A 141,213-nucleotide genomic window follows, 5' to 3' on the forward strand; every position below is an offset into this window, starting at 1 on the left:
TGTTTTTAGAAGAAAAAAAAAACTGGCATCACCCTATATGCCCATCAATATATTAAATTAATTACGTTGTGTACATAAATGAAATACTGTGCTGTGCCGTTATAAAAGGAGAATAAGTGTGTTCATATGCATGGTCTTCCAGGTATATTAAGTCTATGGTGTGTTCATATGCATGGTCTTCCAGGTATATTAAGTCTATGGTGTAAAACTGTGTATTTGTGTAAGAAAGAAGAGGGGGGTATATGTTTTTATGTGCATAGAATATTCCTGGAAAAATATACAAGAAATAAGTCTGTAACTTATTTTTCTAAACCCTATATTCATTTTTAGATACATAAAATTATAATTAAAAGTAAATGAGACAACCCAATAAAACAATTGGCAGAACAGTTGAACAAGTACTAGTACTTCACAAAAGAGACTATCCAAAACAGTGTTCATTTTCAGTCGTCATCAGGGAAATGCACACTTATCCACAAGGAATGCTATGTACATGCCTAACATGAAAACCCCCAAGTGTTGAAGTGACTAGAGGTTCCATGCGCTGCTGGTGGGCATGTCATTGCCAAACTGCCTTGGGCAATTGTTGGGAGTATCTGCTGAAGCTGAGCATACTGTACCTATGTTCACCAAGAGGCATGTGCTAGAATGTTCACCCAGCACTACCCATGATAGCCCTAAATTGAAAACAGTCTAAAAGCAACTGGGCAACAGGAGGAATAAGTAAATTGTGGTATATTCCTACAATGAAATACTGTACAGAATGGAAGTCTACACTACACACAGCCAGACAGATCAACCTCACTAATAAGATGTTGAGTAAAAGAAGCAAGACACAAAGGAGTCCATATCATCTGATCTCATTAAAAAGACGTGCAAAGTTAGGCAAAACTGATCTTTGGTAAAGAAGACAGGGTAGGGCAGTGTTTACCGTTGATGGGGGATGCTATTAATAGTCTATTTCTTGATCTGCATGCTGGTTATATGGGTGCTCACTTGGTAAAAAATCATCCAGTAATTGTTCAACTTCAAGTAAACAGTGTGTGTGTGTGTGTGTGTGTGTGTGTGTGTGTGTGTGTGTGTGTGAGAGAGAGAGAGAGGGGGGGGGGGGGGAGAAAAGCCAGACAAGGGTACAGAGGTTTGTTCCAGAAGACCCAGTGAGGATTTGGTCACATTTGTGGTTTCTAAAGGTCATTCTAGCTGCTTTGTGGACAGCATATTGGAGAAGGTCAAGAATAGATACAGGGAAATGCCAGCTAATAAATATCAACGGAGCGATTGAAATAGAACACTCAAGGTTTGGCAACCACGATAGTATTATTGTTAATGGGTGCTAAACTTCAGGAAAATAGGATGTTTAAAAACTCTCAAGGCATCTTCCCCACAGAAGGATGTTTGGGGTTGTTTCTTATTTTTTCCACTGAGTTTGTAGTGTTGAATAAACAGCCAGATTAGGGAAGCCAGAAGGCTTATACTCCACAACCCATGGTATTAGACAAAGCCCAGAAAGTGGTATGATGTGTTCCTGGATTTATTTTCACTGCGTCACTGTGCCTCCAGCTGTGGGTAGAGCCTGCTGAGGCTCCAGGACTGTGCCTGTGGGAAGGCATATGGCTAGTGGGCAGGTATGGAGCAGTTACTGAGTGTCAGGCTCTGGGCTTGGCCCCTGGATATCTCAAGCTCACTCTCTTATGCCCTTTGGAACTTGACTTGGAAGGCATCTTTCTCCCTGGAACCCCACCTAAAATCCCCCCCCCCCCCGCACCTCTTCCATTTCTGCAACATCTCACTTCCTCCACCCAGCTTTGCTCCTTGTCATGTCTCAGCTAACTTCCTGTATCTTTCACTTAGTTATCCCATTGTTTCTCCCTCACTGCAATGCCAGCCTCACGGAAGGCAGGGAGTTATGTTCATCTCCACTATTATCTCACCAGTGCCTGTCAATAAGTAGGTACTCAGTAATAATGCATGGGATGAATGAACACACCACGGTTGGCCCCTTTCATAAATGAAGAAACGGGCCCAGTGAGGTTAAGCAGTGTGCTCAATCAAGGTCACACAGCTAGGAATGGAGAGCCAGGATTCAGACCCAGGTGTCTTTCTCTTTGCTGCTGTCATATTGCCTCACAGACTCCCTTCATCCTCACATCCATCCCCGTGAAGCTGTACGATCAGGAAACGAAGGCTCAGGGTTAAGTGATTGCCCACAGGAAGCAGGGAAGCTTGTAGACCTCCTTGCACCTGGCTGTGAAGATCCTGCTCTTTATACTGTGCACACTCGCTAAGGAGCCGGAGGCCATGCTCCATATCAGTGCCGCTCCGTACCAAGCTCCAAGGACTGGCTGGTGACATGAGTCCTCTGCTCCTGCTGCCAAGGCTCAACCCACCAAGTCACCTGGAAGCAAGCCCCTGCCCATTTGTGCTCTTTCCCATTAACTCAGTCCTCTTCTTGTCCTTGTCTTAGACCAGCGGTTCTCAACCTGTGGGTCACGACCCCTTTGGGCGTCGAACGACCCTTTCACAGGGGTCGCTTAAGACCATCGGAAAAACACATATATAATTACATATTGTTTTTGTCATTAATCACTATGCTTTAATTATGTTCAATTTGTAACAATGAAAATATATCCTGCCTATCAGATATTTACATTAGGATTCATAACAGTAAGCAAAATGACAGTTATGAAGTAGCAACGAAAATGATTTTATGGTTGGGGGTCACCACGACATGAGGAGCTGTATTAAAGGGTCGCGGCATTAGGAAGGTTGAGAACCACTGTCTTAGACTCATATTGGTTCATTCAGAGGCATTTAGTGATTTACTCTGTGCTTGGCACCATGCTAAGTGCTGCAGACATGAGTGAGCAAAACCAGACACAGTCCTGCCTGTTATGTTAATTAGCTCAGAGACTAATTGAACAAATAAATGCACAATTACAAACTGATATGTTCCAATAAAGGAAAAGGACATTGTATGGGGAGAGGGTATAAACCTGGGAATCTGGTCTGGTGTGGGGGGTCACATGGAAGGCTTTCTTTAGCATGTGATATGTGAAGGACACCTGGGGGTTTGATAAGCAAAGGGTGCAGGAGGTGGAGGAAGAGGGTTCCAAGCAAAGGGTGGTGGGGTGGCCCTTTGCTGGAAAGCAACTGGGGTTGTTTGGAGTTCAGTAAGGGGCCCTTGTGTGGAGGGCAATGGGGGAGTGGCTTGGGTCCAGGCTGGAGCGTTTAGAAGGGCCTGGGTGATTCAGGGCCCTAACAACCAGTTAAGGGACTTCGGCCACATTTGAGGGAAAGTGAGAAGCCACTGGAGGATTTGATCACATTTGTGGTTTTTCAAGGTCATTCTAGCTTCTTTGTGGAAAGCACAGTGGAGAAGGGCAAGAACAGATGCAGGGCAATGTCAACTAATGAATGTCAACTCATTGAATTAGAACACTCAAGGTTTTGCAGCGCTAGTATTATTGTTAATGTATGCTAAACTACCGGAAAAGAGGATATTTAAATTATCTCAAAGCATCTCTCCACAGATTGCTGGTTATTTACAAAGGGAAGAAACGGTCCCTTTACACTGAATAAACATATCACCATCTCAACCATTGCTCAAGCATAGTATCCTACAAGACACACTGATGTTTGTGCCTCCTGATACAATGCACTAAGGACACACAGTTATGTAGTACTGCTGCCAAAAATTACACAGTACTCCGGACTCTACAAGGGAGCAATCAGAAAAATGTAACAGACATTCTACCAAACACCTGGCGGTCCTCCTACTACCCATGAGTGTCTCGAAGGGGAAAAAGCTGGCAACCATTCCAGATTCAAAGAGTTTGCTTCTGAAGATGGCAGAAGGGGCCTGGAGTCAAGGAATTTCAGGAAGCTGCTAGAAACTGAAAAAGGAAAGAAAATGATTCTCCCCAGAGATTCCAGAAGGAATCACCCCTGCTGATACCTTGATTTTAGGACATGACCTCCAGAACTGTAAGGTAATAAATTTGTGTCATTTTAGCCACTAAGTTTGTGCAATATCTTACAAAGGGGGAGGGAAAATAGACATAGAGGGCAACCAGAAACACGGACTAATGCTATGTCACAACACCAGCTTTATCTTGTATAATTGTTTTTGGACTCATTCTCTAATCAAAGTATTTTTGAATATTAATTCAGTCATCCAATAAATTTACTATTTCTCCTTCCTTTTCTTCCTGCCTTTCATATAGTATCATGAGATATCTTAGCAATGCTCTGTCCTGAATATGTTGTTTTTCCTTGCCTGCCCAGAATCTGTCCCCCTTCTCCTCACAACACTATCTCATTTTCCTGTGGGGATCCACCCTTCCCTTGCTCTCTACCCAAGTAGCTGGTTAGGGCTGATCCTCACTCCTGTCTAGATGTGGCCAATCCAGTTATCCCAACACCTGGCCTCAGAGATTGGTTCAAGGGGATGAGCACATGAGTGATGTTGGTTCATTCAGACCGAATCCTGGGACTTCGGCTGGAAATATTGAAAGAGAGAATCCTTTTTTTTCCCTTCTGCTATGTTGAAAGAATATAAGCCTGTTGCTGCTAGAGACCACTCCATAAAAAGAACCTAATCTGCTGAAACCTGTTTGGCTCAGTGGATAGGGCGTCGGCCTGCTGACTGAAAGGTCCCAGGTTCGATTCTGGTCAAGGGCATGTACCTTAGTTGCAGGCATATCCCCAGTAGGAGATGTGCAGGAGGCAGCTGATCGATGTTTCTCTCTCATCGATGTTTCTAACTCTCTATCTCTCTCCCTTCCTCTCTGTAAAAAATCAATAAAATATATATTTTTAAAAAAGAACCTAATCTGAGAATGAAGCCAAATCAGAGGGAAGCAGTCAGGTAGGGGAAAGAGACTAAGTTCTGATAACATCATTTGAGCCCCTAGATCTTGCTGGACCAACTCCAGAACTTTTCAGTTATGGGAGCCAATACAGTCCCTCGCTTCAAAAACCAGTATAAATTGAATTCTTATTATTGAAAGAATCCTGGTAAACACATCTTCCAGGTCCAGACATACTACTTCTATTACATTTTCTTGATTTACCAGTCTCTATATTTCACAACAGAGATAAGGTTAATCTAGCATGACTTGGTCTTTTCACTGGTGCTTCCTCTTCTGAGAGGCACACATATTTTTTGTAAGTAATCTGTTATGAATATTTTTCAGGCCCAAAGTCAAGTTCACTGAACTTTCTTTCCTCTTCCCCTTTTTAAAAAATGGCTATGTCATCTGCCTCTCTCCAACCCTCTGGCAAGGTCAGAAGACCTTTAATGAGATAGAAAGAAAGAAAGTCCATATAAATCTCTTGAAGAGAAATTATATTTCCCCCAAATGGAATTTGGCCCTGAATGAGCTCATACTTTTCAATTTCCCTAACTAGCTGGTATCACCAGCCTGGTCAGGCCTATAGGAGAGATGGTGCTTTGTGCTAGGTTCACTCACTGAACAGAGGGGGACTTCCTCCAGCCACAGATACAATACTCCTGCATTCCCATAAAACATGCAAGACAGGCTCAGACTCTCCTGGACACAGGGCAGACCTTACAGGAACCAACAGTATGTCTACTTATCCATAGTGTCCACATGAAGAAGTGCGGCTATACTCCTTCCCTTCCTAGTTCACACCAAACTTGAAACACCAAGAGAACTATCAGACATGATGGCCATACCAAGCTGGTCAAGCAAATCTGGGAAGGACCAGAAGCGGCTATGACCCAGGCATTGCTCCTATGGGACTCCAGCTATTTCTCTTCATGTCATTCCCTTAAACTTTCCCCAGCAAGTCTGAAGTTCAATAGGTCCTCTTCCCACGGACCAGCAGCTCCATGCTTGGGGTTCAGGAAAGATACCTGATCATCAATCCATGTCATCTTTTCTCATAAATGGCAGGCCTCCAGGTCTTTCTGCACAACTAAAACTTCGGAGAGGCCAGTTTTCTAAAATTGACAGTCAGCCCCATTTCAGATACCACTGCCTGTATTTCGAGACAGGGCTTTATTATTTCATATGAGCAACCACCAGGAGCACGATAGCTCTGCAATGTAGCTGTGGAAATGTCTTTAGAGTTTGAGGTACGGAGCCCATACTCCGGAATCAGATACTTAATTTGCTCAGTGTTGGAACCAAGTTTCGCCTAACCCCGAACTTACTGGGGAGATGTCAATTTCTGCTTCTATACTTCCTTCCTTTAGAACTATACTAGTAAAAGGCTTCCATAGGAGCACTACTATTGTTCACCTTAAAAAAAAAAAAGTTTTTTATTTTTTTTTTTTAGAGATAGTAAGGGTGAGGGAAACATGGATGATGAGAGAGTAACATAGACAGGCTGCCCCCTGCGTGCCCCCTACTGGTGATGGAGCCAGCAACCTAGGTATTTGCCCTGACCTGGAATTGAACCCATGACCTCTTGACGCATGGGATGATGCTCAACCAACTGAGCTACACAGGCCAGGGCATTACCTTTTTATTTTATTTTTTTAAATTGAAGAAATGTGGAACAGGATGGCTTGAACATTGTGTTTATTGTATTTGCTAAAAAAAGATGCAGCCTGGCCTAAGCTTGTGGAGCAGGCGAGGTGCAATCTATCAGCCTTTAAGGTGCCCTCTTTCAAAAAATAAATTGCTTTCAAATTGCCCTTCTAATACCATGCATCCCTGCCTGACTTATTATTTTTTTAATTTAATTTTATTGTTTAAAGTATTACAGATAGCAGTACCTATGTCTCCTCGCCCCCCCCCCATTAACCTTCCCCCCGCCTCGCCTACCTCCCAGCACATGCCCTCACCCCACCCCAATGTCTTCTGTCCATTGGTTATGCTTATCTGCCTGCACACAAGTCCTTTGGTTGATCTGTTACCTCCCTCCTCCCCCCCACCAACACTCCCCAGCCTTCCCGCTGTAGTTTGACAGTCTGTTCAATGCTTCTCTGCCTCTGTATCTGTCGTTTTGTTCATCAGGTTATAATGTTCTTTATTATCCATAAATGAGTGAGATCATGTGTTTTTCTTTCACTTCCTGGCTTATTTCACTTAGCATAATGCTCTCCAGTTCCATCCATGCTGCTGCAAATGGTAAGAGTTCCTTCTTTTTTACAGCAGCATAGTATTCCATTGTGTAGATGTACCACGGTTTTTTAATCCATTCATCTGCTGATGGGCACTTAGGCTGTTTCCAGATCTTAGCTATGGTGAATTGTGCTGCTATGAACATAGTGATGCATATATCCATTCTGATTGGTGTTTCTGGCTTCTTGGGATATATTCCTAGAAGTGGGATCACTGGGTCAAACAGCAGTTCCATTTTTTTTTATTAAAAATATATTTTATTGAATTTTTACAGAGAGAAAGGGGAAGGGATAGAGAGTTAGAAACATCGATCAGCTGCCTCCTGCACACTCCCCACTGGGGAAGGGCCCGCAACCAAGGTACATGCCCTTGACCGGAATCGAACCTGGGACCCTTGAGTCCGCAGGCCGACACTCTATCCGCTGAGCCAAACCGGTTAGGGCAACAGTTCCATTTTTAACTTTTTGAGGAAACTCCATACTGTTTTCTTATTTGTAAAGTATGGTCATTAATGCCGTGACTTGACCCTAACGGTGGAACAGGCGGGCAGGAAATGGCAAACGGTGTTTTAAAGGTGGGGACACTGGGCGAGGGGAAGCAAGCAGAACCAGGCCATGCTCCCCGGCTCCCTGCAGAGCTCCTCACCACCCACCCCTACAGCTACCAGATCGCCCACAACAGCCTGCTCCCCTTCCCAAGACACCCTACTTTTAAGCAGACCCAGGAAACGAGGTTCCCGGGACCTTCCCGCCGGAGATCTCCGAGCAAAGTCCCAGAGGCGGGGGTCCAGGCCCCTCACCGAGGAGCAGCCGGGCGGAGAGCCACCCGCACGCCAAGGACCCCGCACAGCCGTGAGCGCCGGGCGCGGGCGGCGGCACTGTCCTGTCACGTGACGTCGCTCGGGCCGCCCTCACGCCTGCGCAGACCGGGTCGGGGGCGGGCGCGGCGGCTGACTGACAGCTCGCGCGAGGACCCGACTCTCCGGCCAGCGCCGCAGCTGCACCGCCGAGCCCACCGGCGCCCGCTCGCTCTGTCCTTCCCTGACCCGCCGGCGCGCCGCGGTGAGAGGGGCACCCCCGCCGGTGCCCGCGGAGGGTAGACGGGCCCGGGTCCCGGGGAGGCGCGGGAGCTCTCCGGAGGGTGACAGCTGGAGCGCCCGAGGCAACGGCACGGGCTTCTCTGGGACCCGCGCGTGAGGGGTTGTGGGAGGGGCAGGGGGTCACTGGTGACGCGGGGTCGAGGGCCTTGGGCCGCAGGGATTCCTGCGGGGTCCACGGTGCCCGGCGGGGGTGAAGAAACGGGAAGGGGTGCCCGCAGGCTGGGGGACCGTACGCGGGTTCCCAGCCCCGGTGGCAGATGGTGTCGCCAAGTGGCTCTGCGATGGAGCTGGCTCCCTGTCTTGAGGGGGATGAAGACCCCCAGGCCCCTGGGAAGGCGTGCCGGGGGGAGTGCCTGCGACCAGGCTGGAAAGACCTTTGCCAAGTCGTGCGTGTGTTCGGTTTTAAGTTTGCTGCCTCTCTGCTCCCGAGTGGCAGACGCGGGAGGGGTGGGGGCGCCTGCCCAGGGCTCCCCTCCTCCGGGCCGGTCTGTGAGCACAGCGGGGTTTGCAGAGGGCACAGCAGCACAAACGCGGCGTTAGAAGCGCAGTGCAGGACAGCTGGTTCCGGACGGCTGAACCGGTGTCCGGGCCTTTGAAAGGACTGGATGTGGTCTTTTGGAGCTGGGGACATGTTCCTCTTGTAGGGGGTTTGTGCTTCCCTAGGTTGCACGTAGATGGGATTTGGGAGAAGGGGACCGGGAAGAGGAAAAGGTACTGGCCAGCGCCTCCAACTCTCTGGTTAAGTGCTAGGCAAGGGTGCCAACCTGCAGAATGAGCAGGAACTTGGCTCTGAGCTGGCACCGGTGAGGCGCCCTGACCTGGGGGTTGTAGCTGTGGTGAGTCAGTGTTCCAGGCAAGCTGACATCTGTCAGGGCCCAGGTCATAGTCACCTAAGGCTAATGCTTCAGATTCATTTAATTGCAGCCACCCCCTCCCTAAATCTAAACCTGGGCAGCGGAGATGCTCAGCACTGAATTAAGCAAAGAAAAAAAAAAAAGGAAACTTAAGATTGTATTACACGAGAGCGCTCCTTGCCGTCTTCTCATATTTCTGTTTGGAAGTGTGTCTTCTCCCATTATGCAAAGTATTTCCCTTTGGCTGTCACTCATTTTTTTGTTTCCACTTTGTTGAGAAATAGGACTGAAGTGCAGGGCAATAAGCTATGGAGATCGGCTCGCAATGAAAAAGTTGACTCATGAGATTTTCCTTTTCCATTAAAGAAATGAAGATAGCTGAGGATGCACACATAGCACTCTTGGTGATCAGCAGATTATCTTCAGCCTCTCGTTTGGTTCTGGAATGCATTCTCATGTTTTTGTTGTTGTTTTTTCAGTTTTTGTCTTTTGTAGGGCATTGTCAGTTAATGTGATGATAGTTTGTATTATTTGAGAATGTAACAATCTACATATATAAAAGCCTAAGCTACCATCAGACTGTCCGACCGTCCGATCGGTAGCTATGATGTGCATTGATCACCAGGGGGCAGATGCTCAATGCAGGAGCTGCCGAGCTGCAGTGACTTGGCAGCTGCGGTTCTCGAGTGACACACCCGGAACCAGAGAGGAGGGACCCCGATTCCAGGTGCATCGCCCAAGAACCGCCCTCTCGCAATCCTGGACCCCTCGGGGGATGTTGGAGGTTCTGATCCCCACAGGCCAGGCCAAGGGACCCCACCGGTGCACAAATCCGTGCACCAGGCCTCTAGTTAAAGATAATGAAGAAGCTATTCAGTGACGTTAGTAAGTTATCAACATTATGAATTTGCTACAGAATTCCAGAAAGTGGAGAACATCCACAAATATCAGATGTGGTTCTCTTTTCGTGACAATGACTGATTCTTCAGAAGTAAACTGCTTTATGTTGACTTCCAATGGCTCTAAAGGGACTCCTTCTAGGACAATCTTTAGGAAAAGTTTAGAGTGGGGTGAGTTATACTACATGTCTCCCTCTCTGCCTCCCTCCTCTTTCAAAAAAGAAAATAATCAGGTTAAAAGAAGCATCAAAAGCATCCTTGGAAGATAAAAAAGAGTCATGGAAAGGCAATGAGCTGCAGGAAAGAGCTGCAAAGGGAGGAGAAAAGTCCTGTTACCAATAATAACCCCTCACTCTTACACGACGAGAGTACTTTACAAAGGGCTTCCGCACGCAAAATCTTAATTGATCTTCACAATAAACTTGGAGTGATAGGTGGTGTCCTCATTTCAGTGTCACGCATGAAGAAACTGAGGCTAAGTGACTTGCCCAAGGTCACTTAGGTACGAGGGGGCAAAGCAGTGGTAAACGTAGCCATCGGACACAGGATGTGGAAGGGGATGTGGGGCGGAGCTGGCCAGAAAGCTGCACATCCAGAGGCCGCAGGGCTTTCCCAGCATCCATTGGCAGAGCATCCTTCCCTCCTACCATTTCCCTGCTTACGAAGTCAGCTTAGCTTTCAGGGGCAGATGCGCCTTCACCACTTCCTCCTACCCCGAGCGTAAGATCGTCTGCATCTACTCAGATTTGTTTTTAAGTCTTTGAGAAACCCAGTAGGAAGTATGATTGCAGGGAGTGTCTTTTGCTCAAGTGCTCAGTGTTTCCAAATAGTCTAGGTGTCTTCAGCTGTGTGATGCAAGAGACCAAAGCAATTGTAGGGAAACTTGCCATAATTGTTTTCCTTGTCCTTCATCCGGAAGAGAAATGCAGTGGTTGTGAAACCTCAGGAGCTGACCTAGTAGTTGTTGTTTTTTTAATTGTTTTAATACATGGTATTGTTTGGGTAATGGTGACACTTACCAAAAAACACACACAACGCAACAACAAACATGGCACAACTGTTCTCATTAAGGAAAGAACAAGGTTTAATCCCTGGGCATCAAGAAGGGACTTCAGCCCTGGTGGGTGGCTCAGTTGGTTGGAGCGTTGTCCTGTACACCAAAAGGTTGTGGGTTTGATTCCCAGTCAGGGCAGGTACCTAAGTTGCACACAGGAGGGGGTGCATACAGGAGCCAACTGATGCTTCTCTCTCACATCAAGGTCTCTCTCTCTCTCTCTCTCTCTCTCTCTCTCTCTGCCTCTCTCTCTCTCTCCCTCTCCCTCCTTCCCTCCCTCCCTCCCTCCCTCCCTCCCTCCACCTTTTCCTCTTTCTAAACATATCCTCAGGTGAAGGTGTTTGTGTGTGTGTGTGTGTGTGTGTGTGTGTGTGTGTGTGTGTGTGTTTAGAGGGACTCCAGGGGGAGGTTATCATAGATACATTTCAGTAGGCAAACTTAGGGCAATCAATAGAAATATAGATCTGGAATGAGAAAGGTGATAGTTCCAGTCTGCTCCATGCTTAGAATATTGTGTTCCTTTCTAGACATCACATTTAATGAAGGACATAGGGAAAAATCAAGCATGTTCATTGGGAATTGCTCCAGTGGTGAATGATTTCGAGTCAGTAAGCCACGAGGATCTTAGGAGCCAGCCTCATGAAAGGTTCAGACTGTCATTTATTAAACTTGTCCTGTAAAGGCCCAAGATCCCCAAAACCAAAGGATAAAAGTAATAGTGAGAAAGACTTCAGTTTTAAGAACTTTATTGTGTCTGAGAGATCTTTTGAAAACTATGAGTCATCATGTCTCTCCCCAGTGGCTTCCCTGTACTCATGGGATCAAATTGAAACATCTTACCTTAGTCTACTGGGGTGGCTTTGAGTACCGACCAACATTGCCTGTTTCTCCAGCTTCATCACTTACTACTCTCTTACTCACGGAAGGCCCACCTTCTTTCTGTGCTTTGAGCATGTCTACCTTGCTCTGCCTCAGGGCCCTTGCACCGGTGGTTCCTCCTGCCAGATTTTCCCACGGCTGGCTCCCTGTAATTCAAGTCACTGCTCCAAAGTCACATCCTCAGTGGGGCATTCCCTAACAATCAGGTAATTTCTTCCTGGATCCACTTCCTGGATCCCACTCACTCTATCTTATTACATTGTTTTATTTTTTCATAACACTATCAGAAATGACCTTATTTGAGGACCCTGTTATTGTCTGCTCCACATTTACAACTCCTTATCAACAGTGCCCCAAACAGTACCTGGCATATAGTAGGTGCTTAATAAATATTTTTAAATGAATGGTATTTATGACAGTCAAACCTTTTCATGGGGGGGCGGGGATTGCTTCGTTGGTAGATACTATTGGTTTTTTGTTGCTTGGTTTGTTTTTTACTAGAGACAGTCATACATAAGCTGGCCAGCTGACCTTTGGGCAAGAGAATTCACGCATTCGATAGGTAGCAAAATCAAATAACTTCCTGAATTAGTTTCCTAGGGCTGATGTGACAGAGTACCACACACTGTGGCATAAAACGAGAGTTTATTCTATCACGGTTGGAGGGATCAGAAATGCAGAAGGTGTTGGTGAGGTGGTTCCTTCTTGGGGCTCTGAGGGAGAATCTATTCATGCCTTTCCCAGCCTCAGTGGCTTCCAGCAGACCTTGGCGTTCCTCAGCTGCGGCTGCACCCCGCCCGCCTCTGCCCCTGTGTCACCTGGCCTTCTTCTCCCTGTGTATGCCTTCACTTACCTTCTCTGTATGTGTGTCTCCGTTTCTTCTCTTCTTATAAGGATACCAGTCAAATTGGATTTAGGACCCAGCCTATGCCATTATGATCTTCTCTTAATTTAACTAATTACATCTGCAGAGACCCTGTTTCCAAATAAGGCCATATTCACAGGTTCCGGGGGTTAAGACTTCAACACATCTTTTTAGGGGGACACAACTCAATGCATAACATCTTCCAACTTCAAGTCCAGTGACACTTTAAAGGGAAAAACTGGCAGGAGGTGCTGGGCTTTTAGGGATAATGACATGGATTTGGATATTTGTACATAAAGCTTCCATGGTTCTTACAACTTGCCAGGTAAGTGGTGATCTCTATATGTCACAAGTGAGGAGGAGCAATTGAGTGACTTGCCCAAGGTCATGCAGGACCAGATGAACCTGCCGACTCTGATTACAAAGCCTCGGCCTCCCTACCCCTCACCGCCTGCTGGTGGACAGGTCTTACTGGTGGCAAATGCGGTAGCATCTGGGACTTCTTCCCTGGCTCTGCGGGGGACTGGGGGGATTATTTCCTCTAATACACCCTCATTTTGCCGGACCCTGCCGTGTGCTGCAGGACCAGCTCATTGATGCCCAGTGGTGGAATAAAGATACAGCGGAATATGGCGCTCCAGTGTTGGACCTCACGCAGTGGCTTTGATGGGAGGTGATATCATTAGAAGTTGCATTTTCCCTTGTGGAGCTGTTCCAGTGATTCTGCAGGGCCTTTTCATACGGTTTTGAGAGTCCTGAGTTTCAGAGTCTTAGATTTTTGCCCTGAAAGGCTATTGCTGATATTCTGAAAACAAGCCATCCAGGAGGTCATAGAATAACTTTTCTCATTTTGGAGGTGGGGGTGAGGGGGTAAGGGAGTGGGTGAGAGCAGGGCAGGCTGCCAGCAAAATATCTGAAATGACTTGCACCTTTGCCCTCAGAGACCTTTTTATTTTTGGCTCTGTCTTACTCAATATCAGATCCCCCCTTCCCTTACTTAATTGAATTAATTTTGATTAGGTAATACATGCAGATGATACAAGATTCAAAAGATACACAAAGAACGCCAGTGGAAAGTCATTTCTGGCTCTGCCTTCCTACCCTCTGGGTTCCCAGCCTTCTCCCCAGCAGCACCATCCCAACATTCCCTTGTGTGTGGCTCCTTCCAGAGATCTGCTGTCCTTTAATGTCCCTGAGTGCCCCCCCCTCCCCCCCGCCACCACACTGTGGGCTGTGCTTTCATCCCAACTATCCATTCTTCTTCCTGCCTTTTCAAACCCCTGTCTGTGTGGACCGGATAGGCTGTTTGTTCCCATGTGATAAGTGACAACACCTGTGCTAAGAGTTTAATTTTGGAAGGAAGGGGCTTGAAGAATGAGGCTTTCGAGGCAAGAGTGTGGGGAGAAGCTTTTATTCATGGAGTGGTTTTCAGAGTGAAGTTCCTTAAACTTCACAGTTAGATCAGCAAGGTGGCAAGCTCAGGAAGGTGGAAGGGGACCTTTGTGTTGTGTTCCTGAGGGGTAAGGTGGTTGTTGTAGCTCATGTTTTTCCCGTTTACTTTGCCATGCCCAGCAAAGTGCTAGGTGCTCAATGTGAGGGTTGTCACTTTAACCTTCACAAGAACACTATGGGATAGCCATTGTTACCATCCCTGCTTCACAGATGAGAAGACGGAGGCATGGGTAGGCGGAGTAATTTGCCTCCCATCACCCAGCTTATAAGGGCAGAACTGGCACACAGACTCAGGCAGCTTTCTGTGCCAGGATCCAACCCAGGTACCATGTTGCATTTAGTTGTCATCTCCCAGTCTCCTCTGGCCGGGGGCAGTTCTCGTCTTTAGTTTTGTGCACAGCGTGGTGGCCCCTGTGTAGAGCAGTATCTTGACAGCTCTCAAAAGGAAGAGCGGCCCTGAAGTGGCCCATGTGTGGAGCTGCGCGTGGTACTGCGGAGGAAGAACCTTACATAAGGAAGACCGCCTTTCATCCTTGGGGGTTCTAGGTTCATTCCAGATACGTTCTCCTGCCTCTGAAAGTCTGAAATGAATTGACTAAAACTCTTTCCACAAATGCGGAGAGAAATAGTACATTTGGAAGAAAAAAAGCAAAAATGGGTTATTTTTTCCTCCTGCTTATTGAACGCAGTTAGGAAAACAGACCCTGGGTGCAGACCCTGTTTCTCAGTGACATCCTTTTGTAAGCCAGGTGCGTTCTGAGGCATTTTCGTGGCTTTGCATCACAGCCAAGCATGACTCAGAGCAAATGACTCACCAGTGGCAAAAATGACCAACGAGCTAGGGGAAAATGAGAATCTAGAAACAGCAAAGCAAATGGAAAATGCCAGAGTAAATGAGCTTAGAGGGTTGGTGTTCAGCTGACATCCTTGAATTGGGGGTTTAGGGGTGAACCCCGGAAGCTAAAATACAAAAATAGGGCCCAGTGAAAGGGATAGAAGCCTCATGAGAGAAGAAAACCAAATTTTGAGTTAATTTAAAATAGCAAGAATGAAGTAAAAGAATTAAATGCGATCAGAACAACAAACCTCCGACCCCTCCTCCCAATTTGTGACTTAATTAGTGTGGCGATGGAAGAACACAGGAAATGGGAAACCAGTTAATAAAGAAAAGCTAGTCTAACACCCTCTCTGCTCCGAGGAGGCCGATTATGCGGAACTTCATGAAGCAGCAGGAGCACTCTCGGAATCCCAGGCTGGATTTGGATAATAAACACTCCCTTTATCTCCCTTATGAGGGAAGAGGTGTTCTACATAATCAGAATTTTAATGTAAGTAGAATTAAGACTAGCTCTCTGTGGGAGAGACGTAGCAACGTCTCATCTCTGACTTTGTCTCCTATCCTCTTCTGAAGGCACCTGGAGCGGCCAAAAGCTTTGGGGTCCTGGGAGATTGACACCAGCCTGGTGGCCCTGCTTCTGTTCTGGCTTACACGCCAGCCCTCTCCACATGGCTGCCAGAGTGCAGCATCTTTACAAAGTCTAAATCAGACCATGGTGTTCCCCTGACGCAAACCCTCCAGTGCTCTCCCACTGTTCCCGGGATGGAATCCCAAATCCTAAACTTGGCCTCCAGGCCCCTGCCTAGTGCCTGGCCCGCAGCCCTGCCAGCCTCAGCTCTTTCCTCCCTCCCTCTGCACTCCCCACTGGGCCACACTGCCTGGCTGTGGCTCCAGTGGGCCAGGTTCATTCCCATCGCAGAGCCCCCCGTGAATTTGCCTTTCCTCTAGTTGGGACGCTGGTCTTCCAGAGGGTGGAGTGACCGTTCCTGGGGTCTCAGGCTGAAGGAGATCCTGCCTCTCTCTGGTTCTCTCGCCCAGCCCTACCCAGTAGAAATACAGGGTAAGCCTCATGTGGCAGCTTAAGTTTCAAGCAGCCACACTAAACAGTAAAGAAAACAGGCAAAATAATTTTGATAGCAGATTTTACTCAGCCCAGTATATCCAAAATATTATCATTATCACATCTAATCAATATAGAAATTATTAATGAGACATTTGATATTTCCTTTATGCACTGAGTCTGAAATCTGGTGTGATCAGCGCATCTCAGTTCGAATGCACTGTGTTTCATGGCTCAGTAGGCACATGTGGCAAGTGGCTTCCATACAGGACTATGCAGCTCGAACTTATTTGCCCTTTTATTTTATTGACTTATGAGGGAGTATCATGATGTGTTTGTTTACCAATTTGTTATCTAACTAGCTTTTGCTTGTCCACCTGGATCAACACTGGCCACACCGTAAATGCTCAAGAATGTTTGTGGAATGATTGAACGAACATGACGGGACAAATGAAACGCCCAGCCACCCTCTTAATGCTGGAGCACTAATTCTTAATGCTCTAGAAGAGGCAACTGAGTGGGCAGTGCTATTTGGAGCCTGTTTTAATCAGAGGAATTCAATGCATAAGGTTCTCTCTGACCAACAGTGTTAATTACTTAAGGTGGAGACTTGTATTGTCCAAGGGCCAATATAAGTATTTTCCAATGACTCTTTACTGGGTTTATTTTGGGGGAGAAAGTGATATCAACTAGAGAAGGGTTTTCAGTAGGAAGCAGGTAACAGGATTGAGATCCTCAGCATTGTTGCTGGTCAGAGTTCATCTAGATTAGGGATTTCAGCCAGGGGCAATGGCTAGAGACATTCTTGGTTGTCACGACTGGGAGGGGGGTGCTTCCGGCATCTAGTGGGTAGAGGCCAGGAAGGCTGCTAAGCATCCTACGATGCCCACAGAGGCAGCCTCATTACAGAGAATCCTCGGCCCCGGTGCTGTGGGCCACAGCCGAGGAGTCCCACCGAGGACCAGCATGGCCCCGTTCCTCAGGAAGGTCATTATTCTCCGGGAACCTGGCAGGTTCCGCGCAGGCCCGTTTTTTTCATTCCCTTTCTCTCTCCCAGGTTAAACCTCCCCACCTCTCGTTTCTTCTCCTAAAATGATAGACCAAATGGGAGCTGCCTCCAGCTATGAGCATTTGAGATGAAAGGACATTGGCTCCACTTTTAAACTATGAAATGGAGCTCTGCAGAGAAGACACCTGGAGAAGCCTGTGCTGTGAGAACCGTGGATTCGTACACTAAGCAACCCCTGAATGCTACCTAGATACTTTCAAAGCAAAGCAAAGCAAAGCAGAAACCCATTTCTTTTCACTTACATGAGAGTGAACATCTACCAACTACACTTTTAAAAGACATGTATTTATACTTCAACTCAGGATTATCTATTTTAATTCTTGCTATATATTGAGATTCCCCAAAATAAGGGGATTGGTAGTATTATTATATTGTCATTATCACAATGTAATATTTGTCCTATAAGAGAATATTTCCCATATTGTTGTAGAAAAGTGATTGATTACATATTTTCTATTTTAAGATTTTTGGACAATACCTGCAAACATAAACTGAAGTTGTGCTAGACTTGGAATTTTTTTTCTCCTTCTGTACCCTCCAGCTGGGTGTGAATAGGTCTGATTGGGTGTATGGGTGGAGTGGGCTGGGGCGGGAGATGAAACTACCCCCAGTGGCCAGTGTGTGCTGTTTTCTGTCTGGAGCATCTTCCCTTGTGTGGCCAGCAGGCTCTTCCCGCAGTCCACAGGCAGAACTGAGTGCTCCTACTTCTAGGCCCCAGTGGCATCTGCATCCTGGAATTGTAGCACTTGTCACGTGGCTGTAATTGTTTATTTATGTCTGTCTCTCCCTAGATTGTGTTTGGCAAGGGATGGCCCATAATAACCCCAGTTTTCCCCCAGGACTTACCATAGCTCCTGGAACATGGTGGGGGCTTAATAAATTGACCCGAACTCTACAAAATAACACCTTTTATCTGTCCACACTGGTGTTCCCTTCGTCAGAGAAGCAGCGACTGTGTTCTTTGACCTCAGGTGGTAAAGTTCCAAAACTTGGCACTGAGCAGAGAGATGACAGACAATCCAGGGACAAAAGTGGCCCTGCATTTTCCCTAGTTCTCTGTTTTAACGAGTTGACATTGTGAGCAGAAATTCTGAGTTCTAGATGCAGCTCTGTACAAACCATCTGAGTTTGCTCACATGACGTCACCCCATCACTTCACTTCTCCGTGTCTCAATTTTCCATCTGAATGCTACATCCATGAGTCTGTGCCTTTCCCCTGAACCTCTGTCCCCCTGTCCCATTGTTATCTGTCTTCCAACCTGCTACTGTCTTCCAGAAATCTAAAGTCTCATCTAACCCTAACATCTTGGGATTTTATTTGAGTGAAACAAAGTCTAGAACTTGCATAACTGTTTTATTCCCACTCTTTCACAAGCATCTCCTTTATTCTTTAATTATTATTATATTTTATATATTTATTGATTTCAGAGAAGAAGGGAGAGGGAGAGAGAGATAGAAACATCAATGATGAGAGTGAATCATTGATTGGCTGCCTCCTGCACACCCCACACTGGGGATCTAGCTCACAACCCAGGTATGCGCCTTGACCTGGACCAAACCCTGGCCTCCTGGTTCATAGGTCAACACTCAACCACTCAGTCACGCCAGCTGGGTGGTTTATCAAGTTTAATAGTCTTTTTGAAGAAAAAGTTTTTGATTTTATTGGTTTTCTCCATTGTATCTCTTCCCCATTCTCATTGATTTCTGCTCTTATTTTTATTGTTTCATTTCTTCTGCTTGTTTGGGGCAATTTTGCTTTTCTTTTTCTAGTTTTTAAGGTGGAAGTGTAAATTATTGATTTAAGACCTTTCTTTTTTTTTCCCTTACTACAACCATTGAATGCTATTTATATCTCTGTAAACACTGGTTTAGCTATATCTTACAGGTTTTAATATATTTTTTTCATTTTCATTCAGTTCAATATATTTTCTAATTTTCCTTGAGACTTCCTTTATGACCAATAGATTATTTTGTTTAATTTCCAAATGTTTGGAGATTTTCCAGCTATGCTTCCATTGTTGATTTCTAGTCTAATTCCATTATGGCCATAGAACATACTTGGTGTGATTTCAATTGTTATAAATTCTCTAAGGTTTGTTTTATAAGCCACAATATGAACTATCTTGGTGACTATTTTGAATATTGCATTAAGAGACTCCACCAGTTTGAGTTTGGATTCTAAGTTCCTACCAGCCTTCTGTGAGTTTCAGTATCAGTTGTGTTTTCAAAGTCTTCACTGTGTTCTTCTGATCTGTCCCTGTTGAGCCACTCCATGGCCATGTGGGTGCCAGGCAGTCTCACCTGAACTTAAGGGTATACAGTATGCTAGTTAGGATTATATCTACAATGTTCAGCTCAGGGTGAGCCCAGGAGCTCAGCTTTATGGGGTGGTTTTCCTGAGCTCCTCCCTCTTTGCAATCACTGGAGTACATTCCAGTTCCTGGGGCCATCTGTCCTTGGTCCTTGGTCGTTAAGCCAGAAAGCATGGGCTTTATTCCTCCTGCTCTGCTAAACTCTTCCTTGGCTCACATCCATGACTAGGCAAGAGCAAGACTGAGAACATCCAAGGGTTGGGTTTTTTTGTTTGTTTTTCCCTCTTCAGACGACAGCATTTCCAATTGCAAAGAAAGTTTTCCTCCCTCCGAGTTTCAGGCACCCGTGGAGCCCTCTTCTTCTGCAGAACCACTGGGGGACCAGGACACAAGAGCGCTGAGAAGACAGGAATGGAAAAGGGAACTTGCCTGGATTTGGCCTGCTATCTCTGAGAATTAGGTGGTCTCTTTCATGCTCTACAAGCCAGGACTAGGTGGCTTATCCTGGTACTCTGCTGTTCATACAGATGCTCACTTCTGGGTATCAGGTTGTATTCAGTCCGGATTGGGGGTCCTGGATGAGGAGATGGCAGAGTCACCACCACTTTGGTGATACATCAAATTCTGGTTGTCTTCCCTCATTTCCCTACTACTGTATACTTTTCAGAGACTTCAAATAGCTGCTCTGTTTGTTCTGTCCAGGTTTTATAGCCACATTCAGTGGGCGAGACAGGGGTGGAGTGTGCTCACTCCATCTTAATCAGATCCACAAGGAAGCCAGAGACGTTTTTTAGACGCATTTAACAAAGCAATGAAGAAGCTAGGATGTATCTGGCTCAGGAAAATTGTGGTTCCTATAGGGAAAGAGGAAAATAAAAGTTGAAAGACTAGGTATATATTGACAAATACCTGATGCAGGGTCACATAAAAAACTTAGGGAAACCTCTCTCTTGAAATTTCCTTATTTCCATCTTTACATATCTGAGTTCCTCAGCACCACGCAGGCTTCCAGCTTAAAGTGAACGGATTGACTGTAAGCAACTGAGCTTATTTCTCTCTATCAGGAACATGTGGAAAAGTATACATGGAGAATTAGAGAAAGATTACCTTGAGTCTTTTTTTTTATATATATTTTATTGATTTTTTACAGAGAGGAAGGGAGAGAGATAGAGAGTTAGAAACATCAATGAGAGAGAAACATCGATCAGCTGCCTCCTGCATGCCCCCCACTGGGGATGTGCCCGCAACCCAGGTACATGCCCTTGACCGGAATCGAACCTGGGACCTTTCAGTCCACAGGCCGACGCTCTATCCACTGAGCCAAACCGGTTTCGGCAGATTACCTTGAGTCTTTAATCTAGGATATCAAGTGTTTGTATCCAGGTCGTCACCAGTGTGTGTAGTTCATGCTGCAGAGTCCGATCTGAACTTGATAGAGAAGTTAATCTCTTACATTTGACTTCTCTTTCTCTCTTTTGCTCTCACTCAGTCACTCATTCACTCAAATAAAGCAAAGCCTTTATTGTAAGAATAACTCCTGCTTTCTTCAAAGACTATCTGAACAAGTGGACCATTGATACCACTAACAATCACTGAATTTCCATCTACACATGTTGACACGGATGCAAACAAAGGCCATGTAAAAATTGTAAAGCAGCCCCGGCCAGTGTGGCTCAGTTGGTTGAGCGTCATCACCTGCACCAAAAGCTTGCTGGTTTGATTCCTACTCAGGGCACATGCCCAGGTTGTGGGTTTGGACCCCAATTGGGGTGCATACGGGAGGCAACCAATTGATGTTTGTTTGTTTGTTTCTCTCTCTCTCTCTCATCATTAAAAATATTTTTTTTAAACTTGTAAAGCAGAACTTTTGAAATGGCCACTTTCTCCAGGGCATCTGAAACCGATGTGATCTTGAAGGCTTCTATTGCTCGGTTGATTCATGTCCTAAACAGTCTTCAAATGCCTACTAGTCATATTAATACCATTTAGAATTTGGATAGCACTTTAGCCATTTGACTTTTTTTTTTCTTTATTAGCCCATTTGATCCTTATATCGATAGTGTAGGTCACACAGGATAGCTATGGTATTGTCCTATATTATTTTTACATTGTTGTTACCTCGGAGAGTATAATTTTACCTCTTGGTTTCTTCATTTTCCATTTAACATAAGCATTTTTATGATGCCATGTTCTCATTATTGATCTCTAATATTTCAGAGAGTGTCATAATTAATGTAACAGAATTTACATAATTTTCTTTTTGACCATTTAGATTACTTTCAAATTTTAATGTTATAAATAATGCTGCATATAGGTTTTTTGGGTCACATTTTGGGTTATTTCTTTAGGGTAGGTTAAATAGATATCCTTTAAAATATTGTTAAACATGTTTCAACATTAGGGAGGATTTCAAAAGACCATAGATGACCTATAGAAAACACCAGCGTAACACAGTAACAATTTTCAGATTTCTCCATGTTGAAGAGCAGGTTTAGGATGTGCCAAGAGATTTAGCCAGAAGGATGTGGGTAGTGTGTATAGGGAAATGAAGAAAGCGTTAGCAAAGTCGGGGTGGGGGGGGGAGAGAGAGAGAGAGAGAGAGAGAGAGAGAGAGAGAGAGAGAAATGGAGGTGAAACTAGCCTGATTAAAGCAGAAGTTCTGTCTTGAAGAAGCCAACTACCAAATGCTTATGCAAGGTTGCTTTTGAATAGTGGCAGCGCCCCTTCTGTGCCTGGCCAGTGGAGAGCTGCATGGGCAGCCTTGACCAGCTCCAGACTGCACATCACCTTGACCAGCAGCCAGAGATGACGGTGTTGTAGCTGAACCATGGCAAACACTGGCAGTTTTAACCAGAGGGGGTGCTGCAGCCTGCCCGGGATCCCTGTGTCCGGTAGGATGTGCCCGGAGCCTTTCCTCCCACAGACACAGATATCTGGTGCACATTGCTCTTTGCTTTGGCCCTTCACTGGGCCAACGGGAGCAAAGCACCAAGCTGGAAAAGATCGGACGTTTGTTTGCTCAGCCCATCCCTGACCTCCCTTCTTTGGTGAAGGACCAAGTCACAGATTATCCCAATCCAATAATTGAATGCAACTCTTTCCATACCCGGGTTTGGGGCAATATGCATTTATTTTGCCAAATTACCCAAAAGGATGGAAGTCCAAGTGGGTCTATATCCAAATTGAATCCAGCTGTCCCCGAATTGTCAGCTGTGTCCTTCTTTTATTAAAGAGGTACAGCTGCTCACTAAGCAGGTCGGGAGGATGCCTTGCAGTAAATTCTAACATTTGGTTATAGTGGAACCAACTCAGTAAGTTAATAGCAAAAGTTAATGGAAAACCACTGTCACCAAATCCCTCCTTGTTGCTTTAAACTAGAGGGCCCACAAATTTGCTGAGGAACTTCCTAGGGTGAACTAAATATTAGTAAAATGTAAAATGTATGCCCAACTGCCTGGATAAGGTGACTTCAGTGGGGACTTAGTACGATTTTGAAAAACTGAGAAATCTTAGCGGCTCAGATTGTGGAGGAGCCATTGGTTTATAATCAGATATCCCTTTTCCTTCCTCCCTAGTCCATTGGGGACTAGTTGAACTCCTGGACCCTTCTGGGTTTTGGCAACGTGGTGAGTGGGGTGTGCTCTGGGCCTACTGCACTGTTGCTGAACCAAGGGAGGCAGGATCTCCAGAGTGCATGCTCCGTGAGGCAGGGAGATTGTCTCTCCCACAGTCTGTCCCAGCTCTTACTGACCCGGTGAAGCCACGGTTTTGTTAGGAAGTCACTGTGTTGGGGAACCAGCAGATGGTCCATTATCTCTTTCCTGTGCACAGTGAACATTTTAGATGTTTCCTTTTTCCTGGAGGTCATAAAATAGAAGTCATTGTCGGATGCAGCCATTAGGACAGCTGTGTTGGAGGGAAGCCTGCGCTGAGCATCCTAAGATGTTATCTCAGCGTGAACATGGCACGAAGCCCGAGAGGTTTAGCAGCCTTTCCCGCTGCAAACCTGCTAACAGCAGATGTCCACCTTCCGATTCTGGCTTCCCTAAAAAGAGGACTCTGGAGGGACTGCTCTAGTGACGGGAGATGCTGCTGTGCCAGGGCTCCCCTGTTAGGCTCATCCTGCCTTCTGCAGCCAGGAAACAGTATGATCTCTCTGTCACCCTCAGAAATTTGAAGACCACTTTCTTGTCTCCCAAGTTACTTTCTCCACGATAAATGTCCTCGACTTATTCACTATTGCTCATGTGACACCATTATTGGGAAGGCTTTTGTTCTATTTATTTACTTACTTACTAGAGGCCTGGTGCACAAAATTAATGCGGGGGGGGGGGGAGGGGCCCTCAGCCCGGTCTGCACCCTCTCGTAATCTGGGACCCCTCGGGAGATGTCCGACTGCCATTGGGCAAGACCCAGACCCGGCTAGCCCCACCCCCTCAAGCCCCACCTGGGGGTGGGGGGACGCAGCGTCAAGTCCCCGCCCACCTGCGCACGCCTCACCACCCGTGCCTCGTTGCGCATGCCTCCCGCACACGCAGCCTTCTGCTGATTAGTCATTCCGGCGTGAGGGTGTCACAACCATTGGCATATTAGCTCTTTATTATATAGGATTTATTTAGCATGCTCTCCAGAATCTCAATAGATCTCTCCTTTTTCCTTTCTCTTTTTTAAAAAAATTCTTACAAGCATTTATATTGAATTAAAATGCCTTTGTCCTGCCATCCTTTTTTTTTTTTTTTTTGATTTTCTAATACTCCCCACCCCTTTTTCCTGTCTATGGTTACATTGAAAGATTCCCTCCCTCTCAAGTTAGGGTTAGCATTAAAAATTTGAATACACTCTTTAACTTTACCAACATCTAGGTGATGTCTGTAATCTTCCTTGTCTCTCATCCCCAAGTATACTGTTAGCTGTCCATCTTCTTGGATAAATATGTGGCATTTTATTTTCCAGTTTTCCTTGTTGATTTTTGCTATGGGAGGAAAATACATGTTGTATGTGTTTATACTCACTCACCCTGGATTGCTAAAATATATCCTTCAGTAATTCTTTTAAAGACGGTGTGCAAGATATAAACTTTCTGAATTCTTTGGTATCCAAAAATGTTCTTGTTATACCCTCAAAATTAAATTAAAATGCTTTTGCAAGTTTATTATTATCCTCATGGGTTGCTTTGGACTTGACAGTTGAGGAGAACAATGCATATGGGTTCTTAGGTGTGTTTACTCACTGTAAAAGAGGCTGGCCATTCCTTTCCAAGTGTGAGTTGGACAGGATGTTCCAAAGAGCAGCCTGACAGGGAAACAGAATTAAGTGAAACCATCACTCCTGTCCTGGAGCAGATACTTTTGTCAATGGACCTGGAGGTCAGTTTAGAGTTTTTTGCTGTTAGCGTCAAACATGTTGGCTAAGTGCACATACAGTCAGCCAGTGAGCTGCCTCTGGACTTGTGTAACTGTGTCAAACTGTCAGACACCCTCACTAATAATTTATGTGTTATTTAAGGGCAGAAACATGTTGTCATCACCTCTTTGTTCCCATAGTATGCCCAGCTCATGGAAGGCCCTTAGCAAACTCCCAGGAATGAACAAATTTCCTATCAAGAGGTGTCTCTTATTTATTTTCAGTTTTATGAAATATTGACAAATAACATTGTGTACATTAAGGTGTACCACATAATGATTTGATATATGTACATATTACAAAATAGTCACCAGATTAAGTTAACACCCATTAGCTCACAGTTTCTTTTTTTTTCTTGTAATGACAACTTTTAAGATCTACTCTTTCAGTAACTTTCAAATATATAATATAGTAATGTTAACCATAGTCACAAGTTGTACATTGTACCCCCAGAACTTATTATCTTATAGCTGAGAGTTTGTACCTTTTACATATTTTCCCCACCACTTTCCTCTGGCAACCACAAATGTGGTATCTGTTTCTATGAGGTTTTGTTTTTAAGATTCTAAATATAAGTGAGGTCATGCAGTATATGCCTTTCTCTGTCTGATTTCATTTAGCATAATCCCCTCAAGTTTTTATCCATGTCACAAATGGTAGGTTTTATTCTCTTTTGTGGTTGAATAATATTTCTTTGTACATATATACCACATTTTCTATCCCTCTAGCTTTATGTCCTCCCTGTTCTCCATCAACATGTTAACTGCATTTAAATCTGAGTAATTAATGAGGCTGTGGGATAGAGCCTGGACTGGAGTCCTTTGCCCATTAGCGATAGAGACATCTTTCCACGTTGACTGTGGGTGAGGCGGCTCGACCATCATATTTCATCAAATTTAAGACATCATCTGTTGTAAGAGTCACCATTTTATTTTATGCATTATGAAGAAAGATTAAATATTTCCATTTAAACTATCCCACAATGCTTTATTTTCAGTTAAGAATTTTTATTCTGTATTGAAAGAACACCTTTAGAATCACGTAGACATAGATTATTATCAAGTATCACTCTTGTTCATAACCAAGAGGAAAGTATTAGCAAAATAAATTGGTTAAAGCACTTCTAAAACTTCCATTCAGAGAGGCCCATTCTTCGGAAGTTGTCTCAGAGCATCGAAGTCCATCATCTTTGCCATCAATATGCCCCTTACAGAGTGCTCCCTGCATTTTCCTTTGGGGAGGAGGGGAGTGCCAGGGAGGGGCCCAAGGGGAGGGGCATGTTCTGCTCTCTGAGGTGGGTGAGGGATACATGGAATATTCACTTTGAGAGAATTCATTGAGTGATATAGTTATGATTTATGTATTTTTAATTTTATTTTTTAATTGCCTTAAAAGAGAAAACAGGGTCCAGCCTGGCCTCCAGGCAATGACAACTGGATCATGATGAGCCTGGCAGGGAGCAGTGCTAAGGCCCATCTGTTTCAGAGATCTGAAAATGCACAACCAAAGACCCAGAAGTATACTTCAGGATAATGAAATCCAGTGTTTGTAAATCCACCTAATTATATAACATTCAGGCCACATTTTCTTTCTTGTCCTCAAAGTTGTCATGCATTTGTCCAGTAGCGTGCTGACACCCAGGGTGCTCCTCCCACAGTGCCCCGCCATCCACGCATCTGTAAGAAACACAAAATATAGCACCAGAGCGGTGTGACATTAGGGTTTGACCTCAGCCCTCACCCACTTCCCTTCTGTGGTGCCCATAGAGCCATCTGATAGCAACCTCTTTCTAGGTATTCCCTGACATGGCTATCTCCCTAAATCTGTTTCACAGAATCTGCAGTCTTCCTCTTTGAAATGAGGTTTACATCTGCCCTCTCTCACCTTCCCCACCTGTTACCTTTGCTTCCTCAGAGATGAGAAATTGTGATTCAGAGACTTATGCTGAAAAGGCTGAGTCGTAATTCATGACTGTGGCAGTCATGTGCTCAGTCCCCTCTCCTTGACCCGTGTGGGCTCAGCCCCAATTCAAACCTGCAACCTGGTGCCTTGGGCAGGATTTGAGGCAACCTGTGCTTACTCTCCTGAGAGCAGCTCCTCTGCTTTTCCCACACCTGCTGGTACCTCTCACTGTCAGCCTTGCAGCTTAGCTCTCTAGGGGTTCTGTGCTTCGCATGTGCTCTGGTTCATGATCCCCAAGTCCGTGTCTAGCCTGGACTCCTGGGAGCTACAGCCAGTCAGGTTCACCTGTCCCCATGCAGGTGTGTCCCAGCAGGCACCTTGCACCCAGGGAGCTGGGGGTTGTCTTGCGATGGATGCCACAAAGGTCCTGAACATGGGTCCCGAACGGCCGCAGGCCCTCTGCTCCTCCCCAAGCCTCCCACCTGTGCTCCTTTTGGTCAGGGTCATCACTGGGAGGCCACTTCCTGACACGTTGCCATCAGAAAACTTTTGATGCTTTGGAAGTCTCTGCTTCAGATTTAAGACAAGAGGGTAATTAAGTTTCTCCCAAGGCCCGCTGCAGTGGTAACTCATTACATTCCACAAACCAAAGAAGTTCATAGCCCACCCCATGGGAAAGTCAGGACTTCGTTAACATCAACTGCTCTCTAGAGATGGCTTCCTTTCCATCTCTACTTCGCAGGAATGGACCTTGACTTCAGAGAGATGTAGCTCAGGCACCTTCCCTGACAATCTCCTTGCCTTTGGGTGTGGTCTCGCATCTTCCGAGCTGCCCTCTACTCCAACCTGGTGCCTCTTTTGCAGGCATTTGTGTCCGAACGCACAATTTACAGTCATACTTGTCTTATTTTCCCTATTAGATGTGCGCTTTTTAAAGATTGAGTTCATAAGTTCTTCTTCTTCGTACAGTGCTTTGCACATAGCACCTGCGCAGAGAACAGTGGAACTGCTGAATGAGTTTTGCCTTGTGGGTTATATTTGCAGTTCACTGAGGCCAAGGAGTGTGTGGGGGTCTCTCATGCAGCCTAGCAGAATGGCTTAGGGGCAGGGCTTAGAAACTTTACTGACTGAAAGATCAGTAGTGACCCTATAGCCTTTCCTCCTTTGGGTTATAAATACATTGGCGGTGCAGTTTTTCATAAGCTGCTTTCTCCCTTCTCTGAGCACCAAGGGCAGTGGGAGGAAGTGTGTGGTGATGATTAGGCCGAGGCGGGCCAGCTGACTTTGCAAACTAATGCAGAGGTGGAGGAAGCAGCCTGTGGCCATGGAGATCACCTTTGAACCCTAACCTGTGAGTTTTCAACAACAGATATTCACTGAGCAACGCTTGTGCTTGGCACTGTTCTGGGCCATGAAGAGGTGCAGCCCACTAGAGACTATCCCTGGCACTCAGGAGTAGAATTCCCCTGTCGGTTGCCAGTTCAGACATGCTCCCAGTGTAGGGGTTCCCTCTTTCAAGCCAGCTGCCAGGGAGCAGGCCATCCTGTGTGGGACCCAGGTGTGCCTGCACACGGGGGTGGGGAGCACGGTGGAGTTGCTATTGTCTGTTGTTCAGTAGGCCTAAACTCTCCACAAGAGAAGGCCCTGAAGCTGCCTAAGACGCTGCTGCTGGGGTGTCCGGGGAATAAGTCAGCCTCTTCAAGGTCCACAGCAGAAGGACAGTCCTCTCCCGCTGGGAACTTCACCACAGGGATTCTGTTTTGATTGTCAAATTAGAATGTTGGCACTTCAGGTGCTATTCAGAGAAATCAGCCAGGAGCAGTCTGTGATCCAGTGCTTGCCAAAAGCCCTTTGGGACATCTGCTATTTGAGGGAGAGGGCCCTCACGGGCATGTTAACTGTGACGCCTGCTGGTGTGTGACGCTGCATCCCTGTATCACCAGGGGCTTCTCATCTTCACCCAGTAGCGTGCTCCAGCCAGACAGATACTTACACCAAATTCATTTAATGAATGCCCTCAGATTATGGGGGAGTCAATTAAAAAATGTAAGTTTCAGCATCTCTATATCTCTTCAAGAACCTTGTTAGAGACTTTCATTATAATAATTAGTGTCTTTTCATTTGAGGGCCTCCTTGACAAATTCATTTTTAAATTCAGTGTCTGGAAAAAATTACTCTGCAGGTGAATTTGTCAGAATGAAAAGAATTTTATGACCCAGTATGCTTCCTATTTTTGCTTTGGCTGCCAGGAAACACCACTGCATTCATTGCCCAGCTGCAGTCATGGGTTTCTTGGATTCCACTGGCCTGTAAGTAGTCCTAGATCCATGTCAAATGGAGATAAACCCATGTCTGAACAGCTGCTCGAACACACTGACATCTAAAAAGACATTGTGACATTTCTTCTTATTGACATGTATTCATTCACTAGAATGACTATTGCCTCAGAGCCCAAAAGTCTCTTCTTGGTTCTAGGCAATGCCAGTTATCAGCCAGCCAGGAAATGATGAGTGGACTTGTTTGTCAGGAGCTGTATTAGGGTGAGCGGTGCAGCCCCTGGCAGAGGCAGACCTTGTGGTCTCAGAGTGTGAGGTTCTGAGCAACAGGAAGCACATTTTTTTTAAAGACCCTGGGCTAGCGCTGCGGTCTGCCAGGCTGTGCTGTGGGGCTCCTGGGTGTCCTCACCACAGCCCGCCCAGGCCAGCCAACTGGGGTCCTTCTTTGACTAGTGGCTGCAGGGATTGGGGCACCTGGGGGAGCGGTGAGTGTGGTGGAGCTGCAGGAGGAGCCTCTGCCACTGCTGTGAGGCAAATTGTGTGCTGCCAGTTGCAAGGGGTGTGGGGGGGGATGGAAATTGTTCCCATATCTCTTGATTCCCAGACTCCACCAGGGCAGAGCCCGGCATGCGGGGGAGCTGAGCGGCGTTCTGTGGAACCTCAATAATTTACATTTCATCCATTGTGTTCACAGCACTTCCCTTACGGGGTGATTGCATTGAACAGCATGTTGAAAGGCTTCTCTTCCTTCTTCTCCCTCCTCTCTCCTCCAGCTATTTCAGTGAGGCATGATTTTCCTGGAAACTGTTCATTATTATGTCACTTAATAGCTGAACAAAAGCAGATAACTGTAATCTAGTAATTGATCAAGTTCAGTTATCTCAAGACAGCCCCAAAGACCAGAAATCTAAGTCAGGGGGCTGTCTATCCTAATTCCTGCAGCCAAACCCAGACTGATTGTTGACCTCTGTTAGGTCAGTTTGAAATACAATATTCTTCAGGGGATCAGAGAACTCTATTCAGTAGGTGCCTCCATGTTTGTAGACGTCACAAGAGAGGTAGCCACTGGCTAGGTGCAAAGAAATAATTCAGATTTCTCTTGGCATTGAAATGGTAAAAAAAAAAAAAAAAAAAAAAAAAAAAGTTTGCCTATTGACAAAGACTAGAAAGGACCACACAGAAATGGAGATGGGGTTGTGGGATTAAGAGGTGTTTCTTCTGCCTGGCCAGTGTGGCTTAGTGGTTGAGCATTGACCCATGAACCAGGAGGTCATGGTTCAGTTCTCAGTCAGGGCACATGCCCAGTTTGTGGGCTCGATCCCCGGTAGGGGGCATGCAGGAGGCAGCCGATAGATGATTATCATCATTGATGTTTCCATCTCCCTCTCCCTTCCTCTCTCTGAAATCAATAAAAACATATTTTTTAAAAAAGAGGTTTTTATTCCTCTTTTCTATTTCCAAACCTTTCTCTGACGATTTGTTTCTAATAAAGGGAAATAAAATGAAGTGATCTCCACAGGCTTGACCAAGTTCTGGGGAGAATCCATTTAGCAGGACGGTGTGAAATTCTGGTTGGAAGTTCAATGGCAGAGAAGGGATTTGTTGGGCACTGGCTCCCGGGTCTTCTTTCTAGGCCAGAGGTTCCCAAACTTTCACAGCATCTTCGTGTCTCAGTCATTTTTTTTCCCTGGAGCCTTAGGCTAAAACAAATACCTAATATTTGAGCAACTTAATAAGTATTTATGTCCTAACAATGTCCTAGCTATTGGCATTAGTTTTCTCTATCTGCTTAAAAACACACACACACACAAAATACTTAGTGGCTTACAACAACACGTTTGCTATTTTATAGCTCTGGAGGGCAGACATTCAAAAGCAGAGAAGCGTTGATCAGACCATCAAACCTCAGAGGGAAGGCAGGGGAGGGTGGGGGGAAGGGGGAGAGATCAACCAAAGGACTTGTATGCATGTATGTAGGCATAACCAATGGACACAGACACTAGGGGGGTGAGGGCACGAGCTGGGGCGGTGGGGGGAGGCAATGGTGGGACAAGGACACATATGTAATACCTTAATAAAGAAAAAATAATAATTTAAAAAAATTGAAAGACCAAAAAAAAGCAGTCTTGTTGTGCTAACATCAGGGTGTGGGCAGGGCTGGTTCCTTGGGAGGTCCTAGAGGAGAATCACATTCCTTGGCCTTTTTCAGCTTCCAGAGGCTACCTGCATCCTTGGCTTGTACACCTTCTGCCACCTTCCAAACCAGCATCTTAGCATCATCCCTTCTCCTTCTCTGATGCTGACCCTCCTGCCTCCCTATTATAAGGACCTTTGCTATTATGTTGGGCCCACCCAGATAATCTCATTCCCCCATCTCAGGGCTCCGAACTTAATCCTGTCTGCAAAGTCCTTTTGTAGGGCCACTATTCAGCCTACCACACCATTGAAAAAATCTTTCTATTTCATTCTTTAAAGCCATAATTACTTACTAATGGGACATTCCAACTTCTCATCCTTGGAATCAGATTGGACATGGCCAGTCTCCTTTCCTGCCCCACACTTATTTGGGGGTTGTACTTGTTCTTTATCATGGGAAACTGCTGAAAATCCAGCTCCACAGAGGTACGGTATCATTTGCAGGGGTCCTCAAACTACGCAAATACAAATATTGTATTTGTTCCCGTTTTTTTTTTTTACTCAAAATAAGGTATGTGCAGTGTGCATAGGAATTTGTTCATAGTTTTTTTTTAAACTATAGTCCGGCCCTCCAACGGTCTGAGGGACAGTGAACTGGCCCCCTGTTTAAAAAGTTTGAGGACCCCTAATTTAAAGGGATGTAGCGTGATCTAAAGTGAAACTGCTCGAGTCGGTGGTTTGCTTTGTGTCCAGCAAGTGTCAAGTTAGTATCATGTTTTCCTCAAAAATCGAAAATCCCACAGCACCTCTGTGACTGGCTCAGGTGTCTGGGTGCCCAGCTCAGCTTGAGAACCACAACTTTAGGTGAAAAGCCTCCCCGCTCAGCTCCTTGGGCTGGGCCTCCTGTGGTGAGTGAGGATTGGGTGTCCCCGTTGGCCAGGCTGTCTCCTCTAGGCCTGGGCAGCATAAAGCTAAGATATCCAGCTAAGAAGATGCCATCAGACCCAAGTCTGCTCCTGGACAAGCCCCAGCCCCGTACCTGGGTGGGCTTGGGCTCATCAGCTTCCTTAGCCAGTCACACTGGCCCTTCTCTTCTGTCACAGGCTCTTCAGGACACCTTGTGATCACGACCATAGAGGAAGAATAGACTTACTTTTCTGGGATTCTTTGGGCATGTTTCTTGAAAGACATTTACTAAAAGCCATAGAGGGCATTCAATTGACCAGTGGCTGTATTAGTCAAAGAAGACTGCATCAATGAAGTACGATGCCCACATCTATGGAGTGAATGGTCCTTCAAGGGTTAAGTCCCAGTGTTATCATGACTCTGGTGACTGTGGAGAGAGAGTTATTAATACTCTGCTTCCCACCCAAGACACTCACCTTCTCTCTGTGCAGACAAAGCCTTGGCATGGGTGCAGGCGGGGCTGCAGTCTTGTGAACTGGGGTCTCAGGATAGAGGGTTTTTTAGTCTAGTGATCCACATTGGGCAGGGGTGTGCAGCTCTTCATAATGTTCACTGGCCCTCCACCACACGTAGGCAAAGCAAGATAGGTTTTCTATGGGGAGGTTAGCTCACTGCTCTACAGGAGGCGCAGCAGATGACATTCAAGTTGTGGTTGAAGAGAGGGCAAAATATAGCAGAAGTTCAGGCAGCATCTTGCAAGGAACCTTTGACCTCTAGTCCAGACCAGTAGGTAGTGCTGCTCTCCATCCACCTGGCAGGTGACCCTCCCTCTCTCCAGCCCCAGACTTCTTATCTCTAAAGTGGCAGTAAAAGCGCAACACTGCCCTAGCAGCTTGATGGAGTGGTCCAGAATGAACCGTGTTTACATGTTTGTGCCTTGGAAGTATCAACTGCTCTGATAATGTCAACCTCGATTTCTTTCTTCAGCTGTCTCACATTGCCACAGGGGATCTTGTTCAGCTTACCCCCATGAGCCAGGAGGGGCCAGCATGACTCCCTACGTGCTGACTTCGACAACCTTCCAAATGATTAGGGCAAACAGAAATTCAAATGTACGTTTTCCAAAATAGGAAACCAATGCAGATTTAAATGTTTTTTTTCCAGTCTGACTGTGTGGACTGACACTTGAGGAAGAAGAGGTTAGTTTTTCTCTATGTGGGTCAGTCATCAGGTGAAGTGATCAAACCAGGCGCCTTAGTTAAATGCTGGGGGTGAGGGAGTGTTCTGGTTCCCCGAAGACCCTGGCCTCACGGTCCCAGTTCCCTTGTCTGCACAGTGCACCTGCCTTCTTGTGCAGTGCCCATCACTTAAACTGAGAGGGAAACAAACAGATCCGAGTTCTGAATTCGGGATACGGCGGTGTTTTGGCCTTATGGTTGAGATGGAGGTACAAATGTAAAACCCACCAAGTATATCTCGCCACAGTGCAGACTTTGGAGAAGGTAATTTGGCAATGCCATCATAGCCTTCATAGTGTGCAAACCTCTGACTTGGCAGCCCCACTGCTAGAAATGTGTCCTCGGGGGAGCACCAGGGAGGTGGCTGAAAAGACATCGTGGTGGTTAGGAGCACGGGCTTTGCAGGTGACATGTGTTTAGCTTCTGTGCCCTGTCACTTCCGGGTGTAATGAGCCCCCTCCTTCACCTCTCAAGCCTTGCTTTACTGATGTTGTAAAATGGGAGACAAGCTAGGACTAGGTGGACGTGAACATGAGCCCATGTGTGTGATGTGTGCTGGTCCAGCGAGGTATTTCAGTCCTTTTGTGGGAGGAGCAGCATGTCTGGTAGTTCTTGGGGACAGTAAAAGAGAGGGAGCATGGCAAGGGTTAATGGCAAGGGGCAGAGTTACAGAAAGTTCTGGATTGTCCCCCAGGGAACCTCATCTGATTGCTCAAGGCCAACTTGCTGAGGAAGTCCTACCTCTAGTTGCTGGGGTGTTGGGGAAATCAGATTTGGGCAAAGCCCCTCGGGGATGTGGCTGAGCAGCCACAAGAAGGCAATCTCCTTCCGAGTTCCTTCTGCAGCCAGGCCCTCTGTGGCGGGAAAAGGCTGGGCGGAAGGAGGTGGCCACAGGAGGTCTGGAAACCTCCCACCAGATGTGCTCACTGGCCCCTTTGCTCTCCTCCTGTCCTCCATGGCAGCTGCCTGTGTTCAGTTCCTCCCATGGCTGCCCGGCGCCCTTGCACTGCATTCCAGCCTCCCACCGTGTCGACATGCCCTCCCTGCACATCTATCTCAGCCCAGCTGGCCAACCTCTTCTCTGAGAGCAGCTGCTCTCTACCTCATCAGCCTTCCCAGTCCCTGAACTTCCCAAAGCCATCACTACTTAGGGCTGTGCCCTCTGCCCAGACTCTTCTCTGCTCAGCAGGCCCTCAAGTCTTCCCAGATGATCTTCTGTCTTAGCTCAAATATGCGCCTCCCTGACCCTCGGTCCAAAGAAGCCCCACCTCTCAGCACTGTGAGGGACATCATCACCTTGAGACTATATCTGGGTTTTTATTAAGTGTCTCTTACCCTCCCCCTGCCTTACACACACACGTGACCAAATGCTCCATACGGCCTTGTTCATAGCTGTATTCCCAGCTCCTTGCACAATAGTTGATGCCTACAGCTGCCCAATAAATATTTGTTGACTGAATAGATCAGTGGTTCTCAACCTTGGCTGCACATTAGAATCACCTGTGAATCTTTTTTTTTTTTAATATATTTTATGATTTTTTACAGAGAGGAAGAGAGAGGGATAGAGAGTTAGAAACATCGATGAGAGAGAAACATCTATCAGCTGCCTCCTGCACATCTCCTACTGGGGATGTGCCCGCAACCAAGGTACGTGTCCTTGACTGGAATCGAACCTGGCACCCTTTAGTCTGCAGGCCGATGCTCTATCCACTGAACCCAACCGGTTTCGGCCTGGGAATCTTTTTAAAATCCTGATTTCTGGGCCTCATCCTCCGGAAATTCTGTATCTTTGTTACTAATGTTGTGGCCCCACCCCATAACAAAGAAACAGAATTTCCAGAGGATGAGGCCCAGAAATCAGGATTTTGAAAAGATTCCCAGGTGATTCTGATGTGCAGCCAAGGTTGAGAACCAATGGAATAGATGGTTAAGGCCATTGGAAGTTATAGGTTGACTTGGAATTTGAGCCTAATTTGGTTGGTAGAGACTTCTGCCATAAGTCTCTGCCATAAGATTTGGGAAATAAGTTGTAAAAGTGCAATTGTGGGAAGGGTTGTCCTGCTTCCAGTCTGTAGAAAAGTATTTTTAATATCCACACGCTGAAACTGCAGAGGTTCTGTCACAATTTAAAACCTGGAGTGTCAGAGTCTGGATCTACTGTGGGTCTGAGAGTCTCCGTGTGTATAAAACAAAGCAAATGGATTGGAGTTTGACCCACAGATCTGTTTTCTTTGGCCAACGACATGTTTTGAAGTAAATTTAAATGAGTTGCCAAGGTTGCAGAAATGGAAGATTTCACAGAGTAGATTTCAACATTGTTTGGTGAGCTCTTTGGATCTGATACCACTGGGCCTGAGATCCTGCAGGTAGCACCCAGTAGGTCTGAGCAGGGACAGTGCGGTCCGTTCCACTGGGCTCACCTCCCCTGTGTTCTCTGGATGGCCCAACACAGGCAATCCACTTGAGCTGTGGGATCCTGGTGTGCTCAGCGTGCCTGTCACCTTGTCCTGCACAGAGGCCCGAAATCACATTTCCTTCCTGGAGGAAGAGGGTGGGATGGCTTCCAAGGCCTTGAGCACCAACTGCCTTCACCCTGCCCTTAGTTCTGTGAATAGGATTGGCATCCCGGCCTTCTCTCCAGAGAGACATACAACCTGGGCTGAGGGGCCCGGGGCTGCCATGTGAGATGACAGTGCACAGGCCCCTGGGGCCCGAGTGCTGAAGCCCAGTGCCTGCCTAGAGCTCAGGCCTGGGCCCTCATTGGGGGCCTCTCCATCTCACTTTGTCCCCTCCCTCCTGAGCCCACAGAGGAGGCTCCTGGGAAAGGGTGACTCATTCTCAGGATTTTCTAGCTGAGACCCTGTGCTGGGAGAGCTTCTCATGAGCCTCAGGCTGGACCAGAAATAGCCATGATAATTGGGTCTGATCTTGAACCTCCTGTGTGGTGGGGGTTCTGCCCTGGTACATAGCACAGCCTTTCTGACCACGTGAAATGTTTCAAGATACTTGTTTCCTTTTCCCTGTGGATATTTATTTATTGCATACTGCATTGTTGTGGTAAAGAACAAAATAAAAAGGGGAAATTACCTCTGTGCCAGGCCTGTAATACACTTCTGTATTGTTCTGCAGTCTTTTCCATATGTATACATAATTGTAATTATAGTAAAATTAAAATTCACTCACTCAGGATTCTCAGAACCTGGAACAGAGGGTGGCATGCAGTAGGATTAATAATTATTTGTTGACCGTAAAATATTTTATTTACTTTCAAGTGAACATTCACTGATGTTCTAATTGTTTTCTAATTGTATATCTACTAATTACCATTACATCAAATTGTTAGATTTATTTGCCATGTTAGTATATTTAGATTTTACCCTCAATTTATTAGGATTAGAAATGCTGTTGCAGTGAGCATTTTCCTTCACATAACTATTTTTGAGTGTTTTGAATTATTTGCTTAGGATAAATTCTGAGCATTTAAATTTCTGGACCAGAGGAGAGAAAAATGAGAATTATAGAAATTGCTTTTTAAAGTTTCCCTATTACCAGGTTGTTAGAAAATTTAGTTTTATCATAACCTCATCAGCATTTGGATTATAAATTTTTGCTAATTTTATAATATCAGATGGTACCTACTTGTTCTAATATGGGTTGAAGAATTGTCTAAGCATTTAATAATGGCATTTCCTTTTGTGTGCCTTACCTGTTTGAGTAATTTGCATATCTATTAGAATATAGATTTTTTTAGTATCTATCAGAATAGAGATTTTTTTAGTTGGATTTGAGTTAATTTATAATACTAATTGATTGACTCAGTTTTCCTATCATAGTGACTGCAAACATTTTTCTAGTGTGTGATTTTCCATCTCAACAGTAGGTGTGTAATAGGTGTGGCTTTCTGTGGTACAGAGATTCTGAGAACACGACTGCCAGCAGGACCTTAGAGAGCTAACCTGGCCTCCATGTCTCAGATGGGGAGACCCAGCACAGAGAGCAGAGGCCTCTGCTCAGTGACACGGCTCGAGGGAGGGAGCCCAGGTTGCCCGAATCGCCAGCCCTCTGATCTGAGCTCCTAAGCGTCCCTGTTGCTCTTCTCGCCCAAAAAGTTCTTTTGCACTGGGGCTCATGGGCCTCTTTTTTGGACCAAGGCAAACTTTGTAGGACTCTACTGAGAACATGCTGTTGCCATTCTGATGACAAGGAGCCAGCCATTCCATCTTTCTGACTCAGGGCATTTAAGAATACCCTGGGCTGGGGAATTTGGAGAAACCCATAATCGATAAGCTCTTAGCAGGCAGTAAATACAGTTTTGTTGCCCTCAGAAAATGCATTAGTTCATCAATATCAGTAGCCTCTGTCTGCCAGGTGTTGTCCCAGACATTTGGGTCGGTAAAAAGGGAGGAGAGGGATGTGGCCCTGGCTCGGGATGTGCTCTTGCCTGGAGGGGCTTTGGCAACCAGAGGACTTCTTCCCGCTTCATCCCTGGGAAGGGAGGGCCCCAGAACTGCCAGGTGACTCCCAAACTGGCTGTCAGGAGACCTAGTTTACAAACAGAGATTTTGTCCCCAGCTCTGCTATTACATAGTCTGTGTCGCCAACTCTCTGGACCCTTAGAGCATGTCCATGGTCAGGTTGTTTCATCATCAGCAAACATACATGAATACTTATTTAGTCAAGACTGTGCTGGGCACTCAGGTTGCTACAATAGTGGCTAAGGCCTGCTCCACCCTCCTGGGGTTATACTTTAGTGGGATAAACAAAAAGGCTAATACCTACCTGCCAAACAGACAGAATTATAATGAGTATAAGTAAAATGCCAGGGCTCAGCAGGGTTAAATAGGGAAGCTTATCAGAAGAGCTGAGCTAAGCCAAGCCTCCAGGGATGGATAGAATTCTGGGTGGGCAAGAGGGAGGACGATAGAAGAGGAGGAAGAGTAACAGGACAGACACCAGAGGCAAATGTCAATGTCCAGGGTGGCTGTAGTGCAGGGAGAAGGGAGAAAGGGGAGGTTGGGTCCAGATGGCCAGTGATGTTATAAATTGTTGTAGGGGCACAGCCAGCATGGCTCAGTAATTGAGCAGCAACCTAAGAACCGGGAGATAATGGTTCGATTCCCTGTCAGGGCACATGCTTGCGTTGGGGGCTCGATTTCCAGTGTGGGGCGTGCAGAAGGCAGCCAATCAAAGATTCTCATCATTGATGTTTCTAACTCTCCCTCTCCCTTCCTCTCTGAAATCAATAAAAAAGAAAAAACAAATTGTTGGAAGGCGTGAGTGGGATGATGAGAAGGGATATATATCTGAAGCCTGGGAAAGTTCTGGGTCTTGAGTGGAAGAATGCTAGGAAAGGAGCTCAGAAAGGAAGAGATGTGAGCCTCAGCGTGAGGGGCCCATGTGCTTAGCAGAAACCTCTTTTCCTGAGACTCCTGACAACACCCATCTTCCACAGCTATTGATCCCAGTGACAGTGGGCAGCAGGTGTCTTAGCCTGGGGCAGACTTTATCCATTGTCCTCAGTCTGGTAGTCTGGAGTGGAGGGAGGGCCGGCACACACAGCCCTCTTGAAGTCTATTTGGAGAAATCCTGATGGTATTTATTTGCTCACTTATTCAACAAATACTTATTGAGTGCCTACTCTGTACACAACAGGTATTTAACAGTAAAGCAGACAAGAGGAGAATGACGGTAGTATAGAGAGGTCCCAAATTCTGGAATTTGGGGGCCTCTTCTCTTTACAGGGAATTGGGTAACGTAGTTCATTCATTTAAGTCTGGATTCTCAGTGCTGAATTTCCCTTACACAAGGAGCTGCCCTCCTGCTGATCATGTGTGTGTGCTTCCATCCTAGATGCCTTAGGGCCACGTCAGCTGCCCCAGAGGACTCATTCCTGGTGGCCAGAAGTTGCCAAGCAACTCACATGTGTTTGGCAGGCTCCCTTGGAGTCTTCAGCTCCCAGTGACACTCCTGGAAATCCAGTCCTCCGACCTACCCAGCTGGCATCCTCCTCGGCAGCCCACCGAGCCATGGAGGCCCCGGAGGTCCCCGTGGGCTCACTGATTGACTTCGAGACAGAGCCATCCGCCTCCTCACCCGTGGAGGCACTGCCACCAAAGCTGCAGGATGGGGACAGCGGGTCGGAGAGTGAGACCACGGAGTCAGCAGACAGTGAAAACGACATGGGCGAGTCGCCCTCTCACCCATCTTGGGACCAGTACCGCCGCTCCTCCTCCAACGAGTCCTTCTCTTCCAACCAGAGCACGGAGTCGGCCAAAGATGAGGAGGCCCTGGAGCTCAGGGAGTTCATGCGTGGCTACGTGGAAAAGATCTTCTCCGGAGGGTAAGTCCCCAGGGCCTCCCCGCTCTGGGCTCTGTCCCTGAGCAGAGCGTCACCTGGGCCAGGGCTCCCAGCCGCTCACCAGCCAGTGATAGGCCTCCCCAGTCGTTCACAGCCCCACCCCGGCTGCAGATAGAACTAGGTGGGGAATTTTCACCCTTTCTTTGATCCCACCACTGCTTTGACCACTGCACCAACACCCTCATCTCACCATTGCTGAATCCAAGGACACTTGTTTTGCTTTCCCAGTAACTGCCAGAGTCATGCGTGGCTAGGGGGCCACAATTATTAGCTGGCATTAAATTTAGGGGCAATATAAGGCAAGGAGGTATCAGAGTCATGCTCCTTGTGATGAGCCTTAAGCAGCTGCTTGGGTGGGGACTCTTCCTAGCACCTCTTCCTGGCCTTTCTTTCACGGTTCTTGAAGGGATGGGTAAGGAGCATGGCATGGGGAGCAACAGGAAGTGGGAGTGAGAGTTAGAATGCAGGAGAAGCAGAGAGTCTGTGGATAGGTTCTAGCTCTCCCGCCTCATGCAATTACTGTCTCAACCAAGGGCCCAGAGAGGCAAACCCAAATTCAGGGGTGGCAGGTGTTGACTGGAGATCTTGCGTCATTCACAGAAGCACATTCAGGGCTGAAAGTCTTGCTACTCCAACTGTCTTTTTTATATATCATATATCATAAAAGGCTAATATGCAAATCGACTGAATGGCAGAATGACTGGTCTCTATGATGGGTACTGACTCCCAGGGGGCAGATGCTCAGTGCAGGAGCTGCCCTCCGGTGGTCAGTGTGCTCCCACAGGGGGAGCACCACTCAGCCAGAAGCTGGACTCACAGCTGGCAAGCACAGCGGCAGTGGTGGTAGCCTTTCCTGCCTCCGCTGCAGTGCTAAGGATGTCTGACTGAGGGACCCCCCTGAGTGCAAGAATTTTGTACACCAGCCCTCTAATATAATATATTTTTATTGATTTCAGATAGGAAGGGAGAGGGAGAGAGAGAGATAGAAAACATCAATAATGAGAGAGACTCATTGATCAGCTGCCTCCTGCACCCTCCTGACCAGAGATCGAGCCCATAACCTGGTCATGTGCCCTGACTGGGAATCAAACCATGACCTCCTGGTTCATAGGTCAACACTCAACCACTGAGCCAGGCTGGGACCCAAAGCATCAGCATCACTGGTAGCTCCTTAGAAATGCAGTCTTGGGCAGCACCCCGCCCCACACACACTGGCCTGGATCTGCCTTCTAAGAAGGCCTCACATGTGTGTAACTGCCCACACACATCACATCCGAGGAGCTCTGGACGAAGGGGAAGTTTTCCAATTTCATTAAAGCAGTAAGGATGTCTGCTGTTGACACTCTGCAAAGAATACATTCCTTTCTATCGTGATTTAGGTCCCTTGTTTATAAACTGGCATCGTTGGAGGCAAACTCAGGTGTGCCTCAGTTTCCTATGCAGTTAAAAAAGAGAAAATTTCAAATGCTAATCCATCTATTTGGCTTTCTAAAAATCATGTGTGTTTGATTTTAAATGCATTCTGGGAGAGCAGTAGATGTGGCTTCCTATTTATTTTGTTTGACTAACACTGACATTAGTCAGCTTTCTCTGAGCGCACCCAGTTAACGAACGGGGGAGAAAGCCTGAAGCGTGTCAGTTTGCCGGGAAGGCTGGTCTGTGTTTGCGGCAGCCTGTCGGCATCATGGAACATGGACAGCTGCATCGGACGCATTTTCAAGAGCATTCCAGAAATCACTGCAAATGGCTGGCACATTCTCGTATTTCATCTGGTGTTTGGGGATAAATGAGACCAAGATGTTTTCTACAGAACCTTAAATAAATGAAATATGGGATAAGCCAATTGATCTTCAGCCCCTACTCATTTTTGCAGTCATTGAATTTTGGGTGGAGTATTAGTCCCTATGAAGGCTGATCAGAAGTGATTTGAGATCAGTGAGCACTTTGTCCGCTCTGGAGGTGGTGAGTGGCGACCCACTATGGTCCCCCAGTCTCCACCCCTCACACAGAGTGGATAGAGGTGAGAAGACTGGCTTTTCAGAAGCTCAGCGGCTTAGCAACCACGCCCGCCTTCTGATTGGTGGGAGGGGCATCAGAAGCTTGTCCTACTGAGGCTGAGGCATCCTTGAATTCACTGGGTGGGTCCATGCTGGCTTCAGCACGGGAGATTAGTGAGATGAGCTAGAGAATGAGCCCTCAGAGGAGGTCGACGTCACCCTTGTTAGTGCTTGGACCACCGAACTGAAGGCAGGAGGACCAGGGAGAAGAAACATGGGCTTTGGAGCCATGAAGTCTGATGGAGCCCCTGTTCACTCCCCAGCTGTGCCTGGTCCCCCAAGCCAGTCTGCTCACCCTTGAAATGGAAATAACACCATTTCCTTGAGAGGGTTGCCCAGAAGGTAAGATGAGCTGACAGAGTTCAGGCAGCTGTACTCAGCTGGTGTTCCTCTCTTTCCTCTTCCCCCTACGGTACCCTGTTTTGTTCCAGAGGATTGAAAGTTTTCCCTCTGCTCTTTTTATCAGGGAGGACTTGGACCAGGAGGAGAAAGCTAAGTTTGGGGAGTACTGCAGCAGTGAAAGTGGAAAAGGCCGGGAGTGGTTTGCTCGATATGTGAGCGCCCAGGTAAGAGCAGGTGTGATGGGAGAGGTAGGGCGGTGATGGGGAGGGGGCTGGTGATATGTAGCATCCTCTTTCTTTTTAATTCCTCCACTGAGGAGAAAGGAGTGGAGGGAAATGACCCAACAGAAAAAAAAGTAACACTTATCTCAAGATGTTCTGAAAGGCCTATTTAGAATAGTGGGAAGTGGCATGTAGCTCATCTGGATGCCCCGCTGGGAAGGAATGAGTGAGAAACTGGCCTGTCCACCACATGAAAGTCCAGAAAAGTTCGATTTTAAAGGCAAGCGTGAGGGTTAACCTATTTTTATTAAATAACCTACCATATCCAGTTTTTCTAAAGGTATATTCAGGACAATGACAGCCTGTAAGTTCAGAAAAGAATTACATTGTGTAAATATCCAGTGGGTTCCTTTTCATTTTTCATAAAGTGGTTTAAGTTCTTAGTTTTTAAAGTATTTTTCTCCCAAATAATTTATTCTTCAAAGAGAAATTAGAAAGTGCAGGTAAGCACAAATAGAAAAACTACCAATAAACCTACAATCCAGAAATAGCCAACGTTGTCATTTGGGGTTTTGCCCCTCCACACTTTTGTATGAGGGTGAGGGGTGAAGTTCCTGGGAGATGCAGTAAAACATCTGCCTGTGCTCCGATGAGCTGTGTCCTCTGCTGGGTGCCGGCACCTGCCGGGGTCCTGGCTTCTCAGGGCAGAGGAGGCTGTATGGTCCTGGGCTCTCACCCAGCTGCCTTGAGAGGTGCTCAGCGTGGTAAGCCCACAGCCCCTCTGAGCTGCCCTGTGCCTCTGCCACCCGGCTGCCCAATGATGTGTCTGCCCTCCCCCCAACAGCGCTGCAATTCCAAGTGTGTCTCAGAGCCGACCTTCTACCGCCTCGTGCAGTCGTTCGCGGTGGTCTTGTTCGAGTAAGTAATGCTGCTGCTCAAAGCCTTTGTCCTAAGGAGCTTGTCTTCCCTTCCTACTCTGCCCCACGATAACCCGGCTGTGAGTCAGAGCCTCCGAGTCATCAACTCGCAGCTCCTGTGATGCACCCAGCATCAGCTAAAAGGAGAAGTCGTGACCAGCAGCTGTGGGAGGGAGTTAGTGAGAATCCTTACCTGCAGTAGAGACGTGCAGCTGGGTGTGAGTAAATCCCTCACTCCGGTCCTCAGGGCAGGCTGTGATTACACACAGTCGACCTCACCCTCCTCCAGCAGAGATCTGGAATTTTCTTGATTTCCTGTTGTGAAGTACTTCAAGCTAGGTAACCGCCCACTTAATGATACGACTGGGTGACACAGCCTGCTCTGAGTAGGCATTTGGCACTGCTGGGCCTTTCTCACAAAGGCGTTGGTAGACAGTATGTGTGTGGGGGTGGAAAGGGCCCCTCTGCCTCTGTGCAGCTGTGGGAGGCAGGCCCTGGACTCACGGGCTCTCCTCCTGGGACCCACGGCTCTAGGACTGCCAGGCCTGCTTCAGACGTCATGGACTTGTATCAGAGCAGGTGACGTGTCCTCCAGATTATGAATCTAAGGGACACATTTAGGCCTGGGGGAAGCTGAGCAGTGGCTTCAATGATCCAGGTGGACAGCACGGGTTGTGGGTGGGAAAGGAAGGGGCTGTCCTGACAATCACTTAGTATCCTTCCCCCATCACCTCAATGTGGCCTCAAAGCAGGGCCTGGTCCCATGGCTTCTACCATGGCCACCTCCCTGTGTCCCCATGTCCATCTTGTCCTTCCCTTCCTTCTCACAACAGAAATGTAGCTCTTCTCTTCAATCTTAATCCCCCTGTGTCTCGGTGTCTCCTCATCATTCCGCCACGAACATGGGGCATGTCCTGGAGGAAAGTGAGCAAAAGAGCCGAGGATCTGTTTCCTGCGCTTGTCCAGAACACCCCAAGTTCAGGATATAGCCCCGGGGGGGAAACTGGGTGTGCCCCGCCTCAGCTGAGAGCTCATGTTGTCTCGTGTGCACCATGCTCTTAGACACAACATTCTTCAACTTCCAGACATTTGCATCTACAGAAGTTTTCACGAACCCATAGTTGGTGTAGATTGTGCCTGTCCCACATGGTAACATACTTATCTACTTCTCAATTTTTCTTTGCATTTTTTCTTAAATAAAATTAAGGGGGAAAATTAAATTCAAGTTTCAACCATGCTAAAACACAAAATCTTTCCATTACTTTGTGAGCATATATATTGTTGTAGGATTGCAAACAAAACAAAACTTCATAGTATTTTGAAATATTTATTAAGTTTTTGAAATAATGAGTTTTATGATTTTAGTTTATTAGTATCTTTAGTTTTTATTTTTATTTAGTCTGTATGGCTTTATTAGTAGTTTAGTTCTTTAAATTTATTAAATTATTTTTATATTAAAATAGCAACAAAAATGACCCAAACCCACTGTCTAGATCATTTCTATTGACTTTTTCTTTAAGCATTGTTTGTTCAAGGTTAAAAATTAAACCTGCTCTGGACGATGTTGCTCAATGGTTAGAGCATCAGCCTGCACACTGGAGGGTCTCGGGTTTGATTCTTAGTCAAGGGCACATACCTGGCTTGCAGGACCAATCCCACACCTGCTCAGGGTGCATGTGGAGGCAACCAATCAATGTGTCTCTGTCATATCGATGTCTCTCTCTCTCTCTCTCTCTCTCTCTCTCTCTCTCTCTTTCTCTTTCTCTCACCTCTCTCCTCCCTTCCACTCTCTCTAAAAATCAATGAAAAAAATATCCTCACTTCTCATTAAAAAAAAATGTAACTCACGTTACTCACGTAACTGGACCAAGGGGCATTATTTTTGTTGTCTCTCCTAAGTAGCATCTGGGAAGTGAGGTATTAATTTAGGTGTCTTTGTAAAGGATTTCAGTCTTTTTTCATGAACTTGCAGTAAAAAGATCGGGTAGAAAAAAGAAGAAAGGAAAGAAGGAAGGGAGGGAAGGAGGGAGGGAGGGAGGGAGGGAGGGAGGGAGGGAGGGAAGGAAGAAAATTGAGTGGGACGATTATTTAGCCAGTCAACCTTGCTTCCCATTTCAGGTGTCATCAGATGGATGACTTCGGGCCTGCCAAGAACCTCATGACCATGTGCTTCACTTACTACCACATCGGTAAGACATGGGCATGGCTCATGTGGAGGGCAAACTTGGGAACTCAGGACTTGTCAGCTTCGAACCTGGCATCAAATGAGGATTTCTTCCTGATCCAAGGCAAAGCTGTGAGGCTTCCAGAAGACAGTGAAAGCTGATGTCAGGGAGGGAATGAGCGAGGAGTGAGATTCCTGAGACAGGAGGAGACATGGTCGACCAGGCGGGTCAAGTCATTGACTGTCCACAGTATGAAGGAAGCCTCCCAGCTGCTGGGAAGTGAGAAAAACACTCAGCGGGGCATTGCACAATGGCACAGGCGCTGCTGGATGTAAGGACATCAGTTTTAGGCTTGGCTGTTGCGGGCAGGTGAGAGAAGCAGCCTGGATTCTGGGCTGGGAAGCCCTCCCAGGCACGGGTCAGGGTGCCTTCATGCAGAGGCTCTCACAGCTCTTCTGGCTCATTCCTTTGGGACTTTCTGGTATGCGGAGCTGGAGGGCTCCCTGTCTTAAGCTGCTACAACCGTCTCATTCGGGCCACGTAAGGAGACGTTGCTAGGCCTGCACAGGGCCTGGAGCTGAGTCAGGGCAGTGCTAGCGCTGCCTCCCTTCCCACCCTTTCTGCATGACCCACAAGTTGATCTTGTGTGTATCCCTGTCCTCTGCAATTTGGCTTTGTCCCCTTCTCATTCCAAATAGCCATCCTCTCCATGCCCCTCAGTTCTACTGGCAGTGGCTGGTCTGACTGCTTGAGCTCGGCCAGGCCACCACTCGGCAGGCTCTTGGTGCTGGGCCACTCATCGGCTGCCTTTGGGTCAGCTGGGAACCCCTCATCCAACCTGTGGCTCCTTCTTCTCATAGAACAGCTAGATGCTACTTATCTGAGTCAGACCTGTGCACAGAGCAGCTGAAATTAGGAGATACTCAGTACCTTGACCTGTAGAGGGCCCTTTGACCTGTAGAGGATGCCTTGGCCTATAGGGGCACCTGGGCCTGAAGGGGTCACTTTTGACCTGAAGGGGGCATCTTGCCTGGGGGGTGTCTTGACTTATAAGGGGGTGACTTGGCCTATAGGAGGCACCTTGGCTTATAGGGGGCACGTTGGCCTGTAAGGAATGCCTTGCCTGCAGGGGGGTCTTGGCCTGAAGGTCCATACACTGCCCTTAGAAAGGGATATTCCTTGTGTTGCCTCCACTCACATTCCTCCTCCCAGAACACCCTCCTCTGGCCATCTCCCTCATCCAGCACCCACCTGTTTCAGGCCCCATGCAGGTGCATCAGCCTGTCTGGAACCTGCATGCCTCTTCCCACCACAAGGAAATGCCCTTCCTCTGTTGCCCTCCAGCCCTTGGCCTCTGCCATGGCCTTCACTATGCTCTTACTCTGTGTGCATTTCTCACCTCCTTTCTGGGCTGCGTGCTTTGGGGCTGGATCCTTGCCTGTTTCTTCTTTGGCCCCTGTGGCACCTGGCTGACTTCTTGGACAGTCAGTGCTTAGTGACTGCCCGAGACAGAAGGTGCCCAGGTCACGTCTTCCCTGGGGCACCTCTCAGCCATTTGCTTCTCGCTGCCGTGTCCAGCCATGTGGAAGGAGGCCTCCCTGCCACACCAGAGCAGCTTTAGCAGCTGACAGGCGTTCCTTCCGCCCTTGGTTGTTGCTGCTGCACAATACGGTTCTTATTCCCACTTTCTTTGTCCTCTGTCTCCAGGCAAACCGCACCTGCTTCCCTCAGAGTCCAAGGAGAAGCCTGCAGGGAGCATCGATTCCTACTTGAAGTCCGCCAACAGCTGGTTAGCGGAGAAGAAGGACATCGCCGAGCGGCTGCTGAAGAACACGGAGAACGTCAAGGGCTTCTTCGGGGGGCTGGGACCCCTGGTCAGGAAAAACGAGTAAGTGTCGCCTGCTGAGCGTCTCTGTCTCACTGGGGAGGGGCAGGCATGCAGGTGTGACAAACAGCAGAGGTAACCAAGTTCGAGGTGAGAGGAGTTGCTGGCCTGCTAATGACAGTCTGTTCGCCCTTGGCGATCTTGGGGGCTGGGAGCTGCTGGAGAAGCGCAGCTGCCAGCCCAGCTCGCCTCCCTGCCCCCAGAGTTTTCTAGGGTTTCCAAATGTGCTCTGCTTGTCAACATGCAGGGCGGTCCCCTGTGGGTCTGTGTTTTCCGGATGGATGAGGAGCACTTGGACATTGTCAGTTGGCAGGAGGGAAATTACAAACCCTCCTTCCTCCTCCCTCTGACTGGTGAGAGCTTGTGTTAAAGGAAGAGGCAGGTTCAGGAGAAGCCTCTGTCCCCAGGACAGCAGCTTCCACAGACACTCAGGACCTTGTTCATGCGTGAATACTTCCACGGGGAAGAGACGCGTCAGCAAGAGAGCTCTGGGCCAGGTGCCTGTGCCAGCCACCTGGGGTCCCCGCCGTCACCTCCAATGGCTTGATTACAGTCAGGCAACTTGGCTTTTTCCCTTTTCTGGTCTACAGAGTTTTGAATTCAGAGAAAATGACACAAAGAAGCCTAAATTCAGAAAGACTGGCAATTGACAAATGTAGCATTGGTTTAATTGAAATTTGGTTTAGAGAAAACCACATGAAATGTACACCCTGGTTGTGAGACTGAGTCCCGTTTCAGCAGTGTAAAACGGTTTCTTTGAGAGAATATGGGGGTCATGTTGTCACTGCCATGGTCCCTCTCCCCCAGGGAGGAGGAGAGCAAGCCCAAGGACAAGCCGCAGAAGACTGGTGAGTGCCACCCCTGCCCCCCCGCTACCCGGTCCTGTAACCCAGGCCCCACGGGAGTCTCCCACCAGCCCCCCTTTGACTAGCAGCACCAACAAGCAGGTGCCTAACTGTCCTGGGCTGCACTGCGCCTGCAGCACAAGGTGCTGCCGTAGGTGACTCCCCAGTCCCTCTCAGCTCCAGTCTGTCTTCTTGCTGAACTTCCGCAGGAGAGCCAGTCCTCTAGGGAGAGGAAGCGGGAACTAAGCTCCTTATCCCGGATGTTCAGGGAAATATCACTGGGGGTGCAGGAGCCTCCTGGGGATTCCTCCCTCAGAAAGAGCCATGGCCAGGTGTGAGGACCTCATTACTGCCCACGGGCAGTGGCAAAGCTGTCGTGCAGTTTCAACTGTGCAAAGTGTGCACGCCTGTGGCCGCTGGGGAGCAGCAGTGGCCTCAGCAGCATCCGTGGGGTTTGCAACCGGAGCCATGCTCAGTCTTCCTCCGCCTCCCGCAGTGACCGTGTGCAGCCCGGAGGAGGAGAGAAAGGGGGAGAAGATCTACCTGTACACGCACCTGAAGCAGCAGCCCATCTGGTAAGGCCCCCCTCATACCTGGTCACACCAGAAATGAAGGTCACTCATACAGATAAACAGATGAACAATAGCAGGGTTGGTGAGGATGCGGAGAATTGGAGCCCTCATATACTGCTGGCGAGATTGTCAAATGGGGCAGCCACTTTAGAAAACAATCTGGCAGTTCCTCAGAAGGTTAAACATAGAGTTACCTATGATCGGCAATTTTACTCCTAGAAATGTACTCAAAAGAATTGAAAACGGGTATTCAAGCAAAAACTTGTGCATATATCTTCACAATAGCGTTCTTCCTAAGAGCCTAATGGTGGAAACAGTGTGGCTGTCCATTTCTATGGACATTTGCTGTATGGATACACAGAGTGACATAGCTGTACCACGGATGTCACCAGCCATGCACAGGAACGAGGCACTGGTACCTGCTTTAGCGTGGGGGACCCAGGAACAGGTTTTGCTAAGTGGAAGGAGCCAGACCGAAAGACCAGATGGTGTGATGTAATTTATATAAGATGTCAGGACAGGTACATCCCGGGAGACAGAGTAGATTAGTGGTTGCCAGGGGTTGAGGGCATTGGGGAATGAGGAGTGACTGCTGATGGGTATGGGGTGATGAGAATATTTTGGAAATAGATAGTGGTGATGGTTGCACCACTCTGTGAATATACCAAAACCACTTAAGTATTGCATGCTTGAAGGAGTGGATTATGGTAGGTGAGTTATACCCCAATGAAGCCACTTTATATGCATAAAGGTCCGGTTGAAGTGAGAGACCAGTGGTCGGGAAATCTTGCCCTCAGTCTTGCTCTGTGTGGATGAGCGCGTGTGCTGTTAATCCCTCTGCAGCCTTTCTATCCTCGTGTTTATTTACTCACAGCAGGCAATGCACCAGCACCTGGCACCCCAGGTACCAGGCATGCCCTCCCTCAGAGATCCCAGTGTAGCTGTGGGAGAACTTGGCCACAACAAAGCCGGGGCCCAGCCAGAGGGCAGGGCTGGAGCTGTCCAGAAACTTCCCTGGGGAGGCCCCATCTGAGTTGGGCCACTTTCAAGGGGAATCAGGGAGAAGTGGAAGCTGACCAGCCTGTCACAGCCCCTGGGCCTTGACTTGGGGGCTGTCTTATCATCTGCAATAGAGTAACAGCCCTGAAGGGCCAGGTGATGAATATTTTAGGCTTTGCAGGCAGCCACTCAACTTTGCTGTTCAATAATATGTGAGTGAGTGGGTGGGGCTATGTTCCTATAAACACTGATTGACACAGGCAGCAGCCAGATTTGGCCCACCCACCAAATCCATGGTTGGCTGACCCCTGATCTTCTTTAAGAGGAATGCTTCTTACTGTGTGTCCCTATACACGTGTTTGCCCTCTGCACGTAGCCTGTCCCCGCCAGGTTGCCGTTTATGTTACTAGCACCTGTTCTAGAAAAGCAGGCCTCTTTGAACCCCCTGCATTTTCTTGGGAGCCTCAGTGGGAGATGGAGAAGCAGGAAAGGGTTCCTGCCCCTAGTGGCCTCAGCTTTGACCTGAGGAATCCAGGGTTACCCAGCTCTGCCTCCTCCCTGCCTGCACTTCACCCAGGCACTCATGATGCTTGGCTGGGAGCCCCCGGGAGGCACCTGATTCAGGATTAAGGCTCCGTTGTCTTCCCATCTCAGCCCTGCCTCCCTGAGACTTGTCCATCATCCGGATGTGCTTCCTCATCCTTCAAGTGGGCGGGACCGGCCTTCCCTCGCCGCTTTGAGAAGTGATGAGTGTCTCTGTTTCGCAGGCACACGCTGAGGTTCTGGAACGCGGCCTTTTTCGATGCTGTCCACTGTGAGAGGAGAAAGCGGTCCCCCACGACCAGGTAGGAGCAACGTGTGGGCTGGCGCTCTGGGGAGGAGGACCCGGGAGCGCGTTCTTTCCCTGTTTCTGAAGAGGAGAGCGGAAGAACGGCTGAGTCATGGGTCTCTCTCCCTCAGCCCCGGCCTTTGCCTGCAGGCTCCTGAGGCCCCGGAGCAGAACTCCAGGGGTGGGCGGGTACTTGCATGAGCTCTCCCTGTCGTGGGGCTGGCATGACTCAGCCTGACATTCCTAAGAAATGCGGACGCCCCCTAAATGGACCCCTCGGCTCACTCCGCCTGGTCTCTGTAAGAAACCCGAGTCCTGAGCATGAACCACTGCTGCAGGGCTGTGCAGGGCTGGGGTGCAGGGTTGGCCGCCACCCCCAGACTTTGCTTGAACATCTGGAGAAATGCAGTTGCTGCTTTCAACTTGCTCCTCTGGTTTGCAGCCCTTCCCAGCTTCCCTGAGGGTGGTCTCGCCACTTCCGAAGACCCCTTGGGTGAACCGTTTCACCAAGCACGTGGCACGTGGTGGCAGTGAGGTGCTGGCACTCAGTTCTCTCTCTGGTCACAGTGAGCTAAGGTTGCCACCCGCTGCGCACAGCGCTGGGCAGGACAGGGGCAGCAGCCGGCCCAGTCCGGGGCGCCCTTGTTGGCCTCCCTGGTTGGGACTTTGGAAGCCTCTGAACCTCGCTCATTAACAAAATGAATCCCCTTCCCCCTAACCCCAGGGAGACCCCTTAACCTTGGTCCCTGGCAGGAGAGAGGGCAGGTCCTGCCGTTTGAGTCTTCAGCCCACTAGCACGTGGGGGAATTGCAGGTGAAACCTGTTTGGGTGGCAACCGATCCCTAATGGGAGCGAGGTGGCCTGCCTGTGCCCCCAGCAGTCTGCTGTGGCTGCGTTTCCTGGGGGGGGGCAGAGGGAGCACGCGGGGGTCGGGGGCGGACGCTGACACTTCCCAAGGACTCTAGAGAGAACTCTACACTCGCCAGGGAACGAAAAGGAAGGAAATGCTTAGATGCTCGTAGGTGAATGGAGTTCCTTGTTGCTTAGCTCTCAAATCCCTAGGAAGCAGATTTATCTCAAATACGCTGCCTCTCTCTGTCCTTCTCTGCTTCTGCCTGAATAACCCTCCTTCTTCCGCTTGTTCTCTTTTTCCATCCACATATCTTGCATGACTTTGACATGTTCCTCTGTTGACCTGTTTCTGCTGCCGCTCCAGAGGGGATGCTGGAGAGGAGGAGAAGAAGAGGTGTGTGTCCACGTGACTTTGTTCATGTTACAGTGCTGGGTCCCCTCAGGGCCACCTCAGGGTGGGCGGGGGTGGCCGGAGCCCAGACACAGGTGCCACTCAGCACTGGCTACCAGCAGTGAGGGTGTCCCTGGGGGGCCAGGCTGGTGATGGGTGAGAGCTCTCCAAGGACAGAGCACCCCAAAATAGGAAACAAACACGGCACCCAGACCTCCCAGAAGGCCCAGTGGGAGTTCAGAGAGGAGAGAGCAGTGAAGTCCAGAAAGTCAGCTCCGATTTCAAGCAAATCAAGCTTTTCGCCGGCCCCTCTGGCCCCTTCCAGGCGACTTCACAGCCAGACCTGCACCTTCACTGTGTCACACTGGAATCCTGGCTCCGAAGCCCTGGGCAGGTGCAGGGGACACACCCAGTCACACACTCAGGTGTGCGGGGGTCTGCAGACCCTCACCACCGTGACAGGGTGGGGAGTCACAGGAAAGGGACAGCCGTGCTCTCTCCCGGCCTAACAGAGCCTGTGTGTATGGGGTTGTCTCCTGGTAGCCCATAGTGGGGTCTGACTCTAACTGAACTTTGTATTTGTTGGACATCCTTTGTCATATAGAGGCCTGCCTATTCAAAATATCATTTCTGATACAATGTCTTCTCTCCCCACCCCCCCATGAAAATTTCCCCAAACATGCTAACTTTAATCAGTAATATAATTTTGGTGCTTATTGTTTTATGAGAAAGCTTGTTTTTTATGCAGCCTTCCTGTGGCTCTAAAAGGGGCATTTAGGCGTAACCCGTCTCCTTTAGGAGGAAGCCCCTGTGTTCCCACAGCCTCTCTGGGTGAGGTGGTGAGCCAGCTTCCTAGAGCAGGCTCCTTAGCCTCAGCCCGGCAAGAGGGTGGGGCATTGTGGCCTCCGGCCAGTCAGCGCCCAGCCCGGGAGCAGGACAGCCTCCGGGCCTTACAGGCCTCCTCACTGGCGCAGGTGTGGTCCGACCACACACATCTCAGACCTTCCCCAAACGTGCCCTAGGCCGTACCTGGAAGAGGGGCAGGTGCTGCTTGAGATTGGGGGCAGGAGGGTCAGCTCCGACTCCAGGGCAACTTGATGCTTCTGTGTTATTTCTCCTTGTTGTGAACGGCTAACATGCCACTGGTGTCCTCTCTGCTCTCGGGTGGAAACGTCTCCTGCAGAAGGCTCCCCATTCTACAGGCTGTTGGTCACTCCACGTTCCCACTGCTGCAGTCTAGATGCATGTCCGCCCACTGGGAGTTTTAGAACTTGACTGGTACCGGACAGCTTAAAGATTGATTTGATTGTAGGCATCACCTTCCACCTTTTTCTTCAGAGGTCAGATTAAAAGGTCCAGTTCTACTCCTAGTCACAGCAAACAGAATCCCCTCCTCTCCTGGGCCCAGAGGGGTGGAGCCAGGCTGCTGCGCCCTAGGACTCCAAGGGACTGGGCCTGTTCAGCCTGCAGCCTGCACACCTGTCCCCAGCGGGCCTGGGGGCAGGGTGGGATCTGGGTGCCTGGACAGCTCTAAGGAGACCACTGGGGAGAGAGGGCGGGATTAGAGCAGCACCTGGGAGCAGATTCTGGCTGTCTGCCGGGGTGCCGTGTCGGAGGCAGAGGAGACGGGCGCTGCGTGTGTCCTCGCCTCCTTCATGCCCAGGTCCGGGGCCTCCCGCGGAGCGGCAGCCCCCCTGCGGAGTCCCAGGCCGGGAGGGGCGGGTGAAGTGTTAATGTTCATGGTGTTTTTCTTCCTCTGGCTTCTCCATTATCCCAACCCCTCGTCCCTCATACTGCCTCCTCTCTCCCTTTTCTCTGATCTTTCTCCTAATCTTGTTTTAGTCAGACTCATCATCCAGAGTTTAATCTTTAGGAGGAAATAGACTAAACTGAGCTTCTCACCATCTGCACCTCCTGCAAGTAGCACACTTCTCAGATGCAGGGGACATGGGGGCAGAGTAGCGCGGGGGTGGGGTGGTCACCCGTCCACTGGGGACAGGGCATGGGGAGACATTGGGGACAGCTTTCAGGCAGGGATAGCATGAATCACTCAGAAGAACACCCTCCCCTCCCTGCATCCTTTTCTCGCTTCGTGTTAGAGGCTTTATGCCGTCTTCATGGTGGGCACAGTTCACGGTTCACTGGGGCCTGCGGGGAGGACCTGAGTCTGGTCCACGTGCCCAGGAGGGTGTGTGTGGACAGGCAGCGCCAGCTGTGAGGAAGCCACGGGGAGACAGTGACCGCAGCACCCAGGCTGCCTGACCCGACAGTGAGGGTGGCAGGGCCTTCCAGCACCCCTGCTCCCTGCGCCTCGGGCACAGCCGCCCACAGCAGGCCATCCCCTCCCCGCAGGCCAGAGCCACCAAAGCCAGAGAGGCCAGAGAGCCTCTTCGCAGGGTCTGGACGTTCACTCCCCACGGGACGCCACAGGGTCCTTTCCTCTGCATGTCTCTGTCCGTAAAATGGCCCGTGACCTCCCATCCTCAGACCAAAGAGCAGGGCAGGGGGCGGCCTTCTTAGCTCCTGGAGAAGGTCCTAGGCAACCACCACGCACACGTCCCCTCCCGTCAGTAGGAAATGTCTGAGCTTTGGGCCCTCCTCTTCTTAGGAAGGGTGACATTAGTAAGTGGGGGGGCCCTCAGGCAGTGTGGGAGCGCTGGTGGGCTTCCTGTGTGGGGAGGTCCTGCGTGGGTACCGCTGACGCTGTAGGTCAGCGCAGGGCGGGGGAGTGGCTGGGCGCAGTGGCGCTCTGAACGCCTTCTCCTGTCCCCTGTGCTTGCAGGGAGAAGTGGTGCCACATGACGCAGGAGGAGCGTGACGACAGCCTGCGGTTCAACGAGAACATCACCTTCGGGCAGCTGGGGTAAGAGCACGGCCGGAGCCCCGCCCTCATGACACCGGGTCACCCACAGAAAGAGAAGCAGGGCAGAGGGCTGACGCTGACGCCCACACTGGCTGGGGACTCTCCCACCCACAGTGTCCATGCGGTGACAGGGTCAGCCCAGCGTGATGGCTCAGACAGCTTGGCAGCATGTGACTCATTACATTCGGCCTGGATTCCAGTTCCTATCACCTGCCTCCCATCTCCACACCTGTGGCGGCACTTCCACAGGGAGCCGTTGGCCGGCTGACAAGGACCGATTTATTTTTACTTCTCTGTCTGACAATCCCAGGCAGGCGGCAGGCGGCAGGCGGGGCCTCCAGAAGGGAGGGCAGGTCCCGGTTCCTCTCCCCGGGGGCAGGAGGGTGCTAGCTCATGGTGTCTTTCCCTCCAGCACGTTCACTCACAACATGCTGGCCTTCGGGCTGAACAGGAAGCTGTGCAATGACTTTCTGAAGAAGCAGGCTGTGATCGGCAACCTGGATGAAGGTGAGTCTCGGCCAGAGGTGGGGCTGCAGTTCCAGGGACCAGTGCTCTGCAGACCGGTCTCCCCACCTGCTGGAAGCATCGCCCCTGTTCTAGTGAGAAGCGGCGCTAACTGTCCGCTGGGTCCCCCTCTTCTGTCTCTGTCGACTTCAATGCACAGGACACTGCTCGCGCTGTTTGGGAGCCATTGCAGCCCAGCAGGGTTGCCAGGCGTGGGGGAGCTGCCAGTGCAGTGTTTAAGGTCAGGGACAAGGGCAAAGATGGACCTGGGCGCTCAGACTCTGAACTTGAAAATGGCCAAACTCACCACCAGTTGCCCCTCCTAAATGGCCACCACATGGCCTCCCTTTGTTTCTTAAACAAAGTGAGCGGGCAGGGTGGGGCAGGTGGGGGGGGGGGGGTTGAGGTTTATCTAGAGTTTCTGCTCCTGTAACAGAAGGGGACCCATTGCTGATGTCAGCTCCCCTGACATAGGACTGTGTCCACCTTCGTGCATCACCCCACCTGCTACAAACAGCATTTCTTCCAGGCCTCCAAGCCTTCCACTTCACTGCATATTAGGATTGGCCAGTGTTTTGTTTTGTTTTTTTTTTAAAAAAACAAACCAAAAAACAACAACACTTCATTTTGTTCTGGTCAGGTAGCTCAGTTAGTTAGAGCAACATCCTGATATGCCAAGGTTGTGGGTTTGATCCCACATCAGGGCACATACAAACACCAACCAATGACTGCATGAATAAAAAAACCTTCATCCTGCACCAAACTGAAGGCATTACGAAAGAGTGGCCTCAGGAGGGGAGAGTGTTAGAGGCATCCCTAGATTATCTCCGATGTTGTCACCAGCCCACCACACCAGCAAAGGGCAAGAACGCCATTCCTCTCCCACCGTGTGGCTCCCGTGACAGTTAGTCTGCCTGCACTGTGCCTCCCACAGGCTTCTGGGAGGGCCCGAGGGACCCCGCTCTGTATTATCATTCCCATAAGAGGCTCCTGGTGCCAAGGAGCCCATTTCCAGGTGCACGTCCGCGCCTGGCCCGCAGCGAGCTGGCGGCGAGGGCTGTGTCGCCTCCAGCAGCCTGCACTCACCGTCCTTGATGCGGTCCTGACTTGTCAGTGCCTCGGCGAGAAGAGCAGGACCCGCCAACCCACGCCACCATTTCTCCCACAAAATATCATTGTTTTCTCTTCCAGAGCAATACAAGCTGCTGAGCGACCACATCGAGCAGATGGCCGCCGAGTAGGCCACAGGGTCGCCCGGGCACTCCTCAGGACCGGGGGCAGCGCCCTCCTGGGCCAGTGACTGGCTGTCACCCACCTGATGACCCTGCATGACATCGGCAGCACCCAGCGCCACCCCACGCTGCCCCAGAACTAGCGGTTAGAAGACCCCGGCTGCCCGCCTCCCCACCCCCTCTGCCTATGTCTACTCCCCCGTTCACGTGCCAAAGTGACCCTGGATTGTGTGACTAGAATGAGGTGACGTCCACCCTCCCCAGTGCCAGGCCTGCGACGTGGAATTGAAGGAAGAGGAAGGAGGCCAGGACCAGGGTGGGCACAGGGCAGTGTCTGCCCATAGCCCCTGCAGGGGAGGGGGGGGGCGTGGGAATGTACAGAGGGCAGCCCCGAGCCGGCCATGACTGACACGGCAGCTGGGAGACGGTCCGGGCTCTGCTTCAGGCCTGGGCAGGGCAGAATCCTAGTCGGCTCCTGCTGAGCGGCAGCGTGTGGCGGGCGGGGCCCTCTCAGTGTAGGTCCACGCGGGTGCTGGCTTTTCCCGCTCCTCCCGCCGAGTCCCAGGAACCTCGGGGAGGTTCTGATTTAGGGAGGGGAAGAGGCCAGCGCAGAGGGCCTGGCCACAGCCAGCGTGGAGCACCTGGGGAACCCCGCAGCCGTCACCCCAGCGAGGAGTCTGCGTCGCCGTCGGAACTGTTCCTGGTCAGCTGGCAGCTTCCTCCTCTTGCTCACTGGGAGTGGCCTCGGCCGTCTGTCCCAGGAAACAGCACAGGAAAGAGATTTCTTCAGTAGCTGCAAGACAACCGCCCTTTCTAAAAGTGCTGCTCTTTATTTCAAAAAAGGGAAAAGGCGTTTCACAGCGGGCACAGGCGGCTCCTGGTGGCGGTTGTGTGAGGCCCTCTAGCGGAGAGCTTCAGGGTGTTGGGCCCTCCACCCCTGGCAGCCTCGGGGAGGCGCCTTTCCCTGCTGCAGCCCAGGCCCCATTGAGCTCTTCCCTGCAGACCCTGCAGATGACCCCTCCCCCGTCCGGTGCCTGGGAAGCAGGACTCCTCCCTGAGTGTGTACCAGGCACAGCACACCAGCCAGGCGCGCTAAAGCCCGGCCTGCAAGCGTCCGGCATGCTGGCTCCTCCGGTGGGAATTCTCAGCCTCATTCCCTGTGCCGCCCGCCCATCACTCATGGGCACCGACCTTCAAATGGGCTCCTGGGGCTCTCTGTCCTCCGTCCTGTTTTCCCTACTACCTCCTCCAGCTCAAACCACAGCACATTACTGTCTGCTCTCGAGCACAGCGGATCATGCCTGGTAGTCACGTATCCAGCCAGTGCTCGAATGGGTTCCTGATGGAATGCCTCCCTGGAAGGTTCCAGAGAAAAGCCGGTGTTGGTGGAGCCATTGAACGCACGTCTGGATAATCATGAGAGGCCCCATGAAACGTGTGGTCTGAGTGTGGTGTAAATGTCGTCAGCCGAAAGAGCGCGCGCACACGTGTGTGTGTGTGTGTGTGTGTGTGTGTGTGTGTGTGGCGTCAGCTGCTCTGGCGATGTCACTAAGCAAGCACAGCTGTGCTGCTGGTTTGCCTGCCGTGTGTTGGAAGGTCGTGCAGGCTGGCGTGTCCCGCCCCCAGTCCCGCGGCGCGTGTCTCTACGAGTGCATTTCGGAGGAATGACCATGGATGGGTGTATGGGCCCCCCTCCTCCGAGGCCTCCCTCAGGTAACGCATCCCCCTCAACCATTCAGCCCTGAGCCCTGGATGTGCTGCTGTGCCCCCTCCCCACCCTCTGTAAGACCAGGGCCTCCCTGTGGTCGCCGAGCCTTTCAGGGCTGCGGGAGGCCCCCTCAGCTTGCCCGCTTGGCTTCAGCAGCCGTTCCTTAGCCGTTAGCTGAGATGCATTAAGACTTCAAGACGCCCCGAGGACTCATCCCTGTGCTCTGAGGTGTTTGTGTGGAAGCTTTGGTTTGCGCTGATTTCTGGAGGAAGAGGGTGCATTCGGAGACTTTCCCAGGGAGCTGCCGGGTGGGGCGGGAGCACACGGCCTTCGGAAGGAAATGCAGCTTCGGCCTCTGTGGGCTTTTCCACGCACTTTCATTCCCAGATGATCTGGAGGTACTTTTAATCACTAGGCCCCTGGAGGTGGCAGCTGAAGGTGGAGGGAAGGTTCCTTTGTGTCCCCTCTCACTCCTGTTCTCATAGATCCCGCTCCTCGCAGGGGGTAAGTGTGGCCCCAGAGGTGCTGCCTGTCAGGTTCAGCCCCACAAGGGAGCGCTGGCCAAGACCGGGGGCCCGCCTTGGCGTGGCCCGACGAGGGGATGGGAGGCTGCTCTGTCTCCCGTTGGCAGCTGCCTTTGGCCGAGCATTTCGCCTCGGACTGCCTCCTGCAGGAGCGGCTCCTTAGAAGGAGGCTGGCAGCTTGCCTCACTGGTGTTTCCTCTCCTCCCTGTGACATCGTCCCTTCTCTCCAGGGCCTGGCAGAGCAGAGGAGAGGGGCCCTGGGAGGAGCAGACACAGGACGCGCTCTCAGAGGCCCAAAGAGGAGCTGGCTCACCCAGTGCACACACAGGACGCTTTGGTCGTAGAGCTCTGAGCCCTTCCTGTAAACTCGGGAGCCTTCGCCTCGGAGCAGGAAGCTTCAGATGGAGTCCAAGGAGAGAGGTTCCGGCCCCAGCAGGAGCAGTTTCCCAGGCCGGGGCTCCGCAGGCCTGCCATTCGCAGTGCAGCCCAGCTCTTCTGCTGGCTGCCCTCGGGGCTGAGTCAGTGTTCCCTCCTTGGGAAACTGGGAGGCTGAAATGCAGCCTTCTGTGTTTTTAAGCTTTGTTATAATTTTTGCAATACTGGTGGGTGTTTAAGAGGGGCCACGTTAATATTCAGACTGCAACTGTGGTGTGGTGGTGTGTGTGTGTGTGTGTGTGTGTGTGTGTGTGTGTGTGTGTAACCAGAGGGAGGAGAGCCACATTCTGATATTGAAGTACTTTGTACAGTGAGATGAGTAGACTGACCTATTGCCAAAGGAAAGACAAGTGGGCCAAGGGGCTCTGACATTACAAAAGGGCGGGGAAAGGCGTCACTTCCTAGTTCTGCACCCAAATGAGGGCCTGGGTGTTTGGGTTAACCCCGCGGGCCCCGGGGATGTCGGGCAGAAGCCAGGGCGGGAGCCAGAGGCACCACCTGTGGATCCTGCTCTCGCCTCTCCATGCCCAGGGAGACCACGGATTCATGTGGCTACAGGGCAGCAGCCGGAGGTTTGCTCTTTCACGGACTGTTTTATGTGGTTAATGTACCACCAGCCTCCTGATGTGAGAAGCACAGCATTCAGTCCATAGAGGAGTCGGCCATGGGCTTTGTCTGGCCTGGGTGTTCGTGACCTGAGGTTAGGGCCACAAGCTGCAAGCCTGGCCCTCCTGGGCATTACTGGGCCCTAACCTTTGGCTTTTTCATTCGGGAGTAGCCAGGTAGACCCATGGTTAGGCCAGCTTGATTGCCAAATTACCCAAAACTTAAAACAGCTATGCAGCAAGGGGCTGAGTCCTTAGCCCAGAACTGGGGGAGCTTGGGAATCAGGGAAAGGGCAGGAGGGCTGGAGGCCCAGCCCCAACCTCAGGAGATGGTGCAGCAAGTCCCGCCCACCACGCCCAGCAGGTCCAAAGGTTTCATTAAACCTACGGTCGCCAACCTTTCGGACCTCATGGACCACCGATTGGCGACCGCTGGTCTAGGGCTAATCTCTCACCTTCCTCAACCGTAGATGAAAACTGCTCCAGGGCCTATTCTCGCCTCCTCCCTCACCTTCCCAGCCTTTGGTTCTCCGGAACCATTGCTCTCACAGCTTGGCCGTCTCACTTTGCTTTTCTGTAAACCATTTATTCCTTCTCATGATTCTCAGAGATGTTTTCCCGGTGAAGGGAAGCTGTATGGCTAGAAGTACCTCTAATGGACTGGTGTGCGGAGTTGAGGCCCCAGCAGGACAGGATTCCTCAGCCACACGGGCCATGCGTCCGGCACGTCCTTACCCATGTGGCCGGGAGTAGGAGCGCGTTGGTTCTCCAGTAACAGACGGAGGAATCATTTCCAGGTTGCTCACACCCAGCGAATACAGCCAATGCTGAGACAAGGCAGGCTCTTGGGGTGGGGTGGCCCTTGCCCTTCCTGGGCCTGTGCGTCTTGTACTCCTCAGGAGGGATGGAAGGAGCCCCCGGGGGCCAGCCTCTGTTCCCTGGGTAACCAACCTGGTGTCAGCCTGTGTCTCCAAGGCAGCCAGCTGGTGAGTGGAACCCCAGGATTCAAGTGGGGCACTGTTCCCAGTACCTGGTTCTTGGTTGCTGTGGGAAACTCATCATTTTCAGGAGCAAGCGGGATGGTCTGGGCCTGCCCCTCCCATCACTTACACACACAGCTCTCGGGGCATCTGCCACAGGGGGAGCCATTCCTGGCTGGACCTGTAGACTCCAGGCGTTGACAAGGCCAGTCAGACCTGAGCCCTGTAGCCTGGAGCTCCTCTGAGCTGCCCATGACTGGGGTTTGCACTGTAACCATAAAGAGGACGCCTGCTGGTGAATCCCCTCTGCCCTGTGGGTCAGTCCTAGGACGGGGGGGGGGGGAGGGGGGGGTCCTGTCCTCCCCTTGGCCCTGGGCCATGTGCTTGTGAAAGGAGAACGGGACATGGGATGCGCATGGCGGTTCCACACGAGGCCTGATGGGTGGGGTCCTGTCCTGGAGCCAGTGAGATCACGAGTGAGCCCGGGGCTGTCACTTCCCAGGGACCCCTTAAAGACAAGCCAAACGTTTGAACACTAGAAAATGCCAATATTTCAAACCACAGACATGACCCCCTGAGAGCCTGACGCGGGTTAGAACATCGGCCGCCTTTGTGATACACGTGGCTCCCGTTGGGCTTCGGGTGGGGCTTTCACGCACGCAGTCCCCGTTTTCTCTCACACCCAGTTTGTCTCACACCTGAGCTTGCGCCTGGGCATCACCTTTAGGAGCTAAAGGCGGCGTTCAGGGTGCGGGGCTTCGACACGTTGCAGTTTCACTGTGTGTGCCACCGGGTGATGCTCTGCAAACTGTATTTTAAGGCTGAGAGAGTTTCACGGTTGAGGATCTCAGAACTGTGCTGAAGTCAAGCACTGCTTCTTGCTGGGAGGAAAAAAAATGTCTGTACATTGCACCTTGGATTGTCAGAAGGTGGAAACTGAAATAAATTGTCATTGAAGAAAAAGTCTGGTTGCTGGTTTCACATATCCCTGAGAAATTTGCAATCTTCTCGGTGATATCAGAGGCTTTTCAGAAGATAACTTTTCTTCTGGAGTCAAATAGATGTCACTATTTAGGGTGAGCGTTCGGGTCTTGTCCAGATGTGTGTGTCATGAGAAATGCTAAGAAGAGGAGGTTCCTCTGGATGATAAGGAGCCTGGAGCTGTGGGTTTGGGCACTTTGGGGGTATGTCCTAGTGAATGGAGTGGCCCCACCTGGACTGGACCTCAAGCCAGGGCCTCCAGGATGCCTCAAGCCCCTTCCAGCTGGAATCCTAATCCCGCGTTTCCTCTGAGCCAAGCTGCTCTCCTCTTGCATTTGGGGGTTTGAGGGGCTGTAATGGGAACTGGTGACAACTCTTGCCTAATACAAACAGGAGGCCTTTATTGATCCTTTCCAACTTGGCTTGACAGGTGCATTTTGTGAAATACTTGGGCTTTTGTTTTTTCTAATTATAAGAAGTCAGTAGCCTCGTTCTAATGCTCTGGCCCAACCAGGTCTGGGAGGTGAAGTGAGGAGAGGGAAGGGCCTGGGGAAGGAGTCCTTGGTACCGAAGCCTGAAACAGCAGCTGGGCTTGAGGGGCCCAGGGCAGATGGTCCCCCATACTGTGAGGGGCGCTGGGTATGCTCCCTGCTCAGTGGGGTGGGGCCAACCTCCACATGCCCAGTTCTCCCACCCAGTCTTGAGGATCCCAGCCCCCCTTAGTCATACGTGGAGGGACAGCCTGGATGGTGGAAGCCCCATCTTGGACATCACGCCTGACGTTTAACCTGGAGCTAGGAGGATCCCACCAGCAGGAGTAGCTCAGGGCTAGATTCAGAGGCAACCCCAGGGAAGGGGAAGGACCCCTCTGATGGACAGCGGGACCCTGCAGAGCGGGGCAGGGCAGGGCCCAGGTCCTGTTCCACCTTCCCCATAACTTTCTGCCAAATCATTGTTTAGTCCTCAGTTTCCTCATCTGTAAAATGGGAAGGAAGTCATCACCTATCCTAGAAGGCTCCTGTAAGAACCAAATGCAGTATATGCAAATGCCCTTTGCAAATGGCGGAGTTGTGCTTATCACCATCCAATCCGATCCCCATCCCTCATTTTCCTGATGGGAGGCATACCCATGGGAAGGGTCCTACCCATTAAAGAAAAAGAACCAAAGATTTCTGTTTAAAGTTTATAGGAACTAATTTAAAATGTAGTATTCAAAGTTCACAAAGTAAATAGAAAAGGAATTTAAACAAGCTTTCAAATGGTGTTTTTTGCAAGTTGCAACCTTTTACTGACTTTAGCAAAGCTTAAAACTGCACTCACACTTCCAGAACTCTGAGTGATGGCTTTCCCCTCAGATTCGTTCTGATCCTGTCGGCCGAGGGCCTCCAGTTCTCCTGCCTCAGCCCCAGATGCTCTGCTGCTCTGAAGAGGCCTCTCACCTCTTCCCATACCTGGGACCAGGGCCTCACTCTTGAAGGCATTTCTTCATGGCATGAGGAGTGGCTGTGGCTCTCCTCTCCTTACTCAGACATCTGCACAGGTTGCTTGGGGAACAACAGGGGAGTTTGCTCAGTGAGGAGGAGGGGAAACCAAGGGATGCAGAGGGAGGAAGGCCACCCAATCCAGTGGCTCAGGGAGACCCTGGAGTCATGCTGCTTCCAGCCCTGCCCACCCCACCTCTTACCTGGGGCCCCAAAAGAGAGAAGTTAGAAGTTTTGTTGCCAGTTTGCAAGTGACCCCCAAGGAGATGGTGACAAGGAAAACTCTTAGCCAACTGTCCAACCCTGTACTTAGAACAGTTGTTCTCTGGGTATGTTGGGGCCAGAGGGGAAGGGGAGAGGTCCCTTAGGCAGTCAACTTATTTAATGAGCACCTACTCTGTGCCAGGCACCACCAGGCTCCAGGACTACCAGATGAATAAGCAACTTATTCATCAGTGGGGTTGGGGTACAACTGAAGTTTTTAAAAAGTACATTTGTGTGTGTGTGTGTGTGTGTGTGTGTACATATATGTGCTTATAGTATCAAGTATAAGATAAAAGATGTAGTCAAAATGTGACTATATATAATATAATCTATGAATATGTTATTTTATAAGTTACCTATTATATAGAAAATTTAGAATGCTTTAGTTATTTTTAGAATGTCCTTCTGGGTGGAATCAGGGTGGGCTTCCCTGAGGAGGTGCCAGGGAGCTGGATTTCGGGTAATAAAATCACTGTGGTGAGGATTTTAGTCCTGCAATGATTTCATGAGTAAAGTGTTGCATTCTCCTCTTGCTGAGAGAAAATCATATGCCCACCCCTTCCTTGACCTGCATCACCCCTCCACTTCCCTGGACTTCTGTGATGTGTCCCCCAGTCCCAAGGTCATCCCTGCACACCATGTTCATGTGTTATGGGATGAATCAACTTACATGTTGACGTCCTAACTCCCAGGGCCTCTGAAAGTGGAAATAGACTCTTGTAATTAGTGAGGATGGGGTCATACTGGATAGGGCAGTGGGACTGGCGTCCTTACAAAAAGAGGGAATTTGGACTCTAACACACACACAAGTTTAAACACTCAGGTTCCCAGATCATAGTGGGAAATGAGAGTCAGCACGAGTCAGGTCGGGAAGCACCCATTGTTTATTGAACACCTACTATGCACCGGGCACCATGCTGGGCACATTGAACCCCAGGGCACCTGGGAGGCGAGTGATACTGTCCCTGTTGTGCAGATGAGGTAACAAGCTCAGAGGACATGTGATTCGCCAGGGATATGCAGCAGAGACCCCCCAAACATCCAGGGCAGGCCCCTAGTTTTCTGACTTGGAAGTTCTGGTCCCATTGATGGAGTCCCTAGCCCAGCCCCTGAGTTCCTCCTCCAGGTCCTCCTCAGCGAAGTCGTCCTCACTCTCCGCCTCTTCTTTTCTCTGGCTGCGCATGGTGCTCTGGGTGCTCTAAGTAATAACCATCGTCATCATCACAGCAACATCAATGATAATAATTGACCATCAATGACAACGACGGCCACACGTATTGAGCATTTTCTAAGTGCTTTGCGTAGATTTTTTTCACCTAACACTCACCACAGCCCTATGAAGGGGGGACTGTTATCAGCCTCACTTGGCAGGTGAGGAATCTAAGGCACAGGGAGGTTAAGGATCTCCCATAGCTTCGGAGCAGTGGTTTGGATCCAGTCGGCCTGGCTGGGGCCATACTTCCTCCGCTGCCTTTGGGGAGAATGATTCAGAAAGCAAGAGACACCCTCTGTCCCCCTCGCCCCCACCCGCTGGGTGGCTGAACCTACCCTATTGGCAGGAGGCGGCTTCCAGTCTTGACTTATGCTACTCGGTTAATAAATACTCAGAGGATCCAGAGCCCTGGCTTCCCAAGTGCATTTCTGCAGGGTGCCTCTAGGGGGCGCGCGGGACACGTGGCGGCAGCACCGCTGGGCTCCCTGCTTTATCGATTCCTTTTCCAGGCAAGTCCAGGTCAGACTCGCTGGCAGCGCCTCCTTCTCAGCGTCTCCTTTCAAACCCATGTTCTCAGAGTGATTTCGCTTTGTCACAGGTTTGACAGACCCCCCCTCCAGCCCCCGCCCCACTCCCATGCTCACCTGGCAGGGGCGAGACCACGGAGCAGCTGCGGAAGGAGTGGCGTCCCTGCGGGGCCGCGCGTCCTTGTGCCCAGAAACGCCGCGCATCTTGGCTCTAAAATCCTGCCACGGGGAGACTCAGGTGGGTTAGATCCAATCGGGAAACAGAGATCGGGTGTGAGAGTGGGAAGATGGGGGGGCACTGCTAACACCGCCGGAGCCCCCGCCGCCACCGACCTCTCTGGGAACCTCCAGTTCAGTATTCTACGCCACCTACGACAACCCCGGAAGTGGGCGTTCTCACCCCGTTTTACAGATGGGGAAACTGAGGCCCAAAGGCTGGTACACGTCCAGATTCGCACAGGAATGTTAGGGATCACTCTCCCGCCACAGGAGTATCACAGGGATGAGTGAGTGCAGGAGAGCCCGTCCGATCTGTTAAATCTAACCTCATGTGGTGGTTTTAAAGCCTCTACAAATTCGTTGACATGTCTCCCACTAGGAGCTGGAATGCAATCCTCCTCCCCTTGAATGTGGCCTGAGTGACTCACTTCTAAACAGAATGCAGGAGAAGTGACACCAAGTTACTTCTGAGGTTCGGTCACCAAAGGTGAGAGTTTCCTCCTGGCTCGGTCCCGGGACGGACACTGGCTCCTGGACCAGCGGCCATGCTGTGGGGAGGCCCACGCCACCCAGAGAGGCCACGGGCAGGTCTTTGGGCTCCGGGACCCACCCAGGACCCAGACAGGGAGGGCTTCGTGTGCGTGGGACTCCTGCAGTTGTCCAGGGCCCTGAGCTCAGAAGGAACCCACTGTCGCCGTCAGGAAACTCTTAGTAACTGTTGGGCAGCATGGCCCACGTTTTCATTTTGCGCTGAGCTCTGCAACTCCCGTGGCCTGTCCTGTACCCAGATGACAGCCATCAGCTGCCAGACGTGAGCGAGCCAGCCTAGGACAGGGATCCAGCCCCGCTACGCCTGATTGAAAACTGACCACAGGCCCAAGCGAGGACCACCCAGGGGCGCTCACCAACCCCAGGACCACCAGGGACCAGGACAAGTGACTGTATTTACACCCCGGGGAGTGGCCGTTGTCAGAGGCCACAGAGGAGGCGCGATCTCCGTCAGCTCAGACGGGTAGCCAGCACCTGGTGAACACCCAGACAGCAGCGCGCATCGGCCTGGAGAGGCTTGTTGTCATTGTTGATTCGTTTGCTTGTTTTTAAACTGGGACCCAGGGGCAGGTGTTTATAACAGCTCATCAGAATGAGTCTTTCAAATGATAAAAATTACAAAACGTTGCCAACAAAAACCGCTTCTATCAAGACAGAACCCAAATCAAATTCAGCTTAGGCCACCAGCCAGAACCGGGCACCTGGGACCCACCTGCAGATCCCCCTCCAGGTCGTAGTTCTCCAGCGTCTGGAAGGCACTGGAATACACCTCCACCGCTTTGGCGTGGAAGACCATCTCAATGGTCACGAAGTCCGAAAAAATTTTCTGTGGGGAGGGAAGTGCGAATCGCATAAGCAACACTGTCAAAAGGGGAGCCCTGGGTCACCTCGCATGTGGACAACCTGGGGGGCGAGGAGGCATCAGTCGTCTTTATGAGGATGGGTCCTGGGTCAATGTTATTTTTAATTTATTCGAACAGACAATGCATTCCCATTCAAAAGCTGCCGTGCACAGAGAGCTTATTCCAGAAATGCAGAGGCCTCCTTTCTCAGTGAGGACTTGCCGAGGGGCGTCCTTTCCTCAGCTCTGCACCCTGGGCTCATTCACTCGGCTTTTAAGGTTGATGGCCACAAAACTTCAGCCTCTGCCACCCATGAACTGTGAGGGGGTCTTCCAGGAGAGGGAGGGGTGTTGCTGGCAGACATGGCTCAGCCCAGAGGCTCCACAACCTGACGAGTTACCACATTAAATGTAATTAGATATTGGCTTCTCTTGATCAAATGGTTCAGCTTGTCTCAGTAAGCTCTTTTAGAGTTCCTACTGCCCGTTTGGCCCCAGTGGAGGCTCCTACTGTGTGCAGTGCCTAGTACAAGCTCCTACTGTGTGCCAGGCCTGAACAGAGACTCCTACTGTGTGTCAGGCCCCAGCAGAGGCTCCTTTGTGCTTGGGGCCTACCACAAGCTCCTACTGTGTGCAGGGCCCTAGCAGGACACGGGCTTGGTGTCAGGGAAGGAGCCTGAAGTTTGGAAACACACCACTTTAGGTAACATGGGAAGCACCTGGGAGAGGCAGGCCAGAGGAAGCCCGCAAGGCAGCCTGGGAGATGACGAGGAGAGTGTCCCAAGGCTGGTGGGATTACCTGCCTCCTCCCCTCCTGCCCCTGGCAGGCAGGCTGGTGATGGCAGCTGAGAATCAAGAGGCGGGTCACAGCCTCATCCTGCCTGGGGCCTAGGGAATGACATCCTCTCCAGCCTCAGTTTATTTTTCTGCACCGTACGGACAGGGCAGTCCTGTTCACAGAGCCCCATGAGGATTCAATGAGCTCTCAGTCTGCTCCTGGCATCAGCACCAGCGCCATCCGGGAGCTTGTCAGAAATGCCAGTTCTCTGGCCCACCCAGCCCCACGGAGTGGAACCCAGGCCAGGCTGCTGCTCTGCGGTGTCAGGAGCCCACCAGGTGACTTCGGACGCATGCTCAGGTATGGGAACCCCCGTATGAAAGTGTTACTGACATTCTTTTAGGGGGGCTGGAGAGGAAATCTGATCATTTTATTAGAAGTGTGACCTAAAATCAACACGGTGGTCATCATTATTTTAAGTTCTGGATGTTTATCTCTTAAAATTTGGAGGGGTGCCCTAACTGGTTTGGCTCAGTGGATAGAGCATCAGCCTGTGGACTGGAGGGTTCCAGGTTCAATTCCGGTCAAGGGCATGTACCTTGGTTGTGGGCACATCCCCAGTAGGGGGTGTGCAAGAGGCAGCTGATCGATATTTCTCTCTCATCGATGTTTCTAACTCTCTATTCCTCTCCCTTCCTCTCTGTAAAAAAAATCAATAATAATAAAAAAAAAAGACTGATTTTAAAAAAAATTTGGAGGGCTTCTTGGAGTGGCTTGGTTAACTGTCCCTTACCAACTTGACCCCGGAAGTTTAAAGGATGCGCACTTTAAACTGCAGCTTGTGGTGGCCCCTGCCCGGGGAGGGAGGCCGAGAATCTCGTGCTCTCGCTGGCGCCTTACAGAGCCCTGTTTTCAGGCTGCAAACATCAGGTGCTTAATAATGGCCAGCTGGTGGCTTAAGTCCTGCCTTCAACGTACATGCTTGAGCACTAATTACCACTGTTGGCTCATTTGTTTACTCATTTCCCAAACATTTACTGAGTACCGTCCAGCACCCAGCAGCAGGCCACAAGCCAGGCAGGGGTCTGCTCTGTGGACATGTGGTGTGGGAGGCGGGCAGGGGGCAGCAAGTTCTCCACCACACTCTCCCCGCCCCGATGAATGGCATGCGGCTTGGGGGGCCTGTGGCGGGGCAGGATGTCAACCCCATGAGGACAGGGGCCTTGCTTTTCTGGCTGTGGTGTCCCCAGCCTCAGGCATAGCACCTGGCACATAGGAGGTGTGTACTGAACGTTTGTTAGATTAAGGAGTAAACTAAAGATATAATTAATCTGTCCCTGGGCTAACTGCCCCTAGAGGGAGCAGACCAGAGTGTATTAAGAACGAGGCTGGGACCTGGCCAGCGTGGTTCAGTGGTTACACCAACCAGGGGGTTACATTCGATTCCTGGTCAGGGCACATGTCTGGGTTGCGGGCTCGATCCCCAGTAGGGGGAGTGTAGGAGGCTGGCGATCAATGATTCTCTCTCACCAGTGATGTTTCTCTTTCTCTCCCTCTTCCTTCCTTTTGGAAATCAATATAAATATATTTAAAAAAATAGAATGGGGCTGGACTGGTCTGGGAGTCCAGGCAACTTTCCCTGAGAGTCAAAGGCCTTCTTGGCAGTGGGCGGAGCCTGTGCAAAGCTGTGGTACTAAGGGGCCGGGTGCACTTGAACTTGGAATGGAATGTCTATGATTAAGCTTGGGGGCGGGGCTGGGGCTTCTGCAGCCTTGGGGAGGATTCTAGGCCTTTCTCCTTGGAACCAGGGGAGTCACAGGAGGGTGTTGAACCTGGGGGTGACAGATTGGGGCTGCCTTTGGTGAGATCGTCAAGGCTAGTTTGGAAAATGGACTAGAGGGGGGTCAAGTGAGCGCAGGGGCCTGTGTGATCAGCTTGTCCTTCAGACCCCAATGCCCGGAGGCCCTGATGTAAGAGCTGGGCTCTGGGTCCACGGTCCTGGGCTGCACTGGGGTGGCATCCAGGCGGAAGGAGGAAGGCATTTAGAACTTCATGGAGAAAAGGAGGAAGTCAGGGCAAGTCCTGTGGGTCCTTGTGTGGAAAGGAAGGGGTTTGGGGGTGACACACTCTGCCAAGTTCTCCTGGTGGGGAGCTGGGCCTGGGCGTTGAGGGGCAGGGCTGCCGAATGTTGGCTACTGAGCAGGCCAGCTGTGAGGGACAGCTGCCCAGAGCAGCCGGCCTTCCGCCCCGAGGCCAGGATTAGGCCGGGATTAACTGTGCCGGGAGCTGAGTGGGCACAAGCTAACACACACTCACACATGCGCACACTCTCTAGGCACACACACACACACACACACACACACACACAGACACACACACAGACACACACGCGCTCGCAGCACAAGCAAGGCAGCCCGCCCCACCTGCAGGTCCTTTAGCTTCTGCGTCTGGAAGGCGTCGACCGTCTCCTCCAGCTGGTGGGTGGTGCGGCTGGCGTCCACCGAGGCCTTCTGCACGCTGGCCTCTGCCTGCCGAGACAGACGGTGTCAGGGAGCTTCCGTCTGGATCCTCTCGTCCTGCTGGTAGGCCAGCTCTCCCGCCTCAGGGGTCCCTAGACAAGTTGGTCATCGAGGAACTGGCCGAGTAGGACCATGGCTAAAGGCGCAGGCGCTGCTTAGCCAGATTCACTGGCTGCCTGCGTGACCTCCTGCAAGTCACTCAACCTCTCTGAGTCTCCGTGTCCTTGCCTGCGAACAGGGCACAGCGATGAGACCGACTTCCCAGGGCTGTTGTAAGAATTAAGCAGTGGGCACCCACTGAGCGATTGTTATCACAGGTGCTCCACATGGAGAATAATTAATTCCTGCATGTGGAACATCCTCAACTTAATTAACTAATTCCTGGGTTCCTTTGATTGACCTCTGTATGACCCTACTTCGCACAGGCTTAGCCTGGGTTTTAGAGGGCCCTCAACTGAGTTTAGGTTTGCCCCGTTCGTTCCTTGTGACCTTGGGGAAGTCACCTTGCTTAGCCCGGTTTCCTCATCTGGAAGTGCCTACCCGAGTGAGTGCTAAATAGGTGACCTGAGAAGGGGGTGATTGCTGAGCGGCTGCTTCGTGTCAGTGGTGGGACAGACCCCAGGGCTCCTGGCCCCCAGGCTCACCCCGCCCCCTGACTTTCCTATCCTGAACCCGGCACACACCTGCCCAGGGAAGAGCTCACCTCGCCGTTGTGTGAGGTCTTTCATTACCTGCGTGCGATCTACCTTCCCCAGACAGACCTGTGACTCTCACCTGGGACTGAGAGAGATGTTAAGGAGACAGGCTAACCAGCAGCCCCCACCAGAGGGCGCCCATGACAAACGGTAATCCTGGCCCCGAGGTCCGAGGCCCCAGGCCGGACGCCAGGGGAGGATACAATCGTTTGCCTATCCGAAGGTGACTTCTGCCTCAGTTTCTCCAACTTTTCCAGTTGTTTGATCTCATTATTCCGTATATGTTTGCATTTCTTGATCTCGGCCTAAATGAAGAAAGAGAGCTGTTTCTTGGGTCTCTGGCTCAGCCAGCCCCGGACACTGCACACCCCGCAGGGCGGCGCCCTCACTCACCCGCGTCTGCTTTATCTGAGGCCCATAGAACTTCAGGGGGGTGACCACCTTCGTCTCCAGCCTCTCAACCTGGGGAGCACAGACACGCAGAGAATCAGAGTGGATGGAGCCAGGGAGATGCACCTCTGGCCCGCATGCATAGTGTCGTCACACACACAGAGCTGCCGGTGGGCCTGCAGGGGGCAGGGGAGCACGGGCGCCCTCCCTCACCCTAGGGCTGCGACCAACAGCCTGGGTTCAGGGCTCTGCTTCTCTAGGGCTTGGGCAATACATTTCATCTTGCTGAGCCTCATTTCCGTGCCTGTAAAAGGGGTATAATGACGGTACCCACCAGGGATGGATACAGGAATGGGACCTGTCGCTATTTTACTTCTCCAGACTGCCTGAGGATCTCATTTGGGACGCAGAGCTGACCCTAGAACACAGCAGGATCGGCGAGGGGACGCCTCACACCCCTGAGTCCAGCCTAACACTAGACACTTTAATAAACAATATCAGCAATGGTGTCAATCACAATTACAGCTAACATTCAGTGCTTCCCCTGTGCCCAGCATTGCTCCGAATCAAGACATGGCACCCTAGAGTAGGCCTCGGATGCCCCCACGGGCTCCTGAGAACCTTGATTGCCAGGCGCCACCCCAGAGGTTCCGACTCAGCAGGTCCAGGGTGGCCTGGGAACCTGCATTTCTAACATGTTTCCAGGGAGGCTGCTGCCTTGAGGGTGGGCTCCCTGCGCACCTGGCTCCCCCAGGGCCAGGGGACCTGCACTCCCCACAGGCCCTTCCTCGCCTTCACTGAGGCTGGTGACCCCGTGAGGATAGACACAAATCTAAGAAACCATTTCCACAGCCAACAGGGAGGGGACTTCCCTTCCCTGTCCTGAAGGCATTTCTTTAGGAAACCTGCCGTTGAGAATCGGTTCTCTATCCCTTTGAGATGCGTCTAACCCCTTGTCAAAGCTAAAGAGGCCTCTTGTGGGTTTTGTGACCCAGAAGGCAGTCTTGTCTTTGAAATGGAGACATCCTCTCCGGTTAGGCCCTGGTACCCACTCCAAGCAGTGACCCCCTGCTTGTCATGAAACGGGAGACTTCCCTTTGGGGAAAGACCATCGGCTGGCCCAGGTGCCACCCCGTCCCCAGGTGCAACCAGGAAACCCTGTGTGACAAAGGTGCTGAGCGCCCTCGCCCAGGACCCGTTATCCCTCCCGGAGAACCCGATCACGCCTGGGCGGGCCCCGCTGCCTGGCTGCACCGGCTGAGGTTCTGTCTGTCTGCCCATCGCTAATCCGATCCCCTGCGACGTGCACGTCTGGTTTAATGCTCATCTCGTAGAAAAGCTGCTTTGTTCTTTTCTGTAATCACAGAGAGGAGTTTTGGGGGCTGGTAGGAGATTTTTATTTTTAATTATTTTCTTAATATGCTGCAGTCTCCTTGGCCTCAGCCCCCAGGCTGTCTGTCCCTTCTCCAGGCCCCCTGGGCCCCGGGATGTGCTTCCTGCCTGGGACTCAGGAGCTCATAGCGGCAGGATTCAGGACCAGCCTCCTGGGCCTTCTGGCCTTGTCCACCGCTCATCCAGCCCCCAAAAGCCTCCTGTTCTTAGCCCTGTAAATGGAGGTGTGGCCCCCCACACCCAGGGAGGAGATGTCCCTGGCAGTGACCCCTGCAGGGCTGCCCCCACCCTCTGACCCCACCCTGGCTCTGGCCCTGGGGCCTCTGCAGCCCACTCACCTAGGCCTGCCCACCCTGGGCCTGCCCCCCCCCGCCCGGACCTGCCCCCCGCCCCCCCAGAGCCTGTCCCTCCTTGGCCTGCCTCACCTGGGCCTGCCGGTAGTCCTGCACTTTGGCCAACTCCTCGGCGAAGTTCCTCATGGTGGCCCGCATCTCGGGGTTCTCCGTGTTGGCAAAGTCAATGAGCTGCTTGACCAGCTGGTCGGCCTTGTCCCGCAGCCGGGCCGTCTTCCGGGTGTAGGCGGCCAGCAGCGAGCAGAACCGGCCGAAGTACTTCTCGGCGTTGGTCACTGTGCTCTCCATCGCCCTCACCTGGCTGTCCCTGAGGAGGTGGGGGCCTGAGGGGGCGTCTGGGCAGGACACAGGCTCCCCACCATCACCTTCCCCCTAGTGGCAAGCGCCCTGGCAGGCGTCTGTCCCTGGGGCAGCGCTCAAGGTCAGGTGTCAGCCCATCGAGGCAGATGCGGGAGTCCCGCTGGGTCACAGAGCCGGCCAGTGGCCAGGCAGGAGCGCCAACTCCGGTTCGGCTCCAAGCGCCTGCCCTGTAACCCTTTAGGGGCTTTTGTCCCCCTGGCAGAGTTGTTCTTTATTCCTGGCCGCCTCGGGCTCCTCCTGAAATTCCCTCTCTTCTGTCTTATCCCCAAGTTGTTGAAATTCTCCTTCTCTAAACCTTTATGTTAAACATACTGAAAGCTTTATGTTTAAATGGATGGACTTTCAGGGAGACCAGTTTCAGGTTCCCAGTGGAAAGTACAGTGAGGTTCCGGTACCCTCTCCTTGCGCACGCACACTTCCATTAGCACAGTGGTTCTCAACCTTCCTAATGCCGCGACCCTATAAGACAGTTCCTCATGTTGTGGTGACCCCCAATTTCATTGTTACAAATTGAACATAATTAAAGCATAGTGATTAATCACAAAAACAATATGTAATTATCTATGTGTTTTCCGATGGTCTTAGGCGACCCCTGTGAAAGGGTCGTTCTACCCCCAAAGGGGTCGCGACCCACAGGTTGAGAACCGCTGCATTAGTACATCGTGCACTACTGGGGGACGTTTGTTACACAAGATGAGCCAATAGTGATACGTTATTAACTAAAAGCCATAGTTTACATTAGGGCTTATGGTTCACATGCTGTTTGTGCGTCCTATGGGTTTCAACAAATGCCCGCTGCCCATATCCACCGTCACAGTGTCACAGCGCAGTTCCCCTGCCCTGAAAAGCCGCTCCGTCCGCTCATCCTCCCCCCTCAGCCCCAGCCCCGCTGCATTTAGTCTCCCCTAAACACCCCGGGCACTCATCTCCCGCCCGGGCCGCTCCCCAACTCTGAGCTCCTGTCCCCAGGACCCCGCTGCCTCTCTCCAGTGGACCGAAGGCCCCTGTGCAACCCTCCAGTCACACCCCTGGAGCTGGAAACGGTGAGGCCCCTTGTCCTCCGTCTGACAGACCCTAACTAGTGCACCACTTCACAGTTTGCAAACACTCCGTATGCATTACTCATAGGCCAGGCACTACCACCATCACCGTCTTTAATAAACGAGGGGACTGAGGCCCAGAGCGGTGGAGGGTCTTGCTCCACGTCACACAGCTGCCCGCAGTATCAGCGTCTGCAGGTGGCGTCCTCGCCCCCCATCAGAATCACCTGAGGCACCAGCTAAGCATGCAGCTCCCCAGGCCCCCAGCCCCGATCTGTGCACCAGAATCCCCGTGAGGGAGGCCCAGGAGCTGCATTTTTTAAAAAGCACATCGGGTGATTCAGAGACACCCTCGGGTTTGGGACCCTCCGAGGAAGCAGGCGTGGGAACAACGGGCTAAGGGGCCGGCGAGCTGTGAGAGAGCAGTGATAGAATCAGGCCGGGAGTGGGGTCGGGGCATGCCCACAGAAGGGGGAGGCCTGGCGGGCTTTAAGGCATGAGGAGGGGTTTTCCAGGTGGAGGTGAGCCGGGGAAGTTGGGGGTGGCCTGGAGATTAGCGAATTGGCTTCCTCAGAGCTGTGGGCAGTAATGCTGGAGAAGCGGACAGAGGCAATATTCTGGACGCTTTCTTTTGACCTTGAGGTGAGTGGGGTGCAGAAGAAAGCTCACTCTCATCACTCCCCACCTCCCTGATCCATCCCCATTGAGCAATCCCAGCTGCACCATCTGTCCGCATGCATGGGGTCCTGAAAACCCAGCCTCCCCCGCCCCCTCCCACCTCCCGGCCAGGCCAGCACCGGCACAGAGCCACCTACCTGAAGAGAGCAATGTTCATTGTGACCAGAGGCCCCAGCTGTCCCAGTCTTGGGGAATAAGCACGGGACCCCAGGGGTCCTGCAGGCCCGTGAGAAGCAGGGCAGGGCTGGGCGCAGCTGCACGGTCCTGGCTCAGGGGACGCTGCCACCTGGTTGCTGGGCAACGGGGCCACTCGCAGCTGCCCTGGGAGGAGACTCGGCTGGTTGCCTGACAACCCCTCCCCAGGCCAGCCTCTCCCGGTGGGTTAGGAAGCCCTGCCCAGCCTTGCATCGGCCAGGGGAGTCCCAGAGAGGCCCCCTCTCTCCCCCTGCAGGTGGAGGTTCTTGTGGAACAGGGCAGTGTCCTGGGTCCCCAGGACGTGGACTCAGCCCTGGGCCCAGCTGTGTTTGTGGGTCCTGTGTGCTGAGGCCCCCTTCCTTCCAGGAGGCCACAGGCCTTCCGCGGGGGCCTGGGAAAGGCAGGCAGGTCCTAGGAGGCCTGGTTGCTCAGGACGGCGTGTGGGAAAGCACGGAGGCGGTGGGGGAGCCTCCAGGCCTGTGGAGAATGGAGGGGACAGGGCATCCGCCCGAAGGAGCAGCTTAATTGTATCATCATTCTATTGTTTCCCCTTATTATAAAAACTGTCTGTTCCTTATTAGAAAAGAGAGAAAACACAAAAAGGAGAAAATATAACAGCACATATAAACTGTACTAATTAAATACATTTTACTAATTGTAATATTTGTACATTTCCGTGTATCTACATTTTACCTCAAAGAAAGGCATAAGACACTAGTAACCCTCTCTCCTTCCTTCGACCTCCCCGTCTCTCTTTCTCTAACTTAATTATCGACTCATGCAGGTAATCCTCACCATCTATCTATATAAAAGCCTAAGTGACCGTTTTACTGTTCAACCGGTAGCTATGATGCGCATTGACCAACAGGGGGCAGACGCTCAACACACAGACATGGAAACATGGAACAGGCTGATGTATCTCAGAGGGAAAGGGGAGAGATTAACCAAAGATCTTATATGCATACTAGAGGCCTGTATGCACATAAGGATGCATATGCATGAAGTGGGGTTCCTCGGCCTGGCCTGCGGGGATCAGGCTGAAACCAGCAGTCTGACATCCCTCGAGGGGTCCCGGGTTGCGAGAGGGCGCTGGCTAGACCAATGGATCCCCAGTGCACAAGTTCATGCACCGGGCCTCTAGTAATAACAATAATAAGTAACATCTCCAGGCCAGCCCTGTGACAGCTGCACTCAGAGCCCTGCTGGCTGTTCATTCCATCCTCACACACTCAGAAGCCACAGTGGACTCCTTTTCTTAGCAAAGCAGGAGTCAAAAGTCAGCAGGAAAGCATACTTTTCTGTGACGGTATCTGGTGGACGTGGTCACACCTACAGCTGGCTGACTTTAAGTAGAGGCGATGACCCGTTAATGGGGGGAGCCTCGTCCCATCACTGGACAACCACAGGAGCAAAACCCAGGTTCCCTGGGAGGGAGAACTTCCTCCTCCAGACTGCCCACTGGCTCTTGCCTGGCTCCAGCCGCCCTGTGGGCTTCACACCTGCCGGCCCCCACGATCACCTGAGCCAGTTCCTTCAGGGAAACATCCTCCTGTGGCTGATGGGCTGTTTCTCTGGCGATTCCAACACCTTTAGGACAAGGAGAAGTGCCAAGCCTTGCAGGTTTCTGCCCCTCAGGAGGGTGGGTCTGAGTTCCAGGCAGTGGCCACCAGAGGGCAGCAGAGACCGTCTCATGGGGATCCCATGCGGGGACAGCAAAGTGGGCTGAGTGAGCCCCCAGAAAACACCAGGGGAAGCACATCAGAGCACACACACCAGGGGAGAGAGAGCAGCAGGTCAGAGAGACGGGGCGATGGTTTAATTCACACCTCAGAAACGTTAAGAAACTTTAACAAATGAAAACCACCGTCTAGTAGGGCCCATGGAGACATCTTGTGGCCAGAGAGAGAAAAGCTAAGCGACGGGGAGGGGAAACAGAGGCTGGGGTGGCCTCACCCACCCCAGAGCCCTTCACTGCCCGTGGCTGCAGGGGTGGGAGGTGTGTGTCCTTGAGAAAAATAGCATGGACCCCCTTGTACTCCCCTCCCCCCTTTAGGGTGCATGGCTTTCTCTCTTTCCTATAAATGTATTTTTGCTGAACCACAGAAAGGGTTACAGACATCTTGACCCTTAGCCCAAAACCCAGGGTACACCGCAGAGGAGCAAGGACATTGTCCTGAAAACCCTCGTGTGACCACCACACCCAGAAAATTACACGATGCAGCGCTGGCACCCAACACCCCCTCTCCACACGCGCTTCCCCAGTGGCCCCCCTAATGTCACGGGGCCCGGACACACTGCAGTTCCCGCCCGAGTCTGTTTGGGCTCCTTGAATCCGAACTGCTCTCCAGCCTCGCGCTTGCTTCCCCCGCCCCCACCCGCCCCCCCCCCCCCCCCCCCAGGATACTGACTTTTCTTTCTTTCTATTTTGTAACTTTTTATCTTGGAAGCACTTCAGTTTGCACAGAAATGATACAAGAACTCCTTCACCCACATTCCCTGATTGGATTTTTTGTTTTTTTAATATATTTTTTTTATTGATTTCAGAGAGGAAGGGAGAGGGAGAGAGAGATAGACACATCCATGATGAGAGAGAATCATTGATCGGCTGCCTTCTGTACGCCCCTTACTGGGGATCGAGCCCGCAACCTGGGCATGTGCCCTTGACCAGAGTCCAGCCCAGGACCCTTCAGTCCCCAGGCCTAGGCTTTATCCACTGAGCCAAACCGGCTAGGGCTCAATTGTTAACATCTTATTGCTTGTTTTATCGTTCTCTCTTTCTCTCCGTACATGTACTTTATTTTCTGAGCAAGTTGCATGCCCATGCCCTTTTACCCAAGTATTCCGTGTGTTTCCTCAGCACAGGACCAGCCTCTTACACAGACACAGAACAAACAGCAAGTCAGATGATTGACAGTTACAGATGACTGTGTCCTATTATCTAATCTACACACTGCATTCAGATCGCACACGCTGGGCCAATAATCTCATTTTAGTAAATAAGGGAACAGTTTTCTCCTGGCCCAGGATCCAGCCCAGGGCCACCTGCTGCCGGTAGCTGGCGCGATGCTGACACTTCTGTGGACTCCGGGTCAGGTGCTGTGGGGAACATCACTCAATTTGGGCTCCTTGATGCTTCCTGGAACATGGATTCCAGTTAACACATGGGGAGGGGCTCTCAGAGGGGCCCTGGGTCCTGCCCCTGCTTTAAGACTACCTTTCCTGAACGCTGGCTACCCAGGGTAAGCACCCCACCCCCACCATGGCCAGCCCTCTCCCCACCCGCCCCTCTGCAGCAAGCATCTGGGCTCGTCCACCCTCTGTCCACCACTAGGTGCTTGTGAGCGTCTGCTCCGCCCCAGTCCTGGGCTGCTGGGGGCACAGCCCTCCGTCTGCTCCACCCCAGCCCTGGGCTGCTGGGGGCACAGCCCTCCATCTCCCCCACCCCAGTCCTGGGCTGCTGGGGGCACAGCCCTCCGTCTGCTCCACCCCAGTCCGGGGCTGCTGGGGGCACAGCCCTCCGTCTGCTCCACCCCAGTCCTGGGCTGCTGGGGGCACAGCCCTCCGTCTGCTCCACCCCAGCCCTGGGCTGCTGGGGGCACAGCCCTCCATCTGCTCCACCCCAGCCCTGGGCTGCTGGGGGCACAGCCCTCCGTCTCCCCCACCCCAGCCCTGGGCTGCTGGGGGCACAGCCCTCCGTCTCCACCACCCCAGTCCTGGGCTGCTGGGGGCACAGCCCTCCGTCTGCTCCACCCCAGTCCTGGGCTGCTGGGGGCACAGCCCTCCGTCTCCCCCACCCCAGTCCTGGGCTGCTGGGGGCACAGCCCTCCGTCTCCCCCACCCCAGTCCTGGGCTGCTGGGCACACAGCCCTCCATCTGCTCCACCCCAGTCCCGGGGCTGCTGGGGGCACAGCCCTCCATCTCCCCCACCCCAGTCCTGGGCTGCTGGGTGCACAGCCCTCCATCCCCCCCACCCCAGTCCTGGGCTGCTGGGCACACAGCCCTCCATCCCCCCCACCCCAGCCCTGGGCTGCTGGGGGCACAGCCCTCCATCTCCCCCACCCCAGTCCGGGGCTGCTGGGTGCACAGCCCTCCGTCTCCCCCACCCCAGTCCGGGGCTGCTGGGCGCACAGCCCTCCGCAGGCAGGCAGGCCCTGCCTTACTGTAGCGCTCTCTGCCCACGGGGCCAAGTGCCGCTCCCTGCTCCTAGCTGGGCCCCGGGCCACCAGGACGCCTCTTTGAGCCTCGGTTTCCTATCTGGGAAGTGGGAGAGCAGTCATCCACCCTCACAATGTCACCTCGGGGAGGAAACTAGATGGTGCCAGGAAGGGCCTCACACCCATCCCGGGATGATGTAATGCCTCCCTCCCTCCTCCCTCCCCGCTCTCTCCCCGCCGCCCCCCCCCCCCTTCCAGCCCATCTAGGTCAGAGCCACTTCCTGGGCCAGACTACCTGCTGCTTTCACCAGGGGACCAGCTGGGGCCTCTGCTGACCCCAGTCCCATTGGGTCCTCTCAGCCTGGCCTCCCAGCCGGACTCAGACTCGGAAGACAGGCCAGGCCGACTGTGGGGTCTGCAGCAGCCCTGGGCAAGCCGTTCCTGAGTTCATGTGCCAGCCTCCTGGCTTCCTGGACTCGGGGACGCCAGCCCCAAAGAAAAGCGAACTCAGTCTTTTCAACTCAATTAGAACTGTCAGGGGCTTGGAGTCTAGCTAGGAAGGCAGGTGTCTCCTCCTGCCCCCCACCCAGACTCCGCCTTCTGCGGGCGCCGGACCCCCAGGATAGGAGGTAGTAAATGTGTGTTGTTTAAGCCACTAGGTTGGGGTTCCTTTGAAACCGCAGCCACAGGAGACCCCTTTTTAACTCAAAACCTGGCTGTTTACCCCTCTCTGGGGCTGGCCACAGAGGTAATGGGAACCCTGGGGGTACAGCAGACTGCTTCGCTGGGGCACCCCCCCCCCCAGATTCTCACCTCCCCGCTCCTGGGCACAGGACCAATGCTTCAGACCGCGCCCCTGTGTGTTCCTGGGGGGCCTTTTCTTGGCCCTCAGGAAAGAGGACCGTGGAGCCAGAGTGCGGAGTCAAGCCAGGCTCTGGGGGAGCTCTGGGGGTTCCTCACAGGTGTGGTGACGGCTCCCCTGGCGTCGGCAGCACGGGCGGTAGTACCGGGAAGCTTTGTCACAGTGCCTGCGATGTCACTGCCTCGCCAGTCTGCTCTTGGTGTTCACCTTTAGGGCCGTGTCCAAGAGCCTTCCCCCGGGCTCTTCCCTCTGACCCCAGAGAGCTCTCTGTATCCCACGCACCAGGGTACACGATTCCAGCACCCATACAGCAGTGCCCTCGCCCATGGAGGTTATGTTCCAAGACCCGCCGGAAACAGGGCAGGACCAGCACCACTCCTCCTGTCCCTGGGGCCATTACTACGTGAAGTAAGTGTGACTTGAACACAAGCCCTGCGATGCCCCGGCGGGGGGTCTGGTAACCCAGGCAGCCCCGGGCGGGTGGTGTTTACAGGGTGGATGGCTGGGCAGAGGCGTGACTCGCTTCCTGGGTAGAACGGGGCAGGATGACAGGAGATTCCAGCATACGGCTCAGAATCGCCCACAATTGAAAACCAGTGCATTGTCTATTTCTGGGCTTTTCCACTGAGTACTTGTGGACCATGGTTGACTACGGGTAACTGAACCCCAGAGAGTGAAAGTGGAGTGAGGGGGACCTGCTGTGATGACAGGACAGTCGCTAACATTTGTTGGATTCTACTCTGTGCCAGGCATTGGGCTAAGTGTTTTGCACAGACACAAGGATACATGTCACTATTACTATTATTTTTTAAAATTCTTTTTTCTGTTCATCCTCACCTAAGGATATTTTTCCATTGATTGTTTTTTTGTTTGTTTGTTTGTTTAGAGAGAGTGGAAGGGAAGGAAGAGACTTAGAGAGAGAGAAAGAAACATTGATGTGAGAGAGACACATCAATTGGTTGCCTCAAACATGAGACTCAACCAAGGCCAGGGATCAAGCCTGTAACTGAGGAACCCATGAGCAAGAGTCGAACCCAGGACCCTTCAGTCCACGGGCCAACGCTCTATCCACTGAGCCAAACTAGGGCAAATGTCACTATTATTATTATGCATAATAACCATCAGCCTCATCTCAGCGCTTTCCCAAGCTTCTCACACATAATAGGTCCCCTACAGCCACTCTGCAAAGGACTGCACCTTCACACCCCCAAGCAAAAAAAAGAATTACTTAGGGATGATACTGGCCATAAGTAAAGGGAAACCCAAAAGAATCATGGCTTTCAGAAGATGGAAATCTACTTCTGGCTTGTGTGAGGCACCATGAGGTCAAGACCCAGGTTTCTCCTATCTTGTTCTGCCATTGGCTTCTATTCCTAGAGTTGCCTCATGGCTCAAAATGGCTGCTGGAACTCCAGCCATCACATCCACATGTAGTCAGTAAGAAGAAGGGATGGTCACCCTAGCCGGTATGGCTCAGTGGATAGAGCATCGGCCTGTGGACTGAAGGGTCCTGGGTTTGATTCAGGTCAAGGGCACATGCCCGGGTTGCGGGCTCGGTCTCCAGTAGCGGGCATGCAGGGGGCAGCTGATCAATGATTCTCTCTCATCATTGATGTTTCTATCTCTCTCCCCCTCTCCCTTCCTCTCTGAAATCCATAATAATAATAAAAATAATAATAAAAGAAATACCTCAAAAAAAAAGAAGAAGAAGGGATGGTAGAAGAAGGGAGGGGCAAACAGGGGCATGGCTCCTTCTTAAGTTGTACACATTGCTTTGTGCTCACATCCCATTGGCCAGAACTTAGTCACATATCCACATCTAGCTGCAAGGGAGGCTAGGAAAGGTAGTCGAGGCTGCAGGGCCCCACTTCTGGCAGGGCTCATGTCTACTAATTCCCCATAGAACTAGTTGGCACTCAAAGCCAATAAAGCCCCAGCCAAGGGCAGTTCAATGTAGACTCCCTCAGTCTTTTCTGAGAGGAGCCCAAGGTCAGGGATCTGAGGAACTTGACAAACACCCTGTGCTCCCTACAGCTCAGGGCTCATGTGCTGACCAAGCACCAGGGACAGGCCTGGTGTCCCATCTTCCTCCAGCCAGCGGCGGCCTCAGGTTCCTCGGGCGTAAGGCCACACTGTGGCACGCCTCACTGCCCGTCTGCAGTCTTGACCAAACAATTAGAACGGGCTCTCGGATTTCTTCCGATGAGCAGAAGAAAAGAAAGAAAAACCAAAATGTTTTCCTTGGAAAACTCAGGGATGATTTCAAAACCTGGAAATGCAGGAAGTGGGGAAAGGGTTGGAGTAGTTGCTATTGGGGTTCAGTAAACAGAGAAAAATCCAGGCGCAGTGGCTGGGGGTCGGGGGCGGGGGGCACTGGAGTGTGGTGAGGAGCCCTGGGAGGGAGGGCTCAGGAATTGTGGGGTCAAGTTCCTCCTCAGCCACTGCTTGCTGTGTGACCTGGAGCAGGTCACCAGCCCTCTCTGAATCTCAGGCTCTTTTCTGAATAATGAGAGGGTGGGACCAAGTGTCCTACCGTCTCTGTCACCTGGGGATCTACCCCACATCCCCAAACACCCTGCACTCTGGCCCCCGAATAGCTTTCTGATGAACAGAAAGGCCTCAGCTCACAGCCGGGTGTTGTCCTGGGCACCCCAGCTCCTGGGCTCCCGGCTCCAGTTCCATGTGTGGGAGCCTCTCTCCCCTCTTTTCTCTCTCCGGCTGGATTCCTGGCGGCACAAACATCGCCATGGAACAGGGAAGCCTGTTCGCTCCGAGGTGAGGAGAGCACGGTTTAGGGACAGTCAGCAGCCCTCCAGGAGGAGAGAGAAGGGGAAGGACAATGGGGGAACTAAAACCCTAAACCAGTAGTTGGCAAACCGTGGCTTGCGAGCCACATGCGGCTCTTTGGTCCCTTGAGTGTGGCTCTTCCACAAAATACCCCGTGCGGGAGTGCACCTACAGTGCGATTGAAACTTTGTGGCCCATGCGCAGAAGTCGGTTTTTGGCCTGGGCGAGTCTATTTTGAAGAAGTGGCATTAGAAGAAGTGGGGGTGTCGGTCGGTAGGGCGACGGGAGATGCGGTGCAGGCGGACCGCGGGATACGCAGCACGGGGGAGGCGCCAAATAGCAACAACACTTAAACTATGTAGGTAGGTTAATAACAATGTACCTACCTATATAGTTTAAGTTTAAAAAATTTGGCTCACAAAAGAAATTTCAATCGTTGTACTGTTGATATTTGGCTCTGTTGACTAATGGTTTGCCGACCACTGCCCTAAACTATCTTATTCATACTTTTTACAAAACGTTTATTCCCCTAATTGTAGAAAAATCCAGAAACATAAGTAGAAAGTACAGAGTGAAAACCCGTAATCCATGTTGCAGATATCCCTGAGTAACGTTGGGTACATTTCTTTACAATCTCGTGGGTAAATCACTTTCATGATTCCGTAATTTCTACATATCTTAGGGATCTCCATGTTGTTTTTTAAACTCTGCATTGGTATCATTGTTATTTTTCCATCTTTTTATTAAGAAAGATTTCAAGTATATAGAACAATGGGAAAAACAGGACAATAGAATTTGTATACCCAGCACCTGGATTCAACTGTTGTTCGATTGACCTCCTTTTAACAGCTGCTAATAGCCCAAGAGAGTCCATGGACTTGGACTTGGCCAGTTACTGAACAAATGCTGATGAAGTCTCCTAGGCACTGGGACCACGTCCGGGAACAAACAGCCCTGCGTTTGCTGAGCAGACATCGTAGTGCAGGTCACAGGGAGACGCAAGGAGCCAAGCCAGCGGGCGAAGTGCCATTTCCCCCTCCCGGGAGCTCAGGCACCTTTTGGGGGGGGGGGGGAGAGAGTTGTCCACGAGAACTCGTCCCGTCGGTTTGGGGCCCCCTTCTCAGCAGGATGGCCTCCCCAGGACATCTCCGGGCCGTGGAAAACCAGCCCGGAGTGGCCCAGGCTCTCTCCTGCCAGGTCCCCACAACAGCCACCGCCGGGGCCTAGCCAGCACCCCAAATTCATATGCCAAGCATGGCCTGGTTGGCGTTTCCACAGTCCAAAGTGAGCACACATGGAAGAATATGGGAAATGCAAAAATGTGCTCATGAAATGGGACTGGTCCCATTTTTGTTTGTTTTTTTCGATTTTTGATTAATCCTCAGTCAAGGACTTTTTTTAAAAAATAGATTTTTATTGATTTCAGAGAGGATAGGAGAGGGAGAGAGAGATAGAAACATCAATAATGAGAGAGAATCATTGATGGGCTGCCTCCTGCCTGCCCCACACTGAGGATTGAGCCACAACCCAGACATGTGCCCTGACAGACAATGGGACTGTGACCTTCTGGTTCATAGGTTGATGCTCAATCACTGAGCCACGCCAGCTGAGCATGGAGGATATTTTTTCCATTGATTTTTAGAGAGAGTAGGAGGAGTGTGTGTGTGGGGGGGGGGGGTGAGAGAGAGAGAGAGACATAGATGTTAGAGAGACACATCGATCGGTTGCCTCCCTCATCAGGCCAGGTCAAACCTGCAGCCCAAGTGCATGTCCTTGCCCGGGAACCGAGCCCAGCTTTCAGTGGGAGGGCTGAAACTCTGTCCACTGAGCCGCACTGGGCAGGTCTGATCCCAATTTTTAAAACTTCCAAGGCTGCTGCCTTCCTTTGCTTTCGGTGGTCACGTGTCTCTTGTTTGATGTAAAATGACAGCGGTTGTAAGTGGCATTTTTAAATGTCCTTACTTGGCAAAACACAGAGTTGGCAACCCTGTGTTGGTCCCCAAAACTGAGGGAGAAAACGCAGCACTAACCCCAAGCTCCAGTTTCTTACCGTCTAACCGGTCCCATCACCGGAGACAGGCGAGCCCTCCAGTCAGTGCGGGCTTGGGGAACACGTGCGCAGGGCAGCCAGGGACGCACACAGTCCCCTGGGCACGGGCACATGTATCCAGTCCTGCGCACGAGGAAGCAGGTGCGAAGCAGTTTGTGTTCTGCGCTGGAGACCGTCAGAGCTGAGTGTGAAAACCCGTGTCTCTCCCACACCGCGTCCGGTTCCACCGGTCAGATACACTTTAAATAATAACCTGGGGGAAACCAACACAAGTTTGACAATATTTCACTTGGCCAAGTTGGAAATTTTCTTAAACGTCTCCCAAAGTGAGCCCTAGCCGGTTTGGCTCAGTGGATAGAGCATTGGCCCTCGGACGGAAGGGGCCCAGGTTCGATTCCAGTCAAGGGCACACACCTTGGTTGCAGGCTCAATCACTGGCCCTGGTTGGGGCACATGCATGTAGGAGGTAACCAATTAATGTGTCTCTCTCACATCGATGTTTCTCTCTCTTTCTCTCTCCCCCCCCCCCCCTCCACTCTCTCTAAAAATCAATGGGAAAATAGCCTCTGGTGGCAATTAACAAACAAAAAGCTTCCAAGAATGAGATCTTTCTATCATAGCATGTACTATATTCAGAGAAAGAATTTTGTAACGGAGTGGGAGGGAGGGGGGGAGAGAGAGAGAGAGAAGGAGAGAGAGAAGACCACAGAAGAGAGGCCAGCAGTCCCCTCACACTGACATATGCTAACCGCTCGGGTCCTTACTTGGCTCCTGTTTTGAATTCCTGAAAACATGGACCAGTTCCTCGCGGAGCCCAGCCCACCTTGGGGAGGGCCCTAGCCGAACGGCCCGGTTGGAATCCCAGCTCCCCCTCCTCCCAGCCGTGCGTCCTGCGTGGACAGTCCTGACCTGCCCCAGCCGCCCCGGTGGATTGGGCCCAGGAAGACGCCTCCTTCCTAGTGAGGGGACACAGCGCTCGGGCAGGGTCTGGGCACGGTAAGTGCTCCCCGCGCCATGGCTGCTCTGGTTCCTGGTCCTGGAGCCGGGCCTGGCTGGGCTTGGTGAGGAGCTCTTTGGCAGGGAGGGGAGGATGGGGAGCCGGAGCGAGGAAAGTGGGACGGAGCCCAAGAGCAACTGCTGACTTCAGGGTTCCGCTGAAGCCGGCCAGCGGCCAAGCTGCCTCTCTCCGAGGGAACAAAAGGTGACCTCCCGCGGGCTCCTGGTTCCACAGGACACCTCACAGCTCGTCCTCGGCGTGCAGGGCACTTTTCTTCAAACAATAAGTGCTGAGCTCTCGCGTTTCCTCCCTCCGAGGGCAGCATCCGCCCGCCGAATTGACAGTCGCCACTTTTGGCCGAGATGACCACCTCGGAGGCCAAGACGCGGGGGCTGGGCCCAGCCAGGCCAGGGCGCCGTCCAGGAGGGAAACGGCAGCCCTGGGGCTGGCAGAGTCACCCGGGCCCCCGCCCCGAGAACAAGTCCCTCCCAGGCCCGAGGCGACGACAAGTTGTCGGAGGAGAACTTAATGAGAACTTGGAAATTTCCACAGAACGCCAATTTGGGTATGGTTCCTTGGACGGCTAAATGATTTTTAAAAAACCTTTAGAACTCTGAGCAGTATGCAATCTCCGGGTACGTGTTCACAGGCGGATGCTTTAGGATTGTCACAAAGCCATTCATTCATTCATTCATTCATTCATTCAACTCAATTTTTATTGAGCAAATGTGCTGGGCTGGGACCACAGTGGATGAGACAGGTGGGTGCCCTGACTTCCTGGAGTCTTGGTCTGGAGGGAGCCCTCAATAAGAGCAGTTTCATGGGTGGGAAGGACTGTGTTCAGAAGATCTGGTGGAAGAAGGAGTAAGAGCAGAGAGGAGCCGTCACCCGCACCGGGACGGCTAGAATCAGAAAGGTGGGCAATGACAAGCGTTGGTGAGAGGAATCAGCCCCCATGCACTGCTGGTGGGGATGGAAGCGGGTGCTGTGGAAACCGCCTGGAGGTTGAACACAGAGTTACTTGACCCAGTAATTCCACTCTAGGGTCTTTACATGGGAAATGAAAAGATACATCCAGCCCTGGCTGGTTGCTCAGTGGTTAGAGCATCGGCCTATGGACTGAGGCATCACAGGTATGGTTCCGGTGAAGGGCACGTACTTCAGTTGCAGGCTCAATCCCCAGCACCCTCCCCCCCACCCGCCGGTCCAGGTGTGTGCGGGAGGCAACCCATTCATGTGTCTCTCTCACATTGATGTTTCTCTCTCTCTCTGTCTCTCCCCCTCCCACTCTCTCTCCCCCCAAAAAATCGCCCAGTTTGGCTCAATGGAAAGAGCATTGGCCTGGGGACTGAAGGGTCCCAGGGTTGATTCCATTCAAGGGCACATGCCCGGGTTGTGGGCTTGATGCCCGGTAGGAGGTGTGCAAGGGGCAGCCGATCAATGACTCTCTCTCACTTCCTCTCTGAAATCAGTAAGAAAATATATTTTTTTAAAAAATCAATGGTATCCTCAGGTGAGGATTAACAAACAAACCAAAGATACATGCACACAAAATCTTGTACATAGATGTTCACAGCAGCATTATTCACAGTAGCCAAAAGGTGAAAACAACCCCCAAACCCATGGACAGATGAGTGGAGCAGCCAATTGTGGTCTAGCCCTACGATGGGATATTATTCAGCTGTGAAAAGGAATGAAGCGCTGATATGGGGTGTGACATGGGCGAGCCTGGAGCACATCAACATGCGAGTCACAAGGAAACCGCCATCTGTGATTCCGTGTGAAATGTCAAGAATAGGAAAATTCCTAGGGACAGAACGTAGGTTGGTGGTGGCTAGGACCTAGCGGGGGGAGAATGGGGTGACACCTAAAGGACAGGGGTTTCTTTTGGGGGTGATGACCATGTCCTGGAATTACATACGGGCGATGGTTGCACACCCTTGTGAATATACTAAAACTGCCAAACTGTGCACTTTAGAATTTGTAGTGAATCTTAGAGTGAATGAGTTATATTTCAGTATTTTTAAAAAGCAGAGAAGGGCTGCGAAATGGGGCTTTCCAACCTTCGGGGATCTCGTCACTGAGAGTCCTGAAAAGCACACCCAGTACTCATCCCTCTTCCACCTTCTAGCCTCTCAAAGCCGATGACTGTGGCCCCTTCTTCCAGCTCTTGCTGGGGCGATTCCCGGGGCCTGGGCTGCCCGGGCGGCATCGGACGCTTGGAGCACAGTAAATGCTCCGTAACGACAGGCGTGTTCGCATCAGCAGGCAGGTCTGAGATGGCCGCCTCTCTGCTGCTCTGAAGCTCATCCAAAGCCTTCCGCCCTTCAAGACCAGCCCTTGCCCAGCTGGTATGGCTCCGTGGTTGAACATTGACCTCTGAACCAGGAGATGAGGGTTCGATTCCCGGTCAGGGCACATGGCTGGGTTGCAGGCTCGATCCCCAGTGGGGGGCATGCAGGAGGCAGCTGATCAATGATTCTCTTTCATCATTGATGTTTTTCTCTCTCCCCCTCTCCCTTCCTCTCTGAAATCAATATTAATATATTTAAAGAAACACACACAAACAAACAAAACCCCCTGCCGTGGCTGGACCCTCTCGCTTTAAATGGATAGCCTTGTCATGAGAGGGAGCTCAGAGGGCACTGCCAGGAACAGCTGGGCAGGTTGCTCACTGTGCAAGCAGCATCTATTGAGCGTTTACTGGATGCCAGGAACTCTGCCGAGCACGGGACCTACAGTTGCCTTCGTCTCACCCTCACGCTCACCCTTTGGTGAGAGCTATCGTCCTCGTTTAGGAAGGCAGGAGCCTGGGAACGTTCAGTGATTCCCTACATGACTCTCCTTTCACAGCGGCCGTGGGAAGGATGCCCTGCTCCTCCCCGGGCAGGCCCTGTCTGCCCACTGGCTGGGGCCAGGTGTTCCTACCCCAGGTCTCCCCACACCCACCGGGCCTGTGGCCTGCCTGGCGCTGGGCTTCCGCTTTCAGAAGCACCCTGGTCAGACCCTGGGGCCCGGGGTCAACAGAACCCGGCCGGTTGTTTAATCTCTCTGGGCATCAGTGTTCTCATCTGTGAAGTGGGCAGGAGCAATATCCTTCTGGAATCGCTGCGAGGATTAGCGCCTGCGGAGAAACCTCCTGTCCATGTGCAGCTTAGAGCCACGTGCTGGTTGCTTGTCCCACTAGTCAGTCCACAAGGGCAGGGGCTCAACTGTCTCGTTCCCAGCAGAGCCCAGTGCCTAGCGCAGTCCCCGGCACACGGTCAGCACACATGCGTGTTTTTTGACCCAATGAGTGAATGAGTGCAGCTTAGTGCCCAGACAGCAGGATGGGCCCCTGGAAATCACCAGATGCCTCCTAGACGTGGCCACATCCCCCAGATGTCCCATCCCGGGCAGAGGTCGGGTTCTCCGTGGGTGGTCCTGCACGGGCGTGGATCAGCACCACGTCCAGCAGGCTCGTCTGGGGTCGGGAGCCCTGGCCTCTCCTGTTTCAGGCTTGCTGGCAGCGCCGCCCTCCCCACCTGGCCCTGTCCATCTTGCCGCTGTGGCTGCGGCTTGCCTTTCACAGGGAGAGGGGCACCTTCTCCATCTGCACAGCCTCCCCTGACTTTCCCCTCCGGCTCTCAAGTTACATTCCATTCACAAAAAACACGCTAGATCTTAAGATGTGTGAGCACATTAGAAGGAAAAAAGCGAGGTGGAAAAATGTGCTCAGAGAAGGAGCGCGCTGGGATTGGGGCACAGGAAATGCTACCCCGCTTTTCCCCACCCCCCACACACCAGCTGGAGAGCCTTCCATCTGCTGCGTGGGCTTCCAGGCTCAGAGCGCCCGCTCTGCAGAGGGCGGGGGCTGAGCCAGGGAGGCAGAGAAAGTCAGAGGGGAGACCCTAGTTACCAACCACTCCATTCTTCCCTCCGACCAGGGCTGCCGAAGTACTGGGCAGGCTGTTCCCTCTGTGGGAGGACCTGGCTCCAGCCAGCCAGCCCTGTGCCCTGCCGGGGGGCTCTGTCGCCCAGCTGGGGCATCTGTCGATACACATACAAAGGCACAATGCCCGGCCTTGTGTCTCAGGGGTTGAGTATTGACATATGAACCAGGTTTGATTCCTGGTCAGGGCACATGCCCGGGTTATAGGCTCGCTCCCCAGTAGGGGGCGTGCAGGAGGCAGCCGATCCATGATTCTCTCTCATCATTGATGTTTCTATCTCTCTCTCTCCCTCTCCCTGCCTCTCTGAAATCAATTTAAAATATATATATATTAAAAGGCACTGCATGGGCTGGTGGTCCTGGCTCCCATATCTTTACTTCTAATATGCTTTAAGCAGGAGTTTGCTGAGTAGGACCCCTTGCTCTGAGACACCTCATGGCTTCTCACTGACCTACAGGATAAAATAATAATAATAATAATAGTAATAATGATCACATTTCCTGGCCAGTCACTGGGCCCAAGCTGTGCTAAGGAATTTTGTGTGCAATGTCTCTTCCTCCATCACACACAACCTATATTATGAAGCATAACGTCTATAGAAAATACACATATGCTGTTTAACAAATCACAAGTAATTTTAACCCTCACAGAAGCCCCATGAGGTAGCAGCGCTCTTACCATCCCATTTTCTAGATGAGGAAACTGAAATGCAGAGAGGGAAAATTGCAGGCCTGAGATCAGAGTGTGTGGTAGAGGTAAGATTTGAACCCAGGCCTCTGGGTGCATAAACCCACAGGGATCCTGTGCTGCCGCATCTCAGGGAGTCCTCACAGCAACCCTGCCAGGGGCTTCTCTCATTGGCCCCGTTTTCCAGATGGGACACTGAGGTCAGAGGGATCCACCACGTGTCCAGGGCTTCAGTGGAGGAGGCCGAATTTATACCATGTACTGTGCCCGTGCACATAGTAGGTGCTAATAAATACATGCCAGCCTGAGTGAGCATTGTGGGTGCATAAGGCACACCAGTGGCCCTGCCACTCTCCAGGTGGTTTTGTGAGAAGCAGGTAGGACACCATTCCCGGTGAGGTCCGGTCAGACACTGAGCCTGACTGGGTGCCCCTCACCCTTCCATTGCTGCCCCCACCTTTGCTCAGGCCTCAGAGAGGCTTGTTTGGGGCAGCGTCAAGGCTGATGGCTTTGCCTCCCACTGGATGGCCACTCGTAGGAGTAGGAGCCTCGCCTGGCACACCCCTTCACCCCCCACCACACTTTGCACACAGTAGGACTGAAATGGGATGGCATTCCAAACAGTGCGGTAGTTTCTGTCCCCGAAGAGCCAGCGCTCAGAACCCACTCCCCGGCCTTGCCACCGTGAGAAAATTATTTCGCTGCTTGAGACCTCGCCTTCCTCACCGCAACATGGGATGAACACCTTGCCCTCAAGTTGGTTGTGTGGCTTCAACCGCCTACTCTTCATAACATGCCTGGGAGTGTGTCAGCGCACAGTGGGTGTGTAATAGCGCTCTCTCTCCGTCTTCACACCGGCAGTGGCAGAGCTGGAGCGCAGACAGATCTGGCTGCTTAAACAAAACCAGGGACTGCTTTTCGCATTGAATCCTTATCCCCGTGGCCCCACAAGGCTTATTCCTGTTCTGGTCCTCCCCCCGCCCCACCCTCCCGCATCTGTCAGTATCATAAATACTTGCAAGGGGAAGAAAAAAGTTCCCCCAGACTTGACGTCAACACAAACAGCCCTAATTGGTCCTGGAGCCTCATAATTCTCGGATTGTCTTGACCATGTGTATCTAGGAAATTCACAGCAGCAAAGGTGAAGGGTGTTTTCATTCGTAAATTGAAGTGGAGGCTTTGTCTTCAGCTGAAATTGGGCTCCAACCCCTCGCCTCGGGGCACTTTTTCTATGTGGGCGCAGAAATCTGACTTATCACTTTTTTTAGGGGAAGGAGAAAATGCATGAATATTTAATTATTCTGCTGCCAGGAGGGGAGTGTTGGGAGCTCAATGAACACAGGGCTGGATTTTTCTTTTCAAAGGCCAAGGCAGGATCCCATCTAGCCCTGAGGATTTCTCCCTGTCCTCACGTCAGGGCCTCAGACGGCCATGTTCCCGCTACGCCGGCACCTCTCCTTTAGGAAACAATCAGCTGTAGGCGAGTCTGGGTGATTTCCAGTCGGCTCTTCTGGGCTCCTTGGCATATTTTGCTTTCCTTACAACAAGCATAGAAGAAGGGGTGGGGGAGGGTGGGGAGAAGGGAGGTAAAGTCCAAGCACGTCTTTGGCTGGAGCATTGCTGGCTGAGGGGGACGGGGGTGGGGGGTGGGGGGCGGGAGCTGTGGCTGACAAGGCTAGAACATTCTACAATGTGGAAGCCAAAAAATTCCAAAAGAAACATTCTGTAGCTTCCAGTCTGCGAGGGGAGGAAGAGGATTTCCGCTTTGGGCAGTTCTGGGGGCTCCGGGGAGGGCCCCCATCAATGATGACCAGCACCGAGGGGCGGTGTCCAGGGAGGGGGACAGGAAGCAGGGTCAAGAGTCTGGGCAGGACCAAATTTGGAGAAACTACGGGCCAGGAAGTCCAGCGCAGGCGGAACGGGACTCTGTGCGGCAGAGCATTCTCTGCCGTCGGTGATCTTGGCGAGGGCTGCCTCTGCTTCTCAGTGGGTAAACGGAGGCACCACAGTGCCTCTGCTTTGCAGAGCAAGCTGCCAGGGGAGCTGCATGTCACAGGGAACGACCGCAAGGACCACCTGCTGAGCACCTACTGTGCACCGCAGAGTTCCAACATGGTCCCTGCATCCTCAGCTCACCGTCCGAGGGACAGGCCTTTAGGCTCATAAGGCAGATGTGGAAACTGAGGCTCAGAGAGTTGAACAGTCTGGGCCAGGCGCCAATAAATATTTTTGTGATACTACTATTAATTTCTCAACAACAATGGTATACCAAACATAAAGGCATTGTATGTAAACTACTGGACACAAAATAATGGGGATTTCAAATGTGAATAACAACCCTTAGGAGTAATTGAGACAGTTGCATGACACTGATTTTGTTAGATGGAGTCCCTTTGTTGCCATCTATTACAAAACTGACGCACTTGATGTGTGAACAGCCCATCTTTAGCATCAGTAGAGCTATAATAAAAATACAAAGTGTTCTTTTTAAAATGTATTTTTATTGATTTCAGGGAGGAAAGGAGCGGGAGAGAGAGATAGGAACGTCAATGATGAGAGAGAATCATTGATCGGCTGCCTCCTGCATGCCCCACAGTGGGGACAGAGCCTGCAACCCGGGCATGTGCCCTTGACTGGAATCGAACCTGAGACCCTTCAACCTAAAGGCCGATGCTCTATCCACTGAGCCAAACCAGCTACGGCCAAAGTGTTTTTTAAATAATAAAAATGTCCAGTGTTAAGAGCACCCCCTTGGATGTGGCACCTTGTACAATGCGCAGCCTAAACAACCAAGCAGAGCGGCCCTGAGGAGTAAGGGGGGTTGAGCTAGGGGCTGCCTTTCCAGAGCCTGGGTACCACTCGGGCACACCCCCTGGCTTCACTGGCTGTGAGTTAGCCCCACCCCAGCGTCTAACCACTAATGACAAAGGGCACTGATGGTCAGAAAGGAAGGACTAGGAGGAATACAGGAGGTCGGGCTTATATACACTTGGTAGCACTTTCCCCTCAGTGCTGGCACAGAGCCTGGCACCCAGAGGGCACTCAGTAATGCAGATTGAATGAATGCTAAGTCCATGCGCCCAGCCTCACTCCTTGTCTGCGTCCCATGTAGTGCTGAGGTCAGCGATGGTGGCAGATGGAGGGGCCCCAATCCAACACCTCACTGAGCCAGGCGACAGGAGCTGGTTCCCACAGGCCCTGAGACACAATGAACCGTGTGAAAGCCACTGGCCAGAACCCCTTGTAACCGGGGACAATGCTTGGCCTTCGGTCCTGAAGGACATCTCGGGGTCTCCGGAGGCTGGAGCAGTCCTTCCCAATGCCCTGGCCTTCTGCCTGCGGCCGAGGGTGGGCCCACCTGGCGACTCCTTCCTTCCAGCTGCCGGCTCCCGGAGTTCCGGCCACACCTTCCTGTGGCCGCCCCTTCTCTTCCCGGCCCCACCCTGCTGGCCGGCCGCTCCGTATTCTGTCTGCCACCACTCCCAGCCTTTCAGGGCTGCTCGCTGGGGCGTGGGGCGGGAGCCTCCGCCCGTTAAGAGGTGACAGAGCTGGGAGGTAGGATCGGGATGATGCCATCTTGGGCTTTGTGCACCTGACTCAATTGTCATGTTAGGTGGGGGGTGGCTTTTGAGACACTGGTGCTCATCTGTGTAACAGCCAGTACGCGGGCGCCCTCCACACTTACTCATGCAGGCTTTGCCGAGCAGTCCTCGGACAGGCACGTGCCAGTATCCCCATCTCACAGGTGGGAAACCTGAGGCTTTGAGAGGTTTGAGTGACTCCACGAGGTCACAGAACTAAGTTTATGGGAGGTTGGAGGGAGAAGTGGGAGCAAGGTTTAAGCCCAGGCGTATCTGCCTCCAAATACGAAGGGTCTAAGCACTCCAATCCTGTCTTATGGAGGCGCTGCAAATCCCAAGACTCAGCCGGCCTCAGCCGCTCACCCAGGCTGCACCTGTGATCCTCACACCTGGTAGAGATGCCTGGGACCTTGTTGGAATCAGAAAGAACATCCCCCCCGTCGCCCCCATCCCCTTCCCTCACCAACTCCTGGCTCCAGCCACATCCAACAAAACACCTGAACAGGCCAGAAAGTCAAGTGGACTTCGCCCAAACAGTGTTTCTTGTGGGAGAGACCAGAAGCAGTTGCGTGGCTTCCTTCTAAAGTTTTTCTAGGACAGACCTTGGTGTGTGTGCATGTGCATGTGTCTGTGTGTGCGTGTATGAATGAGTGTGTGAGTGTGTACCACCTACGCCTGGTGGACAGATGGCTCCTCGGGGCCTGGCAGTCAGAGAGAAGATGCAGGCAGGGGCAGAAGGAGAAGGGAGAGGGAGGCAGGGACCACAGTCAAGTCGCAAGACCAGGGGTGGTTAGTGAGTAACCGGAGTAAAGGGCAAAGGTTGAGAAGGAATAGCAAGGCTACTCTCGGGGGTGGGGGGTGGGGTTGTGTCTCCAGGCTCTGGGGGTATATCTGCACCCCTCACCCCCACCCCCACCCCCAGCAAAGCCCTGTCAGTAGGCACCACTGGGCTGCGGAGGAAAGAGCCCTTACCTAGGGGTGAGGAGAGCGGATCTCGGCCTCAGCCTCGTCCGTTGTGAGCAGTCATGTTCCTGGACAGATGCACCACCACTCGGACCCTCAGTCTCCTCATTGGGAAGGTGAGCGCCACATAGTTTCTACCTCACAGGGGCGTTGCGAGGCGTGGATAAGCTATCGCTGTGAAACCAGGTGCTTATACGGATTAGAAGAAAAGGGGGAAGACTCCGGCCACCCCAAAAGGTCAGTTGGAGGGTTGAGGGAAAGAATCCTCCATTTCCTGCAGGGCCTGCCCTCAGTTTGGCCCTACTTCCTGTCCCAAACCGGCTGCTCGGGCCTGCCCTCATTTAACCCCTCTGCTGCCCAGAGTCAGCTCAGCTGCTTTGCCAGGGCCTGACCTGGCTGAGTTGGTTGAATTGGCCTCAGCCTACATTTTAAAGCAAAATAAACCTCTCCCTGCAGGACCCCATGGGACAGTCCCTCTCCTCACCCCTGCACACGGCCGCAGCTGCCCGTGCACCCCCCTTCCAGTTGCTCCAATTTCAGGGTGCTCTAACACTCAAGGTCAGTGGGTCACCAGTGTGGCTTTTCCACTCCCTCTCTACCCACAAGCTCCAGCTAAGGAGGCAGCTTGGGGGCCACCAAGCGGAACTAGAAGCAGCACTTCTGAGACCCCTTTGGAGCTCCTCCTGCCCTGGCCAGGTTCTGCCACCAGCTTGCTGTGCGAGCTCAAGATGCCCGATCTCCTCGACTGTGGAGCAGTTAGGTGACCAGAAACATCCTCCCAGCATTGCCTCTCACAAAGTCTGATGGCCAGGGTGGCACTTTTCTCCACCCCGGTCCACCTAGAAAAGTCTCAGGGGAGGATTTTGATTGGTCCAGGGTAGGTCACACACCCTTCTCTACACCAATCACAGTGGCTAGGAGAATGGTAAATTGTGATTGGCCAGACCTGAGTCACATGCTTTTCCCTGTTGCCAAGGGGCAAGAATAAAATACTGTGCTAGGCACCTGTCCCAGGAACCTTAGGTTCTGGGCTGGGAGAAGCCCATTCCCTGAGGTCAGGGATGCAGTTCCATGGGCAGAGAGTGCGGGCGCGGGGCAAATCCAACAGACAGACACATGTGCACACGTAGGGGAAGTCCAGGGGGGATGGGAACAGGGTGGAAGGGAGTCGTGTGAGCAGGGCCCTGCAAGGGGAATACATCGGGACCCCCACCCCTTTCTGCCGTGTGTCCAAGGAGAAGGGGATGTAGTGATACCCCGTGTGGTTCCAGTGCAGCAGGCTAGGCAGTCCTGCTGCCCCGGCCTCCCTTCTCTGCCGCCAGAGCACACATTGCAAACATCTGCCCAGCGGCTGCTGGGGGTCGCTCTCTCGGAGTTTCCTGCTGCTGACAGGAACCAGTTCGCCTTTTTATTACCCGCAGCGCACATCTGGGAACACTCTCGGATCAGTCTGGCTGAGCCAGTGGGCTGAGGAGCTGACTCCCAGCCAAGCTAACGGGGCAGGGGGGGCAGCAGTGGCGACAGGCTGGGTCTGGGAAGTGCCTCCCTCCCCCGCCCCTCCCTCGAAGCTGCCCCATGTGACCGCAGCTCCTGGATGGCGTCCACAGAGGCGGTTGTGTAACCAGCCTTGTCCAGGAGGGAGGGGAGGGCCGAGCTCAGGGTGGGGTCCCGCCAGGGAGCCCGCCTGCCAAGTCCAGAGGGGGCGCGGGGCGGGGGGGGTGGGGGTGGGGAGGGAACTCTGGGACAGCCTGGTGTCTGGGCTTCTCTGATTATGGGCTGAGTGTGTTCATTCTGCCCCTCCTTTCTGTTCTTCTTTCTCTCCTTTTCCTCTTTTAATCTTTCTCTTCTCTCCTTCCTCCCTCCCTCCCTTCTTCCCTTCCTCCCTCCCTTCCTTCCTTCCTCCCTTCCTTCCTTCTTTCCTTCCTTCTCTTTCTTCCCTCCCTTCTCCTCTTGTTCCTTTTTACTTTTTTCATATCTTCCTTCTCTCCTTCCCTTTCTTTCGTACTTTTTTCCTTTTTTCTTCTTTTCTTGCCTTCTCTCCTTCCTTCCTTCTTTCTCCCCTCCCCTCCCCTTCTCTCCCTCCCTTCCCCTCCCCTCCCCTCTCCTCTCCTCCTTCCCCACGGCTTTTTCATACTCCCATTTAACGAGCACATCCTTAAGGTCCACCCTGGAAACTGGGCAGGAGGCAAGAGCCTGAACAAATGACATTTTAGACCAGTGGTTCTCAACCTTCTGGCCCTTTAAATACAGTTCCTCATGTTGTGACCCAACCATAAAATTATTTTCGTTGCTACTTCATAACGGTAATGTTGCTACTGTTATGAATTGTCATGTGAATATCTGATATGCAGGATGGTCTTAGGCGACCCCTGTGAAAGGGTCGTTCGACCGCCAAAGGGGTCGCGACCCACAGGTTGAGAACCGCTGTTTTAGACAAACCTAGTTCTTCTGTTGGAAGACAACTGGGGGTTCGGGCAGGGGAGCTGGCTGTGCTCGTGCCTGCCCCGCTCCCCGCGAGCCTTCACAGAGAGAAATGGCCCCTCAGCCTCCAGTTACAGGCCCAGAGCTCTCCCGCCACTCAGGCATCACAGCCGCCAGCTTCCAAGGTGCTCGTGGTGCTGAGAGGACCTTCACTGCCCGCAGGGCTGGAACTAGGCCATGGTTCTCAGAGTCCTTCCGGCCACAGCATAACCCACCACCCAGCTGACGGGCACCAGACGGCTCCTCTCCTCGCTTGCTTGGCCCTTTGACTGTCGGTCCATCCTTTTGTCTACCTGTGTGTGGCTCCCTTGAACAGACACCTGCTTAAACCCCCACCAGGCCACTCTGTGACATGTTCATTTAGTTTTAATAGAATCAACTCTCCTGCAAATGAAACAGCTCACCAAGGAAGGCTGGTGACCGTAGGGCAGAGGAAGGCAGGGGTGCTGGCCCCTGGTCGCCTCAAAGCCCCCAGCAACAGGGAAGCCCTGTGGTATCGCCAGGGATATCAGCGTCTTCGAGGCCTGGCCAGGAACCTGATCTGCGTTGTGCACTCATTCGTTTCACAAACAGTGACTGGTTCCTTCTGGGGGGTCACGCTGTGTGCCAGTGTCTGGAATATAACAGCGTGCAAGACAGAATGTCCCTGCCTCCTTTAATTTAGCAGAATGTTAGGAACAAAACAAAATTAAGTAAATTCAAGTACTTACAATGAGGACAGGCCTATTAATAAACCAGGCACTGGAACCTACGAGTCCCAGTCAGTCCGCCTCCGAGGGGTGCTCCTTCAAGCTGGGCTGGGCAGGGAGAGAGGGTCTGATCTTGTGAGAGCCGGGAAGAATGCTCCAGGCATTGGGAGCAGCACATGCAAAGGCCCTGAGGTACGCACAGCTGGGTGGGTTCTAGGATTTGAAAAGAAGCCAGTGGGGCTTGCATGAAGGGAGCCAGAAGGAGAGAGGGACAAGCGAAGGCTGGGGGGACAGGGCCTGAAAATGGGGTCCTGTGAGCCATGCCAGGATTTTGTTCTAAGAGCAACGAGGAAGTTACTCCTTGGGCTTGAGCAGGGGAGCATCGTAATCTGGCTCACATTTCAGGACGACCACTCAACAGGTGGTAGGAGAGGCAGGGAGTGAGAGAACAGGGAGGAGTCCATGGGCAGGTGGAGCCCGGGAGCTAGAGAACAACAGGCTGAATCTGGACAAGTCAGGGAGCTAGTTAGCAAGGGAAACACTTAAGCAAGTATTTACAGTGCAGACTGAAAAGCAGAAACTGTATGGGTAGCTCAGCGGACTGCAGAAGTCGCTAATGACAGGCACCCAACCCAGTCTTGGAATAGTCAGGAGGGCTTCCTAGAGGAGGAGGCACTTAAGCTGAAAATGGAAAGGGAGTAAGAGCAAGCAGGAAGGGGACCAGGGCAGTGGGAAAACAGTGTTCTAGGGCCTAGTGGGACAACCTGTGCAAAGGGCTGGGGGCAAGCGGAAGCATGCTCATCTGAGGACAAGAGCTCATGTTCCCAGGTGCAGAGGGGAGGAGGGGAGGCTGGAGAGCTGGGCAGGGCCGGTTGGTGGCCAGCCTGAGGTCACAGAGGGGGGAGGACTTTGTTCTGAGGCCACTGGAGGATCTAATCCTCAGTGTCGTTGTCAGATGTGTGGTATCGAGAGATGTTGCCACTGGTAGCATCGGTGTGGGGGAAGACATGTCTAGAAGGTAACTCATCAGCTTCTCCCTGAGCTCCCCCAAGAAGAATCAGCCATGAGCATCCTCCCTGGGAAGGTGGCCGCGCTGCCCGTCTGGCTGTGGGACAGACGGCGCAGGCTGAGAGCTGAGATTAGGCTTCAAGGAGGGTATTTCCACCTTGGGGGTCTGGAGCTCTGACTGCTGAAATTCTCTTCCTGCATCTGCAGCTTTATGGTGCCGGGGGCAGGCCTACCTGTACCCGCCTCCCCGGCCCCTCCTCTGACCTCTGGGGAGAGTGTCACTGAGGTCTGTGCGTGGAAACCTTTTCTGTTCTGGGTCTGCTAGGAACAAGGATTTGCTGTTGTTGTTCGTTAATTCTCACCTGAGGGTATTTTTTCCATTGATTTCTTTTTTAGAGAGAGAGTTGAAAGGAGGGCTGAGACTCAGAGAAAGAAACATCAATGTGAGCAAGACACACGCGCCCTGATTGGAACTGGGGACCGAGCCTGCAACCCAGGTATGTGCCCTGACGGGGAATCGAACCCACAACCTTTTCTGGTGTACGGGACGACGCTCCAATCAACGGACACACCTAGCCAGGGCTATTTCCATTCTTAACACCGTCTCCCTCCCCCACCCCCAGGTTTGTTTGAATCACAATAAAATAAGGCCCACACACTGAAGGTTTAATTTAATGTGTAAGTTTAATAGTCTCTTTAATATGTAGGTTTTTCCTCCATTCCTCTCTCTCTGCCTCTCTGCCTCCGTCTCTTTCCCTCTCTTGTTCTCTTCTGTTCCCCATGCCTGTCTCTCGCCTTGTCTGTCTGTCTCCCTCTCCCTTCCTGTCTCTCTCCCCCTCCCTCCATCTCCGTTTTGTTACTACGTATTTATTGAAGAAGCAGGGTTGTTTGTCTTGGAGAGATTCCCACAGTCCTGGGAGTCATTTTAATGTGGTCTCTAAGTAACTATATATATGTTTAAAAACCATTGTGCTATGTCAAGGCTTTGGCCCTTGGGGCTGGATACTCCTTTGTGGTGGGGCCACCCTGTGCACCGAGGCTGAGCAGCGTCCCTGCCCCAGGAGCACCCCAGGGAGCTGACGCTTGGAGGGGGCTGATATGCAGGTCGGTCATTTGCTGGGGGTGCCCTGGGAGCAGCATCATGGGGGGTAAGGAACAGGCTGGGCAGGGTCATCGAGCTGCCGTGCAGCCTTGGCCAGCCCCCTGATAGCTATGGAGCTGGGGTGGCCCTAGCGGGGGTCCCCAGCTGAGCCGAGATGTCCGGGCCTTCACGCACCAGCATGTGTCACTGAGCACTGGCCACCTGGGAAGGCCTGACCATGGCTGGGGCTGACCCTGAGGGCGACAGCTGAGCCGTCTGTCCCAGTGGTCGGGAAAACACATCCCCACTGAGGGGTCTGGGCAGCCCCACAGAGTCACCCGAGTGAAAGCACGAGTGTGGGAATGATGGGGGTGCGTCTAAAGCTCCAGGTGGGCTGCGGGGCCTGTGCTCTGCCTGGGGAGGCACGTGGGGAAGAGAAGGTCTGGGCTCCTTCTCTGAGCACCTCCTGCGCGGCACACCCTGCACAGAGGTGTCGCACGTCTGTAACGGGGACGTGCCACAGCGACTGAGCGCGGCTGGGGGAGCAGTGCAGGTGACAAGGGGCATCAGCTGAAGAAAACGTAATGAAACCAGCTACGCCCGTCCGCCTGTTCGTCTGTAGCAGTGTCACTGAGGTATGATTCACACACTACACGATTCACCCCTGTGAAATGCAGTGCCGTGTTTTTAAGTATATTCACAGCTGGTGCAACTGTCACCACTACCGAACTCCAGAACACTTTCATCAGCCGGGAGAGAAACACCATACTCGTTCCTGTAATCACTCCCCATGCCCCCTGTGCTACCCCTAATCTACCTTTGTGTCTAGGGCAGCCACGGGCAAACTACAGCTCGCGGGCCGGATCCGGCCCGTTTGAAACGAATAAAACTAAAAAAAAAAAAAAGACCGTACCCTTTCATGTAATGATGTTTACTTTGAATTTATATTAGTTCACACAAACACTCCATCCATGCTTTTGTTCCGGCCCTCCGGTCCAGTTTAAGAACCATTGTGGCCCTCGAGTCAAAAAGTTTGCCCACCCCTGGTCTGGGGATTTGCCTATCCTGGATATTTCATGTGGGTGAAATCATACAGTATGTGGTCTGACCGGCTTCTTTCACTTAGCCTGATGTTGTCAAGGCTCGTCCATGTTGTATTTCACTCCTTTTTATGGCTGAATAATATTCCAGTGTCTGGAGAGATGATATTGGTTGATCCATTCATCCATTGATGGATATTGGAGTTGTTTTCACTTACGTATTGTAACAATGCTGCTATGAACATTTGTGTGCAAGATTTTTGTGTGGCTGTATATTTTCAGTTCTCTTGGGCAAAAACCGACAGATAGAATTGCTGGGGCACCTGGTAACTCTATGCTTAACCTTTTCAGGAACTGCCAGACTTCTCCAAGGCAAACTGTCCATTTACATTCCCACCAGCAATGCATGATGGTTTTAATTTGTCGACATCCTCACCAACACCTGTTACTATCTGTCTTCCTTATTCTAGCCACCGTAGTAGGCATAAAATACTATCTCCTTGTCATTTGCATTTACATTCTTTTCATGTGCTTATTACTTGTTTTCTTTGGGGGAATGCTCTTTGCCCATTTTAAAATTTGATCGACTTTTTATTGTTGAGTTGTAAGTATTCTTTATGGGGTCTGGATACAGGTCCCTCATCGGCTATAGTATTTGCACAGATTTGTCTCCCATTATGGGAGTTGTCTCTTCACTTCATTGTGGTCGCCTTTGAAATGCAAAAGTTTTTAATTTTGATGAAGTCCAATTTCCCTATTTTTCCTTTTGTTGCCATTTTAGTGTCATTTTTAAAAACCATTGCCTAGTCCAGTGATGGTGAATCTTTTGAGCTTGGCGTGTCAGCATTTTGAAAAACCCTGACTTCACTCTGGTGCCGTGTCACATATAGAAATTTTTTGATATTTGTAACCATAGTAAAACAAAGATTTATATCTTTGATATTTATTTTATATATTTAAATGCCATTTAATAAAGAAAAATCAACCAAAAAAATGAGTTCACGTGTCACCTCTGACATGCGTGTCATAGGTTCGTCATCACTGGCCTAGTCCAAGGCTATGAAGATTTCCCCCTGTCTTCTTCTAAGAGTTTTATAGTTGTAGCTCTTATATGTAGGTCTTGATCCATTTGGAGTGTAAGCATATGGCATGGGATAAGAGTCCAACTTCCTTCTTTGGCCTGTGGACGTGTAATTGTCCCAGCCCCATTTACTGAAAAGACTGTTCTTTCCCAATGGAATGGGGGAAATTCAGTTGACTGCAAGCATCAGGCCTTATTTCCAGACTCACAGTTCTCTGCCACTGATGTAGAGTCTACCCTCATGCAGGAGCCACACTGTCCTGACGACTACAGACGTGGAGTAAGCTTTGAAATCAAGAAGATGCCAGCCCTCCAACTTTGCTTGCTTCTTTCAGGATTGTTTTCGGAATTTTCCAAATGGATTTTGCATTTCCATATGAAATTGAGGATCAGCTTGCCAACTTTCTGGCTGCTTTTTATTCTGAACGGTATCAGTGATAAAAATCCTCTGTCTCTCACCACCACACGCCCCTGGGGTGCCACTGGTTGAGTGTGGACCGAAGAACCAAAGTGTGTGGGTGAAACCCTGGCCCTCCTGCTTTCCTGGGCCTCTCGGTGCCTCATGCATCTCAGGTGTAAAATGTGGGTGGTGACTGTGTCTACCTCATGGGCTTGCTGTGAGGATGAAATAAGCAAACACAGGTGAAGGACTTCATCGCCTAGAGCCGTGGTCGGCAAACTGCGGCTCGCGAGCCACATGTGGCTCTTTGGCCCCTTGAGTGTGGCTCTTCCACAAAATACTGACTTCTGCGCATGGGCCACGAAGTTTCAAGCACACTGTATGTGCGCGCCCGCACATGGTATTTTGTGGAAGAGCCACACTCAAGGGGCCAAAGAGCCGAATGTGGCAAGCCGCAGTTTGCCAACCACTGGTAGAGTATGTGCTCAATAAATATTCGCTACCGTTCTGAGCCTTGCAGCAGCCCCAGACGATAGGTGCTCTCAACCCTGCCAGCACACAAGATGCCCTTAGGGAGTTTTAAAACGTAGCCTTGCAGGCCCCACCCCCAGAAATTCTGATTCAATAGGTTCAGGGTACAGCCCAGGAAATTTTTTTTTAACTCCCAGGTAATTTTAAAGGGAAGGTTGCTAAGGACTATTGTTTAACTTGACACAATCATCTCCACTTGTCGGGTAAAGCACCTGGTACCCCCCTCCTGAGGCCATTTTCATGGATCCAGAGAGGACAAGCCCCCTGCCATCAAGAAGTTGACAGCTGAGCTGGCGAGCAAGGCGGAGTGTCCGTGAAGCAGTGTGGTCAAAGGACGGACAAGGTACTGACGCAGCACAAGATGCGGGGATGTGAAATGAGAGATAAACAGCTGATCAGCAGCAGACCAGGAACAAAGCGAGACCCCGGGGGTGGGCAGCACGCTGAGGCCACCGGGTTGGGAGCCCCCGCTCCCCACCCCCCCAGGTTGTCAGTGGGAACCCACAGGCCTTCCCAGGGCGGCTCTGGGACTAACCGAGATCATCAGTGTGGCTCTGACTGCACGTTCCTGCGGCTGCTGTAACACATTGCCACAATTTCATGGCTGGAAACAACACGATGTATTTATTATCTCGTAGCTCTGGAAGTCAGAAGCCCTAAAATGCAGGTGTCGGTGGGGCTGTATTCTTTCTGGAGGCTCTAGAGGAGACTGCTTCTCCTCTTTTCCCATTTTCTAGAGGCTTCCCCCATTGCTTGGCTCATGGCTTCCTCCATCTTCAAAGCCAGCCAGGTAGCCTGCCCCACTCCCTCCACCCCCCCCCCCCCACTGCCTCTCTCTCTCTCTCTAACCCTCCCCGCCTCCCTCCTATAAGGACCCTTGTGATGACTGGCTCCCTGAGTAAGCCAGGAGCATCTCCCATCTCAAGAACCTCACTTGGATCACATTTGCGAAGTCTCTCTGCCATGTGCGGTCACATACAGGACTCAGGGATTCGGTCATGGACATCTTTGGAGCCATTGTTCTGCCGCCCACAGTGACGACAGTTAACATACGTTGATCCCTTTTGACCTGCCAGGCACTGTGCTTTGGTACCAGGCCGCATGGCCACTCGCAGGGACACCGCGCTCCTATTTCATCAGGGGGCACAGAGACCCCGAGGTCATGGCGGCAGAGGCAGGACCAGGACCGAGGTGGGCCTGGCCGTCTTGACCATCTTCCCTGTGGGAGCAGCTGGGAGCGTCCGCGACCCAGGAGGTGTCAATCAACATGAGAGTCGGAGGAGCTGTCAGAATCAATCATGATTTACACTAAATAAGCTGGACCGACAGCCAGAGCTGAGGCAGTGAGAGGACTGACGGTCTTCCAGGAGGCGGGACAGCAAGACCAAGGCCCCGTCAGGACAGGAGCATTAGGGGAAGAGAGGGGCCTTGCTGAGGAGAAGGGTCCCAGGGCAGGAGAGGCCTGCGAGCCTGGAGTGCCGAACTTCAGTGTGTCGATTCGGATCCTTAGGCCCCGGGAGCCATAGGAGGTGTGTGAGCAGAGGTGGCACATGAGGAAGAGGTATGTTAGGAAGGCTGTCCCTCACAGGCTGGCATGCCATGGTCCTCACCCAGGGCAGCCTTCTGTCCCCCGCTCAGGGCGCAGGGCATTCCTGGGAGCCACCTGGCCCAGGCCCTTTGGAAAGCACAGGGCCACTGGCACCTCTTTCCTGTGCCGGGGGACCCCTTGGCGGCCGGAAGCAATGCATTGTAATGCTGGCCTCCAGAATTTCCTGCAGCGACCCAGGGGCGGACAGATCTCTATGAAAACCCTTCCCCAGAGCCCTGCGCTGCCTGGCCAGGCTCAGGCTCAGGAGGCAGTAGGAGGGGTATTTGTTCAAAGCAAATGGGGCCTTGGGGAGAGGGCCTTGCAGGGAGTGGATGTGCTCTGCGTGTTGGGCCATGGGGCCTCTGGAGCCCTGTCAACCGGCCCCCGGCTCTGGGGATGGGGCCCCTCCCAGCATCCTCTGCAGTGAGTGGGTGCTGAGCTGGGCTCTGACCTGGAGGTGGGCCGCCTCCTCCTGACCCAGCTGGCCGTCAGCTCCTCTGCTCTTTGCATCCTGCAGAAATGCTATCGGGGATGTCAGGGGCTTTAATGGGGACTGCGTGTCCTTCCTCACCAGGAGGACCCCTGTACCCGTTGCCCCCTACGCCCACCTCCCATGGGCTGGGGCCACAGCTCCGGCACCGAGGGTGTGAGGGAGTGAACTGTGAAAGGTCACCAGGACTCTCCTGCCTCAGCCTCTACCCTGACAGCCAGATCTTGTCACTCCCGGCTGAGGCAGAGGCGCACACCGGCTAAAACAGAACTTTATATACAGTGTGCACCCTGTGCCTCGAGGGCAGGGGCCTCAGCAAATGGCTGTCAGGGGACTGGGAAGGAGGGAGGGGCGATATCCTGCTGCCCCGCTAACCTGCTATGCCCCCTCCCCCAGAAAAACTCTGTGGCTCCAGTCACAATCCCCCAGGGGCACAACCTGCCCCGCTTCCTCCTCCAAGACCCAGCCAAGGCCACAGAGCATTTCCTGTCACCAAACTCCCAAGGCCAGTTCCTGTTCTCTGTGGCCTGGATCCAGATGGGACCCCACTTATTGTGATGAGGAACTCGATGAGGGGTTACGGTGGTGACCAGGGCTGGGGCAAGCCTGAGGACAACGGGAAGAAAGTCCTCCGAGCCCCCAAGCCTGGTCCCTCTGTCCCACCACCTGGAACTCCGTGTCCTTGCTCTGTCCATCCACACCGGCTGGGGAGCCTGTGACGTGAGCTGCGAGTCAGATGCTCATTGCTGCAGAGCCACGGACAGACTGGGCTGTTCCTATCCGCCCACAGAAAGCCTCTGAGTTCTGTGGGATTCCTGCAGCCACAGCAAAACGTGGGGGAAACCAGACAGCGAGCTGGAAGTCTGGCTGCATGACCTTGAGCGAGGGGCATGCCCCCACATGGCCTCACGTAGAAAATGTCCCTTCCCCCCAGAGGTGACACTGGGCAGCAGTGGGTCTCCCCTCAGTCCAGGTGTAAGGAGGATAGGGCATCCATGGCTGTGCTTTCCATTGCCAGGAAAATCAACACTGCCCTGGCCCACGGATCACTGGTCACCTTGGTGACCACTGGACAGTCAAGGAAAAGGAGAACCCTGCTAACTGAGCACTCACGAAGTGCGGACCTGTGCCGGGCCACTACACTAGGCATCTTATTTGGCTCCCACTGGCCTGGGAGGCAGGTACTGTTATGCCACATCCCAGATGAAACACCCCAACTCTGGGAAGGGGCAAGGCTCATCTGAGGTCACTCAGCTGGTCAGGTGGAAACGGGCTAGAAGCAGAGGCATCTATCTTCACCTTCTTTGAGGGCTCTGTGGGTCCCTCTCCTCAGCGTAGCACAGTGCTGCCCTCAGGAAGATTCTAGAAAAAAAGCTAAGCAACAAATGACATGGTTTCCAGTTGCGGCCATGCCATCTGGGGAACCTCTCCTGGGTAATCAGGGAGTACCTCTCGGAAGAGGTGACGTTCTCCTCTACACCATGCTGAGCCCTGAGAACAAGACAGAGCTTTGCACTGAAAGAGGAGAAGCACTCCAGGAGCCCCTGGGACTAAGGCTGTGCCAGAGGCAGAAGTGGCCTGCCCGCCGGGAGGGCAGGGCGTGCGGAAGGGGAGGGCAGACCCCTGGGCTTCCAGGGCAGGAAAGCCAAGCGTGCTCTGTCTGAGCCCACCCCATGCAGGGTGCTCCGGGAGAGACAAAGACGGCCCAAACCAGGTTTCCTGCCTTTGAGGAAATTCCAATTAGATGTGAGGTGAGATGCAGAGGCGTGATAAGGTGACTAACAATGGCAGGCAGGGGAAGAAAGTGAGCAGGACCAGACGGTGAGGGTGTGAGAGCCCAGAGGTGGGCGGGCCCCTGTGCGGACTGGGATAGCCAAGGCTTACTTCAGGCCACAGGTCTGGGCATGGTGGGGGTGAGGAAGGGAGGGACGGTGTGGCCAGCACCCTGACAAGAGGGAGGTATCTAGGCTGTTGTATGAGTTTCTTATGGTTGCTGTAACAAACGACCCAAATGCGTTGGCTTAAAACATCACAGTTGTCTTCTGCAGTTCAGAATTCTGACACTACCTGGGCCAAAATCAAGGTGTTAGCAGGTCTGCAATCCTTCTGGAGGCTTTAGGGGGAAATCTGTATCCTTGCTTTTTTCCAGCTTCTAGAGTTTGCCCACATTCCTTGGCTTGTGGCTCCTTCTTCCATCCTCAAAGCCCACAATGTTAGCAATTTCAGATCTTTCTCTCTGATCCTGACTTTTCTGTCTTCTTCTTCTAAGGGCCTTGTGATTACAATTGGAGTTATCCATATTCATCCAAGACAGTCTCCCATCTCAAGATCCTTCCCTTAATCTATCTGTACAGTCCCTTTTGTCATCTAAGGTCCCATATTCACAGGTTCCGGGGAATAGGACATGGGCCCTGTTGGGGGTTGCTATTCAGCTAACCACAGATTGATGTTAAGGTTGATCTTTTGAGCTGGGAATCCAGGACCCCAGAGTCAGGGTGGGTGACGAGGAAAGCTGCTGCCTACGGCACCTGGAGGGGGCCCAGGACCCAGAGAATCACCATAGGATGTGACTGTTACCCAGCCAACTCAGACAGATGTGGTGAGATGGGAACATGGAAGCCCCAGGCTTTGGAATGAGAAACCCTGGCTTGGTCCCTCACCAGCTGTGTGACCTGGGACAGGTCACTCTACCTTTCTGAGCTTCACTCTCTGCAAGTGAAGGGTGGCGGCATGAGAGGCCCACCTTTGAGGGCTTGGGAGGGTCAATGGGATCACATCATAAATCGCGTCCTGCAGTGCCCAACACAAAGTAGACGCCCAGCCTGGCAACTGGCCATAGGGGCCCCCTAAACTGAGCCCCCGGGAGATGACACCACCTGGGGTGAAACGATCCACCCCAGGACCATCTCAGAAGGTGAGAAAGGAAAGTGTGTCCCAAGATGCATAACTCCCGCGACAGCAAAGAGACAAGAGAATTCACTGTGGCATAGAGTAGGTACATGATGGATGTGTGGAATGAATGAACAAGGCGGGTGGGGGAACCAGCAGGAGGACCTGGGTCCTGTGCAGGGGAAGGGCCTCTGTCCAGGGTTGGGAGGCGGGGGGCAGAGGCCTGGAGCTTGGCTGAGGCCCCTGCTCTCCTAGAGGCGCCTCTTTCACTGTAAAGTCCTTTAATCTGATGAATGGTTGGGAGCTGGCTGTGAACCAAGCTGAGGCTGCTCTGAGGAGGGGCAGCCACAGGGCCCGCAGGCCGGGGCAGTGGTCACTGGATGAATGGGGGCCTCCTGCCCAGAGGCTGCTGTCCAGGGGACAGTCCCAGGTGTGTACTGGCTGGTATTCCTGGCAGGTGGCCACAGGTCCAGGGCCACAATGTCCCCGGAACCACCAGGATCTGTGTGACTAAACTCAGAGACAGTGGGTGCAGAAAGAGATGATGAGCAGAGGGTGGGCTGCCCCCACCTGGAGACTCCCAGCATCCTGGGTGGCCACAGGCCTGATTCTCGCCACATGCTACCGTGTCCCTGGAGAAGCCACGACTCACATCTAAGAGATGTTCGCAGTTACTGTGCGCCTACTATGTGCCAGACCTGTGCTAAGGCTGGAGGGAGCCATTGTACCCTGGGCGTTATGACCACATGTCAAGAGCCAGGGTGCCTGGATGTCAGTCCTGCCTCTGTCATGTGCTAGTTGTGGACCCTTAACCTCTCTGTGCCTCAGTTTCCCTATCAGTCAAGTGAGGCTAGACTAGTACCCACCTCATAGGGTTGTGATGATGATTACATGAGTCAATCCATGTAAAGCCCTTAGTGCTGACTGTGTGTGCCCCAAGGACCTTCTAGAAGAGTGGACCAAGGGCCGTGCCCTCGCCAGCCCTCGTCGAGGTGTGTGTGCCGAGTCTCTCCTCCCAGCTCACGGGCTTAGCTCAGTTCCGTCCGACCCACACCTGTTAAGTCAGGGGGCCTGGGACCGGTGATGGGAGAGAGGCCGGAGAGGAGACATGGCCCTGGGCCTTTGGTTGGAGTTTGGTCGGAGAGATGGACTGCCACACAGGGGACAATGGAATGGAGAATGGATTGAGATTGAATTCCCCTAATGGTGGTCTCAGAAGTGCTTCGGATGAGCTGTGTCAGCATCCAGGCGCTTGATGGAAATGCTGCATCTCAGAACACCCCCCCACCCCCTGCCCCCGAACCCCCCGGCCTCTCAACAAGGCCTCGCAGCTTGCCTGAGAAGCGCGGTGTAGACATGGATGCAGGACGCAAAGCTGAGGGGCCCAGTTGGCAGGGGTGTCTGGGGAGACTTCGGGAAGGGGTGTGTGTGCAGCTGCGCTGTACGAGGTGACCAGACCCCGGAGAGGCAGACAGCAGGAGGCTGACTTCGTTGTCGTGATGGGGACAGCGGTTCCCAGGGCTGCGCCAGGAGCAGGCAGATGGGGGCTGTGTGGATCCAGGACACCACGGCCTGGGCCAGACCAAGGGGTGGGCTGCCTCCATGCTCAATAATTCTAACACTTAGAATGCTCAGCTGGCTTCGCGTTTCAACTCATTTACTGTGCCAGTTACCTGGTGCGGGGGGCGTGACCCTGACTCCACAAAGGTGGAAGAACTCGCCCGACATATCCCTCAATTTCTGAATGGTTGAGCCAGGATTTAATCCAGGTATCCTGGCTCCAGGGCCCTTGCTTGTGGCCACTGTCCACGCTGCCTCTCTGGGCACTAGGGAGCCACAGATGGTTGGAGGACGGGGGAATGACGTGAGCAAAATGGCGTTCTGGAAAGCATGCTGACGGGTTGGTTGGGGAAACGTGTTGTGTGTGGGGTGAGGTGAGAGAAGGGGGTGAGAAGGGCAGAGGGAGAGGCTTCTATGGGAGACTGCCCCCCCCCCGCCCCTCCCAGCAGGAAGAGGTGTGATGGCCTCTGGGAGGCGTCAGAGAGGCTGAGACACAGCCAAGGAAGGAGGTCTCAAGAGAATTCCAAGAAAGAGGACCAGGTGTGCCCACAGCCACGGAGGCCCAGGACCAAGAGGCCAAGGGCTGGGGCTGCGGGAGAGGTTTGACCGCCTGGGGACAGAGGCCTGCTGGGAGCAGTAAGCAAGGTTTCCCTGGCTTGTTTTTCCTACATTTTTTCTTACCTCCTCTTTCCCTGGGAGTGAAAGCAGACGTGGAGTCCCTGGGAACTCCACACTGACCCCGCGGCCATGAGAGCCAAGCCAGGAGGAAGGGGACCCCTGTCAGCCCACATCCTGTTTCCCCGCTGGGCCCAGGCTCTCAGCACAGGCCCCCAGGGACATCCCTGGCCTCCCCTCCCCTCAGAGACTTGGGGAGAGAACCTCACTCGGCAAAGGTCAAAGGCACATCTGCCCGTGGCGTGTGTCCTGGGGGAGCCGGCTTGCTCACCTAGCCCCGTGGGCTCTGAAGTTGGCCAGCCTGGACTGGTGGCTGACCTTGGGCGGGTTTCTTAACCTCTCCTGGTTTCCTTCTTCGTAAACATGAGGAGATTAGTTATAATAAATGTTAAAAGACTCCCATCGGATGGGATTGTTCTGAAGATTTCTTGAAGATCATGAATCTGAAGGTCAGAGTAGTGCTACAAACAGGCTCATTCCCATTTTTCCGGGCAGGGCTGCATCTAAGAGACAGGAGAGCCCTGGCCGGTTGGGCTCAGTGGATAGAGTGTTGGCCTGGGGACTAAAGAGTCCCGGGTTCGATTCCGGTCAAGGGCACATGCCTGGGATGCAGGCTCGATCCCCAGTGGGGGGCATGCAGGAAGCAGCCCATCAATGATTCTCTCTCATCATTAATTTTTCTATCTCTCTCTCTCTCCCTTCCTCTCTGAAATCAATAAAAATATATTTTTAAAAAAAGTTTTAAGAGACAGGGGAGATCATAATGATAAAGCCAGCCATTCATGGTTTAGCAAATGTTTGTTGAGACCTACTATGTGCCAGGCCTGGGAATAACCAGGCAAAACTAAGCATCTCCAACTTTTATTCCGGGGTTGTGTGCCCTGCCCTGTGCTTAGTGCTTCCATGTACCATCTCATCCTTCACAGAAACCCTACAAGGAGGGCACTATTATTACCGGATTGCCTCCTCCGCCCTTTGACAATTGAGGCAAAATCTGTATCACATAAAATTTAGCATTTTAACCATTTTAAAGTGTACAATTCAGTGACATTCAGTACATTCAAAGGTTGTGCAGCCATCACCTAAATCTAATTCCAGAACATTTCATCACCCCAAAAGGAGACCTTACACCCACTAGCAGGCACTCCTGATTCCCCCTCCCCAGCCCCCGACACCCCATTAATCTTCTTTCTGTCTCTATGATGTATCTATCTTGGACATTTTATATAATGGAATCCTACCCTTTGTGGCCTTTTGTGTATGGCTTCTTTTAGTATGGTGTTTTGTGTTGTTGTTGTTTTTTTTTCTTGTGTGTTTTTAAAAATCTTTATTGTTGAAAGAATTACATATGTCCCCCTTTTTCTCCCATTGACCTCTTATTGAGCCCACCCTGCTCCCCACCCCAGGCCTTCACCTTCCTATTGCCTATGTGTAGCATGATGTTTTCATGGTTCATGCATGTTGTAGCGTGTGCCAGGACTGTTTTATTTAATTGAATTTATTGGGGTGACATCGGTTAATAAAATTATATAGGCTTCAGGTGTGCAGTTCTATAATACACCAAATTGCATATTGTATTGTATTCACCGCCCAAAGTCAAGACTCCTTCCATCTCTGTTTATCTCCCTTTACCCTCCCGCCTTCCCATGCCCCTTTTCTCTGGTAATCATTATACTGCTGTGTGTTGATGAGTTTGTTTGTTTGTTTGTTTTGCTTAATTCCTTAACCATTTTCATCCAGTTCCTCAATCCCACCTCCCCACTGACATCTGTCAGTCTGTTGTCTGTATCTACCAGTCCGTTTCTATTTTGTTTGTTAGTTTATTTTGTTCATTAGATTCCACATGTAAGTGAAAGCATATGGTGTTTGTCTTTCTCTGACTGGCTCATTTCACTTAGCACAATGCTCTCCAGGTCCATCCATGCTGTTGCAAAGGGTAAGCTTTCCATCTTTTTTATGGCTGAGTAGTGTTCCATCGCATCAGTGTACCACAGCTTTTTTATCCACTCGTCTATTCATGGGCATTTGGGCTGCTTCCAAATATTGGCTGCTGTAATGCTGCAATGGACATAGGGGTGCATACATTCTTTTGAATTAAGTGTTTTAGGTTTCTTCAAATATATTCCCAGAAGTGGAATCACTGGGTCATAAGGCAGTTCCATTGTTAATTTTTTGAGGACACTCCATTCTGTTTTCCACAGTGGCTGTACTAGTCTGCATTCCCACCAGGAGTACATGAGGGCTCCCTTTTCTACACATCCTCGCCAGCACTTGTTTTTACTCTTTTTTTTTTTTATGGCCACATAATCCCCCATTGTGTAGATAGACCCCCTTGTGCTTATTCATTCTGTTGATGGACACCTGGGTTATTTCCACCTTCTTCATCCCCATTTTAAAGAAAAGTAAAACGGGACAAACCAGGGTCAACATTTGCTTCTGACCCAGCAGTTCCACATTTAGCATTTACCCCAGAGGACAGGGAACACGCCCACACCCACAGCTGGACCCGAATATCCATAGCAGCTTCCTTCCTAATGACCCCACCCTGGCAACAACCCAGATGTCCATCAACAGGGGACAGATAACTACAGGGTCGTGTCACTGCAGAATGGAATACTACTCACCAATGAAAGGAGGGAGGGAGCGGAGCGGAGCGACTCACGCGGTAACTTGAAGAATCTCAAAAACCATATGTTGAATGAAAGAAGCCCTACAGAGTGCGTGCTGCATGGCTCAATTGTGTGAAACTCTAAAAAATGCCCAACGACAGGGATAGAGAACAGATCGGCGCCTCTCTCCAGCCAGATGGGGGTTGGCTGGGGAGGGGCACAAGGGAAGATTTTTGGGGTGATGGACATGTTGATTATTTTAAATAGGGAGGTGGCTATGCGAGTGTATACATGTGTCAAATTTACATGGATGCATTTTGTTGTGTAAATTATGCTTCCATAAAATCGGTTTAAGAAGCTGTTTCCCAGCCTCACACCCACAGTCCTCTTCCACGTCCACTACCAGGTCCCTGTTCTCTGAACTGCGAAGCCGAGATTCCTTATTCTGCCTGGTCCCCGTGTTTGCAGCAGCTTTGAGCCCCCAGTGCTTGGTGCATGGTAGACCTGCTGGAAAACCCGGTTGGCGGGCTGACTGAGGCACCTGGCCTGTGGGCAGAGTGATGGTGAATTACTGCCCCGCACGGCCTGGAAGGCAGGTCTCTATCTGGACCCTGCAGTTCTGGCCACAGGTCTCTTCACCCCGGTGGTATAGACGCTTCTATGCAGCTGGGCAGTCAGTTCGGCAGCACCTTCTAAAGCTCATCACTTTTCTCCTGCAGTCCCTCAGCCACCCTTCAAGTTGGCCACCTTCTCTCTGTCTCACAGATGGGGAAATTGAGGCTCAGAGAGGTGATGTCCCTTCACCTGTCTTACAGCTGGCAGATGGGAGACCCAGGACTCAAACGCAGGCTGCAGGTGGCTGGCCGGGTGCAGGTCCACTCCCTGGGCTCCCTCACGGCGCAGAGCATTGGCCCTGAGCGAATCTGGGTCAAAACCTAGGACCCTGATGTTGGGACATGCGGCACCCGGTCTGTGGGTGCCTGGGGACACAGGAGGCAGTGAGGGCAGCCAGCTGGCGAGGGCCTGAGGAGGGTCTGTATCCGGGTGTCGTTGTGCAGTGTGTCTCTCTGTGTGTTTCCAGGTTTGTGAGGTCTTGTGTCTGTATCTTCTTGTCTCTGTGTCACTGTCTCTATATCTCTGTCTCTCTCTGTATTTGTCTCTGTATCTCTCTCTTTGTCTCTGCATCTGTCTGTTTCTCTGTGGTATCTGTCTCTCCGGCTCTATCTCTGTCTGTCTCTCTGTCCATGTTTCTCTCTGGCTCTATCTCTGTCTGACGTCTCTGCCTCTGCATGGTCAGAATCATCACGCCCGTTCCCTGCCTCTGGCTCCTGTGGGAAAAAAACCCTCGTCAGGGTTGGGGCTGGAGGGAGGGCCACAGGCCCGCCCTGACCTGGCTCGGCTTCTCCCCAGGCCAGCGCTGGCGCCTCTGGGCCGGCGGGAAGAGGCGCTCAGCCCAGGGAGGCCAGGGCCTGGCAGGCAGGCAGGCCTTTCCTGGGACGGGCCGCCTGCTCCCTTTCCCAGGCAGCTGCCTGGCTTTCTTCTTTGACACCTTTGGGATGAAATCCCCTGGGTTTTGGGCCCTAAGCCTGGGGGGAGACCGCTGCCTCTTGCCCCCATGCAGCCACCCTCTGTGCCTGGGGCTCTATGGGAGAGGAGGAGGTGGAGGGCTGCCCCCCAACCCTGTGCCTGCCTCTGTCCCAGTCCCCTACCTCCCACAAGCCTCCCTACCCCCACCCCCCACTATTCCCCTCCTCCATCTGCACTTCTTGGCCCCTGTTTGAATGAGCTGCTAATGAGGCCCTAACAGCTTTGAGGGTAGAGGCCATTGGCCACACCCCCAAGGTAGAGCCCCCAGGACAACACTGGCTTTAGCTGCATGCCCAGAGGAGTCACCTGTGAATCTGCCAAGAAGACAGGCAGTCCTGGCCAGAGGTGGCCTTGGATCCACCAGTTCCCAATCACTACAGGCTTCCAGGTTCAAGGTCATCATCCCCAGTGGAGGTGAGAGGCCTGGCCTACAGGGCAGCTAGGAAGGCCGAGACCACAGACAGGGCCCAGGGCCACCCAGACATCAATAAACATCAGCTCACCCTGGCCCACCAACCACCCTGAGTAGCAAAGGGGGTGCTCTGCCAGGAAGGACTGCCCCTGATGGAGGACAAGCCTGGGCTCAAGATTTGCCAGGGGTTCCTCACAGAACGTTCTTCCAGCTGGGACTTGAGAAAGCCAGCACGTGTGTCCCAGGCTCCTGAGATTCCATCGCACGCGCGCGGGTAGTTCTCCGCTTGTTCCCAGAGGCCAGTGTGGGGAAGGTACTCGGCCTGGCAGAAGGACAGGTGGCAGGCAGGGCTGGCTGCCTGCCTGGAGGAGGGGGCCCGTTAGGGGTGGAACACGCTGTCACTTTGGCGCCTGCCTGGCCCACGAGGCCCCTCCCCAGCTCTGATGTGTCAGAAGCTGTAGTGTGTCCTTGGCCCGGCCTGCAGGCTGGCACCGGATGCCTCACAACAGGGTCCCAGCAGCTGGGAGGGTGACAGCTGGGCCCTGCCCTGGGGACAGGTTTTAGCATGTTCCCTTTTAGGGTGGAGGCAGAATCAGTGTGGAGAAAAGAGGGGGCCCTAGAAGGGCTGGGGTGGAGTATGGAGGCAGCTGGGGTTCTGACGGCCCTGGGTTCAAGTTCGGGCTTGTCCTGGGAGTGCTGGCAAAGGAGCAGGCACGCCCCTTCCCTCTGCAAGAGGCTGATGATAGTAGCCGCACAAGGTTGTTTGGAGAGTAAGAGTACAGGATGCTGAATGGAGTTGAATGAAAAGATCTCCCCCATAGCACGCACCATCACCTCCTCTCACATGTCAGCCCTGCGAGATCAATGCTATTGTTATAATTATTCCCATTTTACAAATGAGGAAGCTGAGTCAGAGCTTCAGACACTCTCTGGTCACCCCCCGCAGGGCTGGGAGGCTCTTGCATTATTTTGGCTTCTCTGTGGCTGGTCTCCTCGCTGGATTTATAGGCTCCCCGAGGCTGTATTTCTGCAGCTGGCAGGGAGCCCACTCATTAACAGGGAATCAATAGAGTGAATCAACGAGCGTTAAGCTGTGTGAGCCCAGGCTAGCCTCTTCGCCTCTCTGGGCCTGCGTTTCGGTATCTGTCAGGTAATGAGTGGGCACACCGAGCTCTGAAAAGCTTTTAGGCCAAACTCCAGGAACCCTATGAAGGGAAATGCAGGTCAGGGCCTGTGCACAGGGACTTTCCAAATTCCCCGGTCATTTTTAGCCCTGCTCTCAGGGGACAAGTGACCCTCGCTCTGTCCTCGGCCCGGCCCGCTCTCGGCGAGTTCTTTTTCTGGCTGTATGAACTCAAGCCGCGTGCACAGCCGAAGTTAAATTCAAGAGGGCTGCACACGTGGCTAGGGCGGGGAGCCAGCGCAGATGGCAGGCCACCTGTTGAAGGGTGGCTGTGAATCAGCGGCTCCCACCCAGCCGCCCCTGCCACCCCTGCCCTCCCTCTTCCCTGCCTCTGAGGTTGCCTTTCCCAGCTCCATGCTGGGCCCCCACGGCGTCCGCAGGGGGGGGGGGGTGCTGGGCCTGAGACTCTCACAGAGAGGGGGACCAGCTGAGGTTGGCGGGGAGACCAGCATTTCCTTCAGCGCCTGGTTCTCTAAGGCTGGGGGAAGGCAAGGCCCTGAGCAGATGGAGGATCTGCCCCGGGGTCTGGGGTGAAGGGCAGTGCTGTCCGACTGCCACTGGATGTGTGCTTAGGACTTCAGGGTCTCGGCTGCTGCCACTGCCCCCTGCTGCAGGGACATGTCAACCCTAACTGCCAACTCAGGAGCCCTGGGCCTCTGGGGCAGCCCAAGGGCTGTGGGTCACTTCCTGTTGGTCCCAGAGTCATGGCTAGAAATGGGTTCTTCAAACCAAAGTCATTAATCTTGGTTAACACAAGGGAATTGCAACTACAGTTCGGAAACGACCTTGCCTGCCCGCCCCTTTCTCAGAGCCTGCCCTTTCTGCATATTTGAGGGACACAGCACCGAGTTCCCGTGTGAGTGCTGCCATTCCCCAGCCCTCTGCCTCTCCCCAGCAGAGCAGCTGTATCTTTTCTCCAAATTCAACCTGCCTGTCTTCCCTCCATGCCTTCCTTTTTTTTCTAGGAGTAAATCCATTCTTTCTACCCCCTCTACTCATCCATTCTTCCTCTTTCCCTCCGCCCATCACTCATCCATCATCCATTCTTTCTTTCCATTCATCCATCCATCCATCCACCCACCATCTATTCTTCCTTCCCACTCACCCATCCATCCATCCATCCATCCATCTACCATCCATCCACTCCCCCACACACCTATCATCTATTCATCCTGGCAGCCAGTAGGTGCTCAAGAAATTGTAGGAATGAATGCATGATGAGTTTTTCCAAGCAATTTATCCTGTCACCTTATAAAAAAGGGAAAAAAAGATTTACCTAGAATCAGTGGTTCTAGCTGAATGAGTTCCTCACCCTTCTCCTAATCCACCCAATTCCTTTATGCACTGGTTCATGATTCAGCAAATATCTGAGTGCCTCCTAACTGCCAGGCATTATACTAGGTTCTGGTACGGGAGATACAGAGTTGAGCAAAAGCAGATGTCTGGCCCTTCCCCTCGTGGAACGTGCAAATTGGGAGGAGACAGATGTTAATCGCATACCCACACTCATGAATTCATAATTGCAAACAGCAGTGAGTGCCCAGAAGGAAAAGAAATCACCTAGTCTATCCCAGAGGTTCCCGAGCCAGGCCGGGGGCCAGGGAAGCTCCCGTGAGGTCTGGACCCTCATGCAGGAACCAAAGGATGAGCCAAGTGACGTCAGGGAAAGGGCACCTGTGTCGGGGGGCTCAAGTGGGGGAATTAAATGAAGGGACCTGGTTATAAAAGGGATAGTGAAGTTGCAAGAGCAAACAGAGGAGATTAGGAATTGCAGGAAGCTGCCATCACCCTGGGCTGCAGACAAAGAAGAGACAGAGTTGCTGGAATCACAGAATAAATATGGTCGTTTCTAGAGACACGGCCTAAAGGTTGGGAGGTAGCATAGAGAGGGGAAGAGATGAAGGGGGGGGGGGGGAAGGAGAGGTGGGGGAGAGAGGGAGATGAGGAGAGGAAGAAAAACCCTGGTTTCTCCCTCTGCCTGCACTTTGGTCTCCACCAGTGTCTTCATTGGGGGATCCTAGTGGGAAGCCAGGAGGCACGGGAACCTGGGAAGTGACAGGAATTAAAGAGGGGAGAGAATCAAGTTCCAGGCCATCAAAACAGCACGTGCAAAGGTCCTTGATGCTAAGTGCGGGGTGTCCCTTGGGAAGGCCCAATGGGCCCAGAGGCCCTGTGGTCTCCTGGAGACATGGCAGGACCAGCTAACAGGCAGTTTCATTGCTAACCTGAGAGCTATAAAAACTGAGAAGCATTTTACGCAGAAGGAGGCCACAATCAGATTTGCACTTTTGAAAAGACCAGGCTGTCTCCTGGGCAGAGAACAGATGTGAAGCAACCATTGCTGCCCCGCCAAAGCCATCCCCGGTTCCTGGTTCCCACCCAGGCCTGGAGCCTCGAACTCTCCCCAGCCCTCTGGCCTCACCCACCCCAGCAGGAGGAGCCCCCAGCTTCTCACGGTGAGCTGTCCGCGGCCATGGTCGCCCACTTCCCTCCTTTGAGATCTCTGCTGCCCAGGAGGCCCCTGCTCAGCCCGCCTCATCCAGCCCCTCACCCTCAACTAAGCCCCCAGCTGCCCACAGCCCGGGCCGGGGTGCCAGCCGCCGCGGCACCTGTTCACGGCTGTTTTCCCTTCGCCAGGGGCTCAGCTTTCAGGTCTGATAAATATTAATGCCTGAGTAGGGTCGCGGGTGTCCCCACAGGGAGATAGTCTTTCTGGAAGGCGCGGCAGGGTGCCTAGCCAGCGTCGCAACAGGACACCAGGCCTGACTCTGAGCTCCTTGCCTGCCCCACCCACCCGACTCTGGACCTGCCCCACCTCAGACCTGCTCTGGTTCTCTCTTAAAACCAGAGCTGGCATCGTGTGAGCTAAGCATTGGGCCCCGAGGAAGAGATGGAGTCAGAAAGAAATAAGTTCTTGAGTGACTGGGTGACGGCACCGTACCCTCAAAACCATGAGCCCCATTTTCCAAAAGGGTGGCGGGGCTTTAGGCTGAGGGTTCTCCTTGAGACTCTGAGTGTGACCTTGGAGGAGTCAGGGCTGCCCAGGGTCTTGGACCTTCTCAACTCTCTCCAAAAAGATCTCCTTTAGAAGACACGGACCTCTCGAAGGCGGGGACCCCTTCAGGGAGCAGCCGTGGGTGAAATGGACCTTCCTACAGCGCCCACTGTTTCTGGTGCTTCTGAGTCCTGGCGCTGGTCCTCCCCGCGGCCATGAGGGGAGGTAGGCATGGTTTTTCTCCACGCTCACCTGGACTAAGGGAATATGGCTCAGAAGTTCAGCCACTTGCCCAGGGTTGCACAGAGAGGGGGCAGGGCTGAGATTTCTATTCAAATCCAGAGGCGATGGACTTAAAAGTGGGGGTTCTGGCCTAGCCAGTTTGGCTCAGTGGATAAGGTGTTGGCCTGTGGATTGGAGTCCCGGGTTTGATTCCAGTCAAGGGCACATACCTCAGTTGCAGGCTCGATCCCCAGCCCTAGTCGGGGCTCGTGTGAGAGGCAACTAATCGATGTGTCTCTCTCACATTGATGTTTCTCCCTGTCTTCCCCCCTCCCTTTCACTGTCTCTAAAAATCAATGGAAAAATATGCTCAGATGAGGATTAACAACAACAACAAAAAGTGGGGGCTCTGGGTGCAAATTCCAGCTCCGTAACTTAGAAGCTGTGTGGTCTTGGCCAAGTAGCTTAGCCTCTCTGGACTTCAGTCTCCTCGTCTACAAAGTGGAAGTAATACTTGTGCCCCTACCTCATCTGGTCACTGAAAGGATGAAGTGGGCGATGGGTGGAGATTTAGAACAAAGCTTGGCTGGCTAAGGGTCGATCTCCTCACTCTAAGACACTGAACCATCCGCTGGCCACTTCTGTGGGCCCTGTGAGGTATCTAAACCAGCCCCCACGATGGCGGGCAAGAACACGCTTTGAGCCCAGGAGGGAGTGGAGTCAAGACCCAAAGTGGGAACGAGGGACGGTCAGTCACTGTTCCTGGTGAGCGCCATCCTCTCGACAGCTGGAATGTTCTAAATCCTTCTAAGACCTGGGCAGATTGGCATTTTAAAATTCAATGGCTTTCGGTGTATTTAGAATTGTGCAACCATCGCCATCAATTTGAAAACATTTTCGTCACCTCGAAAAGAAACCCCGTTCCTTTTAGCTGTCACCCCTTTTGGAGCGAGCCATGCCTAAGTATTTCTGGCCCGTGAAAGGAACATCGTTTCAGAGCCAGGACAGTGAAACCACGCGTGCTCACACGACCCAATGAAAACACCGGCCACTAAGCCCTTTCCCCTGGCGGCTGCTCGGCAGGCAGGGTGGGTGCCCTGCAGGGAGAGGGTCCGTGGGCTCAGGCTGGTGGGCGGGCAGCTGAGAGGTGGGGTCAGGAACTAGGGAACCTTGGGAATCCCACAAGCTACCACAAATGTGGTTTAAAATGTCATATGCACTAAGGTCAAACATGTGCTTATTCCGTGACCAGCAATTCTACTCCTAGGTATCTATTCAACACAAATGTCTCATGTATTTTTCAAGAAAAGACATGAATGAGAATGTTCAGAGAAACAGTATTCGTGTTAGCCTAAAATGGGAACTACCGAAAAGCCCACTGACAGTGGAATGGGTGAATAAATTGTGGTATATAGAATAGTGGAATACTACACAACAATACAAAGCAGTGAGTACTCCTGCAGGCAAAAACAGGGAAGCATTTCACAGACATAATACAGAGCCAAAAGCCAGACTCACAGAGCACATACATTTCTATTTAGACAAAGTACAAAGACGGTCTATGCAGACACATGCTACAAGCTACAACAACAGTGAACCTTGCAAACATTACGCTGAGTGAAAGAAGCCAGGCACAAAAGGCCACACATGTGATTCCATTTATACAAAACATTCAGAATGGGCCAATCCATACAGAGGGAAAGTACATTAGTGGCTGCCAGGGGCCAAGGGACCGAGGGGTGACAGCTAAAAGGAAAGGGGTTTCTTTTCGAGGTGACGAAAATGTTTTCAAATTGATTGTGGCGATGGTTGCACAACTCTAAATACACCGAAAGCCATTGAATTGCAATCACTGAATTGGTGGGTTGTGCGGTATGTGAATTATATCTCAATAAAGCTGCTAAAAATAAAAACACAATTTGGTGTTAGAAGTCAGGATGCCTGGCGTTCTACTGGCTGTAAGGTGCCGGCCTTGGTCAGGGTAGGACCTGCAAGGGGGCTGCTGGGAGACGGGACAGGCCTTATTTCTGGGTCCTGGTTACACAGATGTGCTTACTCTGTGAAAATTCCACAAGCTGGACCCCTGTGATGACGCACACTGTTCTGTATGGAGGCCACACTTCAACAAAAGGTTTTTAAGAAACAACAACCCAGTTTAGTGTTGGACACATGCTTCAGGCCAAGTTTACATCCCCATCAATGAGTCCAGGCCCAACCAACCGCAGAAATAAAAGACTAGGACAGGCCGGCTGGCGGTCAGGCTTTGGAATATCCTGTAGTGACTCAGAGTAACAGCTGGAAAGAATCTGTTGCTGCTGACTCCCCAGCCCCCGTCGGCAGTACCCGCACGGAGGACCTGCCGCAGCCCACTGAGCATTCCGGGGCCTGCGAGCTTGGCTGCTGAGGGTGAGGGGAGCCTGGGCGGGGGCAGGGCCACTGGTGAAGCCCTAAGCCGGACTCACAGGCATCCAGCAAGCCCTGACCAATAGCCTCCCTAACACGACCCACCCAGGGACAAGGATGCCTTTATTGCAAAGGATCAGGGGAGGCTGGCCTGGCAGGCCAGGAGCTGGGCATGCGGCAGTCAGTACACATCAGAGCAAGGCCCGTCTGCCTCTGTTTGAATTCAGCTCGACCACTTCCCAGCTCTGTGATCGTGGGACGCACAGTCAGCGTTCCCATCAGTAAAACCGGGTAACATGCCTATTTCTCAGGCTGTCCGGAGACCTAAACCAGATGATGACGTAACCTCTGAACATAGCCTCTCGGATGTAGTCAGTGTGCAGGGAAACACTGGCTGCCATTTTTACCTGCTGTAGGGCACAGACCAGTTTGTACTGAGCACCTACTGCATGCCGGGCACCCTCGAGGCAGTGCCAAGTCATTCCCTTCTGCTTTTGTCCCACCCCTCCCCCACCCACCTATGCCCAACATTCTCCAGAAACCTCCCTGGCTCAGAAGCCAGGAAGTAACCACAGAAATGATCGCTGTGGATTTTGTGCTGCAAATCAGGGGTCTGTTGAGAAGCCAGCAGCAAGGGAGTCTTGGAGCACACTCAAGATTTATGCGGCGGGCTTGTCCCATCATCCCCAGTGGCAGGTCCACCCTGGCGATCATTTATCAAAGGAGTTTTATGAGGCTGCGAAGTTCATGGGAATAGCCTGGGATTCTGAGATGGAGGAGATTGGGGGAATGGTGTCTCCTAGACGGGGAGACTGGGCTGTTTGCTTCTGGATTCTTTTTCCAGGTTAACGGGAGCAGGCAGAATTTTAGGGGCACCTGAGTCTGCTCTTCGTCTAGTATGTATCCCGTGCTCTGATCCTTAATTGTGCAATGCAAGCAGGGATTTTTTTTTTCCTCCAGAAAGCACTTTGCAGCTTACAAATGCCCCTGCCTATGTTGTGTCAGGCCCCAGATATGGGAAGTGGTCCCCACTTCCATTCTCTGAGGCTAATGTGTTTGAATAAAGAAGGGATGCTGAGTCAGGGTCGCCAAACAGACATCTTTTTCGGTGTTTACATTGAACAAGTCGGCACGGCTCACACATACAAAAGGCAAGGAGATTGCACCAGCCCGGCCGCTGGGAGCTTAGCTTGGTCTCAGGAACGGTGTCCTTCAGCCTCAGTCTCCTCATCTCTCAAATGGAGATGGGGACTCCCGCTGGGCTCTGCCCTGCAACCTAATACATGCGAAATGGTTCATACACCCAAGGCCTCCATAAATTCCAGGTCTTGTTTTTCTTTATTGTTAACGATTTCATTTCCTCCTCTAAGAACATACTTTTGCCAGTAGCCGGCTATGTTTGAAGCTCCTTTTGAGAGGAGAGAAGCGCTTGCTTCATTCTTAGGCAAAAAATAGGGCAGTCAGATGATACATTATATTTTTCTAGTCCCCAGCGAGCTACAGGCCAAACACACAGCATACGTAGGCTCTAAAAGAGGAAGGATGGGCCAGCCTGGGAAGGTGCATGGGCCTGGGAGGGATGCCAAGGGTGCGTGCACAGTGTAGAGGGAGGAGGAAATGGCAAAGGCCCCAGTGAGGAGGGAAGTGGGGGTATGGGGTCCAGAGACGTGGGGCACTGATCTGGACTGCTGGCACTGGGAAGAGTAAGAGACTAGAAGACGGAGCAGGAGAGGTGGCGGACCTGCCCGACTCTGGAACTTAGAAGGTGTGGTGAGGTTTGGGATGTAGTCTGGCATCCCAGGTTCAAGCAGGGATGGGCCCTAACTGTGCCCCTGGCTTTGAGGCACTGTGGGATGGGGAAAGGGAAGTCACTCAGGCTCTGCTCCGGTGGGAGAGGCAGGCTCAGAAACAGACACATAAAATCACCTGTGCTCAGTGCTGGGAGCCTGGAAGCTCACTCTCCCCCAGGGTGAGGGCAGGTTCCTGAAGCTTCTGAGCCAGCCCTGCAGGAAGCCCCAAGTCTGAGATGTGCCCAGATGCTCCGCAATGATGCTTTCTGGTCTCCTGCAGAACTGAGGGGTGGGCCTTTCCTCCCATTTCCCGGAGCCAGGTCTGCCTGTGAGCCTCTGTCAGGGCTTTTCAAGTCCACTGCACTCGCATCCTAGGAACAGAGATGGGGAGAGCTGGGGCCGCACACTGCGGGGTCTGAGGGAGCTGCAAATGGGGTGGAGAGACTCAGGGAAGCAGAGAGATGGCTCTGCTGGGGTCGGGAGGCTGTGGCTCTGGGATATTCTGGTGGCTCATTCCTGATGAGCTTTTCTCACTTCTCCCTTACAAACGGGAACTTTGAGACTATTTTGGCATGTGACGCTAATACAGATGAGCCTTGACATTCCTCATCTTCGCGCACACGTGGCCTGTTTTGTGTCCAGGCACAAACCTGCCAGGGCCTCAGTTCCCTTACCTGTGAAATTGGGGGCACATGTGAGGAGCAGGAGGACAGGGCTCTGCCCTCCCTGCCCTAACAAGCTGGCATCTCAGACTTAGGGCAAAGCTAAGGGACTTATGGAGACATGGTGCCAGGTCCAGCCCCCACGCTGCGTGACCTTGGGCCTTTACTGCCCTGCCCTGTGCCTTGGTCTCCTCACCTGTAAACCGGGGAGATAACAGAACCTACCTCACTGGCTCATTGTTAAGATTTGGTGCCTTTGCATCTGTAAGGCACGGGTCTGCGTGCACTTCACATCCCGCCCACGTGCCAAACCACTGTCACCTCTGTATTCAGAGAGAGTGCTTCGCCTGGGCTGTCTCACTCCATCCTCCTCCCAGCGCTAGGGGGACGTTGTTTTGTTATCCCCGTTTTACAGATGGGGAAACTGAGGCTCAGAGAGGTTAAGTTGCAGGTCAAGGCCACACAGCTAGTAAATGGCAGAACTGCGGTGTTAATCTGCTATGTCCATCTGTACTCGTGGCCCCACCCAGATGCCATCCACCCACAGATCACCAACCATCATCACCTGCCTTCCTCCTTCCGAGATCTGTGCCTGGCTCCCGAGATGTGTGGCAGGGGAATGACCTGAGTCACTGGGTCATTGAGGGAAATAAAACATCCAGCTGGATGCTTCTCTCCTCCTGCTCCTGGCCCACTTCATATGCACACACAGGCACATGCATGTACACATGCACACGTACACACCAACACATGCAAACACAAATACACAGACACTTGAATGCATGCATACTCATACACATAAGCACATGCAGACACACACCTTCACACATGTGGCACATACTGACCGATCCCAGCTTAGCCAAGAAAACTCCTCCTTTTTTGTATCCGGTTGACCCCTGGGGCCCTCCTTCCTCAGACACTGTGTGGGACCTCATCACAGTGTCCCTCTCACCTCAGATTGCAGACAGGCAGCAGTAGAACCTCCTCAACACTGGATAGAGCCAGGCAGAGTCAACACGCACACACACTGTCACCGACAACGTGCCAGGCCCCGTGCCCAGCGCATCGGGCTCTCTCTGCCTCATTTGATCCACACACAAAAATCTGGTGAGGATCAAGATCCCATTGTACAGAGGAGGAGACTGAGATTTCGGGAGCTGAGAGGTTTGCCCAAGGCTCACTCAACTAGAGAGGGATGGGACAGGATATCCACTGTGAACAAGACAGATCTGATTCCTGCCCGGGGAAAGGAGCACAGACAGGGAACAGTCGACAGAGAAGAAAATCAACAGCAAATTCCTATGCCAATGAGCTGAGTCAGAGAATAACAGGAGGGACCGATTTGAAATGGAGACGGCAGGGAAGTCTCTCCGGGAAGATACTGCAGCCAAGACCATAAAGAGAAGAGGAACAGAGAGCCCGGAAAGGCATTTGAGGTGGAAGGAACAGCATGTGCAAGCCTCATGGAACCCACAGTGGACCTGCACTGCCTAAGCTGGCATAGCTTTACCAGCAGCTCTTGGTCTGTGTGAGGCTTCCTACTTGTGCTAGGATACAATCAAACAGACCTCACCCTTCAAAGTTTTTCTAACCCGTCCACCTCCTCTCACCAGGTATTAAAAATGCCAGAAGCAGGGAAACCCCTTGCCCTGCTTCCAACATTCCTTCGGGGCAGTTTGGCTGATACAGCTGTTTTATGAGCCTCGGTGAAGGCCTGCATTTTGCATTTCTGGCGATGATGCTGATTTTCCTGTTCACCCCTGGACTGTGACCCCTGGAATAGCCACCAGGGTTTCCAAAGAGGTGGCCCTTTCCTCTTGTTCCATTTATTTATAATGCATGGCCCTCCTCCTCGCCAGAGGAAGCCTAGTTTTATTTACATGTCAGTGCCCCAGAGGGCACAGAGGCCCACATGGCACCTTTGTCCCCGGGCTCACTCTGGGCTCCAGCTGGCAGGTCAGGACAGCTGTCACCTGCTTAGAAGTCAGAGACTCATAGAATTTTGAGGCTGGAAGGGGTGGCATTTCACAGATGGGAAATGTGAGGCCCAGAAAGGCCTGGATGTGCCAAGGCCTCCAGCCTGTCAGAGCTGCAGGGAGTACGGAGGGGTCCTTGCCATGTCTCCTACCATAGACAATCATGATCAGCAGAGGGTGATGGGGACCAGACGTGTGCCTGGTGAGGCTGCACAGGGTCTGACTCCCAGCCCCAGCACTCCTGAAAAGTAACTTAACCCTCAGTGCCTCCTCTTTCTCATCCGTAAAACAGGCTTTCTATCACACTTTAACCCGGAGTTACTGGGAGGAGTCACTGTGCTGGTGCATATAAAGTGCTTAGAAAAGCTCTGGCTGGTGGGCTCAGTGGTTAGAGCTTCAGCTCGAGGGTTTGATTCCTGGTCAAGGTCAGGTATCTGGCATGCAGGAGGCAACCAATCGATGTTTCTCTCTCTCTTCTTCTCGTCCACTCTCCTTAAAAATCAGTGGAAAAAATATCCTCCGTTAAGGATTAACAATAACTAACTAACTAAATAAATAAAGTGCTTAGAAAAGAACCCTGGCGCATGCTAAGGTCTCTCTCTGTGTATTAAATAAATACAATGCATCTATTCACATACACAATAATTACATGGAAACAGTGAATCCCCTGTCAGAGCTCCTGTTTAACAAGAGGAAGGAAGGCCCCAGAGTTGTTGAGTCACTTGCCCTGGAACACACAGCTCTGGACACACAGGACCCTTTCTGCCCCTGGACAGGGGTGCAGAGGGGTGTGTCAGGCGAGGCCTCTGCCCCCAGGATGGTGCGTCTACTAGTGTGTTCCAGGAGACGGACGGCTCCTCTTCCCTCTGCCTCCAAATTTAGAACACTGGGCACTGGAAAGTGCCCCCAACTCTGGGCCGCGGAGGGCTGTAATGACCCTTGTGGGGTCCCCCTTTTAGAAGGAGGAGGGGGCCATAGCACCCTGAATGGACTTGGCTCCTGGACTGAGGCTGCTCTTCCCCCAGGAGAGCGCCTCCGCCCACTCCTCAGTCTCAGGGGACACCAGCCACTTCCTTACCTGCCTCCTCCTGCGTCCTGCTTGACCTTTACTTAAAGACCAGCTGTAGCCGCTGATGGGTTTCCGCGGGTCCCCCGAGGAGACCCTTCAGACAGCTCCAGCCTGGCGCGCTGGAGAGAGCCCCTAATTGGGGCAATGAATCATCGTTCGCGGCTCCCGGCTGGACACAAAATAGATAGAGGAGCCGGCGCGCTATTGTGCGCAGTTTGGGACGCGGGGGGAGGGAAGAGGGGGAACAGCCGAGGAAAGGGGGAGAACGGGGAGGAGGAGGGGAGGGCGCGCGAGGGAGGGATTCCCCGCCCGCTGGTTCCCGCCCGCTCTCCTCCTCCCTTCTCCTCCCTCCGCGCCCGCCCTCCCGCCTCCCTCCTCCCCAATTAAATGACCCAACGCTTTGGCAGGCGCCGAGCTCGCACATGCGGCTGCCGCTCCAGCCGCCCGGGGCCCGCCGCCGCCGCCGCTGCGTTCCGGGCGCGCTGGGCGCGGCGCCGCCGGGGGCTGGGCGGGCCGGGGGCGGGGGGGCGCCCCTGTGAGCGGCCGAGCTCCCGCGCCCGCGCCGGCCGCCCGCCGCCAAACTTTGCGGCGCGCACACATGCTCCAAGTTGGGCGCGGCGGCGGCGCGGGCGGGCGCTGAGGGCGGCGCGGGGCGGCCATGAGCGGGCGGCCGGTCTCCCGCAAGCAGCGGCTCATGGCCGCCGTGGGCGAGCGGGCGGCGGGCGGCGGCGGCGCGCCGCTCTCCTGCTTCATCTGCGGCGGCGGCATCGGGCGCGGCAAGGAGCTGAAGCTGCAGGTGAAGCAGCCGGCGGCGGCGGGCGCGGGGACCCCGGCGCAGCCCTTCTTCCCGTTCCTGCAGCAGCAGGAGCCGGCGCCCGGCGCGCGCGAGCTGTCCCCGGCCGACGGCTGCGTGCTGGTGTGCGCCGTGTGCCGCTGCTTCCTGGGCGAGCAGTGGGCCGCCTTCGAGCGCGCCCGCACGCCCGTGGACAAGCGCATGTACTGGCTCAAGCGGCCCCACCAGTGCGACGCGGGCGCGGGCGGGCGCCGCGGGGGCGCGGGGGCCCCCCGCGAGTGGAACGTCGCCTACGCCCTGGGTGGCGCGGCCGGCGACGACGACGAAGACGACGACGGCGGTGGCCCCGGCCCCCGGATCTCCGCCGAGGAGCCTCGAGACTCGGAGTTGTCCGAGCTGTCGGACACCGACCCCCTCTCGGAGCCCGACCCTGGCGCGCGCGACGCCTTAAGCCCCCGCCAGGACGGGGCGCCAGCGGCGCGGACCCCTCTGGGGCCTGGGCCTCGGGGCGGCCGCTGCCAGGAGTGGAGGACGGCGCCGGGACCCCCTCCGGGACAGAGCGCCGAGACCCCCGCGCAGGGTGACGTGGAGGAGGAGGAGGGGGACCCCCCGAAGCTCCACGTGGACGGGGAGCCCAAGACCGGCATTCGGCGCCGGAGAAAGGGTGTCGGGAGGCCCTGGGTCCCTGAGGCCCGGGCCAGTGTCCTGAGAGGGATTCAAGGCCCTTGGCCAGGCCCTCCAGCCCCCGTGGCCCCTGCAGACGGCACGAGAGGAGCCCCTTCAGGCAGGGCCGCCAAGACGCTGGAGAGCAGGCCCCCGGGGGAGCCCCGTGGAGGCTACTGCCTCTCCGAGGACAGTGACATCCACATCACCAGCGAGGAGGAGGACCGCAAGGAGCCGCCTCTCCCGAGCCCCTGTGGCCCCAAAGAGAAGGAGACCGGTGGCCGCGTCCCCCGGGTTCCTCCAGAGAGCCGCCCGGCGCCACCAGGGGGCCTTTGCTGCTACATCTGCGGGTCGGCGCTGTCCCCGGCCTCGCAGCACCAGATCCACGTGCAGAAGCAGGAGAAGCTGGCTCAGGCCCCCTTCTTTCCCTTCCTGTGGCTGCACAGCCCACCTCCCGGGGCTCAGCCCATCAGCGAGGGCGGCAGCACGCTGGTGTGTCCCTGCTGCTTCTCCTCCCTCATGCAGCAGTGGCAAAGCTTCGAGCTGGCCAGCGTGCCTGTCCTGCAGAGACTGTACGTGGTGCCTCTGAACAGCCACGCCCCCGGCATGGCCTCCAAGGGCAGGAGGCTCCCAAGGGAGGAGGGCCCCACCTCGGGGACCCTGCCAGAGGCCTGCTACCTCTGTGGGGAGGACTGCACCCCTGACGCCCGGGCTGTGGCCTCCAGGATCCTCAATGGCAATGCCAGGAGCACCATGCATTTCCCCTTCCTCAGCCTCCTGCCCTGCCCCCCCAATGCCCGAGGCCCCAACAAGCGCGGTGAGGTTCGTAGCTGCCCCAAGTGCTTCAGCGTCCTGGAGGACATCTGGGCCCTGTACCGGGCCTGTCAGAATGAGGAGCTCATCACCTCTGTGCAGGGCTTCCTGGGCAGGTACCACCAGGCCTTCCCTGCCTCTGACCCTGCTCTCTCCGAGCTGCCCACATCGACCCAGGGCAGCGCCGTGTCCGTCTGCTACATCTGCGGGACTGAGCTGGGCCCCGGGAAGGAGTTCCAGCTCAACGTGAACCCCTCCAGTCGCTTGGGCGAGAAGGAACCCTTCTTCCCCTTCCTCACTGTGTACCCACCTGCTCCACGTGCCAGGCCTGCCGACTCCACGGGCCTGGTGGCCACCTGCGTGCTCTGCTACCACGACTTGCTAGGCCAGTGGCTGCAGCACGAGGCACGCAATGCCCACCATGCTGTCAGTGCCTGGTCCCGGCAGTACCAAGTGGACACGTTTGTGTGCTTCTTCTGCCAGCAGGAGAGGAAGCGGTGTCTTGGGTTGAAGGCTGTGCGGGTGGCCCGGCTGCCCTTGTTTCTCTATACCCTGCGAGCGAGCCACAGCCTGCTGGTGGACGACGGGCGGCAGCTGATCATCGGCGCCTGTGTGGAGTGTGGGACGCTGGTGTGTGCTGGCCAAGGGCTTACCCGCCAGGGACCTGTGGGCTGGAGCTCCCCAGTGGCAACGGCGATAAAGGTAAGCAGCGGTTCTCATCTCATCCTCTGACATCCAGGCAGGGAAAGAAGAGATGTTTTCTGTTTCTCTGCCAGGAGTTAGCACTGATTCTGTGTGGTGTGTTCCAGCAGGAGGTGCCCTGCCTGAGTCAGCAGGCTGGTGTTGGGTGGATGTACCGGCTTGGCTGGGCTGAGAGGCATGCCCAGCTCAGAGGAGTTGGGGGCCAGGAGTGGTCTTGTGGAAGAATAGGGCACAGCTGAAAACAGCAAGCATGGGCCTGAACTTGAGTGTGTTTGCAGCAGAATCTACCAAACAGAGGAAGTTCAGGGCATGTCTGTCATCCGCCTGATAACATTGGTAATTAGTCCAGCCACGCGGGTCACCGAGAGGTCTCCGTACTTACCCGGTTTCAAACACATCAGAGGTGGAAGTTCCTCTTCACTCTAGCTCCCTGGTGGCTTAGCTTTTCCAGAGTTTTCCATCCAAGTTCACACTTTCCCTTTGTGACTCTGGCTGCTTAACAGCAGATAGAAAGATTTCCAGATGTGAGGGCTTGGTACCCAGGAGGACAGTGGCCTAAACAGACTTTTCCCCCTGTGGGAAGTGAGTCTTTCTTCTCTGCAAGTCAGCTGTGCCGGAGGAGGCAGGAGGCCTGGCGCTGGCCCTGTTTGTAAGGCGCCTGCCTTCACGCTGCCTGCCCAAGAGGAGCCAGACAGGGCTCAGTTCATTTCGGATCTGGCTTTGCAAAGGCTGAAGCGGGCGCTGCCCTGGTGGGTCTGAAGTGGGCATCTGTGAGCTGTGATCACCATTATGGCCACCCAGGGTCGTGAGTCCTGATTTCTACCAGAGACAGACCGGCTTGTTTCAATCAGATGCCTGTAAGCGGTAGCCGCTGGTGAGGGGCCCGCAGAAGGATGTGGGAATGGGGAACTCTCTCTCTGGTCTGTTCAGGAATAGTCATTCCACTTGTTTGAAAGGTTCCTGTGTCCATGTGTGTGGCACCTTTAAAGTGACCGGGCCCATGGCCTGGCCGGCGTGGCTCAGTGATTGTGTGTCAACCTCGGAGCCAGGAGGTCATGGTTCGATTCCCAGTCAGGCCATATGCCTGGGTTGAGTGCTCGATCCCCAGTGTGGGGTGTGCAGGAGGCAGCCAGTCAATGATTCTCTCTCATCATCGATGTTTCTATCTCTCTCTCCCTCTCCCTTCCTCTCTGAAATAAAATAAATAAATAAAGTGACAGGGCCCAAATTTGCCCCCCCTGCCTGCCACTCCCTCCTCTACCCCCCGTCATGGGTTTGGCCCCATTCCTCATGCTCTATCCAGGGCTCCTTCTCCACTGATGTTGCTTTGGACTTCAGAGCTGCCTTTGGGGACTTTGGTGGTAGGTCCTCTCCTTTGTGGTGGGTGGCAGATCTTTGTGGTGCCTACTGCTGGACATCTGGAGAATTGCACTTTCCACCAGGGCTGGCACTGGGAGAAGAGCCCAGCTTTGGAGCAGGACAGATCTGGGTTCCACTCTTTTCCTTTCTCTGAGAAACCAAGTGCCAATGAGTCCGTTTATTATCCTTGCCGAGCTCGTTTCCTTGGCTGAGAAGTGGCAATCTCTATCACCCGCCTTGCAGGGTAACTGTGAGAATTGAATGAATGGGGGAATGTAAACACTCCCAGAAAGTCAAGTGCTTGGATGGTAGTGGGCCCATGTCCACCCGGCGTGTTGGGGCAGTTTTTTCTAGGTTAATCTTCCACGAGGCTTCGGGTTTGCAGGCTGGGTGTGGATTTCAGGTATGACAGTGTGTCATGGGGTAATCCAAGTGCTGTCTCTGGGGCCTCTCCGACAGCATGTTTTCTGCAGGACATCCAAACTGGGATGAGTTTTCTCATGTTGATTTGCTCGCTCATCAGGATTGATGAGATGCCAACTGGGGGCCTCAACGGATAGGAGCTTGAGGAAACAAAAGAAGCTACAGTTCTTAGTCCAGCTGGGGAGGTGGGAGTTGGGGGTAGCCTGGTGTGGAAGAACACGCAAGCTGTATCTGTCCAGAAGCGGTTGGTGTGAGTTTGGGAAGGCTGGATGTCAGACTAACTTTTGCACCATTTCTTTTTTTAACTCCTCACCGTGGCCCTATGAGGCCCAATGATTCCCATTTTACAGATGAGTAAGTTGAGACTCAGAAAAGTCCGATGACCTTGGTAACTATCCAAGTAGATGGCTGAGGGGGCTTTTGAACCCAGGTCTTCTGACCCCGAAGTCCTGTTCATTGGATGGAGTGAGGTAAAGCAGGAGGAAAGGGACAGAGGTAAGGAGGAGCCATGCAGCCTTGGATGGGCAGGAGTACCTGTGGGTGTGGTGGAGGTGAGGTGAAGGGGAAGTCAGGATGGAGTAACTAGAAGCCTTGAAAGCAGGAAAAGGAAGTTGGGTTTAGGGGAGCAATAAAAAGTTCTTACAAGAAGGCTTGGAACAGGCCAGGAACAGATCCCCGCAGGGCCTGGCTGTGGCGGCAATGCAGGTGGATGGTGAGGCCAGCAGGCCTGTTTGTGGTGGAGGCAGCAGGGTGGACCTCAGGCTGGATTAGACGATGGAAAGAGAAGCATAGACCCCACCTGTAAGAGCACCTGATTGACAGGAGATGCCGGAAATGCAGCCTCTGCCTTTCCTCCCTGCACCCCTGCCTCCCATTCATTCAGCCAGCGTTCATGAGGTGCCTCCTCTGAGGCAGGTGCTGTTCTAGGCACCGAGGACTTGGTGGCAAGTTCAGAGCCTTCAGTGTCAGGGGACAAAGAGTCAACGAAGACTATAGCCTCCCGCAGAGCTGGGAGCACAGCAGGAGGAGGAGGAGGCCGTGCCAGGCCCGGGTGGGGAGTGAGCGCGCATGCACGCTGGCGGGAGCTGGGAGCACTACAAAGGGACTGGTGCGCAGGAACTGTGGGCAAAGCAGCAGCTGAGCCACCGGGAGGGGCAGAGGCCGCCACGCTCGTTTCCTATGCCAGCTCCCGACTCCGTGGTTCTCACGTTCATATTCTGTGTCTCTCTTTAGTGTGTGGTTTGAGAATTTGGGGGGAGTGGCTGGGGCTTTGGAGGGTGGCCGCAGGGAAACCACTTAGCTGGGACGGTATGTTCCAGAGCCTCATCCATACCGCCTTCTATAATGCTCAGCTGTTTCCTGTTAGCATGTATTCCTTAGTGACAACCTTAAATAGTATGAAAGAAAATGGGAGAGAAGGAAGGAAAAGAGGGAAGGAAAGGAAAAGAGGGAAGGAAAGGAGGGAAGGAAGGGAAGGAAGGGAAGGAAGGGAAGAAAAGGAAAAGAGGGAAGGGAAGGAAAAGAGGGAAGGAAAGGAGGGAAGGAAGGGAAGGAAGGGAAGGGAAGGGAAGAAAAGGAAAAGAGGGAAGGGAAGGGAAGGGAAGGGAAGGGAAGGAGGAGAGGGAAGGAAAGAAGGACAGAGGGAAGAAGGAAAGAAAGGAGAGTGTCACCAGTGCCCTTGGGGTGTGTTTGTGGCTTTTCTCTCCAGCTGGACCCCTTGCCCCGGAGCACCCTGCCCTGCAGTCACCACGTCTCTGAGCTGGCTGCTCGGATAGGGCTGTGCCGAGGCTGGGCTGGGGAGGCTGCAGCCCACCCTTCCAGGGTCCTGGCATCCCTTCCCCGCGGAGGAGCCCCATCACACACAAGGCTCTGAGAGCCACCGAAAGACCCTGGGTCGGCCTTCTGACAGGCCTGGCTTTCGTTTTCATCCTGCTGGGAGCTGGCTGTGTGACCTTGGGTAAACGCATGCCCTCTCTGAGCCTCCGTCGCAGTGTAGATGATCATCCTCTGGAAGGTTTGTGATGTCAGAGCAGCTTACGTTCAGCAAGGATACGAGACGTGTCCATTCCTTTCTCCCTCCCTGAGGTACTGGATGCTCTGCTGGGTCTCTTGTTCTCACCCCCCGGCTCTGATGTTGCAGTCCCTGGCCCCCACCTCTCTGCTGGGGGTGGAGAATGGTTGTCCCTCTCTTCAAAGCTAGTGGGCACAGCTGACCAGGCTGCTGGCGATGGCACTGGGGACATCCTGATGATGATGCCTGTATAGGATGTTTTCCGTGTTCCAGGCTGTGCCACCTGCTTCACCTGTGTTCACACTTACTAAATCCTCGTCACAACCCTGTGTGGGGAGGCGCCACTGTGCTCATTTCATAGAGGAAACAGCAAGTCCAGAGAGATCAAGTAATTTGCCCAAGGTCACTCAGCCAGTAACCACAGGACTAGCATTGGGCCCAGGAGTCCAGTTCTGGAGTCTGTGCCCCAACCTCTACTCTGTCCTGCCTTTCTGTCCTCTCTGGGCTCCAGCTGTGAAGGTGGCAGTGCCCTCCGGGGGGTAGGTCATCATTTTCTCTGCATGTGCCTCCTCCACCCAGAGCAGCTGAGAGGCAGGGGTGTCTGTATGGACTAGAGGCCCCAAGAAGCCCCCACTAGCCGGCTCTCTGTCCCCCGCTCCTCTGGCCTGCTGACAACGTGTGCCCTTTGTCTGTGCTCTCCCCAGCATTGCTCAGGTGTTCAGATTTCAGTTGGGACTCCTCCTGCTGCTGGGAGAGGCCTGCTCCGTCCAAGATGGGTCAGCCGCATGATCGATTGGCTTTCCTTGCAAGCCAGTTGGCGGGCAGGCCGCCCTTCCCTCTTCCAGCTCCGTCTGGAGAGCGTTCTGGGTAATGGAGCGTGCAGCTGTTTACCTAACCGCACCCTGGCCCCTCACCGTGGGGACGCCTCGCCGAGCCCCCAAGTGCGGCCTCCCAGCCCAGAACAGGTGTTGCTGCCGCGGTGCCTTTCTTTTCTCAGCGCTGACATCTGAGGCCTGCAGAGCGCGTCTGTCATCACTCGCCTGTCAGGCCCGGCACGCACATCTGTTTCCCGTGTTTCCTGGCTATCTGCGCCCACACGGCTCCTGCTCTTCAGGGAGGGCCTGGCCGCTCCTGCTGCCCTGTCCAGGCTAGTGGGGCACCTCAGCATGGCGACGGATCAGATGGGGGAGCTTTGAGGGCTGCCCCTCTGGGCTGACTGGCACCCTGTCCCAGGCCGTCGCTGGGAAGTAACTGGGCTCTAGGCCTTTCTCAAGTGCCAACCACCTTCTCCAGGGGAAGTCTGTGCTTTGCTTGACAGTTGGGAGCCATCTGCTCCGAGGGCTGAACTTTCCAGACTTGCCTTGTCCTAAACCTGGAGGTGATTGGAGACAACTGGGAAAGAGGAAGCGGAGACAAAAGGTCTTCAAAACTCAGCGGACTCTGGATGCAGGGAAGGGAAGGGGCTGGAGGAGGGGTGGCTGCCTTTGGCCACGGCCAGAATCTGTGAAGCTCTCCGGCCCCTGCTCTGGTTAGATTTCCCTGGATCGCACCCATGAGTGTTTTTCGAGCGTTTGTAGGTTCTGGGCAAGTTTGCCGCCTTTGCACATTTTCTCAGCTTGGGAACAGCCCAGGTCTGGGATTCAGGCTCATCGTCTGCCCTAGGTCCATGTTTCAGTGCAGATGGTGGAGAGCGATGGTACTCCTGCCGTCCAGAAAAAGCATTTCAGAACCTGGCTGCCGTTCTCCATGGAGCCCCAAGTGGGAACTTATGGGGACAGTTGTGAAAGGAGCTTCTACCTACTGGGTGACCTTCACTCGGTTTCCCCATTTGTCAGAATGAAAGGTCTGGTCTTCAGGGCTCACAAGCAGTCTGCAGTACCCGCCTGAGCCTAGCGGACTGGGGGCCCTGTGTTGAGAAGGATGCTGAGGCTGTGCCTAGACTTGCTGGGAACGTATCTGGTGATTTATTGGCGGTTTCTTCTGTGGAGTTAGGGACGGAGAATGACTTCTTGGGGTCTAAGTTTTCTTCATTTTCATTTCCCCCCCAATTTTCATTGAGATATAATTGACACATAACATTTTATAAGTTTAAGGTATATAGTGTGTTGATTTGATACATTTATTTGTTGCAAAATGATTACCACCATAGCATTAGCTCACATAGCTACCCTTTCTTTTTGTGGTGAGAACATGTAGCTGGAAGTTTGTACCCTTTGTCTAATATCTCCCTATTTAGTGAGGTCTAGGATTTAAATTTCATCTATGATGCCGGGGCCCAGAACCACCATGATATTCTACCCTGTGGAGGATGATGACATGTTAGGGTCCGAAAAACCTCACTGATCATCGTTTTTCAGACAGCGCTACACGAGGAGGACCAACAGGCCCACAGCCTTATGCCACTTTTGCTGGTTTGTGTTTGTTGTTTTTGTTTTGTTTTGTTTTTTGTTTTTTCAGCAACACCAGCTAATTATATGTATAAGTTTTGTAAGAAATTCTGGCAGCCCTGTGCCAGGGACCCAGCTGCACTTCTGCTTCTACCCTTGTCCCGGGCTGCCCTCGAGAAATGTAAACACACTTTCTGCCCATTAGCTCAACAAATGTTTGCGTGCATGCCTACTGTCCGCCAGGTGCTCTGTGAGCACCTGACGCTCCAAGGACGTGCTGTGGAATCAGGCAGCCTCTGCCCTTGGGTGCTGGCAGGGGACCAGGAGTGAAGGGACTGACTGTAGCCATGCAGTGTGTTCTCTGCTGGGGTCTGCTGAGAGCCCAGCAGAAGTTTGGGAAATGGGTACATTCAGGAAAGGCTTCCTGGAGGAGGTGGCATCTCAGCTGAGTCCTGAAGACTGAAAAGGACTCAGCCGGGTCCACACGGGAGTCATGTGCTCCTGGCAGAGGAGCATGTGCGAAGGCCTGGATGCGGGGAGTATCGTTACTGGAAAACCTTAAGTAGTTCTGCCTGCAGTGGGAAGAAGGGATGGGGCAGGAGGACTTGGCAGTGTTTGGAATCCCTGAAAATGCATGTGATTCAACTTGAAGCAGTCTGAATTTTAAAGTGCCAATGACTAGACTATGATAATTGGAAAAAAAAATGCCAATGACTGGACCCTACCACAACCTGTTAAATGAGAATCTGTGAGGGATGGCCTTCGTGCCACTGGGATTTAAAAACTTCCAGAAGATTCCAGCACTGGGATGAGACTGCTGATAGAGGTAAACACAGCCCAGGAGTTTGTGGCTTTTTATCTTGAAGGCCTGGCAGTCACAAAGGATTCTGTCCATGTGTTCAGTCTGTCTTTATGGAGTGCCTACTGTGTCCCAGGCACTGTTCTGGGCCTCAGGGTCCAGCAGTGAACAAACCAGACTGGGTGCAGGGAGGGATTGTGACAGGGGTCATGGAGGGGCTGGGAGACATGCGTGGGGTGGGGGCTGCCACATGAGCGACGAAGGGGATCTGGGCAGGGCCCTGAGGTGGGACCTTGGAGCAGTGGGGAAGGCCAGGTGCCAGAGGGCAGGGAGGGCTCATCTCAGAGGCCGCAAGGGCCGGTCAGGTGGGGCCTCATTGGTAGGAGGACTGCGGGCTGACCCTGAGAAGATGCTGTTTTTGTTTTTAAATTGAAATAAGATCCGCACACCATAAAATCCATTCTCTTAAATTATAATTTGGTGGGTTTTAGTACAGTCACAGAGTTGTGCAGCTATCACCACTATCTAATTCTAGAACATGTCCATCAGCCCCGAAAGAAACCTTGTACCCATTAGCAGTCACTCCCCATCCCCCACCCCAGCCCCTGGCCACCACTAATCTCCTTTCTGTTCCCAGGGATCTGCCTATTCTGGGTGGTTCTTATAAATGGAATCATACAATGTGAGTCCTTTGTGTCTGATTGTGTTCACTTAACGCCTTTGAGATTCAACCATGTGGTGGCATATATCAGTATTTTATGCCTTTTTATGGCTGAATAATATTCCACTGTACAGACAGACTACCTGTTGTTTATCCACTCCGCAGATAATGGGCATCTGGGTTGTCTCCACTTTGAGGCTATTGTGAATAATACTGCTGTGAGCATGTGTGTGCAGGTTTCGGTGTGGGCATGTGTTTTCATTTCTCTTGGGTAGACACCAGGAGTGGAATTGCTGGGCCACCTGGTAGTTCCCTGTTTAGCCCTTGGCGTTCCGCTTTCTCCTGGGGGCTTTCAAGCAGGCAAAAACCATGATATAGGCTTCAGAAAGTCCCATTTGTGACTCCTCCCTGAATACACTCACACCTCCTATTGCAGGTCTCCAGGCATCGGGTTTGTGTCTCAAGATGGGAGTTGGTCAGCTCCTCCCAGGAGGAGGGGAGCTGTATTAAGCATTGAGAACATTGCCCTGGCCGGTGTGGCTCAGTTGGTTGAGCATCGGCCCATGCACCAAGAGGTTCTGGTTAGATCCCCAGTCAGGACACATGCCCCAGTTGCAGACTCAATCCCCAGTAGGGGGAGTGCAGGAGACAGCCCATCGGTTTTTCTCTTGTCGCTATTTCTCTCTCCCTCTCCCTTTCTCTCTCTAAAAAAGAAAAATCAATAAAAACATTTTTTTTTAAAAAAAGGAATTGAGAACAGGTTGCACTTGCTCTTGAGGTTTTGCCTTGCTCCAGCCATGGCTGTGGGAATCAGAAGCCGTGGGTTGCTGTCCCCCCACCCCCCACAATCACAGTGGCTGTGCGCAAGACCCTCCCCCTGACTGGGTCTCATGTTCCCCTCTGTAAAATGGGAGCAGATGACGGACCAGTAGCTGAGCCCCTTGGCTCCCCTGCGGCTGTCAAATTCTCACCATCTCATCTTCCTGCACCTGTTGGCACGAGTGGGATGGAGCGGGGAGAGACCCCGGAGGTCAGGGGCTGGCTTGGCTCTGAGACCATGGCTCTCAGGTTCCCCGTCCCAGCCCCGGCCACCCCAGCCGTTTGCTTTTGTTTCCTGCCGCCCAGCCTGTTTGGTGTGGAACCCCATATGAAATCAATTGCTGGATTGGATTTCCTTCCAGAGGTGCCAGCAGCCTCAAATACATGACACAAAGGCCCCGGTTGGTATTTGGCTCAGCAGAGCCAGAGTTCTGGACAGGAACAGCCACCTCTCGGGTCTACTGTTTCCTCCTGGCCACGGGGCCAGAGGGAAGTGGGAGAGGAATCATTCAAGGTCTAAGGGAGACCCCTCAGGTCAGAGCCACGTCATCCTGCCCACCAATTAGTGTCATTTGTGGGGCAGAGCTGGTGACAAGGTTCTAGCCACCCACCTGGTCCTGATGAAGACACAGTGAGGTCTAAGGAGAGGATGACGACAAGGAAGATGGCAATGGCAGACAGCATCGAAAGCCTCCTCTGTGCCAGCCACTGTCCTAAGAGCTTTGCCGTATCCCCTCCTGTAACCTTTCACCAGTCCTATGAGGTAGGTTTTCCCATTTCATAGATATGGAACATTGAGGACAGAGAGGGGAAGTCACTTGCCCAAAGTCGCACAGCTGGCAAGTACTGGGGCTGGGGTTCCAATCAGGCTGTTTGACTCCAATGTCCATACTCCCCCCAGATGCGATGCCAGGATGTTCCATGCGGGAGATAAAGGTTGGCTCAGTGGACAGCAGGCCGTGGTATGTGTGGTTCATGGGAGATGGCTGAGGGCCCACCCAGACCTGGCTTGGGGCAGCCTGCAGCCACTGTTTGGTGGCCTGAAGTGAGATGGAGGTCAGGGAAGGCTGCCTGGAGGAGGAGTCACTGGTGGGGGTGCTACAAATGGGTAGGATTTAAGTAAGTGACGGTTACGAAAAAGGCCTCCTCTTCCAGAATTTCTAAGCCAGCAATGCCATTGTAAGGATGTCCTTATTTTATTCTCTAAAGCTGTTACGTAGATGTTGCCCCTCATTTGATTATACTCTAGGAAAGTGATGGCGAACCTATGACATGCGTGTCAGAGGTGACACGCGAACTCATTTTTTTGGTTGATTTTTCTTTGTTAAATGGCATTTAAATATATAAAACAAATATCAAAAATATAAGTCTTTGTTTTACTATGATTGCAAATATCAAAAAATTTCTATATGTGACACGGCACCAGAGTGAAGTTAGGGTTTTTCAAAATGCTGACACGCCGAGCTCAAAAGGTTCGCCATCACTGCTCTAGGAACTACTTCAGTGTTTTAAAGGTATCTTCAGATTGCATTATATTTTACATTTAAAAACAACATGTGCTTCATGATAAAAACAAACTTAGAGCAGGTGAGAGATGAGCCGTGTGTCAGGTTCAGCTCACCTCTGCCCTGGGTCCTGGTGGACCCTCAACCGTTCCACAGCTGCCCACTGATTGTCCACCAGCCCAGGACCCCTGTGGGTCTTGTCACTGGCTGCAGTCTGCCACCGCCTAACTAGGTGACCGTGAGTAAGATGCCAGCTCCCCCGGCTGCCCGTGCCTCCTCCGACCACAGAAGGTGGCCTGAGCCGCCCGTGGGTAGGTGGCACCAGCCCCACTTTTCAGATGAGGAGGCCCCGGCTCATGAACCTGAGAGTTTTGGATCAAGTTACTGACAGAAAGGGGCAGAGCTGGGGCATGGGAGCACAGGGTGGTCTACTGCCAGGGCCTTGGCTGTCCCCCTGCCCGGGGTTAAGTGGCACTTACGGGAGATGGTGGAGCAGGGGCCAGCAGGGGCCTGGCTTCATCTCGCCCCACCTGGTTTAGCCACACAAGGAGGCGGCCTTGGTCCCCACACATGGGTCCCCTGCTCCAGCTTCCAGAGCGGGGCTCCTAGGAAGGAGGGCAGAGCGCTGACACACTGCAGCAGCGTTTTATAAGCCTTCCCAGACCCATAAACTGTCTCCCGGCTTCCAGATGAGGCCTTCACAGGCGGGGATTAAGGCTTGTGTGGGTTCTGATGCCTGCCATGGAGGG

The 141,213-nt window shown here is 52.5% G+C and overlaps 2 protein-coding genes across 3 annotated transcripts; one reads left to right on the forward strand and one right to left on the reverse strand.

The window, feature by feature from the left end:
• The first annotated feature begins 8,032 nt into the window (after nt 1-8,032).
• Nucleotides 8,033-57,784, forward strand: KIAA0513. 2 transcript variants are annotated; one of them, XM_081107971.1, is made up of 13 exons: nt 8,033-8,155; nt 39,187-39,676; nt 42,218-42,317; nt 43,159-43,232; nt 45,350-45,420; nt 47,104-47,284; nt 48,089-48,129; nt 48,623-48,701; nt 50,465-50,542; nt 51,743-51,772; nt 54,552-54,632; nt 55,045-55,139; nt 56,328-57,784. In XM_081107971.1, the coding sequence occupies exons 2-13, from the start codon at nt 39,363-39,365 to the stop codon at nt 56,375-56,377; spliced, it is 1,194 nt and encodes a 397-aa protein (XP_080964097.1). In that variant the 5' UTR covers nt 8,033-8,155; nt 39,187-39,362; the 3' UTR covers nt 56,378-57,784. The 2 variants fall into 2 exon arrangements, with proteins under 2 accessions (XP_080964097.1, XP_080964098.1); XM_081107972.1 differs by lacking the exon at nt 51,743-51,772 and having other exon boundaries at nt 8,052-8,155; nt 56,328-57,765.
• A 6,429-nt stretch (nt 57,785-64,213) lies between these two features.
• On the reverse strand, nt 64,214-75,175 carry CIBAR2 (CBY1 interacting BAR domain containing 2). Its single transcript, XM_081106812.1, has 8 exons — nt 75,038-75,175; nt 72,895-73,129; nt 71,081-71,149; nt 70,891-70,992; nt 69,897-70,001; nt 66,567-66,680; nt 65,204-65,305; nt 64,214-64,544 (listed from the first exon to the last, which is right to left on the reverse strand). The coding sequence occupies exons 1-8, from the start codon at nt 75,055-75,057 to the stop codon at nt 64,401-64,403; spliced, it is 891 nt and encodes a 296-aa protein (XP_080962938.1). The 5' UTR covers nt 75,058-75,175; the 3' UTR covers nt 64,214-64,400.
• Nucleotides 75,176-141,213: the final 66,038 nt, after the last annotated feature.

Source organism: Myotis nattereri, assembly GCF_964212035.1.
Source record: "Myotis nattereri genome assembly, chromosome: 15".
Classification (NCBI taxonomy): domain Eukaryota; kingdom Metazoa; phylum Chordata; class Mammalia; order Chiroptera; family Vespertilionidae; genus Myotis; species Myotis nattereri.

Coding starts and splice junctions, on each gene's coding strand:
- KIAA0513 (XM_081107971.1), top strand. CDS start 39,363: ATGGAGGCCCCGGAGGTCCCCGTGGGCTCACTGATTGACTTCGAGACA. Junction 42,318..43,158: donor CTCGATATGTGAGCGCCCAG/GTAAGAGCAGGT, acceptor TCCCCCCAACAG/CGCTGCAATTCCAAGTGTGT. Junction 43,233..45,349: donor TTCGCGGTGGTCTTGTTCGA/GTAAGTAATGCT, acceptor TTCCCATTTCAG/GTGTCATCAGATGGATGACT.
- CIBAR2 (XM_081106812.1), bottom strand. CDS start 75,057: ATGAACATTGCTCTCTTCAG. Junction 70,002..70,890: donor CTTCGGATAGGCAAACGATT/GTATCCTCCCCT, acceptor CTGTCTCGGCAG/GCAGAGGCCAGCGTGCAGAA. Junction 66,681..69,896: donor AGAAGCTAAAGGACCTGCAG/GTGGGGCGGGCT, acceptor CCCTCCCCACAG/AAAATTTTTTCGGACTTCGT.